Source organism: Arachis stenosperma, chromosome 9 (genome assembly GCF_014773155.1).
Source record: "Arachis stenosperma cultivar V10309 chromosome 9, arast.V10309.gnm1.PFL2, whole genome shotgun sequence".
NCBI classification, from domain to species: Eukaryota; Viridiplantae; Streptophyta; class Magnoliopsida; order Fabales; family Fabaceae; genus Arachis; species Arachis stenosperma.
Genome location: NC_080385.1, coordinates 156959652 through 157103830, shown reverse-complemented (window position 1 = coordinate 157103830; position 144179 = coordinate 156959652). Strand labels below are relative to the sequence as shown.

Below are 144179 nucleotides of genomic sequence, written 5' to 3'. Positions count from 1 at the left end.
GGAGGAATTTTCACTATAGTTAAAAGTATTACATTCACCAATTTCACACTCAAATTCTAACCTAACTTGACATTGGCTATGCTAACACCTAACTATTCACTCTTAGTGCTAACCCAACTAAGAAAGGAATACCTAACAGGTACAAGATACAAGATACTTAATCAACCTAAAGAAATCAGAAAATAACTCTAGGCTTTTCTCTCAAGTGTATCACTCTGCCTTTTTCCACTCATGGCTTTTACTTCAGCTTTCTCACAATGCCTTTTCTCTCTAGAAATTACAGAAAGATAAACTTAGAAAAGTACATCACAATCTGTAAAACATGAAGGAGATTGACTTCATCAACAGCCTTTGGGCTATGCGAAAAACCAGATTAGCAAGCCTCTGATTCAGTTCTTCATACTGGCGGAATGCACCTTTGATTAGGTTACACTGTCCAATTAGTTGAACTTTTTCAAAGAACACTTCTCAGAACAAAACCTCAATACTCTGGTTATCTCCCTTGGTTTCTCAATGAACAGCAAACTTCTTTTATCTCCTTGCATGTTGCTTGGATCTTCTTCCAAGGTCAACACCTTGAGCCTTGAGCTTCACCAACCCACAGATTCACTTTTTCTCATTAAACCTTAGAGTAGAATCTTTTTCTTCTGACTCCTTCATCTTGGCCGAAAGCCATAAAGCAGCAACCACAAAAGTCTTCTAGTGGTCAACTTAATCTGAACCCTTGAAAATCAACTTGGTCCCCAAGAAAAGTTTGAGACCGTGGATACACAGCAAATTGGGGCTGAAGGCAACTTTCTCTTGTATGCCATTTTCGGACTTGCAGAGAGTTGGGAAGAAGAGAAGAAGATCTGATGCATGGAAGAGGAAATGGTTTACCTTTAATCTTGACCTAAGCTTGATTTGGTTTGAACTGAATGATTAGACTTCGGCCTCTCAAGCTTGATCTTTTTCTTTCTTTCTTCTTCTGTGAATGGCGTGTGGAAGAAGCTCTTTCTCTTTCTCTTTCTTACTTTTTTGAAACTCTGATTTGACTAAGAAAAAAGAGAGAGGAACGTTGCTTTGGTAAGAGCAAGATGGAGGGAATTGCTTACTGAAATAAAATCGGGCTTGGATCGGGTAGAGATATGCTTGGCCCGTTCTAATTTCTTCAGCTTTGTTTCCTTGTGGGCTTCGTTTACATTATTGGCCCGTCAGCCTTATTTTATTTCTCATTTCATTTGGGCTGTAATTCACATTTTGGCCTGCAATATTTTATAAATAATTAGTAATATGCAATTATAATTAATCAACACTAATTATTTATTTTGCCCAAAAATAATGTTTGTCATCACTAATTAATTTAGTTAATTTCTTAACTCAACAATCTCCCCCTTGATGACAAACATGATTTAAGCAATAAGCAATAGGAATGAGTTTGAGTAAGGTTTAGAAACTCCCTTTGATTTTTGTCATTTGCTTTTGTGTTGCTCCCCCTTTTCTTTTCAAGATTAGCTCCCCTTGGATTTATACTTTCCTCTTTGTTCATGTTTACATATGCTTATATGAAACTAAACAGATGCTATATACTAACCAAAAATGCAGCAAACAGTGATAGTTTTAATGGCCAAAATAGAACTTTAACACATCAGGGTCAGGGTCAAGATAGCCACATATCATAAAGCAAGTTTCCAACCTCATTCACAACAGTTCACAATTTTTGCAAACATTTGCAAATCAAGATTATTAAAATCTGCAGCAGTCAAACAAAATCCACAAAAAACAGTAATCAAAAGCAACTTCAGTCAATTTAGCATTCAGCATTCCAGCTATTGCACCTATTACTCCCCCTTTTGTCATCAAGGGTGGAAAAAATAAGTTCAACAAAAACAACACCTTAATCCCTGCAAGAAAAGGTTAGATCATAGTCCAAAGTTCTAACTAGTCTAACAAAGCAACAGTATTTAGAGTTATTACAGTCATCCAAGATAAAACAGTTTAATAATAGCAAACTAAACAGTATTCATGAGATAAAACTTAGGCATCAGAATCATTTCCCTCCGAAACAGCTTCTTCTTCATCCTCAGTAGCCTGATCTTCATCCTGGTTCAGATTATCAATGAATTTCATAAATACAGCCACTCTATCCCTTGATTTTCGGAGGAAATTCTCATGCTTGCTAGCTAGCTTCCTTTGTTCCTTGCTCATGGCAATCATATGATTGGATTGGGAGACAAATTCTTGGACCACATCTTTGACAACATTCAGCAGAGCGGATTGCTTCCCAGTAGAGATGGAAGTACCCTCAGTGGAAGGAGGAGGAGAGTCATCTGGAATGAACTCTTCATCATCATCATCTAGAACCACTCTCTCAGATCGAGTTGGTACTTTTTGCTGTTTCACTGAACCACCCCCTTTTAGGTATGAATGTCTATTTTCATAATCCTCATTTGACAGGTCAACACCAAAATGCTCAAATATGTAAGTTAAAACATGCCATAAGGTAGTGCTTTATCTTTCTCACTTCTCACAGAATCAAACATGTATCTAGCCATCAAATAGGAAAAAGAGATTTCTGTTTTAGTGATTAGGGCATACAAAACAAGTGTGTCCGTGTAAGAAACCCTTTGATATGAACCACTTTGAGAAAGTAGGATGTGATTGACAATACGGTGCAATTGAGCACGTTCATATCCTAGAGCTTCGTGAGTGGGTGTGATGCCGTTAATTAAGAAAACATGTTCACATATGTGAGCCAAAGCATCATGATAAGAGATACCAACTCATTCATCCCACTTTACAGACGTATAAACACACGGCCCAACATCAGTGTACTTCAAAGAATCACTGATAGTTTCATTATTTAAAACAATGTCTCTGTCCTTAACATAAGAGTGCACACTTCCTTCATGATAAGTCATGTTTGCATAAAATTCTTTGACTAACAGAGGATACACATGTATTTTGATTTTGAAAAGGTGATTCCAGTCTAAAAATTCTAAATTTTCAACAAAAGAAAAACCTTTCTTTTTCAAGCTAGGTAAATCCACAAGAAAAGAGGGACACAGAGTACGATACTTAATAACTCCGTCATAAAAATCGTGGTTCATGGCATATTTGAAACGATGGGGGTTATAGTCAGAGTGAGATGTCATGAAATGTGATTTGTGAGCAAAAGGATCAATGTCGGGTTCTCTAACAGATTTGAGAGGGAGATGAGGGTTACCTCTTTGTGAACGCACAGGAGTAGACCTTGGCTTAGGTTTTGCTGTCTCAGGAACAGGGTCTTCAACAGCAGGACGCTTACCCTTGGATGAACTAGGTTTTGAGTAAGTTGGTTTGGTTGGCGCTGCTTTAGGTGGTGGCGTCGGCTTGGCAGGGGCTGGAAAACGTGGCGTGGTCTTGGTCCGCGCCATGGGAGCAGTGCGAGGAGGAGAGGTAGGAGGAGAAGGTGAGGCAGTGAAAGTGGTGTCTTGAGAGCGAGTTGATGGTCTGGGATATCCTGGAAGCTTATGGATCTTTTCACGCGGTGCTCTTTTAGCAATAACTTTCTTCTCCATTTGGTTAGATTTAGGCTTTTGAGGGAAGAGAAGCAATAGGGTGAGAGGGAAGAAACCGAAGGGTTTGAGGAGAAGTTATGGAGGAAAGAGAAGGAGTGTTGGTAACCGTACCCAAAAATGGATTTCCAAAACCATGCAACTGCATCACCTTTTGAAATGACATGAAAAGACCTGACCTCATAAAGGAAAGATTTTATTTGATTTTAAAAATTAAAATAGGAAATTAATTTTAAATTTTGAAAACTTTTAAAAATTAAATCAAACTGAAAATTGTAACATTCATATATGGGCCCAAAGATGGTTGGATTTAAGAAAACACATTTGACCACTCTAGATCTGATTTTGAGGTTGGCCCAGATTTACTTTCTCTTGAAACAAGCCCAGAACACGCTAATTTGAAGGAAACATTCATCACCTGCCCAAAATTGTCTCATACCTGTTTATGAGACAAAAAGTTCCAGCAGATACATCAGCAATTTTCAAATAGAGAATCATAACTCAAAATTCCTAGACAAGTCCTAAGCATGCAGAATCTATCCTCAGCTAATGGTTTTGTAAAAAATCCGCTAATTGCTTCTCTGATTTAACAAATTGAATACTAATATCTCCCTTTTGGACATGTTCTCTTATTGAGTGAAATTTCACTTCAATATGCTTAGTCCTAGAGTGCAAAACTGGATTTTTAGAAATATTGATGGCACTCATATTGTCACACATCAAGAGAATATTTTCAGCATTTAATTTGTAATCAGCAAGCTGTGTTTTTAACCATAAAAGCTGAGAACAACAAGAAGAAGCAGCTATATACTCAGCCTCTGCAGTGGATAAGGCCACTGTTGGTTGCTTCTTACTTGACCAAACATTTAAGGACTTTCCAAGGAAACAACATAGGCCTGAAGTGCTCCTTCTATCAACTCTATCACCAGCAAAATCTGCATCACAATAACCAACTGCAGAAAAATCATCAATCTTAGGATACCAAAGACCAAAATTGGATGTGCCATGAACATATCTAATGATCCTTTTAACTGCTGAAAGATGTGACTCTTTAGGTTTGGATTGGAACCTTGAACACAATCTAACATTTTGCACAATGTCGAGTCTAGAGGATGTTAAGTACATAAGAGAGCCAATTATTCCTCTATACCTAGTCTCATCTACATCTTTCTCAGTTTCTCCCTTATCTAATTTAGAATTAGGGTGCATGGGAGTTCCCATGGGTTTGGCATTTTTCATACCAAATTTCTTAACTAATTCCTTGGCATACTTCTCTTGATGAATGAAAATACCATTTTCAGTTTGTTTAATTTACAACCCAAGGAAAAAATTAAGTTCACCCATCATACTCATGTCAAATTCACTTGTCATGAGTTTTCCAAATTCAGAACAAAGGGATTCATTTGCTGATCCAAAACTAATGTCATCAACATATATTTGGACTAGAATAAAAGAATCATTAGAATTCTTGATAAATAGAGTTGTGTCTGTGGTGCCTCTTTGAAAACTATTTTTCAAAAGAAAAGAGCTAAGTCTCTCATACCAAGCTCTAGGAGCTTGTCTTAAACCATAGAGAGCTTTAGATAATTTGAAAACATGATCAGAATGCTCTTTATTTTCAAAACCAGGTGGCTGCTCCACATACACTTCTCTATCTATCACACCATTCAAAAATGCACATTTCACATCCATTTGATATAATTTAAAACCACAAAATGCAGCATAGGCTAAGAAAAGTCTTATGGCTTCCATTCGAGCAACTGGGGCAAAGGATTCATCAAAGTCTATTCCTTCTTCTTGGTCATATCCTTGTGCCACTAGCCTTGCCTTGTTTCTTGCAATGCTGCCATCTTCTCCTAACTTGTTCCGAAATATCCACTTGATGCCGGTCACTTTCTTTCCACTTGGCCTTGGAACCAAAGTCCACATTTGGTTCTTCTCAAACTCAATAAACTCTTCCTCCATTGCTTTAACCCAAGAAGGGTCACTAAGGGCTTCCTTGACATTTTGAGGCTCTATTTGTGAGAGGAGGGCAATGTTTGATTCTTCATTTGCCTTTCTAGTGGATGACCGAGTTCTAACCCCTTGAGAGACGTCCCCAATGACAAATTCCTCTGGATAATTCTTCAAGAATCTCCATTTACGAGGTCTGGTGGACTTGGAGGCAGATTCAGTTACCAAGGAATTTTGGGTGCTGCTGACTTCAAGATCTCCCTCAGATTCATAAGACAAAATGGAATTGTCTCTCGAATTTTTAGCAACTGCAGTTTCTGGGTCAGGTTGAGCAGAATTTCCATTTTCTTGATTTTGCCCAGTTTCAACGTCCTTTTGAGCTTGATTTCCTGCCTCACAATCTTTCAAAATGCTTTGCACCAAGTTAGTATCACAAAATGTAACATGTATGGACTCCTCAATAATCCTAGCATCTTGATGATAAACCCTATATGCTTTACTAGTTGTGGAATATCCTACAAATAAACACTCATAAGCCTTTGGATCAAATTTATCCAAATTATCCTTGTTATTTAAAATAATACATTTGCATCCAAAGATGTGTAAGTAGTCTAAGTTTGGTAGGTAGCCTTTCCAAAGTTCATAAGGGGTTTTCTTCAAAAATTTCCTTATGATTGTTCTATTCAAAATGTGGCAAGCCGTGTTAACCGCTTCAGCCCAAAGGAATTTTGGAACATTGCTCTCACAAAGCATAGCTCTTGTCATCTCTTGTATGCTTCTATTTCTCCTTTCCACCACACCATTTTGTTGTGGTGTCCTTGGACAAGAGAAGTTGTGAGATATTCCAAATTCCTCACAAAAGGATTCAAATAAATTATTTTCAAATTCAGTTCCATGACCACTTCTTATAGAAGAAATTTTCAAATCCTTTTCATTTTGAATTTTCTTGCAAAAAGGTTCAAAGGCCGAAAAGGCTTCATTTTTGTGCGCAAGAAATAAAACCCAACCAAACCTAGTATAGTCATCCACAATTACTAAACCATAATGTTTACCACCTAGGCTTTGAGTTCTTGTTGGACCAAATAAATCAATGTGTAGCAACTCAAGTGGTCTTTTAGTAGAGATGTCTTCCTTTGATTTAAAAGAACTTTTTGTTTGTTTTCCCATTTGGCAAGCATCACAAGTGATGTCTTTGTCAAACTTTATCAACGGAAGACCTCTTACTAATTCTTTCTTTACAAGTTTGTTTATTTGAAACATACTTGCATGACCCAATCTCTTGTGCCATAACCACTTTTCAGATTCTTTAGAGTGAAGACAAGCTACATTTTGATCCTTTAGATCATCAAGAGTAAGTCCATACATATTATTAAAATGCTTGGCAACAAACATCACTTCATTTGTCTTTTCATTTACAACATAGCATTCAGATCTTTTGAAAGTCACTAAATATCCTAAATCACACAGCTGACTTATACTCAAAAGATTGTGCTTCAAACCACATACTAAAAGTACATCATCAATGAAAGTAGATTGCTCATTACCTACTTTTTCAACAGCAATGATTTTACCTTTACCATCATCTCCAAAGGTCACAAAACCTCCATCATACTTGTTTAGTTTGATGAAGTAGGTTGACCTTCCAATTATGTGCCTTGAACATCTACTATCCATGTACCACATGTCCTTTTTGTTCTTGGATGCTAGGCAAATATGCATGAAGAGTTTCAAGTAGCCTTAGGTATCCAAATTAATTTGGATCATTTGAAGTTAATCCATCTTGGTTGCCCAAGTGCATTGAAATCACAAACAACATTGTAAACTTTGTTTCCTACAACTCTCTTTTCAATGAAGCATTGTGCATATGAGTGACCAAATTTCTTGCAATTAACATAATGATATTTTGATGTGTGTTGCTGAAATTGAGGTGAGTTATATTGCTTGAAGTGATTAAATGGTTGAAATTTTATGGTTTTTGGAGGAGGTGGATTTTTTTTGACAAAATGATTTTTGTTATAATTATTCCTCTTTGCAAAAATATTTTCACCAGAATTTTTGAAACTCTTTGGATTTTTCGAAAATGAGGTTTTGTTGTAGAAAATTAGTTTCTTGAAAGCAGCCTCATTTTTCGAAATGTAACCCAAACCTGGCCGGTTTGAACTCGGATCAGTTCTTGGTGAAGGCTCAGTTTCACTTGTGTATACTTCATCAAATTTTTCTTCAAGAGTTGAAACATATCCAATACCCAATTTGTTTGGTATGGATTTGATATTTGATGAAGAAGTCACAAACTTTATAGAAGAAGTATTTAAAACTGCATCTTCCTTAGCTATGTAGCCTAAACCAGATTTTTCAAACAATGGTCTTTGACTAGCAAGTAATTTGTCCAAGTTACTAGAACCTTGAGCAAATTTTGCTAAGTCACCATTCAGCCTTTTAATCATATTATTTAATCTTTCATTTTCAGCAATTAACTCATGAGAAGGATCCACAATGTGCGTTCCTTTTAATTTTTCAAGTTCAGATTTTAGAAATCTATTTTCTTCAATGATGTCCAAAGCACATTCAGTTTTCTTCACTTTTTCTTTTAAAAAATCATTTTCAGCTCTTAACACATCTCTTTCAGATCTGCATTCATTGTATTTGTCAAGCAATTTTGAGGTGTTTAAGGTGAGATCATCAATAATAGCATGCAAGTCCTCAATGGTCAAATTATAATAATTTACCTCATCAAGATTGTTGTTTCCAGCCATGAAACAGTCTTTGTCATCTCTTTCAGATTCTTCTTCTTCATTTGAGTCATTCTCAATATCCTCCCACGCTGCCATGAGTACTCTCTTCCTTTCCTTCTTTTCTTTGTCCTCCTTTTCGAGCTTTGGACAGTTTAGCTTGAAGTGTCCAGCCTCCTTGCAGTGATGGCACATCACCTTGCTCAAGTCGAACTTGTGTTCCTTTGAACTTGAGCCCTTGTATTTGCCCTTGTTCTTCATCATCCTTCTAAATCTCCTAGCAAAAAACAAAAGCTCATCATCTGAAATACCATCACTAGACTCACTCTCTTTTGGTTCTATCTGTGATTTGAGGGATATTCCCTTTTTCTTTGAGTTTGTATTTTTGTGTGTGGCTTCATAGGTAAGGAGTTTTCCTCTCAGCTCATCATAGGTTATGGGGCTTATGTTGTTGCTCTCGGTTAAGACAGTGGCAGTGTTTTCCCATTCTTTTGTGAGGCTTCTAAGGAGTTTTCTCACCAAGGTTTGTTCTGCATAATTTGTACCCATAGCATCAAGGTTGATTATGATTGAGAATCTCTCAAACGCTTCATCAATGCTTTCTCCATCTTTCATGCTAAACATCTCGTACTCTTTTCGCAGCATATCAATCCTCGTTTCTTTGACTTGTTTAGTGCCTTCGTGTGTAACCTGGAGTTTTTCCCAGATTTCTTTGACTGTCTTGCATCTAGACACCTTCCGGTACTCTTCAAAGCTGATAGCACAATGAAGAAGGTTGATTGCTTTAGCATTCAGCTCTATTTTCTTCTTATCATCTTCATTCCATTCAGCTTCTTCTTTTGGAGTCACCACTCCATCAGCACTTATTTTTGTTGGGATCTTGGGACCGCTCACAATAATCTTCTATATGTTGTAGTCAATGGATTGGATAAAGATCCTTATCCTTTCTTTCCAGTAGGAGTAGTTCTTCCCATTGAAGAAAGGTGGCCGGTTGTTTGACTGGCCTTTAGTGAGGGTGTAGGCAACTGTGGTTGTGCCCAAATTGTTTGTTATTGAATCTTTGCTCCAAGCAGTTAAACTTGATTCTTGAGACCTTAGCTCTTGATACCAATTGAAGGTTGTGGTAGGCTTAGAGAAGGGGGGTTGAATCTATGCCTTCCTTTTTAGTTGCTGTTATAGCCTTTTAAAACAAAACTTTCAATTCTGATTCTGCTTATACTCAGCAGCAGAAATTTATGAGACAATTTATTTTTATCTCATGAATATAAAAAAACAGAACACAGTAGAGAAGAGAAAAGCTAACACCAGCATATATCCTGGTTCGGTTGCCTTGTGCTATGCAACCTACGTCTAGTCTCCTCCATGACAATGGAGAAATTTTCACTATAGTTAAAAGTATTACATACACCAATTTCACACTCAACTTCTAACCTAACTTGACATTGGCTATGCTAACACCTAACTATTCACTTTTAGTGCTAACCCAACTAAGAAAGGGATACTTAAAAGGTACAAGATACAAGATACTTAACCAACCTAAAAAAATCAGAAAATAACTCTAGACTTTTCTCTCAAGTGTATCACTCTGCCTTTTTCCACTCATGGCTTTTACTTGAGCTTTCTCACAATGCATTTTCTCTCTAGAAATTACAGAAAGATAAACTTAGAAAAGTACATCACAATCTGTAAAACATGAAGGAGATTGACTTCATCAACAGCCTTTGTGCTATGCGAAAAACCAGATTAGCAAGCCTCTGATTCAGTTCTTCATACTAGCGAAATGCACCTTTGATTAGGTTACACTGTCCAGTTAGTTGAACTTTCTCAAAGAACACTTCTCAGAACAAAGCCTCAATACTCTGGTTATCTCCCTTGGTTTCTCAATGAACAGCAAACTTCTTTTATCTCCTTACATATTGCTTGGTTCTTCTTCCAAGGCAACACCTTGAACTTTGACCTTCACCAACCCACAGATTCACTTTTCTCATTAAACCTTAGAGTAGAATCTTTTTCTTCTGACTCCTTCATCTTGGCCGAAAGCCATAAAGCATCAACCACAAAAGTCTTCTAGTGGTCAACTTAATCTGAACCCTTGAAAATCAACTTGGTCCCCAAGACAAGTTTGAGACCGTGGATACACAGCAGATTGGGCCTGAAGGCAACTTTCTCTTGTATGTCATTTTCGGACTTGCAGAGAGTTGGGAAGAAGAGAAGAAGATCTGATGCATGGAAGAGAAAATGGTTTACCTTTAATCTTGACCTAAGCTTGATTTGGTTTGAACTGAATGATTAGACTTCGACCTCTCAAGCTTGATCTTTCTCTTTCTTTCTTCTTCTGTGAATGGGTGTGTGGAAGAAGCTCTTTCTCTTTCTCTTTCTTACTTTTTTGAAACTCTGATTTAACTAAGACAAAAGAGAGAGGAACGTTACTTTGGTAAGAGCAAGATGGAGGAAATTGCTTGCTGAAATAAAATCGGTCTGGATCGGGTAGAGATATGCTTGGCCCGTTCTGATTTCTTCAGCTTTGTTTTCTTATGGGCTTCGTTTACATCGTTGGCCCGTCAGCCTTGTTTTATTTTTCATTCCATTTGGGTTGTAATTCACATTTTGGCCTATAATATTTTATAAATAATTAGTAAAATACAGTTATAATTAATCAACACTAATTATTTATTTTGCCTAAAAATAATAATTGTTATCACTAATTAATTTAGTTAATTTCTTAACTCAACAATACTACTACAATTTTATCTTTTATTAAATATTATGCATAAAAATATAAATAATAACAAATGATAATATAATATTTTATTAAGAATAAAATAATAAATCTAATTAAAATCGAATAAAAATATCCAATTAAAAACACTTAAAAATAAAGAATTTCAAATGCTAAAAAAAGTTATAAAATCATCATTTTGTAAATAATAAAATTTTTCAATAAATTATAATTTAAATGGTATAATCTTCTCGTACTCATCTAATAATTAAAAGTTTCTGATTCGAATCTTTTTATCTTTTGATACAAAAAAAAAAATCTCATAAACTAAATCTTTTAAAATCTTTTCTTAATTCTCCAAAACCATTCGTATATACACCGGAACAAAGTATAACAGTGTCAGTGGCTTAGGTCTTAGGATGTGTACTTACTAGTTACTACTTAGTACTTACCCAAGCAATAAAGTTGATATTTTTTAGACATGGAGATACCAAATCCATCCAATCCAATAGCAAGCAATAAACCACGAATCTATCTAATCCAAATAAGGGAATAATCACGTGCTACCAGAGTATTAATAAAAAAAATACTTTACATATTCACTATATTTTGTACCTAAGAAATAAAATTGATTACAAACGAGTATAATATATTTATTTTGTACCTATTAAACATATATTAAAAATTTAAAATATATAAAATAATATATATTCATTATAACTATATTTTTTACCTAATAAATATATATTAAAAGTATGTAAAATAATTATATAATAATTAAATTAATACTTAATTTTAATATACACATTTTTTATTACACAATACATACGATGAGATTTGAGAAATGAGAAATAAATAGTCCAGCGGCGCTGCCAAATGCCAATACTACCCTGACACACATATGGGGATGCCCCCAAATCAGAACACACCCACCCCCTGCAGATTCCCTTTTCTATATTGCTTTCTCCATCACTCATATAACCGCATCAAGACATACCTTAAATAACGCAAATAAAGAATAAATTATGATTTTTATAAATTATTTTATTTATAAATAAATTTAACAGTAAATTTTTTATTAAAAAAAGACTCATTTATAGGTAATTTTATTTAAATCTACCAACATTCAAACATTTTATAAATAAAATAATAATTTATTTGCAAATAAACAATTTTTTCCAACCATGCAGCTGTTATAGTAGTCTCAGAATGTACTGCTAAGCATATGTCACCACCAGAATTGCAATCTGAAAAGATTCCATCCAGCCAATAAAAACGAATTGGTAGTCAAGGCTCAAGATCGCCATGACCATTCAGATTTCAACATAAAATACAGAATAAATTAATTCATTTTGTTTCCTGGTTTATCCTAATTTGCTATCTTTGCCACACTCACTGTGACACCTTAGTGTAAAATCAAGATTATGTAGTTATCATTGCAAATACATCTCTACTTTGAACCATAATATCGATCTCAATGATAAAGAGATTTTAGGGGGTGGCTAGCTACGGTTAAAGTAAAATTAGTAAATTACATTTAAATGAGATAAGTAATAAGTTCGATAAAAATAGTAAACAACAGTCCCAATTTATAGGGCGCAAAATCAGGAAAAGTGAAAATAACTTACCTAACCTATGTGGTTAGTGCACTTGTTGTGAACTTTGAACGTTCACACCTTCCACTTGAAAACACTTTGACACTTAAACAAGTATAGTGTATATTATGATTAAAGGATTAAATTTTAGAATCCAAAAAACATACTTTTATCTTGAGTATATATCCATTTTGTTTTTCAAAAAATTTTAGACCAAATACTTTAATCTCTAACTAAAATTAATTACTCGATTGATCCTTAACAATTAATTCTGTCAGTCACTTAGATCTTTTACTCCGTCAACTATAATGGAAGACAAAATAGTCCTTGATAACTCTAGCAAGGGACAAAATGGTCCCTGATTTCCTCTGTTCGGAAACGACACTGTTCTCTCCCAATTTTCATCATATCTCGTATAACACTAACAAGTCTAACACTGTAACTTCAAGCTACACAATGCACATTGTACAACTTCAATGTTCACAAGAAAAAAAAATCCTCAACTTGTTCTCAACCAATTCATACTCAGAAAACTAATGACTATGTCTCTCAACTACTTGTCGTCTTTGATGGATCCCATGAATCTAGACCGCAAGTCTGATTTGTTAAGACCCATCGTCGTCGTTGCCATCTCCCTCATGTCCTATCATCTCCATGACCACATTGTCTACCACTATGATCGCCTTCTTCTCCGAACCGATGTTCAATAATCGCTTCAATTTCTATATGAGCGGCAACGGCGACATTGCTCGTTGTACTGATAGCTTGGATGCGAGGTAGAAGCTGTCTGCCAACTTGGGCTCTGAGAAAGAAGGAATGAAGCACTTGGTGTCTATTTCAAATGAGAATTTGCATATGATGTCGAAGGAGAATTTTCTCATGATGTCCAACAATATATATTGCTTGTCGGAGAGTGGAGAAAGGCATACCCTTTGTGGAATTTGGTCTTGAGGATGTCATGGACGTTGTCAGGGTTGGAGGTGATGTTATCGAGGACATGGAAGTGAATACTTCTGGTTGGTGAAGTGCAGAGGAGGTGGATGTACCAGTTACAGAGATTTAGGAAGTGTATGGTCTATGACATACATGTTGAGATATGTGCGACACATGTGACAATTACACTATGACTTAATCTTGGAGTTAAAGAGGAGGAAGGAAAAGATGGAAAAGAAGACGGTGAAGGTGAAGAAGAAGAGTATGAATGTTAGGGTTATGCGAGATATGATAAAAATTGGGAAAGAACAGTGTCGTTTTCAAATAAAGGGGTTAGGGATCATTTTGTCCCTTGTTAGAGTTGTCAGGGATCATTTTCTCATGTTAGAATTGTTAGGGACCATTTTGTTTTCCGTTAGAGTTTATGGAACCAAGGATCTAAGTGACTGACGGAATTAATTGTTAGGGACCAATCAAAAAATTAATTTTAATTGAAAACTAAAGTGTCTAATCCAAAATTCTTTGAGGACAAAAATAGGTATATACTCTTTTATCTTTTTACTTAGTAAAATATATGTGTGTTTTTGGTACATTAACGGTTTTTAGATATTATATTCGTTGTAAAATTCATTAGAGAAATAAAGTCTAACATTTTCATATTAAAAGAGATCAGACTTATTTTTATGACCATTTATTCAATTGAGATATACCTAGTGCATCATATTTTTTTTATACCATACAAAATTATACAAAAAAATATATGCAAAAAAGATATAAACATCATTTTTGTTCATTCATACCTTGCATAAGAAACAATTTTATGTTTTTTTCAAAACCAATCATTTTACTGTGCTTTGAAACTGGAAGAGGGTTTATCTTCTTGTCTTAAAAGGAGCATATATATCTTGATTCTGATATCATGACCATCTTAGTCATGATGTTGGGCATTGCTTGAAGAAGTACTAAAGGTTGTGTGATACTAGAGATACTCCTGTGATAGTGCCTAGTCATAACAACAATAATTTCCTATGAACGAGGATAATTTTTGCCACTGTTTATTATTGTCCTAAATAATGGACCCTACATAGCGTGCCACATATGACATAAAGCTAAGATGTTCATTGATCAACAATTCAGCATGATGTTTTCACCACTAAGGCCAGCATAAATTGCCTGAGTTAGGTTCTACATCAAAATGTTGCAACTTGCAAGTATCCAAGAATGCAAGAACCATTAGTGGTGCTAATGGAAACAACAATTACTGAAGATAAGTACCTTCTTCATCATGATGACTACGCAAATTTAGAAAATTAGTAGTATAATTGTACTCAGATTGGTCATTAACTTACCCAGTTTGTGCAATCTGTCTTTTAAGAACACTTGGGAATAATTAAGATTATATTACCATTTGTCTGATCTAATCAATGATACCTAAAGTCAAAAGATTTTCTCTCCATTTCTTTCAAATTAAACACAAATATTTTCATAGTAATGTTAGAACTTAGAAGTTCAGTAAATTAATTATTTTTTGCCAACAGTTAATAATATATATAAAAAAAAGTGTTGGCTAAAAATATATTATTGTACTGCTAGATTAAAAATATTATGTTAATGACAAAAAGTGTTAGCCAATGTAAAATAAAATTTTCTCATATTTTCAAAAAAAAAAGTTTAATTTAAAGTAATACAAAATTTTAAGAATGCTAATTATTTTTAATTTTAAATGTTCGGAACATGTTATTCAACCTTTTCAAGTTTTGTTTTTGGATATAAGATAATTGTAATATTTTCACATTATTCTCTGAAAAAAATTAATATTAAAGAGATAATAATTTAAAATTAATTTATTTAACTTAATATTTATAATTTTATTCGTATAATATTATTACATCTAATATTATAAACTGTTTCAATAATAATTAATGAATATAAAATAAAATAATCTTATACTAATTTCGGATTGATTTTTATTGTTTTCCAACAATTTTTAAAAGGGAAAAACTACATTATTTTTCTTATCAAAAAGCTATTTAAGAGGATAATAAATATCAGATTTGTCTTGCAATCATTAGCATCAATTTTCCTTTCACTGTTTACAACCTCTATACCACTTGTCATTATCATGCCGCTACACATTACCTTTCTTTTCTCATGAAAACAAAAGAAAAATGTAGGAGTTGTAGATCTTGCTCACAAAGCAAAGATAATAATAATAAAAATAATAACTTTAATCAGTAGAATTGACATAAATCAGTTCACAAGGTTTTCCACTTTATATTATGTAGGTAATAAGTAATTTCATTTTGTGTCTAAGATAAGGTTAATAGTTAATTATGGCATAAGTATGGACAATAATAGATCTTGTGCTCTGATTCCTAAGGCTTCTTTGGAAGGTGAACCTCCACGAAAGAAAAGAGAGATCCTTTTATAGGCTTTCGGTGATTGGCCTCTCTTTACTCTCTCTCTCTACCTTCCTTTCCTTACTCTTTACCCTTTCTTCTCATAAAAACAGAGTTCAAAGAAAAGTATGATGAATCAGCCTCCAATGCTAAGCTTAAATGAATGTTCCTCTCGGTTTGGAACATCCTCATACACACACACACCCCAAAGCTAAAGCTGCAATTTCTGACTTCCAAACCCTATAATTCCACAACCTTCCCCTGTTCTTTCTCTCTCTCTCTCACTGTCTCTTTCACTCTCTTTGACTCCGAACACCTCTATATACATTTCTCTTTCTTTTATTTTTTATTTTATTTTTTTCCATTTCAACTAACACCCTCACCTTACCCAATACCCACCATAAATTTTGAAACTTTTTCGCGGCTACTCCTCAAATCCCAAGAAACCAACACCAAAAACAGAGTGGTAGTGGTTCCCCTGTTTTGAGACTGAAGAAAGAAGCCATGGCAATAGAAGTATGCTCTGAGACACCAAGCGCAGGAATCAGCCCTAGAATCTCATTCTCTCATGATCTCAAGAACACAGAAGGTGCTGTCCCCGTGGAGAATCGCCACCTTGGATCGGACCTCTGCATCTTTGACTCAACCGGCTCCGATTTCGTGTTCTGCATCACAAATTCCATAACAGAACAACTCTCTTCAGCCGATGAGCTTTTCTCCAATGGCAAGATTGTTCCAATGGAAGTGAAGCGAGTTTCAAATGCCCCACGTGAACCCTTACCCCATCATCGACCTCGTCCTCGTCCTCGTTCATCAAGCACTGGAGGAGGATTCACAGAGAAGAAGAGGCTCAAGGAGTTCTTATCCGCAGAATCCGATGATGCAGAGAACGAAGAAGAGAAGCCATCTTCAAAGTATTTCTGGCAATTCAAGAGAAGTAGCAGCTTGAATTTCGATACGAATCGTGGGAATGGGTTGATTCGTTCGCTGCAGTTTCTATCACGAAGCAACTCAACTGGTTCTGCTCCGATTCCGAAGCAAACAGAGTCACAGAAACAGAGGTTGCAGAAACAGTGCTCTGTTTCGAGCCGAAGGTCTTCATCTTCATCATCTTCTTCCAGTTCAAGTACATATTATTTCTATAATTCTTCTCAGAAACCTTCATTAAAGAAAAGTAATGGATCTTCTGCTAATGGTGTTAGAATTAGTCCTGTTTTGAATCTACCACAATCATATATCCCAAAAGCAACTGCAAGATTCTTCGGAATTGGTTCACTCTTCTGTAATGGAAAGACTAAAAGGAAGAAGAAATAATAATTATTTTTTTAAAAAACATATAATAGTTATTTATTTATTTATTACGTATATTTTTAATTTCTCAATCATGATCCAATTCTTAATTGTAGCTACCCTGTCTTTGATTTAGGTTCATGTACTATTATCATGTGAGCTTAACTGTAAATTCAGAAAGAGAAAAAAAAATGGAAAAAGGAAGGAAATTTATTTAATGAAATGGTTAAATAAGACTATAATTTTGGGAAATTGTTACTACTTTTTCCATAGGGGGGTGTGGATTGTAATTTTGGAAAGTGAAAACTACAGTTGATGGGTGGGAATGGACAAAAATAAATCATGCATATCACTATGTTTAGGGCCAAGGAGACAAATAAACAAGGAATCATTTTTTCTTGGTCTCTCCCATGCTATTTCCCTCCTTCTATCTATCCTTTCCATTAATTAATTTTTTTCTGCTTATAATTACATGTGGCTGGCTTTTATTCATCTCATCATCACTGATTGAACATTTATTTGAGGGGGCTCTTTTTATTTTATTTTTTCCCTTTCTACATAAATTAATTTAAATAAAATTTTGAAACTGAATGGGTCCCTAATTTTTTGTTCTTTTTGTTTTATTGAACCATCCAGACAAAACAGCCGAGTCAAAAAGAACAGGTTAGATTAGAAAAAGAAATAATTGATTAAGATGATACCACCCTTAATTCTTTTTCAATGGCGCCAGTTTACATATATAGTTGATCATTCATAAGTCATGAGACATAACCACCCTTACCTGGCCCATTCTTTGAGTACACAGTCTTAACCAATTAATGACTTCACAGAAGATTATCCCGTTTTCTATGTCTTTTATTTTCACTACATGGCCCATTCTTTGAATATACAAATTTCTGGTGAATGACTTTTTACAACACTGTGATAGTATCTTATATATTTTCTCGTTATTTTCTTGTGACTGGGTCCATGACATAACTCTGCCAAGTCACGGAAAAATAATATTATCTCAAAAGAAAAAAAAAAAACGTCCACAACGTCTAAACAATATAGTGACAATGTGTATGCACCATTTTTCTATTGTTGTTTACTGTCATGTTTGGATATGCTGTGGTGTCTGCGTGAAATCTATTCTGCGGAAATGTCTTATCAGTTCATAAAACTTAAAGCAAAGGAAGAAATGAGTTAGGTGCAAGTTTTGGCCTGGCAAAGCTGTCTTATATGATAGTACAAATGAACAACAACTAAGGATTGCCTATTCCCATGAAAAATAGAAGCTATGGTCCATTAATGATGTTTGGTTGTCTACTCTATGTTCAACAACATCGCCAAATTATTGTAGCTCCATAAAAACGACTAATCGGTGATCATATGCATGCCATTTGAATTTATATACAGTCTAAGTTCACCTCACGTATTTAATTAAACAATTCCGCTACGTTACCAACAGCATTTTTGCCAACTTCTGCCAATTCTTGTTTATGATTGTGTTTAATGGAAATATCTTTGTGGATGTGTCTAATAAAAATATTTTTTTTATGACCGTATCTAATAAAAGTATTTTTATATATGTATTTTTTAGATGTGTTTTTTTATACATGTATTTAAAATATAATAATTAATTATTATTGACAGACAAATAATATATTGATACCTATACTTTTTTTTAATTAAATTATTATCTAACAATTTTTACCTATCAACAACTTGAATTTTCACCCTTATATATATTGAATAATTAGAGCATGATGTTGCTTCTCCCAACTTATACTATTCACTTCCATTGAAATGTTCAATTAGAACATCAACGAGTACTAGTATATCATAATTATTGTTGAATTTTGACTTGACTTTCAGTTTATTATTTTAACATTTTTTTTCTATTTTCAATTGAGTTGCCTATAAACATATAAAACAGTTTTAGTATGTAAATGACACAACCCAAGTAATTGTGCTATATTTAATAGCGTGACCAACATTAGAAACACACATAAATACAAATTAAGAAAATAAATAATCCTATTTTAAGAGATGATCTGAATTCTGAACAAACCGAAACTTGACAACTATTCAATCTTGGGGTAAAGTAGGGTCTTATGAAAATAAGCATGCATGTCCTGCTTATAGAGTTGTTGTAGCTGTACATTGCTTATATACATATGCGGTTTGAGAAAATCTAGCAGGAAAAAGAAAAAGCTATATATATAGTATATAAAACCCCATAGTCAAGATCCACGTCCTACGTGTCACGAAATCTTCACGTGCAATATGGCCACAATTAACAAATAAAAACAACTTTCTATATATATGCGTGCATATTACACTATATAGATGTTGATGGTGCTATTTTATATTCTCCCTTCCTTTGCAACAAAAAACACAAACCCTTAGTTTTATTATCAACGTAACTTTGTGTGTTACGTTTGCATTAATTAATTGCAAGAAGGGAAGGGAAGAAGATGGGTGGCCATCATCATCATCATCATGAGCATCATGGAAAGGGTGGTGGTGACATTGAAGCAGGGTTCTACAACTATGGGAAGGGGATGAATAATGGTAATGAGTTGTATCCGGGGATGATTGAGTCACCGGAGCTACGATGGGGGTTTATTCGGAAAGTTTATATTATTGTGGCATGTCAACTGCTTCTAACCGCTCTCGTTTCATCCATCTACTTCATTTTCCCAAAAATTAAGGATACAATTCGCTCCAACCTCGTTTTCCTCATCCTTATGATCGTAATCCCCTTACTTGTTACCATAATCATTCTATTTGCATTGAGCAAATATTACAGGAAACACCCCGTCAATCTCATCCTTCTTGCCATCTATACCATCGCCACTGCTGTCGGCGTCGGCTTCGTTACTTCTTTTTCCAAAGGTATATGAATCCAGAACCAATTATATGATTTGACAAATTTAATTAAATTATCGTCTAAAAATAGCATATGAGTTTTCTTAGAGATTTGCGTGAACAAATTTTTTTAATTAATAAATTAAGGTGAAAACTCAAATACAGTTGCCATGGTTTTTAACGAATGTATGTACAGGGCCAATCGTGTTCGAGGCTATATTGCTGACAGGTGCGGTGGTCCTTAGCCTCACGGCATACACATTTTGGGCGGTTAAACGAGGCCACGATTTCAGTTTCCTTGGTCCATTCCTCTTTGCTGCTTCAACGGTCTTGTTATTTTTCGCAATCATTCAAGTAAATTTAATGACTCTCACTTATTTTTTCCAGTATATTTCTTCCCAACTTGATTTTAATTTTTTCCGAATCTAATGTCTGGGTTTTTATCTATTTAGATGATTCACCCATTGGGGCCAATCGGAAGGATGATATACAGTGGTCTTGGTGCACTGTTAATGTGTGGTTACATCGTATTTGACACGAATAATCTCATCAAAGTTTACGACTATGACGAGTATGTTTGGGGTGCAATTGCCATCTATCAAGATATCATCACCCTTTTCTTGCACCTGCTTTCAATATTGAACAATTAATTAATTTAGTGATTCAATCATGCCACTTTTAATTAGATGCAGCAGAGCAGAGGCCTCAGATGCTCAAATTGTACATCGATACATCTCTATTGTTTATTCAACAATAGTCCTGTATCTGTATGCTTTTTGTTTATTTATTCTAACTTCATATATTAATATAATTGATTTTCTTTAATTCTAATAGATGTCATCACTTTTACACGCTAAGGGTTTTAAATGGAATCATATTGCTTGGGATTTTTTCTTTTTCCTTCCAATGTACAGGCAACTTATTAATATTGAAAAAAAAGAGGAGGTGGACATATTAAGAGTAAAAGGAAGAAGAAATGAATGACTAAATGAATTTAAAAGTTTAAAAATTTTAAACTTAAATAATTTTTTGATAATGGTAGAATACATATTTATATATTTCTTTTTTGCCAATAATTAGAATACATTTTCTATAGTTATTACATGAAGAAAAAGAAACTTGTAAATACCTTTCACACAAAAATTTTAAATTGGATTTTTGGCTCCTTAAGCAGCCGACCCAAATGTAGGAACTTGTTTTATGACAAATCATTTTGTAAAAAATATTATAGGCTCACCAAAAATTAACTGTGAAATTAGTCACTATATATTTGTTTATAAATACGTATGTTGTTTTATATTTAACATGTATATCATACTAATAACTAATTTCGTGACTAAACTTTTGTATACACATAACATAAATAAAAAAATATTGAAAATTAACATTTGCATTTTTTCGTATTTGGTGACCTTATAAAAACATAAAAAAAATCCAAAATAGCAGCACTGGAGTGCAGACTGGCAGTTTAGTTTATTTAGTCTCATATTAATTGTCATTTGAATCTAAAGTCATAGGTTTGATACTTTGATTATATAAATCCAACATGGAAAATCTACCATTTTGTAGCTCGTCTACATTATAAGAGGATTCAAGCCTTCTTTATTTGTAGTCCACAACACTAACGTCTTTAAAGAGTGGAACTGGATAAGTAGTAAAGAATTGGAGATGCAGTAGTTCACAAAAATCATGGCAAACATATTAGCAATATGTTTGGGTGTTATTTTCGAAAAAGATATTTTTTAAAAGATATTTTTTTTAAAGATTTTTTATAAAAGTATAAGTAATTTTATATTTGGATATCTCGTATAAAATTTTTTTTTTTATCTATCAATTATGTTTAAATAAAATAAGATAACAGTACTTTTTGTTTATTTATTATATGAAAAAATCTTTTTTAAAAAAATATTATATAAAAAATATAAATTATAACTTCTCAAAATTTTTTTTTTTAATTTTTTAGTACTTTTATTTTTATTATTAAAAATTGCCATATACACTTGTTCCGGGGCTTACCTAGAACCGGACAGTGGTTGGACTTGTTTGAGGCCCAAGCGTTGGAGGAGTGTGGTCTCCGACTTGGTTTACGTCTGGGAGCTGCCTCCGAGTTGTGTGTTCCAAGAGATGGGGGTGGTACCTGCAAAGACACTCCGATGCCTAAGTCAGCATGGGGTTAAGCAGGTTTAGAATGTATTGGAACTTAGAGATACATGAGGGGTGTCAGGGTATTTATAGTGGTGATTCAATAACCACCGTTGGAGTAGTGCCACTTTTTTAGGTGGATAACCGTCCCTTTTATCTAGGGATTGTTGGGATATGGCTTCTAGAAGTGGGTTGAGAGATTTTAGGGGCAGTTACTTATTTGAATAAGTGTTATCTGCCAGCTATCTCTTGAGCCCCACTTCTTTGGAAAGAAGTCCGTGTTGAGTCCGACCTCTTTTAAAGAGGTCGGTGAATAACGAAGGCCAATCTTTGGATTGGGCCTTTTGGTGTATTTGGACCTGGGCCATACCGTTGGGTCAGGGTAGGAACAGTGCCCTACTCGAGTCCAATCTTTTTTGCTTATGAGTTGGATTCGAGTATTGAACTTGGTCTGTAGCTGACGTGATTTTTAAAACTGACGTGATTTTAAATTTCTTAACCGCCAAGTCTAATCAAATGTCGCGTCTGTTGGGGTTTTCGCATTTACACGTGGGAGCAGTTACATTGGTAACAGCGCGTTTCTTTAATGATCGCGTCAATTTACCCTTATGCCCCTGACGTGCTATAAATACTTTTCCCTCTTTAAACGACTTGTTTTTGGCCAAGTCTTTTTTCTAAGACTGATTGGTACAACTCGTTCTTTCTGAGTTATTTAAGGCTTGTAGGCTTTGTATGACTGGTTTTAGCACATCGTGCTTAACCAGAAAACATTTCTTATCCTAATTTTGTACAACTCGTTCAGTTCGAGTTGTTTTGAGGATGCATGACTTGTTTTAATATAAATCACTTGTTTTGAGACTTGTAGTTATTTTTTAGTATAACCTTGTCTAACTCGTTTGATACGAGTAGTTTTAAGGTTTTACGATTTGCTTTATTTCAAATCGTTTAATTAAAACGTGGCTATTTCTTGATCTAATTTCATACAACTCATTTAAATTCGAGCTATTTTCAGGACTTTACAACTTGTTTCAAATACAAATTGTTTATTTTGAGTCCTTTTAAAGTATCAGATCATCTTTATAACCATCAGACTTTGTTGCTTTATCCATTATGCCCCTGCTCGAGGTCGAGCTTTATGAAGTTGGACTCGAGCAATCAAGCAGAAAGGATTTTCGAATGAAGCCTTTTTTTTGTTGAACTCATTCATTCTGAGTTTTCTAGATGACTTGTTTTTTATACAAGTCACTTTTTTGAAGCACAACTCGTTATATATCAAGTTGTTTTGCGCAATTTATTTTAATACAAATTACTTAGATCATATGGTTATTTTTTACTCGATTTTGTTCAACTCATGGGCTTGAGTTGTTTTAAATCATCAAGTCGTATTATAACCATTGGACACCAATTTATACCTCGTCGCTTTATCCGATCGACCATTGAAAAGGCCAGCTCGTGATTTTTGCGCTTTGTCGATCATAAATTGGCGCCTTAGGTGAAGGGATTATATGCTTATTCCCTCCCCTTTCTAGTTTTTACAAGGTTGTCGTCCTTGTGTATGATACAACTTGTTTTATCCAAGTTGTTTTGGAGGATAGTTTTTACGTTTCGATTTTGTTCAAAAACGTTTACAATCCTTCCTTTTTAACTCGTTTCTATACGAGTCGTTTGGTTGAAGTGATTCATTTTGATACAAATCACTTTTAAAGCTTTGCTTTTAGATAGACACGACTTGTGCTTAACACAATTTCGTTGAAAATATGATTGACTGGCATAACTCGTTTAATCCAAGTTATCCTTATGTTGTTGTGAATGCTAGAACGAGTTTTCTTGGAACAACTTGTTTTTGTGAAAGTGTTCCATTTTATACGACTAGGTCGTTTATTTTTAGAACTTGTAGAGATGAGATTGTGGGCTTGAGATTTTGTACGATCCATTTGTTATCCGTGTGGGTCGAGTTGTTAGATCGTATTTATGCCTCAAGGGGCATATTTAGTTAAGTTACTTTTGCGACTTGTTCTAAACACAACTTTTTCAACCCGTTTGGCCCGAGCTGTTTCGAGGTGTTTTCTTTCCAATTCGTATATGTAACTTCTTTCCACCAATTGGTTCTTCGTCGCTTCATCTAGGCGATTTCTATATGATCGGCCCGTGATTTTCGCGGTTTATCGAGCTTCAATTGGTGTGTGTTAATTGTAGAAAATCAATTTTCATAAGGAATTGTTGTATCTCCTTATGTTGGAGGTGTGTTGCGACCTGAGTAGTTTTTCACCCTCGAAGTTAGACACTTTGTAGTAGCCCTTTTCTAAGATTTCAGTAATCTTAGAAAAAACCTTTTTGATCTTTGTTTTGAAAAATCTTTTTCTTGGCTGTCTGTCCCTTTCTTTAAGTTAAGTTTTCCTTAACAACTCGGGACAGCCTTTTGCCTTAGTGCTTTCAATAGGTTTCCTGATCTCTTTTTGGTATTCCTTATACTCAATTTTTGATTTATTGAGCTCTTATGATTTAGGTTATTTTTGCGATGCGTTTCCTTTTTTCTCGGTTTTTCCGACTTGTAAGTCAGATAATTTCCGAGTTTATTACGATCGACTTTTATAACCTCTTTACACCGACTTGTACCTCGTCGTTTTATCCTAACGACCATCTAGGTCGGTTCATGGGATTTTTACGCTTTGTCGAGCTTAAGTCGGCGCGTTTCGTAGAAAGAAAGAAAAACGAGAAGGAATTTATAAGAGATAAAAGATCTTTATTTATTTGCGAAGGTACTTTTACTGCTACTAAGGGTTTTTCACTATCTATGATCCCTTAGTCTCTACTATGATGCTTCGTTAAAAATCCTTCTTCAGAAAAAATTCTTTAATTTTTGGAAAAAAATTATGAAGTTGGAAAAAGAGTACATCAGGGAGTAGAGTTCGCTTTTAGCTATAGTACCTTTTCATGTTACAAGCATGCCACGACCTTGGTAGCTCGGTGCTATTTAAGTCGGTCACCTTGTAATAACCTTTTCCTAAGATCTCAGTAATCTTGTAGGGTCCTATCCTTTTTGTTGTCAGCTTTCATTCGCCCGAACTCAGTAGCCTGATATTTTTTCTTATCAAGATGAGGTCTTTTGCGGCGAATCTCGTAGCCATCCTTTGTCTCAAGAGCTATTTCCTTATCTGAGTTTGCTCTCAGGTTTCTGGAAGGGGGTCACGTTCTTCTTTCGTGCTCTAGTATCATTGTAGAATGTTGTCTTTAGTTTTTAATAATTTTGGACTTAGCTTTCATGATAAGCCAGTGCCCCTACTCGAGGTCGAGCTTCATAAAGTCGGACTCGAGTATTCAGTCATGTCATTCTTGAATCTTACTATTTGTTGCTATGTGACTTTTACAAGTTATCTTGGACTCTCTTTTTGGGAGGTCGGATAACTTGTTTTATACTTGTTGTGTCAACTTAGTAAGGTCGGATACTTATCTCTTGGCTTGAGGAGGCATTCTTATAAATCGCCATCCTTTCTCAATTTGTTTTAAACAAATTGTTGTGACGTCGGGTTTACATCCTCTTCGTGTTGATGTTTGATTATGATCACGTTGTTCTTAAGTTATTTGTGCAATTCGTTTTAAGCTTTGCCCTTTGCCAGTTTGATTTAGTACAAGTGGCTTAATGAGGTCGGACCACGATTTGCATTTATAACTTCTTACGCCACTTTGGATCTCATCACTTCAAGTCAGAAAAAGTGTGCATTAAGTAGTAAGGTGCGCTTTCTAGCTGTAGTATCCCTTTTGTTGTAAACATGGCACAATCTAGGTAGATTGTTTTCGAGTAAGTTGAGTATGTTGTAGTAGTTCTTTTTCAAGTCTTAAGTGACTTTGTTGGATCTTTTCATTTTGGTGTTGGCTTTTCTTTGTCCGCTTTTGGTCCGATGTCATTTTGGATCAAGACGAGGTTGTCAGTTGAGAAATTTCTTCGTATGACCTTCTCATGGTCATTTATGCTTGGGATCTGGTTCTCGAAGTTGTACCTCAAGAAAGAAGTCAGACTTTTCTTTGTAAGCTCTTAAAGGAAGTCGGATTTTTATTTGTAGACTTAAATCCTCAGAGGAGGTCAAATTATCTTCATAAGCTTGGATCTTTAGAAGAGGTCGGATTTTTCTTTCTAAGCTTGGAAAGAGGTCGGACTTTCTTTCTAAGCTTGGAGGTTTTTGACCTCATTGTAGACTCTGATCTTTAAAAGAAGTCGGAATCTCTTTCTGATATTCTTCGAGGTGTTTGACCTCATTGTAGAGTTGATCGTGAAAGAGGTCGGATTTTTTACAGACTCCAAAACGAGGTCGAATTTTTTCCTTGTCCAATCTAAAGAGGTCGGATTCTCCTGAACAATGATGTTTTAGACCTCATTGTAGAGTCTAACCTTTAAAAGAGGTCGGACTTTCTTCGTGGGATCTAAAAGAGATCGGATTTTCTTTGTGAGCTCCCAGCTCATCCGACCTTGTTGTAAAGTCTAACCTTTAAAAGAGGTCAGACTTTTCTTCATGAGCTCTCTAAAAGAGGTCGGATTTTCTTTGGTGAGCTCCCAACTCATCCGACCTTATTGTAAAGTCTGACCTTTAAAAGAGGTCGGACTTTCTTTGTAGGATCTGAAAGAAGTCATATTTTTCTGTATTAGTATGGAGATTTTTTGACCTTATTGTAGAGTCTGACCTTTAAAGAGGTCGGACTTTTCCTTCATGAACTTTGCAAGAGGTCGGATTTACTTTGTGAGCTCCAAGCTTATCCGACCTTGTTGTAAACTCTGACCTTGAAAAGAGGTCGGACTTTTCTTCATGAGCTCTATAAGAGGTCGGACTTTTCTTTATGAGCTCTCTAAAAGAGGTTGAATTTTGTACAACTTTCTCCGACCTGGTGGACTTCTTTGAAGTTGCTGAGATAGTTATGTGGATCAGTAGATCCATCATAGGGATCCATGTTGGGATGTTGAAAAATTTTTTAGGACCTTTGTACGCATGACCTCCTTAGAGAAAAGATCATCTCCTCCAATGAAGACTGAGCCTTTGTCAATCCAACTTTCTTTTTCCTTTGGATTGGATTCCAGTTTTCTTCCTGGAAGACATCCATCTTTATTGGTGTGCAAACAACATCAAATTCTACCATAGGATTATTTCCTTCCATATTCATTGGCAGTGATGTAATTTGTGAGCAACCAATGAAAGATGTGCCATGTGAATTTTTCGTGCTATTCACTGCTCTGTTGTAATTGATATGTGAATCCAATGAAGAAAAAACTGGATTCATCACTTCATTGTCAGATTGGGTTGCATTCAAATGGATTGATGCTGCACTTTTTGGCATAAGTTGAAAAGAAAGGTTTCATTGTTTTTATCAACAACGTTTTCCCTTCTTTCTTCAATTGCTGACTAATATGGGATATTTTATTTATTTATAAAACCTGTGTATTTGGAACATGCAACTGCTCCATTCCATGAGTGAGTATCATGGACTTTTCCGAGATTATAAGTCGGCACAGATGTCATTGTCCATCCTATTTCACGAAGAGGTTGGGATTAGTCACGTTCCCTTTTCTCCCCCTCTTTTTTTATACGTAACTTCTTTTGCCAATTAAATTTTCTGAATTGAAAATTCTTTTATTCAATTGGCTTTCGAGTTTGTCTTTTTTTTTTCGTAACTTCTTTCGCCAATTGAATTTTCTGAATTGAAAATTCTTTTATTCAATTGGCTTTTGAGTTCGTCCTTTTTTTTCACGTAACTTCTTTTGCCAATTGAATTTTTTGAATTGAAAATTCTTTTATTCAATTGGCTTTTGAGTTCGTCTTGGTTTGCTTTCTACAATGGCCTTGGGACGGTGCTTTCTTCTCTTTTGTTTAATCCAATTTAACTGTAGAAGTAGAATCATCATCCCTATTTGATATCCTCTGTCCATTTGGAGAAGTTTTTACAGGATTTCTGGCATCCATAGAAACTGTATTCCAGCTTCTTTTTAACATGCTTTCATCTTATTCATGTCGAGAGGTTGTCCGACCATCTTGTTGATCATCCGCCATTATCAAGGATTGAGCTCCGGGTCCCTGGCAACGGCGCCAATGTTCCGGGGCTTACCTAGAACCGGACGGTGGTTGGACTTGTTTGAGGCCCAAGCGCTGGAGGAGTGTGGTCTCCGACTTGGTTTACGTCTGGGAGCTGCCTCCGAGTTTTGTGTTCCAAGAGATGGGGGTGGTACCTGTAAAGACACTCCGATGCCTAAGTCAGCATGGGGTTAAGCAGGTTTAGAATGTATTGGAACTTAGAGATACCTGAGGGGTGTCATGGTATTTATAGTGGTGATCCAATAACCACCGTTGGAGTAGTGCCACTTTTTTAGGTGGATAACCGTCCCTTTTATCTAGGGATTGTTGGGATATGGCTTCTAGAAGTGGGTTGAGAGATTTTAGGGGCAGTTACTTATTTGAATAAGTGTTATCTGCCAGCTATCTCTTGAGCCCGACTTCTTTGGAAAGAAGTCCGTGTTGAGTCCGACCTCTTTTAAAGAGGTCGGTGAATAACGAAGGCCAATCTTTGGATTGAGCCTTTTGGTGTATTTGGACCTGGGCCATACCGTTGGGTCAGGGTAGGAACAACACTAAAAAGATAAAAAAATCTTTTTTATTAAAAAATGATTTTTTAATCGATTTAATACCGCCCAACACAAGCATTAAATATATATTAATCACCAAAATCAGTTACAAAAATAAAATATTTATTAGAATACAAAATACATATTAAAAATAAATTAAACTACATATATATTTATACACAAATATATGATAACTAATTTTAGTGTTTAAATTAGAGTTTTTTAAATCCTAAAAATTTGCGAAAGCACGTGCACTAAGATCGGATAATTTGAACAAGGAAAAGTATATGGAACCAATTCTAAATCAGCCAAGAATGGAACAACTTAGTTAATTATAAATATAGTAATTAGTTGTATTTATTTATAATTTAAAATATTGGTTATTAAATGTTTCACTACATTCAAATTAGGAGATACGTTCAATATTATTGCAATATGAATCACAGAAACTGATTCAATTAGCTTCCGTCTCTTCACCCTTTTTCCCTCTCCAAATGCCTAAAATATGATAGATCAGAAAATAGATTCAGAACCATCCAATTTACAAAGAAAAGAAACATCCTAATGCCTAGCATAAGCACTATCCATATAGAAGTTTTGGATTCATCTAGAGGCATTTGGCTGGTTTTTTGCTGAACTTGGTTCCTAGCATTATTGAACAAACAAAAACATGTTTAATTTTCCCCTTTAAAAAAACTGGTAAACCAAAAATATTATGAACAAACAAAAACATGTTTAATTTTCCCCTTAAAAAAACTGGTAAACCAAAAATATTATTGCAGCTGTTATTGTTGGTAAACCAAAAATATTATTGCAGCTGTTATTGTTGGTAAACCAAAAATATTATTGCAGCTGTTATTGTTCGTTGTAGTTTTTTTTGTTACTCACGGTATTTCTTAACTCGACTGGCCAACGATTAATTTGTCACAGATTGAAACTCCATTTAAGATTTTATAGTTGACTAATAAATTACTGCATGTACAAGGTGAAATTCAAACTCTCGACAGTTGTTTAAGCTTGTTTGTTGTAGTTATAACCAACAAAAAATCACTCATTTTTTGGGTTTGCCAACAAAAAGGTCGTTGATAAAATAACGTATACATATATGATTTGAATAGTTTCGGCCCAAGCGAGATGTTATCGGTATTGGATCAATAATAATGTCCACAACCTTCATCAAATTTTTAACGCATCCCATCCATTGAAGCCCAAGCCCTGCTCACTAGTTTCAATAAAAGAGAAAAAAAAAAAGGGAATTACAGAATCAGTGGAAATCAAGGTTGGAGTCCGATTTACCTTATGAGGTTGCTGTGTGTGCATTTGTGGTTTTGGGTTATTTTGTAAAGATACATTTCTCTTAAAAGAAGAGAAACATCTGTGTGAGAGAACTATAAATACTAATGAAATCAAAATTAAGGATTGGATTGTGCTGCCCGCTCTGAACATAATTTAAGACAAGAGAAGGGAACAATTTGAACAAGATAATATCTCATATCCCCAAGTCATTCAGCTGGACACACTTCAAATACCGTTGCAGAGCCCCAATCAGTAATCTCAGTTCTTGATTCACATGAAAGCATACCATGACAAAAACTTGTGATTCTATCCAATGAGTTGGGCCAAATCCAAAAGAATACATAAACAAGAATTTTTGAACGGGATTGGAGGTCACGAGACGAAGGAGCAATGCAATCTCATAAAGTTCAACATACCAAGTCAGGAAAAGACTACTAAACTAACATTACCAGTTATCAAAGCAACTTTGAATATACAAGTGCTACAATCTTAAATCTAGTAATTGAAATACTATCATAGCTTCGTCCTTGAAACTACACATCTTTATATAATATCAGTCAATCATTTTTATTTCTCTCTTTGGAGAAATTATTCTTATAAACACAAAAGAATGAACTATACTTATCAAATCAAATCTAGCATTGGAAGGAACAAAAGGCAGGTGCGTGCGTGACTTGCGTGACTTCAAACCAAGTTGCTAATCTGAATGCTACCTCTGCAAACAGCAAAAACAATTAACAGCCAAATCAGATAAAAAGTTCAACAATATCACTAAAGATGAATAGGAGACTGAAATTATTATACCTTGGCAGCCTCCTCTTCAGGAACTTTGTATGAATCAGCTGTAACTTCGGACAACCACAGCCCAGGGAAGAGGCTCTGCACACCAAAATCAAAATAATTCAATCTTCCACGGACTAATATACACCATTACCATAAACAAAAGAAAAATGCTTACATCCAGTTGCCTCTGAATAATTCTGGGCCTCTTCTTGGGCCTCCTCGGAGGCCGGTGACCCACCAACACCATGAAATCGTCTTCAATCTCCTTCCTCGCCAGCGGCAACGAAAATTTCACCTTTTCCATCTTCTTCTCCGGACTTGCCTTCAATTTCGGGGACATCACGACGGTGCCGCCGCCGATGATTCCGCCGCCGGTATTCCTCGACGGAGACGAATACGGCATCTTCTCCTCAATCCTAAGCTGTCCCTTCCCACTCTCGCCGGAGCCAACCGCCGGATCCTTATATGCGGCCCTTCTCGTTCGCAGATTCCACGGCCTCATTTCAGCCACCGTCACCGCCGCCGCCGCAGTATCCACTGCCGTCGGCGCGAATTCCCGCGCTCTTCGCTCCACCACTACGTCGACATCGTCGTTATCCGCAGCCACCGCCACCGCCTCCTTCCTCAAAATCGCATCTTTCATCCTATCAGCCTCAGTCTTCAGATCAAGCATCAGCTTCTCCCTCACCGCATCGATCCCATCGTCGTCGGCGTGAATCCCCGACCGCAACGGGGAATGCTTCGACGCTGCCGCTGCCGCCGCCGCCGCCACCCGTATCCTCTTCTCAGAACCTCTCGCGACGTCGGTGCTGACCGACGCATCGAATTGCCTCTTCCTCGGCGTGAGCGGCGGCGGAGATCGGTGATCTCCGGCAGCGTCGGCGGAAGGCACCTTCATGCAGCGTAGGTGGCGCTGACTCCCCCACTTCAAGCACGGCAACATGAAATTGTGAAGAGGCTTGGACCTCTCGGGTCCCATGGCCATAGTCTCTTGTCCAGAAGCCGCAAACACCATTTACCGTTGAAACGAGAACACGAGGGAGAAAGTATTCAGAGCAAAAGAGAGCAAGAATGGAGACAAAACATACAGAGCTTCTTTGTTCCGAAGCTGAGAATGATATGTTTTTTCTCTCTCTTTATTCCGGGGAGAATGAGAGAGGAAAGACGAAAACTTTGAGAGAAGAGAGAAGGTGTGTTTGGCAAAGTCACCGGGAATGCAAGTTTATATACGAGTGAGCCAAATCAGAACCACGGCGGTTTTAACGTTCGGGTTGGGATCCAGGGTTCATGCTAAAATGCGCTTTGGGTGCTTTTCCTTTTCCGTGTGCTGAGCATTTTTCTTTTATCTTTTTTATTATCTTTTTAATCTTCCCGGGAGATACGTTTTTGAGTTGGAGGGAATGTGATGGTGTGTCCCAATCGCAGCCGTTCGATAGAGATCATCTTATTTTCCTATGGGTTTAAAATTGGTTAGGTCAAGCACACTGTTCATTTTGTGTTATTGGCGGTCAACGATTTGAAAGCATGGTGATTATGCCATTAGGAAATATTCATCAAGGAGGACAATGACGCTCGTAATTTAATTTGAACAAAAACATCTCATGGAGGGTTCCCCCCCTCCCCTGGGTTCATGATCAGTTACTACATGATGATGGTTTGGTTTGGTTTAGGGTTTCATCAGCAAGTTAATGTTAACAGTCAAATATTATGTTGAATTCTGTAAAATAACATTTTATTTTAATATTTAATTAGTAAAAAAATATCATAAATAATATTTATTAAAAAAAATTTCTAAAACAAATGATTTAATGTTGTTTTTAGACTATTTAAGTATCAAAATAAAAAAAGACCTTATTTTACAAATTTTAACGGATATTTGGTTGTTTATATTAGTGTTTTATTAATGTTTTTGTGTTAAAAATTATCTCAGAATCTAATATAAACTACGTTTACAAAATAAAAAAATAAAAAAAATATAATTAAAATTTCAAAAATTAAATTAAAATTTATGTGTAAATTCAGGAATCAAATTGAATAAATTAACTCACAATCACATATACTTTATATTTTTTCATGTAAAATAAAAAATGTACAACAAGAATAATAAAAAACATACGTATCATTATAAAAAAATGTTCACATAAGAGTTTCATTATTTACATGATTTTATTTTTAAATATGTATGTTAAGTAGTAACAGTAACAACAATTTTAAAAAATTCACCTCAAATAATTTTATTTTACTATTTTATTAGGAAATATGTTTTTAACAAAATGAAATAGTAGATAGATAAAAGTTAATAAAAGATGAAAAGAAATAAAAAAAATCTTTAGTTGAAAACATTTTATTTACTAATCTCTTCCCAAGTATTTATAACTTTTGAACAAGCAACTTAAATAATTATCAACATAAATTAATTTAATTGCGTGATATTACATCAAACTTAAAGTCGATAATCTTTTATCAATTTATAGTTAATAAATATACACTAAATTTTTAATATTTTATCTATTTTGTATGGGTTGTGAGATGGATAAAAAATTTGCAAATTGAGGTAGTTGTCGGATTGTCTTTTTAGAGCGACAGGGGTGGTACTTGTAAAGACACTCCAACGTCCAAATCAGAATGGATCTGAGAGATATAAGATACGTAAAATAAATGACGTAGATCTCTTACTCCCCTTTATATAGGTAGTTATCTCATCTCTCCATCTTATCTTATCTTAGCTAAAATAAAAAAAAGTATTCGAATTCGAATGTTGATTAGAATTTGTAGGGCCGGTTTAGACTGTCATCATCTTATCTTATCTGGCTAAAATAAAAAAAGTATTTAAATTTAAATGTTGGGTTAAGATATTTAAAGTTATTGATCCATTTTTAGATCGTGAAAATGACCCAATTCAAGTTTGATGACTGTTCCAAAAAAAAGACCTGAAATTGGATTTGAAACATATCTTCATACACATATGCACATATATAGTTAATATATAATTCAATATATTTTGTATCTATATTATACAAAATATAATTTATCCACTCATTGATAAAGAATAATAATGTGCCCATATTAAATTATTAAAAATATTATTTACACACAAAAAATAAGTATTATATATTGTAATATATATTTTATATTAATGACTAATTTTAATATGTACCTAACATTATTATTAAATCATATTTTGCATGTCTTTCCAATTTTATATTTAAACAATGGAAAAGTTTAGGGAGCCAGCAATTTTATTGCATTTTGGCCAGTATGTAACCAGCAGAGAAAGGTGAGCCATTGGATGAAATCTCACACCATCAAATCATCATTGATGGCTAATTGATGACTACCAATCACAAATATTACTGTCCCCTAACATTGCTCTTAAACAATAAACAACATACTATTATCCAATATTTGTTATGCTTTTTTGTTTTTAGTTACTAATTTGAGATTTCCATGTATTACATATTGATGTTTGAAAATGTTCCATGTCTTGACTACAAAACTGTACTGAATCAAATTTTTCTTGGAGAGTAATAATTACATAAAGTAGCTTGGAGCTTGAAACTCCCTTCTTACAATAATGCAATGCAGATTCATTCAAAGTGGTGAATATGCCCGAAGACCTTCCAACTAACAAAGCACATAAACTCAACCCAAGAAAGCAACACTGACATCTCAACTCTTATATACTTAATTACCATGTAGATATGATTACATTAGTGAAACCTAAGAAAATAAGTAACTTTAATATAATAATATAGTTATTAATTTAGCTCTCCCACTTAATATGCCATTTTTCTCTTTTTAAATTGAGCAATATTATTATTACTGTTTGAGCCATAACATATTCAATAGTATTAATAGTTCGTTTTGACCTTTGATCAAAGTTAATAAAATAGTGTGATGTTGTGGAAAGGAATGAAGGGGTTGCCGCTGATTCGAGTTTAGTGAGGTTAGGATAATGATTTCTTGAAGAAGCCGCGAAAGGATGTGGAATGCAATAAAACAATATAAAATAATAATAATAATAAAATGAAAGGTAGAGAATGAAAGAGATTGTGTGAAGGGAGAGGAAACAACCGCTTGCCTAATCTCACGTGGTACGCTATAACCTTCTCTTTTGTAATTAATTTTTGTTAACCATCATTTACAACCTATGCATGATGGTAGTGATGATAGATCCCAATCGAATATTTAGATGCATGAGGAATGAGTCTTCCCCCAACAAACGCCTCTGTGTGTGTCGGACGCACGCGACCATGGGATCAAGAGCTTTACCACTATCATGCTTTTGGTCTCATCAAAGCTGGATTTTCTCTTTTCGAACTCAAGTTAATCAAGCAAATCACAGAGAGAAACGGAGAATGGCATGCTACATTGCTACTACAATGTAGTATGAAGTTAATTCATCAGTAGAAGAGAATATCTTCCTAAAAATTGTTTGGTGCATACTAAAATTAATTATTAAGACCAAATATTATGTATTTATATAAAAATATATATTATTTAATTTATTTTTAATATGTATTTTATATTTTAATAATATATATTTTATATTAATAATTAATTTAATTATATTAGGTGTAATGTAATCCTCAATCATTGGATAAGTTGAGTTATACCTCGATCAACCTATCCTGAACCGAAACGATAAAGTCTCTCAACGTATCCGAATCTTTTCTAAAAATTTCGTCCGCACATGTTTACATTGGTCACGAAAATTTTGACACTCATCGACAAACAAATCAACTTGGAGCACACTATAAATCGGACTGATGAGCGGCCATAGGACTCATTCACTGACAACACACTACTATACAAACGACTTGTATTCTGAACACTTTTTCTTCTTATATAATTCTTTATTGGCTTGGACGTCGGAGTCCTTTTTGCAGGTACCACGCTTGGGTCCGAGTTCACAAAGATACATCAAGTTCGGCTCGAACTGTGAAGTTGATAAAGTCAATGCAAAGTCGACACCAAACTCGGAAGAAGTATCCTTGCAAGAACATTTGGTGCCCACTGTGGGGCGGCGCCATTCTCACAAGTTTTTTATCTAACCTAATTATCTTTGACTGTTCTTTTCTCTTTCTCTGCAGAACGTAAGACATGACGGATCACTCTATCATCCCTCATGCAAATCCCACAAACGATGAACTCTTGGCTGCTAACGCCGCTCTGCTAACGGACAATCAGCGAATGGCCGACCTATTGGTGGCTCTACAGAACAAATACGGGGAGAAGAACGACCATAAGAAAGTCAATGCCGAGCTCCGTGGGGAACATCACGCGGAGTCAAATGCGAAGACGGAAGATGTATCCCACAAAACCGAGAGATGGCGGACTGGCTTTTTCTCTGAAGAAATAATGAACTTTAAAATGCCAAAAAATTTAACACTCCCAATGACTCTAACACCGTACAAGGGGATCGGAGATCCTAAAGTACATGTTACCAAATTTGTATCCATGATGTTTCTTAACAGCGACTCCGATCCCATCTTGTGTTGGTCTTTCCCAACCTTTTTGGATGGGGTTGCTCTATTGTGGTTTTCTAACTTGCCTGCAGGTTCCATAATCAGTTTCGATAAGTTCGCCAAAATATTCATAAATCACTTTGCAGCCTCCAAAATTTATGTGCGAGATTCGGACTACCTCAGCACAATTAAACAAGGACAGCACGAGAGCCTGAAAGACTACATGACGCGTTTCACCACGCAGCCATGGAAATCTCCGACCTCAACCCGGAAGTACAACTGCATGCGATTAAAAGCGGACTTCAACCAGGAAAATTCCAGGAAGGCATAGCTGTTGCAAAACTGAAAACACTGGAAGAGTTCTAGAAAAAGCAACTGGTCAAATCGAAATAGAAGAGCTGCGATAGGCTCAGAAGAATGAGAAGTAACCGCCCCTGAAAGAGGAAGATAAACCCTATAGGTCCCAAAATAAAGATTTTAAAAAACCTTTCAAAATAACTCTCAAATTTGATTCATATACCAGGTTTAAAACCCAGAGGGATGACATCATCAAATAAATCTTGCCCAACAAACTGATAAAACCTCCGAGTAAAGCAGGGACATACCAAGATCAGAAATGTGTCAATAAAAACAAACACTATGCGTTCCATCAAAAATTTGGCCATACTACCGACGAGTGCATCGTAGCCAGGGACTTATTGGCAAGGCTGGCGAGACAAGGGCTCTTGGATAAGTATGTCACTTTCAAGAACCAAAGAGAACCAGCAAAGATCGATGACAAGCCGAACTATAGCTCGGATCGAAAAGAAAAAAAAGCATGGCGAGGTCTGGTAGAAACTCCCCCATCTAAATGAGTTATCAATTATATCTCAAGTGGTTTCGCAGGAGGAGGAGCGACTAACACAACCAGGAAGAGGAGTTACCGATCTATGATGACAATGGAAGGAACCCATCCTGGAGCGTCAACACCATCCTCGGCCACTCACATAAGTTTCGGGGATGGAGATTTCCATTCTCGGTCTCCAAACCTAGACGATCCAATGGTGATTTTGGTCCAAATGGGAGAACTAACTATCAAAAAAGTACTCCTCGATTCAAGAAGCATCGCCGACGTCTTATTTTACTCCATATTCAAGAAGATGTAGTTGAGCAACAAATCACTGCAACCGTCAAACGGAAAATTGGTAGGGTTCTCCGTGGAACGAATACCTATATCAGGTTATGTATGGCTAAGAACGACCTTAGGGGAATTCCTGAACTCAAAAACATTAGATATCCAATTTCTCGTAGTTAATTGTATAAGTTCTTACAATGTTATTTTGGGACGTCCATCCATTAATTCTTTCGGAGCTATTGTCTCCATGATTCGCCTGTGTGTCAAGTTTTCTGTGTAGGACAACATAGTAGCAACAGTACATGCCAACCATAAGGAGGCCAGACAATGTTACAATATGGGATTGAAGGACATGATAAAAGAAACTATTCCAAGAATTCATTCCGTATACAACTTGGAAAATATTCCAACCTTAGCCGAGTTGGATCCAAGAGAAAGCAACAGTCGCCCCGCCCCAACTGACGACCTAAGTAAGGTATACTTGGGACAAACTAATCAATTTACTAACACAGGCTTCGCTTTCTCTGCAGAAACAAAGCGAAATCCGGTGGACTTACTAGAGACCAACACCGACCTGTTCGCATGGACCCCTGCCGACATGCCGGGAATCGATCCGAACTTTATATGTCACAAATTGGCAGTCAATCTTAATGCTTGACCTATAAAGCAGAAAAAGCAAAATCTGGGCACGAAAAGAAGAAATGTCGCAGCAGTAGAAACGCAGAAATTGTTTGATGCAGGATTCATCCGAGAGATTCGTTTCTCCTCATGGCTAGCAAATGTCGTAATGGTCCGGAAGAACTCGGGAAAGTGGCGATTGTGCATAGACTTTACAAATTTGAACAAAGCTTGCCCAAAGAATTCGTACCCACTGCCGAACATCGACAGACTAGTGGACGACACATCTGGGTACCAGGTGTTGAGTTTCATGGATGCTTACTCTGGTTATAACCAAATACAAATTCACCTAGATGACGAAGACAAGACATCATTCATAACTGACCAAGGTAATTTCTGTTACAAAGTCATGCCTTTTGGTTTAAAAAATGCAGGTGCCACCTATGAGAGACAGATGGACAAAGTTTTCAAACAACAAATCAGACGAAATATAGAGATATACATCGATGACATGGTCGTCAAATCTAACTCAGAGAAACATCACGAGGCCGATCTTAAAGAAATTTTCCAGCAACTCTAGAAATACAACATGAGATTAAACCCGGACAAATGTGCATTCCGGGTACAAAAAGGTAAATTTTTCGGATTCATGCTCACAAACAGGGGTATATAAGTTAACCCCGACAAATGTCAAGTCGTTATCAACATGCAATCCCCAAGGACAGTCAAGGAAGTACAACGTCTCACAGGCTGTTTAGCTGCCCTGTCTAGATTTTTACCAGCTGCAGCCACAAGATCATATCACTTCTTCAACACCATAAAGAAGTTGGACAAGTTCATCTGGAATGAAGAATGTGAAAAAGCCTTTTCCGAGTTCAAACGTATTCTGGGATCACCGCCCATACTAAAAAAACCAGAACAAGGTAAACCCCTTTCCATTTTCCTTTCAATTTCAACTAACACTATCAGTTCTGTGCTTGTAACAGAAGCAGAAAAAGAGTAACACCCAGTATATTTTGTGAATAAAGTCTTGCAAAATGCCAAAACAGGATATCACATGATAGAAAAACTGGCATTCGGCTTAGTCATTACTGCTCGGCAGTTGCGACACTATTTCCAAACACATCCAATCATAGTTCGAACAGGTAATCCCTTGCGACAAATATTGTCAAGACCAGACATAGCAGGCAGATTAACAAAATGGGCAATAAAACTCTATGAATTTGATATTACATATCAGTCACAGGGGATCACTCAAGGCCCAAGCCCTGGCCGACTTTATCTCGGAATTCACAATCAAAGAAGAAGCACCCAAAACATAGGAACTTTACATAGACGGGGCATCAAACAAAAATGGGTGTGGTGCAGGAATCCTATTAAAAGACGACATTGGAGTCCAGGCCAAACAGTCAATCAAATTCCTCTTCGAAGCAACAAACAATCAGGCCGAATATGAAGCGCTTCTGGCAGAACTAAGGTTAGCCAAAGAAATAGAAATCACAAGCCTAAAGGTACACTGTGACTCCCTACTTGTAGTACAACAAGTAAACGGCCATTTTCAAGTACGAGACCCACTTCTAGAAAAGTATTTATGTTCGGTTAAAACAATGATAAAGTCTTTTCAAAACTTTGAAATACTGCACATACCTAGAGAACAAAACTGTAGGGCCGACATCTTATCCAAATTGGCCACACAAAGAGTAAACGATCAAACAGAAACATTGAATCACATTACATTAACAGAACCAAGTTTAGATATCAAACCTGTTCTAAGCATGTCAAAGGAAGAAGATTGGCGAATCCTATTCATTCGCTATCTAAAATTTGGGGAGATACCACAAGACGAGAAACCGAGGTCATTCAGATACAAGGCAAACCACCATACTATAATCGGAGCGGACTTGTACAGGAGAGGCATTTCTAGACCTCTACTGAAATGCCTGAGCCGAGCAGAAGCCGAAGCCGCCTTGGACAAGGTACACGGCGGGGTCTGCGAACATCATACTAGAAGTAGGAGTCTGGCCACAAAAATACTCCAAGCAGGATACTATTGGTCAACACTGAGAAACGATTGCAAAAACAACGTACAAAGATGCGATGCATGTCAAAAATGTGCACCCCTAATACACAACCCGACCGAGCTACTACATACATCGGATGTCAGTTGGCCATTTCACAAATGGGGGATGGACATACTGGGACCATTTCCAATCTCAACAGGGCAGGTAAAGTTCCTTTTGGTAGCAGTTGATTATTTCACAAAATGGATAGAAGCACAGCCTCTTGCGAAAATAACAGCAGAAAAGGTACAAAATTTCATTTGGAAATCAATTATATGTAGATTTAGTTTATCCAGAGAAATTATATCTGATAATGGCAGACAATTCATAGATTGCTTCATATTTAACTGACCTACATATCAAACATCTTTTTTCCTCCATCGAACACCCACAAACCAACGGGCTCGCGGAGGCAGCTAACAAGGTGATTTTGCAGGCATTAAAAAAGAAATTAACAGACACTAAAGGACGCTGAGCTGAGCTTATACCAGAGGTACTATGGAGTTATAACACAACGCCTCAAACCACAACAAATGAAAGCCCTTTCCGGCTGGTCTACGGGCAGACTATATGATACCTGTTGAGATTAGCCAAGGGTCGACTCAAACCGAGTACTTCGACAAACAAGATAACTCGGAAGGCAGATCGGCCGAACTTTACCTAATAACCAAAGAACGAAGCCTAGCCGAACTAAGACAAAAAGCCATGCAGACGGCAATGCAAAAGCAATATAACAAGAAAGTATGACCAAGAGCCTTCGAAGAGGGGGACTTGGTACTAAGGCAAATGGAAGAAGTTCGGAAACCACAAGGACACGGAAAACTGCTGCTAATTGGGAAGGCCCTTTTTGCGTCTCTAAAGTCATCGTAAAAGGAGCATACTCCCTTAAAACACTAGAAGGAACAGCTCTTCCAAACACTTTGAACATTTCGTCTTTAAAAATGTATTACAGTTGAAACTCTATTGTATATGTGAACTGGCCAGGTACTCTTTTTCCTGATCAGGAGGTTTTATCCCTAAGGAGGGTTTTACTCAGACAGGTTTTAACGAGGCTAACCAGTTCACGCTCCCCTAAAAGAAATTCAAAACTTATACAAATGAATATATCTTTTCACAATCACTCATGCTTTATTCTTTCCAAATAAATAGCATCGAGCCAACAAGGCAACACTTCCATATCACCAATGTCGAAACCGACTTCATATGTCGGATCAAACAAAAACAAATGATTCCAAATTCGGTCAAACAAAAAGTGAGGATTTTAATATCCCACTATCTAAACAAATATGTCAAACATCATTAAACTAACCAGCACGTCAAAAGCTGGAAGCAAAACATTCATTAAAGTACAAACCGACACCATAGGTCGGATAAAACAAAGTTTTAAGTACTCCGAATAAAATCGAAAAAGCCAAAAAAAGTTTCAAAATAATTACAAACAAAACAAATAAACAAGGAAGGGAGAGGAACATTCTCAACATGCTCCTCATCGGCCTCAATTTCTGCAAGTTCACCATTGATCACCACTTTGGTCACATCAAGCTTCTCCACAGCAAATTAGGAGAAAACAATTGATCCTGACTGACAGCATGGTCGAACCCTATGGAAAACATTTCGAGCACTTCCTCCTCTAGCTCATGGATCCGAGTGGTCATTTCTCCTTTATTCTTATCATTTTCTTTAATTTCAGCCTGCAAGAGACGAATCTGGTCCTGTAACCTCAAAATTTCTTCTTCTCCACTTTTTACTTTTCTAGTCAAATCAACGATGACCTCGTCCCTCTCCCTCAAAGACTGCTCCAGCCCAACCACCTTATCTTCAGCGCTTTATTACTTCGACGCCAACAACTTAGTAGCACGCTCGACACATAATAAACGGGAAGCAACAACCTAAAAGAAGAAACAAAAAGCAACATCAGCGCATCACAAGTTCAAAAATACAATAAAAACAAGTACTGTTCATAAAAAGATTACCTAGACAAACTTTCCCATCGCCTCAACACCAGTAACTGATTTTTTAAAAAATCCTAAATTAAACCTACCCCCAAGCCCAAATGACCTAACAGCCGCAGCAACAACATAACCCTAACTCTTCTTGCCCATTTGCCTCCAATCCTCTGAACCCTCAGCAGCGCCTTTTGCTCTCCTTTTACCTTCCTCTTCCTTCTTCTGCTCTGCGCCTCCACCATTGCTGCCGGCCTGCCGCTTGACAACACCAACCCTGACTCGCGTCCTGCGGCCCTGTTCTCTCCTTCTCCCTTCCTCGTAGCACCGCTCTCTCTCCGTCGTCCTTCCCGGCACGACTCCACGCAACACGTCGTCGTCCTCTCCCAGCAGCACGCCATCGTTCTCCACGGATCCACGAAGGCCGCATCAACAAGCCGTCATCCTCGTAGCGCCTCTCTTTCCGTCATCCTCCCTACCCTCATCCAGTCTGTCTGCATCAGCAAATCATCAAGAATGGAGCCTGAGTCAGGTTGGTTCTTCTACTTCTGATCCAGCCTCTTGCTATTTTTTGCTTTTTGATTTTTTGTGTTCTATGGATTTTTTACTTCTTGATTTATTGTTCTCTCTTTTAATATTTGCTGGCAGCTGCTACTATTATCTTTTTTTTAATTTGTTAATTATTAATTTTAATTTTTTAATTAATCATTATTATTTCTACTGCTACTGTTAAGTGTTAACTGTTATGGTTTATTGTAGGTTCATATTGTAGGTTCATATTTGTTCACTAGTTTGAAATTGATATGAAGCAAATCATGAATAGTGGTTTTTGCTACAGGAGTCAGGGTAAGTGGCGTGTTAGACCAATGAATTTGTTTAACACTTCTTTTTAAATTGTGAAGTAAGGGGAAATGATTGTGATTTAAAGAAAAAATGAATACCTAGCTGAAAATAGTTATGCTAACGAGAAAGAATTTTGAATTTACCAATTATGGAGATTTTCAGTGGTTACAGTTTGTGCTAGTTTTAGAATATTATGGCTGAGGAAGATTGATGCTATTGAAACTTGGTTGATTAACAGAGTAATTGGAGAAATCTACTTTACTAATGCTTTAATTGTGAGATACAGGTCAGAAGTTTTGTTTTTATAAAGGGTCTGCCAGTATTGCATAGTAGCAGATATAAAATCCATCAACAAAATCACTCCATTTCTGAAGTTAGTTAATTTATGCACACTACTATACTGCTCTGAATCCCATTTCTTATAGTTTTAAAGCTATATCATATTCCACTTTCTTTACAAAGAGGCTTCTACATTGCAGAACAGAATTAAAAAAAATCTATTTAAGTTGCTACATTATTTATAAATTTCACTGTTAGGATATCCATAACTGTAGATGTTCTCCAGAGAAGCTTAAACTAGTTCGATGATTTATTGTTATTCTATTTTTGGTTTTGATTCACGATTGTGTTGATATTTAATGTTGTATCTTAATATTTTTGCAGTTTGGTCATAGTATGAGGGATAATATTGGTGAAAGTGATGGTAGAACTGGTAGAGTGGTGGACATGTAATGCTCCTCCAAACAAATCTGCAAATATAATATCACCAACAAATTAATTGATTGAATCATTTTTTTCACTAATCTAGTTTTTTTTTATAAATATTATTTGTTAGGATTGTTCCTTGTTTTATAGAAGTTGCATCCACTCCTATCCTTTATTATATGTTTTATATGATTCTTCCTTTTTTTAATTTTGTATCATTGTGAATTTATGATGAGCTATGTGCTCATATTGTTCATTGTTTTTGTCTAAATTAATTTAAAAAATTGACCAAACCGAATCAAACTAAACCGATTTTAATTGGTTTGGTTTGATTCGGATGGTCTTGGCAAAAAAATCGAACCAAACCGAACCGTAGTTTTAATAAACGATCGGATCGGATGGATTTTTCTTAAATAACCGAACCAAACCGCACCGTGAACACCCCTAATATTGGGAAATACGGTGGAAAAGCTCAGAGATAAGGTACTGGTCACTCCAGACAAAATGAGGATTAGCCCCATCAATGTAATCGTGAAGCTTCCCTTGTCTCTCAAAAACAGACTTGCCAGTAAAATCCCCTTTAGAAAGAGCTTCAAGCGACTTCTCAGAGTCAAGTTTTCTCCTTTTTGGAGAAGGAGGGAGCTGGGCAGAAGAATAAGCCACATCCCCACCCCCTTCCCTCGCCATACCTGATACGCTACCAGCCTTGTCACCTTTCTTTTTCAAAAATGATTAAGGCAGAAAATACTTAAATTCGGAACCCTTCCACCTATAAGGCAAATTTCAAATAAAAAAGTGTTCACGAAAAACACAGGCAAATAAACAAATACATAATACTTATATATGCTTTCAACCATTCCCTATCATTTCCTTCATCATACTTAAGCAATTCTGGGATAGATAAACATTCACCCTCCGCGAAACACTCAATTAAAAAATCCAGAAATCTATTCTCTTCCTCACTCCTCTCAATAGAGTCCAAAATCTGCATTGGCTCTGGACACTAATACAACGGAAATCTTTCAACGAGTTCATCATCCAGATAAAATGGATATTCAGTCTCATGAGAACGAACCTTCACAAACATGGCTTTAAAATTTTTAAAAGATGATTTGTAAAGAAGGAAAATAGAGCGGCCCAGATAAATACTCATAAAAACTCACAACCCTTTTTAGACTCCTTTCGACTGAAATAGAGAAAAGAAAACATTCAATGAAGACAGAAAACTCAGGAAATTCATCAAACATTGAAAGGCCTTAAAAAATGTCCAAGAATTTGGATGTAACTGGGATGGAACACAGTTGAGTTAGGTCAAAATATTACACTCGAAATCAGTAAAAGGGAATTTCAGAAAAAGCTCGAAAAAATACGGAGTATACATGTAAAAATAACTCCAGTCACCCATCCTCTCACAAACCCTCTCATCACTATTGCAAGGCACTAATTCGACACCTATGCCAGACTGCTCTTTCGACAACTTCAAAGACCTAACTTCACGAAGAGACTCTTCATCACAATAAAAGAAGCGCGAGTTTTAACGTCTACATGTACCCACTGGTATGGATTCTCATTTTTCACCTCTACTACCTTTTCCTTTTCTTTTTCTCCCTCTTTCTCTAACCATTGTGGAAACGAAACGACAAAAAAGAAAAATAGGAAGACTAACCTTTTGGAGTCATTTTTCGGTCGCTTAAGCAAGGACCCTGAGATAAAAATTTCGTGTAGTTTTCCAAAGGAAAAACTGTAATAAAGGAGCACAATAACCCACTCACTAAGTGGGTAACTCAAAAAGCATAACCGTTCACATACCAAGGCGCAAACCCAAGTGAAAAGATAATCCATACATTTATTGCAAATAACGGTTTTCGAAAAAAATTTATTACATGAATTTACGCGAAAGAGAAGTAAAACGCCCAAGCTTGAGAGAACTATCGCACGTTGAGCTTAGGGGTTGGGGTGTTATTAACAAAAATCGAGGTATAACTACATTCTAAAAGCTCAACTTGCTAAAACATGAAAATCGCAAGTCAAGTTTGGGGCTATGTAACGTAACCCTTAATCATCGAATAAGCCGAGTTATACCTCGGTCAACCTATCCTGAACTGAAACGATAAGGTATCTCAACGTATCCTAATCTTTTTCAAAGATCTCATCCGCACGTGTTTATGTCGGTCACGAAAATCTCGGCACTCATCGACGAACAAATCAACCTGAAGCACACTATAAATTGAACTGATGAGCGACCATAGGACTCATTCAATAACAACGCACTACTATACAAACGACTTGTATTCCGAACACTTTTTCTCCTTATATAATTCTTTACTGATTTGGGTGTCGGAGTTCTTTTTGCAGGTACCACGCTTAGGTCCAATTTCACAAGGATACATCAAGTTCGGTTCGAACTGTGAAGTTGATAAAGGTCAACGCAAAGCTGACACCAAGCTCGAAAGAAGTGTTCTTACAAGAACATTAGGTATATACTAAAATTAATTACAGTCATTAATTATTTATGTGAAATATATGTTAAAATATAAATATATAATAAAAATTAATTAAATAACATATGTATTTAATTATACATAAATATATTAGTGACTAATTTTAATAATTAATTTTAATGAGTTATGCTACGTGTACATCAAAATTAGCCACTAAATATAACTACCAGTATAAAATATATGTTGGAATATAAATATACATTGAAAATAAATTAAACCATATATATATTTATACACAAATATATTAATAACTGATTTTAGTATAAATAGTATTTTTAAATTTTAAACATAAATAATATTTTTGTAATTAACTTTGATCACTGATTTTATATAATTTGAAATAAAAAATCATTTATGATTATTATTGAAGACCTCAAACCGTTTAGACCGTGGATGAAATAGTTTATTAGGCCTAAGAAATGTTAGGAACAACAGTCATCCTTTGAAGCACCTTCTATATATCAAGGCCTCTTGTTGTACCAAATAGAAAAAAAAAAATCTTTGACTAATGACTACTATTCACTTTTTTTTTTCAATTTTCTTTCTGTGATCCAACGTTTGTGCTGCTAGCATCACTGCCACCGGCATTACTACTGTTGCCGAGGTCAATGCTCCGTATTCTCCCTGTCATGTTGTGAACAATATTTACTAATAAATTAATTTAAATTTATAAATGATTTGTTATTACCTTAAATTATTATTTTTTTAATTTGTTAGATAATTTGGAGTCTAATTATATTTTGTAATAAGAAATGCTTCATAGTTATTAAAAGTTATTGTTTTGATTATTATTTTTAACTATAAATCTAATTATTTTTAGTCTAATAATTTAACAATATACTTTTAATCTATACTTTTAAACATAAATGATTAACATTTGTTTTTATTATAACATAATATAATTATAAACATTATTATTATTATATTATATATACTTTGCCTGTGTTGTCAAATTTTTCTAGCTGTTCAGAACCCTTCACAATCTCAAGTCTTTGACCCAAAAAGCTCAACCTTCATGGCCAAAACAGACCAGAACGAAGTCATTAGAGAGGTTCACAGGGTTCTCTTCCCCATCATTGACGACCTCTTAGCAAAAACCAATGAGAAGCGACATCAAGAGCTACCACATCTCTCCTTCGGATTGCCCTTCATTAATTGACTAAAACTGTCACGCTCTATCTCGAATTTATATAGAGACTTTTTACTATAAGATAGATATAAATGTGTAACAATCACGAATATAAAGTATCAAAATTTTATAAATGTAATAAGTTTCTTTCTATTACGTGGATGTGTGTATGCATGTCTAATTGTCTATGGATGGAGGATAAATCTTCTAAACTTTCTATGCAATTAAATTTCAATCATGTTTCATTTAAAGAATGATGGATTTGCATGTGACGACTGGAATCTGGATATAAGGTTGCATTGCATGTTATGGGTAGAAAAAGGAATAATTAATTACGTCAAAGAAGAGACATGTATGATGTATTGATTTAATGACAATAAATACTTAAATCTTCATTTTATTAATATATCTGTTCAAAATCGTTTTCGCCTATATATATTAAAGTTCGTAGGCAAGTTATAATACATACAGAGGACAAAAAGTAGAGTTCATCATTCTCAAGTGTCAACAATGGCTTTGATGCAAACACTTGTTGGGCTACAAATTCTTCTCTTATTCCATGTGTTAGGAACAACAGGTAAACTTTCAAGACCTTGTTCAAATACTAAAATCAATAATGTCAATTTTAATGGTTCTTTTTTGCTTCCTTAAGATTAATTATATTTTAGTAAAGGTTCACATGCAGTTGTTTTTATGTGAAGTTAGTCAAACTTGTCAAATTATCTTACAGTTTTAAAATATTAACTTCACATGAAGGCAATCGCACCAGAATTTTTACTTTGTATTTTTCATTGAATATATAACAGCACAACCAATTGGAGTATGCTATGGAACGGTGGCTGATAACTTACCACCTCCAAAAGAAGTGGTGGATCTTTACGAAGCAAATGGCATTGAGAAAATGAGAATATACAACCCTGATCCTTCAATCATGGAAGCACTAAAAGGATCAAATATAGAATTGGTTGTTGGGGTTCCTAATGAAGATATTCAGACCCTTGCAACTTCTGAACCATCAGCAATTCAGTGGGTCCAAAACAACATACAAACTCACACAAACTATGTCAAATTCAGGTACATTGTTGTTGGCAATGAAATTATGCCAAATGATCAACAAGCCCAATTTATGTTCCGGGCAATGCAGAATATCTATGCTGCACTTGTATCTTTCAAGCTACACACAAAAATCAAGGTTTCAACAGCCATAAAATTGTCGCTATTGGGAAGCTCTTACCCTCCATCCCAAGGATCATTTAGTCCTTCTTCATATTCATATATAAAACCAATCATAAGCTTCCTTGCAGTTAAAGATGCACCACTCCTTGTGAATTTATACACTTATTTCACATACATTGGTGACCCAAATGACATTAATCTTGATTTTGCATTGTTCTCTCCATCAAATACTACAATTAAGGATGGTAAATATGAGTACCATAATCTGTTTGATGCATCACTAGATGCAGTTTATGCAGCACTTGAAAAGCTTGATGCTCCTAATTTGCAAGTGGTGGTATCAGAGAGTGGATGGCCTTCTGATGGTGGTTCTGCTGCAACGGTGTTGAATGCAAAACTATATTATCAGAATTTAGTTCAACATGTGACTCAAGGGACACCAAAAAGGCCTAATCAAGCGCTTGAAACTTATTTGTTTGCTATGTTTGATGAAGATCTTAAAGGGCCTGCTGAAACCGAACGCCATTTTGGTTTGTTTCACCCCAACAAAAATCCAAAGTATGAAATTAGCTTTACTAGTTGCTCATCAGAATCAGATGTTCCAAATTCTTCTGCTCTATCAATGAAAAACAATGTTGTATACTACTTCCTTTTTCTTATTTTTTCTTATTTTTTGGGTGCAATGTAGAAAGCTCTTATATTAGGACATATATATTCTCATTTGTGAGGTCAATTGCCAAACATTGTACAATAAAATCAAGCTACAGATCTTCTTCAATAACCTCGTAAAATAACTATAATATGAAAGAAGCTATATATGAACTTTAATATGATAAGATGTTTCGGGTTTGAATGAAAAGTGTCCGATGTTTTATTTTTTTGATACATAAAAACACAAGGGAGGGAAGGGATATAGAGAAGAACAGAATTACATAATTTATTTTGGGTGTTTTTTTCTTAAGTTTGACATGATCTAAAAGACTATATATAGCAGACTTATTTAAAAATAAAACTTAAAAAAAAAGTCACATTAAGACCCACAATAAGCAAGTTTAAAATTAGTCAAAATTTTCTTTATAAAGACATGAGGTATATAGATTATAGTTGAATTTTAGTTTAATTAGTATATATTCTCGTATTTGTACGAAATAATACATAAAATTATATAAAACATTTTATTAAAAAATTAAATAAAATATATATAATAATTATTATAAATATTTTATAAAATTATAATTAAAATCAAATTTTTAGGATTTTTAATATTAAAATATTAAAAATAATTAGTATTTGTTTGAATTGATTTCAGTTTGTTGAGTGATCACTTCACTCGTCTGCTTAAACAACTATTAGGAGTTAGAATTTCGCCTTGTGTGTGTATCAATCCATTGGCTAGCGGTAAACTCTTAATAAATGGAGCATCAATACGTGGTTAAACTTGACAAGAATATCCGAATAAGCGGGTACCGACCCGTCCATACCCAGTGGATATTAACTTAATTCGAATTGGGGCAGATTTTACTTATGACAGGACATGATTGGGTTTAGGATGTACCTTCTCCGGATATATACATATAAACACTTTTTAGGAATTAGGAATTGTCTCATATCACAGATTCAGTGATTCACAATTTTAGTATATACTCTATAGCAATCAGTCATCATTACCCAAAGTCTTCTTCTTTTCGGCTTCTTCAAAAAAGACCTCATAGTTCCGTCATCGTTGTTGCTAAGTACATCGCTGCCTACCTCTTCACAGCTCATGTTGCCATCGCTGCTTATGTCGTTACCGTCGTTGTTGAATTTGTCGCCACCTTTCTCCTGCCGATTCCCTTTTCTCTAGGTAAATTCTCTCTCTCTCTCTCTCATTGTGAGTCTGTTAAGTTCTTTTCTTCTTCTTCCACAGATTCATCACTTAGTTGCCATTGCTATGAGCCCCAGCGTTGCCGTTATAGTTACATCTGAGTCTTTCATTGAATAAAATAAATTTTTTATTCAACTTGGACCAGTTGGAAATAGGCATACATGAGATCATTTTTGCACGTAATTTTTGAATTTTCTCATCCAAATTTGATCTATGTGGTTAAGTATTTTAGTATGACGATCATCGTAGTTTTGTTGTGACACTAGTATGATAAAAGTTGTGGTAATTTCATAACTAATATATGAGACAGACCAGATTATTAAAGTAATCAGAGAAATAATATTCAGATGTGCGTATAAAATTCATAAGATGTGATTATCTCACGAAAATATGTATATATAGCCCAAGTGAAAGATTGTTAGGAAATTATTATTTCTTAATATATTTATTGTAATTATAATCGCAAATTAAGTAATTTGACATTAAATAACTTATATAGCGGTAATCTCATTTATTATCATAAATGTTGAATTAAATAAGTCATTATTACTTTTTATTTGGATAAATGGGATTAAAACCATAGATACTATTTTATTTGAGTTTTAGGGTTTAATGAGTGTCACACTCAAATATAAATAATGACTTTAGGATTTTGATTGGTTTTTAACACATCAAACTCGTTTCTCTGTAGTTCTTTTTCTATAATAGAATTGTGATTCAACCCTATCAAGGATACATAAGATTTTGGTTGACGAAGATTAAAGAACCACAAGAGCTAAGCTCACTGATCTCAATTACACTCTCAAATGAAGGGACGCTTTTTAGCTCTCAGTTATATTTTTAATGATTTAACATAGATGATCTTGAGGTTGAGAAACCTTAAAATTTTTAGATAAAATAGAAGTTTTATTCAATCAAAGGATGATAAATAATTTTATTGAATTAAATTATATTAATATGATCATTGAATGATAAAGAATGATAGAAAAATAAATAAATAATATTTTAAGAGTATATATTAAATTCTCATTTCAATTTACTTTTTTAATCAACGATAATAAATATCTTGATTTAATTAAATTTTTACAAAAATTTATATACCTAAAATTATTTCATTTCTTTAAAAATCTTTTGAACATACAATGGTTCAATGAGAGGTTGATTATTGAAAATTAAATATAATATTTTTAAATTTATATTTTCAATAAAAAATATACTTAGTTCTATTTATCCTAAATAATTCTATGTTTACCATTACTTTTCTATTTAAATAATTCTAACATTGATATAATATTATTTTTAGATACAAAAAAATTAAAATATATTTATTCTATTTTAAAAATAAATATTCATATTTAACTTAGGATTTCAACAAATATGACAAAAAATATTACATTTTTTAGTTAAAAAAATAAAATATATATAAATATATTTTTGTGCTTTAGCTTTATGTTTTTTAAAAAAATTTGGCAAGTTAATAGAATCAAATCATATTTCTATAACATATATAAGAATGTATATTACACATAAATAAAAAATATTAGGTGTAATAAGAACAAATACATAGATTAAAATAAAATTTAGAAAAATAAGAACCAATAAAATATTAAAGAAAATAAATATAAATAGAAGAGAAAAAAATTATTAGTTGGAAGAGAAATAATTTAATAAATTTTATGTGTATATAAAAGAGAAATAAAAAAAATATACAGTAACTTGTTTAATTTAGCAAGATTTATGAAAATAAATACATAGAATAAGAGAATAAAAATAATAATAAAAAGAAACTAAATACCTAAATTAATATCAAAATAAAAAACAATAAAATAATAATAGTCTATAATAATTTTAATCTTTTAATTAATTAATTAATAATAATATAATTAGTCTACTATAATCTTAATCTAATATTTTAATATAATTAATTATAATTAAGTAATCAAATAAATTAAATATAAATATGTCTAATTTAATCGTATAAAGAAGTAGTATATTTTCTAAAATTAGACATATTATATATATATATATATATATATATATTGGAAATAAAGCATCACTTTAAAATGAGATTATTATTATTATTATTATTAATATATAAATATTAAAATTATATTAATGCATTAATTAAAAATATTGTTATAATAAAAAGTTGTAAGAATTTAAATAACTGAAATTTATTAACTTTAATTAGTTAAATTAGTATAAAATAAGAAAGAGATGATTAATCAAATTAAATAAATTAAAAAATATTACTGAGCAAAGCAAATGCGACAATAATTATATTACTAATTTAAAAAAAATCAATTCAATCTATTCAATTTTTTATTTAAAATAGACAATTAAAGATCACCAATGAATAAAAATAAATAAAATATAATAAAAAATAATTTTGATAGTATAAATAATTAAATTAAATTATTATATATAATTTTTATTTTTTACCTTATTATAATTTAAGTTAAAACTAATGGTAAAAGATTAATTTTAAATAACCCCAATTTTAAATTTTACAACATAATTAAAGCACAATTCATACTTTTTTATTTTGTGATTAATCAAAATTTTTTAAATTTTTTGGTTAAATCTTTTGTATTTTATGATTGATAAATTTTCTCTATAAAACACAAATTTGTGATGAATTATTATAATCATAATTAATTAAAAAAATCAAGAAAAAATTATAAAAATAAAATAAAAGATAAAAAATAAAGTAAAAATTTATTTTGAAACTAAAATTTATATTTTATTATATAATCAATTTTGTTACTCACTTAAACTTCATTATCCCTTTATATCCAAAAAAGTATATAATGTCACCCTTTATATAATCAACCATTGAGTGGTATAATTTAATTTTTGAATTATATGTAATAACTTCAGTGACAATCGTTAAATATGTCTATTGATCTTTGACTGAATTTTTGAGATATTAGTACATATATGTGTAAAGTTCACAATGTAATTGTGTTGGATGTCTTATATCATGTATTTTGACTTTGGAATACTTCAAATTACATTATAATCATTGAATTATAAATATAGTGACTGAATGATGTCCAATAATATTAATAGTGGTTGATTATAATAAGCCATGATAATTTTAATAGTTTTTTTTATCTTAATGCGAAATTATAGTGTCCAGATTAAGTATATAAATAAATATTAGTTTCAATAAATATCCTTGTAAAGTACTTTATTTTACACAATTACAATAACTAACTATAAGTTTACACATATCATTGATTTATATAGTATCATATTTGTAAATTTATAGTATCATATTTGTAAACTTATAGTTAGTTATAATTAGTTACAAATATTCATATGAATACAATAATACGAATACATACAATTTTATAAATAATTAATTTAAATTATGTCTATTTAAATTTTAAATTACAAACTAATACATATTTTATAATTTAAAATTCTAATTATTTATATAAAATTAAATTGATTAAAACATAAAAATATACTAAGACAATTCAAATCGTATTAAAACGTAAATAAGTTTGCTTACTCCATAAACCACGAAGCTCTTCGGATTCTCTCAGCCACCCTATTTCACATAGCCGCTCATGCATAAACCGTGGCTGCCTCCAAAGTTTTATGCACACAAAATCTTCTTCATAAATCGTGTTGCATTCACCGAGGGTAAATAAATTCAAATGCTCTTTAACATAAAACCTGGCTAGCAGGCACGATTTATGTTCATTTAGAAACCGTGCTAAGCAGCCACAATTTCTATATAAAATGAAACAATACATAAAGGTATGAACTTGTCAATTGTTGTAATCTGGTAAAGGTTTCTCCCAATTATTTTAAAATGGTAAATTGCCCTAGAATGATACAATATTAAAGGGGATTTATAGGTGTTAAGAGAATCAAAATAATAAAGACGTAATATCCTATAATAAATATTCAGATATGTCAAATAATGTTAATTGATCTAATTGATCCTAATTATACTCTAACATTCCTCTTCAAACTCAAGTTGTCAAATAATGCTAATTGATCCTAATTATACTCTAACATCTCTCCTCAAACTCAAGTACTCAAGTTGTTACTTGAGTTTGAAACTTATTTGAAACAACTAAATAAAAAATGCATAAACTGATAGAACGGGTGCAGATGGAATTGAAAAAGCGCAGACATAACTGTCGAAAGGAAGCGCAGATGGAACTGTCAGAAGGAAGTGCAGATAAGAAGAAAGTGCAGACGAAACTGCTAGAAGGAAGCAGACGAAACTATCGGAAAGAAACGCAAACGGAACTGCTGAAGAAAGTGCAGACAATACTGCCGGAAGAGAACGCAGACAGAACTGCCGGAAGAAAACGCAAATGAAACTGTCGCAAGAGTGACCAACTGCCAAAAAACTGCTGAAAAGATGGCGAACTGTTGGAAAACTGTTAAAAAGTGACAAAGTGCAAAGAGATAACAAACTATTGGAAGGTGACGAAAAACATATAGTTTCTCTATGAGAATAAGTAAGCAGCGAATGAGCAAAAAACATCAAAGGATTGACAAAAGATAAGGAAAAAAAATGGCACAGAAAAAAAGTATGGTGATTTCACTAGAAGAAAATCAACCTATCTTTTTCAAGGAGAATACCGTGATTCTGATACCATGTTATAAAGGGGAGAATGAGCAATAGAAAAAATGTTTAAGTATTTAAGTTGTGTAGAATGATACAATATAGAAAGATATTTATAGGTGACAAGAGAATCGAAATAATAAAGACGTAATATCCACTACAAGAAAAATACCCATTCAGCCACACTTTTTTTAAGCTACATTTGAAAAGCGTAGCCTATTCATAGAATAGGCTACGCTTTTCTCCGTGTTGCCTTTTTATAAGAGAAAAGGATACACAAATGCGGCATCATTTAAAAAGCGTAGCCTTAGGTATTATAGAAATCACTTATAAAGCGTAGCCGTAGGTTGATATCTATAGGTTCACTTTTCATATCAAAGGAGACGCTTTTAAAGGGTAGCCTATTTGTTAAGTTTTGGGTGCACTTTAAAAGCGTAGCCTAATGTATCTAGGCCAAATGCACCCAAACACTTAGTAATTTTTCTTTTCCTTATCACCAAATCACACTCACCTTCGAATACCCTCACTTTCGCCTTCTGATCAGAAAAAAGTTTCGCCCCTCACCTTCGCAAATCACCTTCGAATTAATTGTTGAAAACCCTTCCCTAACACACCCACACACTCACACTCATTCTCACCATCACTCACCACTGCCACCACGCCCCCTTTCACACACACACACCCAGATCCGAGAGAAAGAGTGAACCAGAGGGAGGAGAGGAGGGAGACGGAGATGAGAGAGCGCGATCGAGAGAATAGAGAGTGAGAGGGGGTCACCGCCGCAACGTCGCTGCAGCCGCCGCCATTGCCGTCGCAGAGCAGGGAGCCCGGAGGGGAGAGAGAGACGATTTGCAGACGAGATGGAGAGAGAGGATGAAGATGCGACGCAAGAGAGGAGGCTGTTCCGCCGTGCACTGTCGTCGCTCCTGGGGTCGATTGAAGCCGCCGCCGCAGCTAGGGCTTGCCGTGCTCCTGTCCGTACTCCTAACCTCTGTCTCTCTCTCTCCCTCTTCAACTTTCATTTCATTCTCATTTCAATTTTAATTTCAATTTTAATTTCGATGTCTCTGTAGGCAACAATATATTTTAGAAGTTGTATTGGATTGGAAGAGAGGGAAGGGGAGTGTTTGAACTTTCAATTTCATTAATTTTTGCTGAATTTCTGTGCCTGTGGGTGAATACTGGATTGTGAAGGATGGTTAGGATTGTGAATACAGAAGTTTGGACCTCTTCATATATGGTATCCCTTCTTTTTTTAATTCCCACAAGAGCTTAGGATTGGTTAAACAGAGCAAATTGAAACTTTGAATGTTCCCCTCATGCAGGGAACAATGCTGATCGATTCCTGCATTGGAGCACTAGGTTCCAAATTGTTCTAGGCGTGGAAAGGGGATTGCAGTACCTTCATGAGGATTCACATCTAAGAATTGTTCACCAAGACATCAAAGCAAGCAACATTCTTCTTGATCATAAGTTTCATCCCAAGATTGGAGACTTTGGCCTTGCCAGGTTCTTCCCTGAAGACCAAGCTTATCTTAGCACACAATTCGCTGGAACATTGTAAGTCCAATTATTAAATATTTTAATTACTATGTATGCTAGCTGCATATTCACCATGTTACTCATGTTATATTTCAGTTTTCTATTTATGTTTTTTTTTATCATAAATTGGATAGCCTATAATTTTGAGTATTATAATATCACAACACACACCTATACTACACACACAGTTATACACAAAATATTAAGAGTTCTCATCCACTATTGACCCTAATCAAGTCTCAAACCTGAGTACGCAACACATATCATAGGGGAGTGGTGTGAGCTTATGAATGAATCTGGTTTGCCATGTTACCAGGTTTAGTTATTAAGTAATTGAGCTGAGCTGTAAGTTTGACAAATGAAATGGTTTCCTGCCAGCGCCAAAAGGGCTGTTTTCGCCGGAGCCAGAACATTATCGAGGACCAAAGCTAAAAGTTGCCATCGTTGGAGCTGGGCTTTCTGGCATATCAACTACAGTGAAACTCTTGGATCAAGGACACGAGGTTTAGCTCCTTTAATCTTTAATATCACACTTCCTCCATTTCATATTTTATAAGTCATTTTGATACTTTGATTTATGAATATATGTGAAAAGTCAAAGCGACTTATCAGTATGGAACGAAGAAAATGTTATTTTGAAATTGGATGTTATGGTGTACATGGTAAACTTGATTTTTGAAGCAAAGGGGAGTGATTTGGTCAGTTTCTTAACACAATTATGGTGTTAAATTTATTAGGATATTCTAGCTAATGCATTTTATCTAGTATGTTTACTTCTAATTGCTCTCGATCAGGTGGATATATATGAGTTGAGGACTTTTATTGGTGGGAAAGTTGGTTCTGTTGTTGATAAGAAAAGAAACCAAATTGAAATGGGATTTCTTACAAATAGAAGTTGGTAACAGACTTGATTGATCCCGTCTTTGAAATTCTCCAACCCCTCTGTTTATTTATGGTCTGAGAAGTTAAAAAATATTAAATATATAACCCTAGGAAACTTTGTCTAAGCAAAATTGATCAATTTTTCATGCCCATTGTGTTTAGGATTTGAAAAGCAAAATATTAAATATATTGAAGTGCCTGTCTTTTCCTTAGGGACATTACCATCCTAAAATTCTGAAAGCCTTAACAGAGCAGGCAGAAAAGCTGACGCTGAGCTCTCGAGCCTTTTACAATGATCGGTTTCCACCATTTGCTGAGCATTTGACAAGTATGCTTGGTTATGATATGGTTCTTCCCATGAACACTGGTGCTGAAGGAGTGGAAACAGCTCTGAAATTAGCAAGAAAGTGGGGTTATGAAAAGAAAGAATTCCCAAAGATGAGGTATAACAATGAGATCTTAACAGTAGTCATATCTTAATGTTTTACATTTTCCAAGGTTGAGGTTGAAGTGAATGTTTGCTTAGTGTGGGTCTGTGGCCTAGTACACAAGGAATATCTCATGACATGCTAAGCTGAAATCCACAATACTTTATGACTTTATTTTTCCTCCCCCAACCCCGTTTTCTTTGTGGATATTAATAGTATTTGCAAAACTAAAGGGAGAAATGCTTTAGCTATGGCCTGAAGAATCTGTTTTGACATATGTTCTCAATAAATATTTTGGAAACTAAATGCTTGTAAGATGTATTGGTACTCCTCCTCTGCAAAGATAAAATGAAGGAAATCTACTCTTCAAAATATAGCATCTTCTTTTCTGTTTATGAGATGCAGATTTGAATTTTCCTGGTGTTTGTCTATTTATGTTCACGGATACTTGTGGCAGGCTATTATTGTGTCATGTTGTGGCTGCTTCCATGGCCGTACACTAGCTGTTATATCTATGATTGTGACAATGAAGCTACCCGGGTTCTGGTCCTTTATTGCCTGGCCATCTTAAAGTTGATTTTGGTGATGCAGAAGCCCTTGAAAGAATTTTTAAAGGTTCTTAGTGCTCCCATACTTTGCTTTACATTTTCATCACTATATTTTAGTTTAAATTGACTGATCTTTGATTTTTTTTTTCTGTGAAAAAATTCAGAAAAAGGAGAACACATAGCTGGCTTTCTTTTGGAACCCATCCAGGGTGAAGCTGGGGTATGATCTTTTGAGAACACTTAATCTGCTTGGCAACACTCACCTTGTTGGTTGAATTGAAAATTGAGATGCTAAAGAAGTTGCTATATACATTATACCCTGATGTTATAGTTTGATGGTGTTATTTCCGGTCTCACCATTTGATTGTTTTATATTATGTTTACATGCAGTGGGAAATTCTTGTTGCTTCTTCAAATTCTTTGGCTAAGAAAAAGATAGGTGTGCTTATAGATTTCATTTTGGTCAAGAGCCATGACATTCGGTTGAATATTCATATTTTTATTATGTTCTGATTTCTCAAAGTACATATCTCGGTTGCATCTTTTGATAGGTTTTTATTATTTATTTGAAGGTAATCATTCCTCCGGATGGCTATTTGAAAGCTGTTAGAGATCTTTGCACCAGATATAATGTGCTGATGATTGCAGACGAAATACAAACTGGGTTAGCAAGAACATGGAAGATGCTGGCTTGTGACCGGGAAGAAGTTCGCCCAGATGTTGTGGTTAGAAAATAGAAATCAGCTTAACCTTGTGAACTGTATATCTTTTTATTCTTTCCCAGCACTATGAGTTGAACCTTATTCTGTCTTTTTACTCAAATACTAGGGAAAGCATTGGGTGGAGGAGTTTTTCCTGTGAGTGCAGTTCTTGCAGACAAGGATGTAATGCTTTGTATAAAACCAGGAGAGCATGGAAGGTTTGATTTTATCATACAAATGCTTTTTATAAATGGTCTTTATTATGATTCCTTTATTTACATTTTCTTACCGATAGTTGTGACTGTTGTCTGAAGTTTATACTTCTGTTTACCACTTGGCAATATTTTTTAGTCTTCTGTATAGGTCGAGTAATTTCATTTATTGAAATGAAAGCAAATTTGTTTATTAATTAAACAAGAGAAGAATGCTGAACTTCTTTGTATATTATTGATTACAGTACCTTTGGCGGGAATCCATTGGCCAGTGCTGAACTTCTTAAATCCTATGATTATAAAGTTTTACCTAAAGGAGCTAAAGCTACTGTCTCTCTATGGTTCAGGTACAAAACTTAATTATTTTGTTGTATAATTAATTTACCTAGCTATCTATCTTTTGCTTTAATATCAATTTTAATAACATTCTGAATTTGAAATCACCTTTGTCAGTTGTATTTGATGAAGACTTTGAAGCTCAACTAGCTGACAACAATGATGCAAGACTGGAAGTGTCTCTATTGGCGAGGAGCCCTGACCAAGAGCTGACTGAAGTTAGTAACTCAATAGTTGAACAAGTTGGCTTATAGTCCCCCCCCCCCCCCCCCCCCCCCACAACAAAAATGTCCTTAACATGATGATATTTCTATGATAATAGAAGAACATACTGATTTGCAATTTATTATAAGTGTGTTATTTCTTTGAATTTCTTGAAGCTCATAACTTTGTAGTAAATCGCCACTTCTCTTACCAGGCATTTATAAGTATAATTATTATAAGTGTATTATAAGTATAATTATGAATTTATTTTTATTTTATAATATTCAACTCATTTAAATAAAAATGCAGAATTATTATATATGTAATCATATTATTAACTATTATGTTGTATTAATAATTATTAGATATATATAGAAAAAAAATGAGACCTAAGGCTACACTTATATATAGTAGCTGTAGTATACAAAAAAGAGGGACCTAAGGCTACGCTTATAAAAAGTAGCTATGGTATACAATGTGGCTACCCTTTACAAGTGATGCAGTAGCGTTGAAAAGCGTAGCCTATTCTGGAAAAATGAAAGCTGAAAAGCGTAGCCTTTGGTCCTGGACAGCATCACTTGAAAAGCGTAGCCTATTCCTAAACGTCAAAAGCGTAGCCCTTGGTGCAGAAAAGCGTAGCCTTTGAGAATAGGCAACGGCTGAATAGGAATCACCCCAAAAAGCGTAGCCGTAGCCCAAAAAGCGTAGCCGTAGCCTAAGGCATCATTTTTTTTCACTTTTAGCTACACTTTTCAAGTGTACCTGAATGGGTGTTTTTCTTGTAGTGATCTTATAATAAATATTTAGATATGTTGAATAATGCTAATTGATCTAATTGATCTTAATTATATTCTAATAATTATATTCTAATAATAATATTCAATTAATTAATATATATAATATTAAATTGTGTGATACTTAAATATCTAATTAAATTAATTAATTGATATAATTAAGCTATTATAATAAATTGTACGAAGAAGAACATAATTACATCATTTATTTTGAGTGTTTTTTTCTTAAGTTTTATTATTAAATAAGTCTGCTATATATAGTCTTTTAGATAATGCCAAACTTAAAAAAAATCACATTAAGACCCACAATAAGCAAATTTAAAATTAGTCAAAATTCTCTTTATCAAGACATGACATATATAGATTATAGTTGAATTTTAGTTTAATTAGCAGAATCAATTTGTTCAATCCTATTTATACCCATATTTTACCAGAAAAATATTTATTTTAAAACGTAATTAGACTTATATTCCAATTGTTAATAATCCAAGATTCTTTCTAAAAAGTATTTGTATTGTATGCTTAGATAGAATTTAATTAAAAATTATAGAGAATTATCTTTTAATTAGTTAATATTAACTACTTTTTAATTTTTATTTTTTGAAGAATTCAGAATTTAAGATTAAGAATTTGTGATTTAGAATATGAAATTTAAGATAAATAAAATAATTTAAAAAATAGTTGATATTAGCTGTAAAAATTTAACCCCTAATATTATTTAATTAAAAATTATCTAAATACAAATAAGGCTGTAGTAGACTAGTAGTACAGCGAAAAAAAGAAGAAGAAAAGAGCACTCATTTATATTTATATAAGTTGTAACGGAAATTAATAAATAAATACAAAGTAGATTTTTTTTTTAAAATAAATATTTGAGAGCCGGTCGAACAAAGTTAAGACTCCGAAGTCAGAACACAAAAGAAGTAGGGCGAACCGGGGTTGTATCGTTAGTTGTAACGCCCGCATCCGAAAATATTTGGCGTTCATCTGAAGCAGCTGCAGCCACCGGCGACAGATACAGTGTGCGGTGGCAACAATGGCGGAGGAGCAACTTGAGTTCAGGATTTACAATTCAATGACTCAGCAGAAGGAGATCTTCAAGCCCAAAAATCCCGGCAAAGTTTCCATGTACGTCTGCGGTGTCACCGCCTACGACTTCAGCCATCTCGGCCACGCTCGCGCCGCAGTTTCTTTCGATATACTCTACAGGTGATTCTCGCAAATGGGTATTCCTTTTATGGCTTGATTTTCTCTCCCTGCTGTTAAAGTTTGAATCTTGTTGCGGAATCCCCCATGGCCCATGGGTTTTAAATTTTCCAGATTTCTCATTTGGTGGTCAGCATGATTATTGGCTCGATTGCGTAGCTCCTTTGATTGTGTTTACTATTTCAAGGGGTTATCTGTTGTTTATTTCTGGGTGAATAATTTGTTCCTTTCATATGATGATTGTTATGGTAATCTACCATAATTCTCAAAGGAATCGGCTTTCAACAATGCTGTGTTTTTTATTTTTATGTTTTTAATAACTAGTTTATATATTCATTGACATACGTAGCTATAGTGTATACATATATTAGATGCTATGACCCCTTACGGATTTAGCTGCTGAAGTTAAACAGGTGTTAAGTAAGGTTATATAAGATGATTTTCTAGTTCTAATTTATCGTATTATTGTCTAAGTAAAGCATAAAATCAGTATTTTGCTTCTGTCCTTGATGGAGGTGTAGTCCTGCTATTGTTATTAAGATTAAATTCAGATATGAGATTCAGAGTTTTTTAACCACTCTTTCTATTCTTGCCTTCCTTTAATTACTTGCATTGGATACAGAGGTAGCATGCTTAACATGAAAACCTGCAGGTACCTTGTGCATTTGGGCTATGAGGTAACATATGTGCGGAATTTCACCGATGTTGATGACAAGGTAACCTCTTTCACCCTTCGTTAGTATTAATATTGAAAAGTTTTCTTTGTAATCCAAAATATAACTGCATGCTTCTGTTTCTGTCGATTATAATTTGTTTTATGTGATTTTAAAAAGTTAGCTATGTGCCATTGAAACATACATATATCTATCTTTTAGAAATTTCACCAGTCCATTAGTCCTATAAAACATAGACCCTGAAGCAATATTATTTTACATGAGTCTCGTATGTTATTCTTTAATGTCTATTTGAGACTGCTAATATCAGAATTGCTGCAGATAATTAAGCGAGCAAATGAGATTGGTGACAATCCGTTGGACTTAAGCAACCGTTTTTGCCATGAATATAATGTTGATATGAGTGATCTTCAGTGTGAGAAACCTTCTCAAGAGCCTCGTGTTTCTGATCACATGGACGAGATAAAGAACATGATAAGTCAGGTGTAATTTTGCTATTAAGATCACTGTCATTTGCTTTAATTTGAGTCTTTTAATCGAATAATCCACAATAGCATTAAAATATTGAGAGTTTTGTGTGCTGTTTTATATTAGTTTATTTCTTTTCTTAAGTGCATTTGGAATTGATACATTTCTATGACTGATAAGTAAAGTATCATTCTGGATACTCTAGGCTTTACCGGTTACCTAAACATTTAGGTGGCACTACTCAATACTTACTGTTCTAGTGAGCATGAATTTAAGTATAACTACCTTCCACTCAGCCCCACCCTGTCCCCTTTTGTTTTCATTCAAATGATAAGTTGATCCTTCTACATTCTTTCTCCACTTTATGTGCTATTATCGTAAATTTCCTCTTTGATTTGGGAACTAAGAGATCCTAATTGAGGGATTAGTAAACAAAGAAAAGAGAATTAGCCCAAGTATTTTAAACACTTTGTATTTGTTTGTGAAGGAGTAAAAAGGGGCTGACATTTCCCATGAATTGACTTCATGTGTAAATTATTTCACCCAGTTTTGTCCCCATACCGGACTCACCCTTAAACAATAGTGTATAATTTGGAAGTTTGAAGTTGCACTTTCCAAATGAAGCATCTAATGAGGTTGCATACGCCATAAGGTGATAAACCTGGCTTTCTGAAGCAGATGCTATCATATTTGCTCTGGGGCATATTTATTTGGGGTTGTGTGTTGTTGTTCTTAATATGTATAGTGTTGAAGCATGAAATATACAAGTTGATGCAGTTGTTGTATGTTTGCCTTTTTCTGTAAGGAATTAAAATTTCTTAAAAGCGATTAATCCTTGTCGTACCATACAGATTATCAATAATGGCTATGGCTATGAAGTTGATGGTGATGTTTTCTATGCTGTTGAGAAATTCCCAAGTTATGGCATGCTGTCTGGACAAAAGCTAGAACATAACAGAGCAGGGGAACGAGTTGCTGTTGATTCAAGAAAGCGTCACCCTGCTGATTTTGCATTGTGGAAGGTATATGAACATTTATAGATTATTTTAATACATTTTGGGCAACATTTTGTAATCTCTCTTTTTTCTTAATGATTGCAGGCTGCGAAGCCTGGTGAACCTAGCTGGGACAGCCCTTGGGGTCCTGGGAGACCAGGGTGGCACATTGAATGCAGTGCAATGAGCGCATGCTATTTAACTCAGAAATTTGATATTCATGGTGGTGGAATTGATTTGATCTTTCCTCATCATGAAAATGAGATTGCGCAGAGCTGGGCTGTAGATCATGAGAGCAGTATCAGTTATTGGATGCATAATGGGCATGTCACGAATAACAATGAGAAGATGTCAAAGTCCTTAGGCAACTTTTTCACAATTCGTCAGGTTAAGAATAGTTCTTAATTCCTTCCTAGACATTTATAGAAGGTTTTACATGGTGAAATTATTGAATATGTTGTGAATATATTTGATGAGATTCTTTTCCCTGCTGGCAGATTACTGAGCGTTATCATCCGCTTGCTTTGAGACATTTTTTGATCAGTGCCCATTATAGATCTCCGCTAAATTACTCAGTTGCACAGCTGGAGAGTGCATCTGATGCTATTTATTATATATTTCAGGTAACAAGCTTCTGAATAATCTGTACCCGAAATTCTTCGTCATTTCTTATAAGTTGATTGTCAAACTCATCCTTGAGGTTAACAATCTTCATGATGTAATCTGAAAATTAGTTGCTGATTTGGGATTGTGTGCAGAGATGCCACATGTTTGTCAACGGAAGATACTTTAGTTATGTTCTATGATGGATATTGCTCCTCTTAACTTCATATTGTGTTCTTGTTTGCTTCTATTGGATTTCCAAATATTTCTAGGATGATTTCGACGAATTTATTTCATGCAAAAATTATTGGTATATTGTGTGTTTGTTATACGTAAAACAGGAAACATATAATCACATAGAATATATCTTTTTTTTTAACTAGGTTTTGGCAGCAGTGTTGTTTAATATAATTCTTTTGATGCCAGTTGTCAACGTAGACGTGTGTATTAATTGTGAAGCTTAATTGATGCAACCAACTTTAGGGAAATATTGTGTTCCTTCACCATGATCTTGATTATGAGAAGGATTGTGTTCTTTTGATTGTCAGACTCTTCAAGATTGCAAAGATGCTGTATCCTCATTTCAACAAGGTGAAACTGAGAAGAATCAAAGTGCACTACAAGTTAATGAGGCTGCTAAGGAATGCATCAAGAAAATGCAGGTTGAATTTCAAACAAAAATGTCAGATGACTTGCAAACACCGGTATTACTAACCGGCGCCATCCAAGAGGCCTTGAAGTTTGTCAACAGTTCTTTGAAGATGCTGAAGGTATGTACCCGGAAATAACTTCCGGTATTGCATGTCTTTATCCTATATGCCTTGTAGATGCACTGACACATCCTCTGTGCCTTCCAGAAAAAGCTTCAAAAGAAGGTACAACTGCAATTGGTTCATTCCCTAGCTGAAGTTGAGAAAGAAGCCGCAAAAATTTTGAACGTTCTCGGATTACTGTCCTCTAAATCCTATGGCGAGGTGATGCATGTTATCAGAATGCACTTGGTTTATGTTTCTTTAAAAACTGTTCTTCTGGAAATCTGAACTGAAAACCATTGTGGTTGTTTTTGTTCATCAGGTTCTGCAAGAGTTGAAGGATAAGGCATTGAAGAGAGCAGGTATGGCAGAAGATGAAGTGTTACATCTGATAGAAGAAAGAAAACAAGCAAGGATTAACAAGGATTTTCCAAAGAGTGATAGGATTAGGACTGATTTGACTGCAAAGGGCATTGCACTTATGGATGTTGGAAATGAAACTATTTGGAGGCCATGCATCCCAACTGAGCCTCTTGTAGCAGAAGAACAAAAGTCAACAGAAGGGAATAATGGGCCACCTACATCATCAACGTGAGGGTCAGAATCAATGACCCTGCATTACTATGATTATTTGTTACAGAATTATTAAATGTCATAATTTATGATTACCTTAATAGCAGGCTTCAAGTTTGTATAACAATTTCTAGGAGGGTAAGCACTTTTACAGTTTTGTCTTAACAGGTCATGCAATTTCTCAGTGTACACTAAGAGTCTAGATTAATAGATTATCTTTTGTATGGTTTGATTTTGCTAAATCGACAATGGTTTTTGTTAACTTAATTAATGACTTTGGTCCCTTAATCTCAATCGGATAGTTTCAATTCAATTCAACGGCTAAGATTAAGAGGTTTTTTAATATAATTTTCTTTTGGTAATAGCATACATACATTATAATTATCACAAAGTAAAAACTATTCTTCAACTCATTGTATTCATATAAAACTATTCATTAACGACCATAAACTACTAAAATAGGGAAATGTCTGAGGGAAATATGGCCTCCCTCTATGACTATGACTCCCTCCTCCTACAATGTTTCCATGCAACCCTTCATTGTAAGCCATGATACCTCTTTCTCTCTTCTGATTAATGAATGAATGAATGCCTTTTATTATTCTTTTTTTTGGTGCTTCTATGTTCCTACTTCCTAGAAATTTGAGACTTGAGACAGTTCACTGAGCTCAATTACCTTCACCATGCGCTTATATTGTGTTAGCAAAAAATTTATACATTTAAAAATGACATATTTTAGTGTTTTAACTTTTAACAATGTGTCAAAAATCAGTCACCAAATCAATTATCTGTAGATCCTGCTGATTTGAAATCACTCTTTACTGTGCTAATTTTGACAGTCTAGTAAAAAATATCTTTGAAATGGAATAATATATTTTTGAATGACAATTTTATTTGGTTTTTTTTTTATTAAAAAAATTGAACATATATAATAACATCATGCTTCCACTCTAGACTAAATATATGATTCAGATAAACATACATAATATTTTTCTTAGCTTCTTATGAATATCAATGTTTCTTCGTATCCGTATTTTTTTGTTTACAAGGATACTCATATTAATATTTGGTATTTATATGATTGCCTATCTAATAGTAATAGGGACTCGTGAATTTGAATATAGATGTGCATTATAAATTATGATTCATTTACCTGAAGGTGAATTCTATGGTGTAGACAAAAAAAATTTTCTACACATATATTAATGTGTTGTCCAAGTATATTAATGACAAGTGTCTAGAGTGAGAAAATTTCAAAGACAATTTCTGAACTATTTCAGTAAGCTACAGTATATTGTTCCCTTATGCATGTGCTCAGCTTAATTTGTAAAGTTGATTGAATTAGATTTGATTAGTACTAATGTGACATGAGAATGGGCCTTGGTTAAAAATGATTGTTTTTGTTTTTCATAGAATTTTGTAAATTATGGATTGGGCCAGTTAAGTTTATTTGAGCATTTAGTATTTTTTTTACAAGAATGAGGCTTTGTTTATAAATATTATTGATTGGGTATTAATTTTTTTTTTTGGATTATGAGACATATAGGTAATGGATCTTGACTTTAGTCCAAAAAAGAATACAAAAAAAAGTGACATAAAAAAGAAAAGTTAAAACCAAAAAAAAAAATAAAAAAACATATTTGACGATAATTTATGAGTAGTTCTTAGTATATGGTGTTAATGTATAATAATAATAACAGTAATTGGTATAATAATTAATTCACGCTATATGGTTGTTTATTTTATAGCAATAAATATTAATAAAATTAAAAAGTTAACGATACTTTTTAAAAGGAATAAAAATAATATTGATAGACATAGTAAATTCATAATAATGTTAGAAGTTAATAATAATACCAGAATAATATAACAAAAATAATAATAACTATGGTAAATTGTCCACAACTATTACTTTTATTATTAGTCAAATATATAAGGTTTATGAATTATAGTTTAATGTAGAATTTAGAGTATAGAATTGAGGATTTATACAGTTTATAGGGTTAGGATATACATGTTATGATTTAGAGTGCATGGTCTAAGTGGTTGAATTTTAATATTTAGGGGTTAAAGTATATAATTTAGAGTTATTTGACAATAAAATAAAATTAACGGTATATAATAGGATATGATATGAATCGAGTATTTAGAGTTAAAAATTTATTATTTATAGTTTAAGATTTAACAGTTAATCTTTATGCTGTATATTTTATTATTTATGGCGTATGATTTAGTGTTTAAATTTTAGGCTTGAGTTTTGGAAGTTTAATTAGAGGTTGATGATGAAGAGTAATTCATTTAACATTTAGGTTATAGTAATGTTAAGGGTTATAGATTAAGATTTAGAGTATAAGTCTAGGAATAAAGGTCTAGGATTTAGGGTGAAGGATTTAGGGTTTTGGTTTTAGTAGTTAGTGTTAAAAGGTAAATGGCGTGGTTTTAAAATTTTGGACGTAAGATTTAACATTAATAGGCATGTGCTATTGGGTTTATACGTTAATGTTTAGAGTTGATAGTTTAGGATTTAGTGTTTGGGGTTGAGTAATGACGGTTTAAGATTTAGGGTTTGAGATTTACGGTTTAAAGTTTATAGATTTAGACTTCAGTGTGTAGTGCCGAGTGATAAGATTTTAGGGTTTAAGGGTTTAAGAGGTTGAGTGTAGCACTAAAATTGTGCTTTGATGTCAAGAGTTAGGGTTTATAGTACAATAGTGAATTTGGTGCCTCTTCTTATTATTTAGGGTTTATAGTACAATAGTAAATTTGGTGCCTCTTTTTATTATTTAGGGTTTTGAATTTAGAAATAAAATCACGTTAATACTTTCATTTATATTATATGTAACTTAAAGTATGTATTATTTAAATAAAAAAATAGTAGTAATAAATTTATTTTTATGATAAGTTAAAGGGCAAGTTACTTAATTAAATTGGTTGAAATTGAAAATTACTAAAATAAAAATTTTGTAATACTGCAGACGAATTTGCAACATTTACATATCTATAGAAGTCGCTATAGGATGTAGTGGTTTCAAGTTGGAAAGTAAACCGATACATCCTATAACAATTTATATGTAATTGCATAATAGTGATAACTTCTCGCAGTTTTTTTATAATTCATGTTCTTTAAAAAATACTACATCCTCTAGCAATTTCTAGTTAGCATTCAATCTCACATCGATTGCTACACTTTAAATTTGAAACCACTACACCGTCTAATGATTTCTATAGATATGTAAATATTAAAAATACGTCTACAATGTTAAAAACTTATATTCTGATAATTTTAGATTCCAAACAATTCAATTAAGTAACTTATCCGAAAATAAAGTATTAATATTCTTATTTAATTATTTTTGTTGTATTTTATATATAACGTATGTAACACCCTCACTATTAGAAGTCACGCTTCCAGCTGCGCTACTCTGATAGCAAGGAGTATTACGACTACTTTACATACTAAATACTAAAATAGGAGCCTGTGACTCGACACTGTATCACTGATTTCCTTGAAAACCGGAAATAACACTATATCTTAATAAAAATACAAACAGGCATAGATTCATATACAAGACTCCTTACATAATAACTCATAATATAATATACATATAAAACATACAATTCCTATCCCTCTTACAAATTTGTAATAACAAAGACGAGGGAATAAAATAATCTAATTAATACAACAACATATCAACCAAACGCAGTATAACTCTTCTTAACGCTTCTTCATCCGGTTCTTGAAAAGGTAAAGCTGTAGGGGGGTGAGAACCTAACCACACGGTCTCACCACGAAGTTTCAAAGTTGTCATAAGAAGATATTCAATAAGAAAACTGTTTTCAGATTCTGTGATTATCATTGTCTTAAAAACACTTCTAAAATCCAATAGCTAATCGTTTAAAACCTTTTCAAAGAGGCAGTATTTAACATTTTCAGAAATTCAAAGTCTTTTCTTTCTCATAAGCAAATCTCAATCAGAAACCAACCACACAATCAAACAGCACAGTCATTAATTCAGTGTAACAACCCTGATTTTCGAGTATGCGAGATCTTTTCTGAAGGTACGAATTTCTCCGGAAGATCAGTAAAGGGAACACCTCTGTTATATCATCAAGCATCTCAATCCTCATTATCATTATGTCATCCTTAAGCTAGAACCTCCTCTGAGGCAAGCTCGATCGCGAAGAACCTAGTTTTTGAACCGTATCGGTTGGTAGTTTTGATTTTGACTTTCGTAAATAGTCTCTGTTTGATGAACCGGACTCGATTCATGAGAGGAGAGATAATAGTATAATATTATCATTATATTAGTATTATAAAATGCTTGAATGATATTATAAGGTTACCTGGTCTATTTTTGTTAAAAACAGAAAATCGGTTTAACCGGATTTACGGTTTACTGGTGCAGCTTAGCACCAGCACTCTCTGATGACTTTAGCAATGCTAAGGCCTCATTATACATGTTCTATTATCATATTAAATATGTTACTAGTGTCATTTATGCTAGTAGCTCAGAAAATAGTTTTTAGAGATATTTTTACAAGTGTTCCGATACACTTAGTTTTAGTTGTTATACACCTGAGATATTTTAATATTATTTTAACCCACCTCCAAGCCAACCAATCACAACTCACCCTACAAATTTGAAGATGGGGTTCAATTTGTGTTAAAATCATGTAGAAAAGATGGGGTTTTAGTGGCTGCTAATTTGTTATGAATTATGGTAAAAATCGTTTGCTGAAAAGACTGAAAAACGGGTAAAAACAGAGAAAGAATTTGAAGAATTTACGAAGAACACGAAGAACACTTTGAGTGTGGTGAAGAACAATGAAGAACACCTTTTTGATTCATAAAAGGGCAAGGAAGTAATTAATTTGGTGTTTGGGGGGTTATTTGGTAATTTTTGAAAGTTAGGATGGTTAAAGTAGAAATATTAAAAGTTACGGGGGTAAAAAGTTAATTTTAAAGGTTAAAAGGTAAAGGCAAGGTAATTTTCGAAAATTTAATAATAAAATAATAAATAATAATAAAATATTACATAATAATATTTAATTAAAAATAATATTTTAATAATAATAATAAAATAATGCGAAAAAGGCAGTTTTCTGTAAAAGTTTTAGAAAGACAACTTTAAGTGCAGAATCTCATAATTACTTTCATAAAACACTTAGGGAGTGGTAAGAACATATTAGTGAGGCAAAGATAAAAGAAAGATAAAAAGTTGAAGAAAAGATAAAATTAAAGAAAAGTCTGTAAGGTTTTAATAACAGAAAAACAGACAGAGACTAGTGAACGAACTAGGGCAACTTAGTTAGTACTTGAGTTGCGACTAGTGTTAGGTATAATATGAAAAGTTAAACTGTTTCAGAGCAGAGTAGAGAAACACAGAGAACAGAGTAATCAGAGTAAAGTAAAGAGATAAAGAGAAAAAGAGTTATTTTAATAATTTATATAATACATATAATGTTTAAATATGCATCTCTGTTATTGTAATATACTAGTGTATGTCTCTGTGTACTCTATAGAATAATTAATAAAAATATAAATTTTTTAGAAGATTAAAATAAAAAATATATATAATTATTATTATAAAGGGTTAAATACAATTTTGGTTCTTAACGTAAAAGTCGAAAATGTATTTCGTTGTCGACTTTTTTTTGTTACAAAATGATCTGGAAGGTTTAACTTAGTTTTAAAATCGTCATTTTTACGAAATTTTTTATTTTTATTACCAAATTACTCCTAACTAAAAGAATATAAAATTAAAAAAAGGAAAAAAAAAAGGAAAGCAGGGTTGGGGATGGGATTCGGGGAAAGTCGCTCATTGGATGGCGGGGAGTGTTGTTTCTAGGGGAGAGGGGGAAGGCGGAAGGGAACATCCACGCCGCCCCCGCTTGACATGTAAAAAAGTTATTCATAATCAAGATAGTCCCTAAAAGTTCAGACGTAAGTCTTTTCATCCTTAAAATTTAAAAAATTAGTCAAATTAGTCGTTATATATATTTTTAAATTTTTTCATAATATTAAATTTAAAATATTTTTTCATAGTACTAATTTGAATATTATTTTTAGACCTTAATAAACAAAATTCTCTTTATATAAAATAATTAAAAGAATTAAATTATTATAAAGTTATTTTATCATTTATATTTTAAAATTTTATGTATTTAAATTGTAATTTTTTTATAGTGGAATTTTTTTATTTAAATGAATTTATGAAACTATTGTTGATTATATATTCAAAAATTTAATTTTTAAATTTGACTAAATAATATAGTAGTTTTTTTTAATTTAAATATTTTAATTTTTAAAAAGATCTTTCAACAAATTAAAAGATTTAAATTTTAAGATAACTACTATATTAGTTAGTGAGATTTAAAAAATTAAATTTTGAGTATATAATTAACAATAATTTGATAAATTCGTTTAAATAAAAAAATTATTATAAAAAATTTACAATTCGAAAAGGTAAAATTTTAAAATATATGTGAAATAACTGTATAATAATTTAATTATTTTTATTATTTTATGTAAAAAAATTGTTTATTAAAGTCTAAAAATAATATTCAAATTAGTACTAACAAAAAAATTTTCGATTTAATATTATGAAGACAACATAAAAAAAATCATATAAGGACTAATTTGGCTCATTTTTAAAATTTTAAGGATGAAAATGAGTTACGTCTGAACTTTCAGGGACTATTTTGATTATGAATAACCTTTTTACATGTTAAGTGACACGTGGCGTCCTAATTTTTAAATAATGTGCTATTTTAAAATTGTCTAGCTTCTCTATTATTTAAAACTGCACTTCTTTTTTATTATAGGAAATGTTCTACTTTTAAGAGTTTTGTTTAATTTAAATTATTAATATTTTTTATTATTTTTACAACTTATATTTTTATATTTATAAATACACATCTCGTTTACACCAAATTTGTATGTATTTTATTTACACTATAAATAATGTTTATAAAATTTGATAAAAAATATAAGGTTTATGAAATTTGAAAAAAGATATATATCTCATTTACTCTGATTAAATAAATTATTTTTGTAATAATTTTAAAAAATATTTATTTCAATAAATTAAAGATTTATTTAATTTATTTAAATAGAAAATCTTATGATTCACATGTTGGTTGGGTGAGATTGTTACTGTGAAAATGCCAGATGTATATTATAGGGTTGATGTGGGTGGGACAGTAGAGTTTAGTTCACAAGGGTCACAAAGAGTAGGTATGACATGATTTGATGGCAGATATTTTTTTTTGAGTTTACAGTAAGCATGCTGCAGCGTTAAAATTGACCGATTGATCAACAAGTATGAATATTCAAAATTTCATTATATTTAAAAGTTATATATATATATATCTGGATTATTTATTTTATTAATCTACGATTATATTCAAGTTCATAATTTGTTGAAAAAATTATATACGTGTTGTTAAGATATACATATAGATATTTTATTCATATACGTATATTTTTTATGTATGTATATGTCGCTGTCTATATATATAGATAAGTTAAAAATAAGATCAAATGAAATCGTTAATTTAAATAATGATAACCTAGATTTGAAATTTACAGTTTTATAATTTTATAATTTTGGAATATTAAAGTATTTAAATAAAATTAGATAAAAGCAAAAAAATAAAAATGAATTCAACAACCGAAGAATATTATTTTGCCAAAACACACACACACACACATATATATATATATATATATATATATATATATAAATTTTAACTTTGTAATTAAAAAAATATTTAAATTGCTAATTTAAAAGCGTAAATCTCAAACATATTACAGATTTTAGTTAACATAATATTTAATAAATTTAAATTAAAAGTTCCTATTAATATGTATGTTGAGATGCATGCACAATCTAAATTTTTATTTGTATAAAAAATGGAATATAATACGATCTTAATTAGGCTTATATATATAAAAGCGTATCGTAAAAAGTATAATCGTATGTATATAGTTACATGAAGTTGTATTATCCGAAAATAATAAAGTTGTATTATAGAAAATAAAAAAATAGGATAGTCATCAGTCCATGTGTGTCATAGACTCATAGGTCTTTAGTGGGGTTTTGATTTTTTAAATATAAAATAACCCACATCGATTGAGATTCACTAAGTGGGAGAGTGCTTCTCATGTTGGTTGGATTTTCGAAGAGTCTTCGTTGCCGTTCTGGAACTTGCAGTGACTTCCATGGAGAATGGAAGGTATAGGTTTTATGCCGTCAAAAAGGGACGAATTCCAGGAATTTACCTGCCATGGGAGGAATGCAGCGCACAAGTAAACGGGTTTAAAAAGAACGAATACAAGGGGTTTCATGTTCGTGCAGAGGCTGAAGAATATATGCGCCGCGGAGGTTGCTTCTATGGAGGTGGAGGGAACGCGTTTGGAGGTGGTGGGTGTTCCCAACATCTACCTCTGGCTTCTGTATATGCAAGCCCTTCTTCTCAAAAAGTGCAATACTTGAGCCATTCTCCTAGCAGTGTTTTCGTTGGTGGTGGTAGTCATGGCACATCCGCATCGTCAGGTAGTTTTTTTCTTCTTTACATAACAGTTATAATGTTTTTCTTGGCCGTTGTACAATTTCAAGTGGAACTTTTTCTTCGTAGGCGGAGAAGTGGTCTCCGAGACCCAAGATCCTGGATTTTTGTATGTGGAGGACTTTGAACTAATGCTCATGCGAGCTTGTTCGACTCTTGCAATTGGAGCTCCAATCTTCGTGCCTCAAGACAGCAAGTCGTCAGAGGGTGTGTGATGTTTCGATTCATTGTTTTCCTTCCAAGCAATGCAAGAGGATTACAACTTGTGGCATATGGCCCAGAGTCTGAAGAGGAAAAGGTGGCTACGCAAGAAGTTTCTTTCGCCATGCTGGAGAAATTGGTCGATGCTAGTGGAAAGAGCATTTGTGACTATAATTATCGAGTCCTCGGTCGTATGCAACACCAGATGAAGGATGAGATGCCACAGTCGATGTTTGAGCGAATTCGGATGCTTGAGGAGGAGAACGCTGAACTGAGGCACCAGGTCAAAATGATTGAGGAAATGTTGGGTGATTAAGGGTGAAGGTGATTAATGCGTGGTTTGCTTAGGAAGGTATGTGGTGTATCGGTGCTTCGTTGTATATGAATTTTGTGTTTTGTTTTGTGTGTGGGATGTAGGATGGTGTTTGTAGTTTACGGCAGTCACAAGTTAGAAGAACTCACTGGAAAGAAATCTCAGTTTATATGCCCAGTATGGATTATAGTTCATAAAGCATGTAGTTATATTTGTCATTGCCTTTAACGAAGTTTTCGATTTAAATTACAATCTGGTGTGTCTTATGTGAATGATGTAGTCCCATAACCATAGTGTACTTATATTTGAGTCTTTTTTAGAATACGCATCATGTACAAGATTAAATTTAAATGGCTTATTAATATAAGGGTTTAAAAAATTGAACGATTTATGTGATGAAGTGGATGAACGATTTTGTCATTGATTTATGTGATGAGGTGGATGAATGATTATCACTAATATGCATTGAGTAATCTAAAATGATGTATCTTTTTTAGGTAGGCATTGACCACCTTTAATATTTAAATGATGGAGGATACAGTGTCTTTCTAACAGATTTTATTTTAGTAACGTTTATGTTCCGAATCAATTTTTATTCATGTACAGTTTAATAATTAATTTTGGGCATTAACTTATGATAAATGTAGTACTTGTGATAGAAATTGTTGGTCTTTTTCAACGGCTACCTAATCGGCGCTGCATTTTTGTAGGGTCAAGTCTGCAATGTTGCTGTCCTTTCATTGGTGCAGATATCGAAGCGCGCCTCTGAAGCTTCTTCACATCAGGGATGGCTTCCCCGGTAAGATTTGTGGAATATAGCAAAACATAAAATTTGTATTTACGACTCACTAGCATAAGAGGTCACTTTATGATGTGGGTTGGTATTTCTTCTGCCTTCCCATTCCTTTTGCTGAATGCATGTGGGCCCACCCAATACATAAACATGTTTCGATGTCTTTTGATTTTTGTGGGGGTATTTTATATCCAAGTGTTTGATCCACAATCCTTCACTTGTAGTTTTCTTTGGCGCCAGTACCCATCGCCTAAAGGTTGGTAAACATGGATCCAAACAAAGAAGGTGATCAAGGAGGAAATGGGAAGCTCCCATCGGTGGATGAGTCGGTTGTGGAGAACGCCAACGTGAGCAGGTCCATTCTGGAGTCCCAAGCACAACAAATCAACAAACTGATGGCCATTGTTGGTGGCCATACAACAATATTAGAGATGTTGTGCGCCTCCCATGCTGAGAGGAAGAAAACTCGGTCATTCCATGATGAGGCAAGACATTGGATCCACAGGTGCACCATTTTGGAAAGAAACAGCAGAAAAAGCAGGGCTCCTCCACTAAGGCTAACTGGAACGTCCATGCATTATTGCATGTTGACAAGGTTAGAAAAGGCAAGACCAGTGGCATAAAAAATGCTGGTAGAAGAAGGAGTTCTAGGCTGGAACAACCTTTGAAGGTGAACCTCCTTTGATGGTTTTAGTAGTGTTTCTCCAATTTTTTTTCTATGTATAATGCTGGTGACGATAGGCTTCCTAACATCTATGCATGTCATTTTGCTTTACCTACTTCACGACAGAGGAAGTTAGATTATGATTCAGGTGAGGGGTCGCATAAGCCCTTTGTTGAAGGCCCTGGTGCTGCTGAGGATGGATCCCCGTTCTCAACTAGACTTGCTCATTGGAAGTATATGGATTCTGGGGAGCTACCTGAGGTATTAACACTTCCTGTAAAGTATGTTAACATGCATGTTGTCACATCCTCGTAGTGGGTTATGTGGTTATTGTGTAACTATTTTATTTTACTGCAACAGTTCTTCCAAGTCGTGTTTCGGCCACCACAAGGGAATCGATTTGGGGCTACCGAAATGGCGGTTGCTGCATATATTTGCGGTTGACTTGGATCAGAGGTGAGTTCCATGGAACCGCAAATGGAATTATCATTTCTCTTACGCGCTGCATATGTCCTTGTTGTTCAATAAAATTGCCATCTTTTGGGCTTGTTGTCTTGGCTCGAAATTATTTAGGCCTTTTGGGAGCTTTATGGTTTGGAAGTTTTTTTTTCTTCATGGGTCTACATGATCCATTATGGAGTTCTTTCAGGTGTGACAACGTACATGTCCAAGACTTAAAAATAAACAAGGTTTAACGGTACTGTTTACATTGCCTACTGATTTTTTTTTAAATTAATATCTTGGGCCTCCACAAAACATTATCTCGGGCCGAGGGTTTTATGTCTTGCTTGTGCATGATGTTGGCATTGTGTTGTTTCGTATTATCTTTCTTACCTTTTTAGACATGCACTTGCAGAAACTACATGCTTTGTTATATCTTCTAATTGCGCAACTTCTGTGCAAATTTGAATTAATATGTTCCTTTTTTTGGTGTGTGTAACGTTTGCTGCGCCGTGTCCTCGCCAAAGAGAGATTTTGTTCCCAGAGGAGCATTGCCAAGGAGATCGATGTGCCCTTTGGACTCTTAGACCACAACACGAGTTAGTGGACGACGTCAGTTCCTTTGATTCGCATTTCCATTGTCCTCTCTTTTTCATTATTTTCCTTGTATTTTGTTATCTTCAAACTAGGGCTTACCCTTTCATCCCCTTTAATCGTAGATCCTTAACCTACTGGTGAGAATGCTGACTGTGGAGCGCGGTGATGAGTCAGCATGGTGGCTACCCACAACATTTGCGGTAAGGCATGCTATTCCTGACAAACATTTTCCATGCACTGCAATTACTTTCTTTATGGAGTTAATCGTATCAGGTGTATAACATTTTGGTCTAATTATTGCTTCAGCAACTGGCCCTTAACCCAACAACATACTGCAAGGACACACTAGAGTTCATATGAACTCGTTACATGATTAAGAAAGCTGACAAAATAAAAAAGGCTAGTCGAACTGAGAACTCCATATTGTTCTGTACCCTTGTATATGTATTATTCACTAACAAAGGGTCTACAATGTTCCTCCTACCATGTAGATTTACATCCCCCTCAATAAGGATAGGCATTGGTTTCTCATGATCGTTGACCTCGACTCGGGAGACCTTATCTACCTGGACTCTGCGAAGGACCCAGATGATCGGGCGCACAGAGTTCAGATGATGACATACGTTGTACGGTGCAAAATTTTTATCCCTTATGGACTATTCTATTCTTGGCGTGACGTCCAATGTCATGTATTCTCACATTGGGAAGTGGATGCAGGCTTTCTTCTTGGAGACAATGCTGACGGACAAGAGGTTTTATGAAAACCAAGCAAGTATCCCACCGCTGGTGTCGCGGTTCAATCTGAGAGAACCTCTCGTCACACAACAAAAGGACAACTCGTAAGTTCTATTTGAAACATAATTTACTTTCATCAACTTCGAAGAATACTTCATGGACACAAACTAATTTGTATTTTAAATTACTTTGGGTCTTCTTTTAACCAAAATGCAGAAAAGATTGCGGAGTCTTTGTAGCCCAATGGATGCAACTTTCCCATCTGTGGAGCACGTATGATATTCAGGTGAGCACTACACATTCATGGGAGAAAATAGCAACTATGACACCTTTGATAGTCAATTTTCATACTTTGTTGTTTGATATGGTCACCAATGGTTTGCTCACTAATTTAGGGTGTCACTGACCTTACCCGAATGAGTCTAGCACTAGACATTTTCTTCTCAAAAGCCAACAAAAAGAGGGACGAAGTGGTGAAACTTGCTATTGATTATTGGGACAAGCATGATCAAAAATCCAGCACCACGAGAACGAAGTCGGCGAAGGAATCTGTCGCCGAAGTTGTTTCACTGGCCACCAGCAGCAGCCAAAGCATCACCATCTAATGTGTAGGGATTGCACGGTCATGTTCCATGCCGAATGATGCTTACGTAGGAGTACTTCTTTTTGGGACAAGTCACATGATGCATTTTGGTTAGATTAGGGGTATATAATCATACTAGAAATTGCTACACTTTGTGTTAGTATATATTACTATTGGAATCCGTCTTGATCAGCACAAGATCATGGATTCTGCTGTGTATCTTTTGGGAATTTGTGCGCTTCTCCTGATCATGGGCGTATGGGTATGAGATTCTTTTGGGTATTTAATTACTGGCTATTTTTGGCACGGAACAACAATGTTTAACCTTGTAACTTTGCTGTTTCAAATTGTTAAGATTTCACAACGTCCTGCGGATTAAGTAACTTCAACGAAGTGATTATGTTATTTGAAAGTAGCATTAGATTTTTAATTTTTAGATATTCAAACTTCACATATAACATGTCCAAAATTAAAAAATCGTTTTTATCATGTTGTTGACAGAACCCAAAATATAATGTGTATAACAGTTTTAATATTACTAGCATACCTTTATTGGAATAAGTAACATTATTTGATTCATTAGTTACTATGAATCTTAATTTTAAAAGGAAAAAGATTCTTGCAATGCACATTTAGAGATTTAGAATTATTTGCAGTAGTCATTAGCATGAAAAGGCAAAAAAAATTTTCACTGATTAATTGAAATTATTGGATTATATTGTAATTCAGAGAACTTAATCCAGTACTGTAAAGACTAAATTGTATTAATAAAGGTTATTTAATTACATTAGTAGTTCTCACTTTTAGGTGTTAACATAACTAAAAGACCTTCATAATCAGTCGGTGGATGTGGGTTTTTGTCTTTGTTATTAAAAATAGCATTAGATCATAACTTGACCCTTGGGGAAAAAAAATAAAAAACCAATATCTATCGGCTGGTGAATTAAAGTAAAGGCTATAATGATCTCTGCTTTCAGTAAGCAAAGTTTTGCCATTGAAAGTCTAACGTAATTACAAAAAAAGCCAAATAATAAAACTTATGTACTTAGCATATTCAACTGCGCTGCACCTAAACAACATTGTTGCACAGAAAGCTGAAAAGAGTCTTTTAAACACCCACCGACTCCTGAGAAAAACAAACAAAATCACTAACTGAAGCATCACTGGGACTTCTCAATGCCATCTGAGCCTATTGTTGCATTCAGCGATTTCAGGAGATCTAGTACCTGCGAATCCCTTCAACCGATGAATAAATGGAACACGTCCAATCTAATTGATAAATATTATATGCAATCGAGGGGAGTACCTGTTGGTGATAGTCGCAACTGCCTGCATCTGCAACAGATGCTAGAATCTCACTTTGTGCAGTTCCGACGATCCTCTCCTGAGTTCCCACGGATTTTAATTCTGCCAAAACATTTTTTCCATCTCGTGAATACACCGATTCTGACCTCGGAGGCAGACTTGTTTCATGTAGCCCCATAAAGTTCTGCAACGTCAACCCAAATGATCATTCACCACGGTTAATTCAGATATGCTGGCTATAAAACAACTTCACACCCCAAAACATTATCTCATAATTTCATTCACTTAGCAGGCAAAAGTAATGCTAATTCTCCCAGCATAAGTAGTTGAGGGAGACATTCCCCACAATCCCATACAAAAAGTATGATATATGTTTCATCCATACATTAAATCAGGTCGCTCGAAGGTTCCTTTAACAAGAAATCAATCAAATGAAATGCTAAGGGTGCACTATTGAGATTCCATATTAATAAATATACCCTAAACCTACAATTTTAAATTAGCATTCATGGGATTATATAGAAAAAAAATACATGCCAGATTTTATATCAAATTATGTCCACATTCCCCACAACCCCATACAGAAACTGTGAGACATGTTTCATCCAAACATTCAATTATGTCACTAGAAGGCCTAATTAAAAAATTATGCTGCAACAAGGAATTAAGAAAACGAAGGGCCAAGATGCAATATTGAAATTCCATATTGAAAAATATATTCAAACCTGCATTTTTTCTAAAATTACATGAAATTCTGCAAAAAAAAAAAAAAACCAGATTGTACTTAATAAAGCACGAACCTCATTGGCCCCTGGTATTTCGACAGATTCTTCATCCTCTTGCAAACCCCATTTGGATCGGTTTCGTACCCTATCAACACATGTCCGCTTTGTGTGGCCAGTCCTTTTGCAGAACGTACATCTCCTCTTCTTTCCCTTTTTGCCTTTGGACCGTGGAGCACCTTTAGTTCTAACAACAACAGGATCCCGAATGTCCTCGTTCGCATTTGCTTTTCTTCCCTCATTCGGTTGACCAAGAATTGCATGGATGTCAGTACAAATTCTGCGAATTCCCTCCATTGCAGTCTTAAATACAGTTCGATTCTTTGAACCAAGGTATAACATCCACTGTGATGCCGCATGGAGTGCCCCATGCCGCAATAGAAAACTTCTCTCGCTCAACATGTCGTCGGACTTATCGCCATACTCTTCAATTGCCTTGGCGTCCCTCCTCCACCGCTTCAGAATTAAACGATTTGGAATATCCTTTAAATGCTCGTGCTTCATGACAAAGAACATGTGCCTGCATGGAAAGCCCTCCTTCTCCCAGAATCGGCACCGACATTCCATTCTGGTCATGGTCCTATCAAATAAGGTAACAATGTTGTGGCCGGGATGACCATACTCTTCCATTGTGTATACAATTGTTGTGGAGACCCTCCTTTTACTCACAAAATTAACCGCTCCAACACCGTCAATCTCTTTCTTAACTAGTATAAAAATAGCTCTCGTGTAAACATCTGCAGCGCACCTCTCAATAGGATCCAGGCACGTTGTTAGAACAGGGGTGCTATATATTGAATTGAATTGCGCAACCAGCTCGTTGTTGCGGTATTCTCGGACTACTAACTCCAAATTTTGCACCAATTCCAAAATACTATGTCTTGAGTTCAAAAATCCCTTTATGTGAGAATTTATTCCCTCACACCTAGATGTTGTGCGATATCCAGCACAAAACTTGCCACGAAGGTACGCATTACACCACATGTGCCTTTTCTCGTACATTTGGTTTGCCCAACATTTTTCGTGTAGACCAAATTCCTCAGAAGCTTCTTCCCATTCAAGCTCGAAGTCATCTACCTCCATGTCAGTATAAAGCCATTTACAGAATATCTCACGAAACATCTGCTCGCCTCCATTCAAGGTTACATTCTTCTGTAAGTGCCATGCACACAACCGATGAGTAGCTTCTGGAAACACTTTTTTGACTGCCGCAATCATCGCATCATCGCCATCAGTTACAACAACAGAAGGCTGCTTATTACACATCACCTCCAACAAATTCTCCAACATCCACGTATAACTTTCTATTGTTTCGTCTAGCACCAATCCAAATCCAAATATCGTGGTTTGCTTATGATTGTTTGACCCAGAGAATATCACTAACGGGCGCTGGTACTTATTCTTCTTGTATGTTGAGTCAAAGGCGACCACATCCCCAAAATACTGATAGTCTACTCTGCAAGGTCCATCAGCCCAGAACATGTTCGCCAACATTCCATCATTTGTAACATTATACCTAGCCATTGACATTGGATCCGCCGCTGCCTTTCCCTCTAGATATACAATAGCGGCATTCGAGTCACCATTAACGACCTTGGCCCGCCTCATGTGATCAATGTAGTTGTATGCATCCTTTTTTGTAAAGCCCAACAAAGAGTACCCTCCGGCAACCCCAGCCATGTAACCCAAAATCTTTGATGTTGAAACACCATACCCACGCATGCCATCTATGTTTGCCTTTGCAGCATCCGATATACGACGGAATTTTGGAATCATGTGCACCATCCCTCGAGGTGTCAGTTCATGATTGTGATCCAAGATTACTTTGCGAACCTTCCATGTTGAGTTTTCCCTATCCAGATAAATCGACAGCTTCGCCAAGCAATTAGTCCTTGTTTCAGGACGGTGTCCCCTTTTTCTATCCAACCTGTTCAAGTGTTTCTCATCTCTCAGTCCGGCCCTATTACAAAAAAACCTTCTCCTTATCAAATTTCCTTCTTCATCCTTTCCATAATCACCCTTGCGCACGCCGAATCCATGACATCTGCCAAATTTACTGTAAAATTATATGCTCTTTCCTCACTTCGAAAGACCTTTCTCATTATATCATGTTCTGACAACCCGAATACATCAGCATAATCGGATGGATACTCATCCGATACTCCATTCATGTTGTCACCGCCGCATGCATTATCCAATTCCTCATCAGGCCTACACCCCTCATCCCTTTGGCTTCCTTCCATCGTGTCGCAACCCTTATTTCCTTTTGTGAATTCCATCTGATTAAAATCAATTGCAAGAACATAAAAACCAATTGCAAAGTCTTGGGAATCTGCTATACACTCATGCTAAAATTATTCTTAAGTGGAAACCACACAAACATGCTACTTCACAAATAGAAAAATTCAACTAACCATGCCACAACATTTATTAGCAAACCACCCATTACTCAACAGAACATTATCCAACCCCTTCAACCACACATCATTTTAATTTAATCATTCATATTTTAAAAGCTCCAGATAAAAAAGAAATCATGTTTTGATAGTCTAATTATTTTGTCTAGATTAAAAATATAAATAGTTTAATTATTTAAATATTATATATATTATGACACAACCAATTATGCAAGATACACATACAAACCTCACATACATTAACAATAAAGGAGTTTCCTAATGAATATTTAATCTAATCATTCATACTTTACACATTCCAAATAAAAAATCAATTAACCTTCCAAAGTCTAATCGTTATGTCCAGGTTAGAAACATAAGTGCTTTAATTATTTAAATATATGACACAACTAAATAATATGTGGATACATTTAAATATATAATGTTATTATGTGTAAATCTTCAGACATGGCAACCCATTATTTTGGAATGTATAAATAAAATAAATTTTGCAATATACACCCACAAATAACACATGCTTTAATACTAGAGAAAGAGGGGAATGACAAACCCTCTCTTTCGTCATTTTCAAAATAAATTAAAAAACAAAGACACAACCCAAATTAATAGTATGCATCCTTTAAGTTAAACCTTTTAACTTTTTCAAAATTTTATAACTTCAAAATATTTCTTCTTCCACCGATACATAATGGAAATCAATGCACACAAAGAATAAATAGAGTTCACAACAAACACATACCTCCATTCCTTCGCCGCATACGAGATGGACAACAGCTGAAAAAACCGGTCTCCCTCTCCCAACCCTCTGCAATGACAACGCCGAAATCCCCCAATTTCACTCCGATCTGGGCGGATGGTGAAACCACTTGCACCAACATTCAAAACCTGCAACAAAATCCTAAACCAAACCCACATAACATTTCCTTATTCCATAATGTCAAGCTGTTATTTTTTTTAACCAATGTTACCGTGTTTTATTTTTTTTTGGGTTAGGATCCAAGCCAACAAACAAGTTCAGACAACAGAAAACCAAATCCCACTATGGCAAAAAACAATCACACTGACAATTAAAAAGCCCAAACACTCCTAGCCCAATATCTTCTAAATTAATTACTCACGCTAAACTAAACTAATTAACATAATTTAGCATAGGTGATCACGTGCCAGTAGCAGAGAAAATGTTCTTTATGTCAGCTGCTTCTGCAATATTTGTCTTCAACCAACTTTTATTTAGACATTTGTCAAAATCTTAAGGTGACAGCAACAACATACATGTATAGAAAATATTTTCCTTCTACACCCTAGACTTCACCTTACCTGAATTGTATATATGAAACTTGAAAGTTTGAAACATTTTATTCCTTTGATTGGTGCCATATTTCTCTGATTCTAATAGGACCAGACAAGTCTTCGTGCTGCTTCAGTGTTAGGTTGGTTTCTACTTCAGTTAGTTATGTCTTGTTGCCTTCCCATTTTTTTTCTTTTCGCTTTTTTGGGATGAGCCACTATGTACGTGAATTTTTGTAACCAACAATGTAAAAAAGAAGGGAAAAGAAATTAAATTATGTACACATACACTGGGCTTTATGATTTCATATAATATTCTTGAGAGGAGTTTCTTTGATGTAGAGTAGAATTGAATGGAGAGTGAAAGTTTTTACTAAATTTTAAATATGTGCACATGGTAATTTTTTTGTGAGCTTTTTCTTTATTAAAAAAAAAAACTTCACTCTCTACCATAATATCCGTCATTTTTGAGGTAGTAATTGTGAAAGTCAATTATTTTAGTAACTTGATCCAATTGAATTATTCTAAATTAATCAATTATCTAATCAGTCTAATTTGAACAAAAAAATTAATCAAAAAATCAATTGATTTATTCTAAATTTTTATAAAAAAAATTGATTAAAGGATTATCTTTTAAAAAAATATTTTTAAAAACACACACACACATATATATACAAATACAAAAATATATTATTTAATTATATCAAATTTAACTCTAATAAAATTTCCGTTAAACCGAACATATATATATATACACACACAAAAATATATTATTTAATTATATCAAATTTAATTCTAATTAAATTTCAATTAAACTTTTAAACCATTGAACATCTAATTTCACTTATTCGATTACCATTCCAATTTTCATAATTTTGGTAATAATTATGAAGCTATATATAAGTATGGTATGAGGAACTTGTCATTGGAACTAGGTCATGTTTATCCTTTTTTTTTCCTTTTTATATTAAAGACAGTAAAAAGAAAAATAAGATTCCAAGACACCACTTTAAATTCAAATGTCATTAAAATGTGATGAGTTGATAGATTGAACTTGTGAGTATATACATGGTTAAATATTTGAAATAAAACATTAGCATATATAAATAGAATTATCCTGTATGTTTAGATCTTACGTGAAAAACATGGGTCATGAATGAATGAAATGAGTAGATGAACAATATAATCAAATTATTCTAAGAGTTATGTATCACTTTATCACCTCGATCACTTTTGCTGATACACCGAATCTCCCTAAATAGATTATGATAACAACAACAATAATAGTATCTTAAGTAAGCGCCATTAACGTCTTATATGATATATATATATATCTATCTATTGGTTTTAATATTTTGATTTTCATAACCACTAAATCTATCTCCACCATGAAATTTTCAGACATAAGGACCACCCCAACCCACAAAAACCGTTCAACTTGTCCCCTTTAATTTTTCTTAAAAAGAATTGCAGTGAGAAGAAGCTATAACCCTTCAAAAAGCATATATATAGGTCACAAAGAAAAATGCTCTAGTGGGGACACCCACCACATATTTTTTCTTAGCTTCAAAAAAAGCCACAAAACATTATATATTGTTCTTCCAATTTTATTATTTTCCTCACACAAAAGCCATGAAGGATCTCCACAAGTGGCACAGATAAGATTTTAAATAATACATAATAAAAAATTTTCTATATACACCACTAAATTGTTCAACTATTTATTTAATCAGGGTTCCTATAATATAAAAATGATCCAAGTCAAATTTATTCTCATTGATAAAATATAATAAATTAAAAAAAATTAATTATCAAAATCAAACAAATTTTAAATTAATTATGATAAATAAAAAATAAATCTAAATCGATTCTGAAATTTAAACTCGTCTAAATTTCTTAATAAATCTAACATTCAAATCTTAAAATTGATATACAATAATCGTTTATTTTTTCGTTCTACGTTCAAATCGATATATCACAATCGTTTAAAATAAATTTGACTAAATTGAAAAATAAAATTAGATATACAATTTTATTTTTTAAATCGATCTATATTATACTATAAACACTATTTTTTTATTGTAACAATATATATTTCTCGTTTATATATACATATATGTATATTTTGTTTGCACAATAAACGAAATATATTTTTGTGAACTCTTCATATTTCGTTAACGAAATATGTAAACGTAAATACCCCTTAAATTATATTAATTTATTTATTTATATAAAAAATCCATGATAAAAATGATGTACGAAAATATTATTGTAAAAAAAACATTAAAAGAAAAATAAATGTAACTGTTAAGGTACGATGTTAGTGGTGGTGTAAGATAAGTTGCAACGTTGCACATATAGAAATGGTGTCAACGTAGTACTCACTCAATCAATTAGGTCTCTTTACAGAGAAAAATCTTCTTTGGGTCCCATTTTATAATGTTTTCTCCATAGGAAAATATAGTGCAATAACAAGTACAAGATGAGGAACCTACAAACCACTTTTTTGCTATGAACTATATATGTCTCTCTTATGTGCACCGCAAACGTTTGTCTCCAACTTGACCACTCGAGCTTTTGGAACCGTAGGAATTCCAAAAGCCAAATTGTGCAAACAGTATCTGCTGTCTACTTCCTCTCAGGCATGCATGCATGTCACCCCTTACAAAAAATATCTCCACCTTTATCACTTTTATCAATAAATCTACTCATAGTAACTAATTACTAACATTCATCATTGCTAGAGGACTAGACAAATTCCTCTTCTTTTAGTGGTTTTAACTTCAAAAATGAATTAGATAAAATCTTAATAATAAGATGCGTATGTATGTTAACCAACTTGAATTGGTCGTGGAATTTGTTGAAGTAAATCTTCGAAATTTGAATTTTATCTTGTCGATATAATAATTCACTGGCCAAATGCGAACCTTCAAATGAAGTAAAGCGGAGTTTGTTTAAGTAAATCTTCGAAATTTGAATTTCATCTTGCCATATAATAATTCACTGGCTAGATGCGAACCTTCAAATGAAGTACAGATCTGCTGCAGATTAATCCTTAATATGTCGAATTGAAAAAGAGAACATATATATTCTATGGCACTTTGGTGATAACTTGTTGTATGATACTCATTCACACTCAAAGGGAGACAGATATGAGTGCAGCACATTGTGTCACATATTCTGTGACATTAGTGAAAATAAGATAGCCGGTTATGGAAGCATAATCCAGTTACTTAGCTATGGAATCTGGAGACTAGAATAGGAACTGATGAAGTCTCTTTTGAGGAGAAAGGAGAGAGCTGATTTGACAAAAACAAAGTGCCTTAAGATAATAAGAATCTATGCCTTAGAAATTAAAGCTCAACATATACTATGTGATGATGTGACACACATTTGTAGTTCTGAATTTATACCTTGCATCTTCATTATGCTGCTTCCTAAATCAGTCTTAAAATGGTAACATTGTTGTAGGGTGCATATTCATTGATTAAGCTAAGGGATTTATTTGAAGGAGCTTCTCTTAATTAAGTTTTAATTAATGGATCCCTGCTTTTCCTTTGATGGGGAAGAAATAAATGTAATATCTATAATATGCACGCTATGAAACATGACAATCTAACTTTGTTAAAAGTACAAGACAAGTCGACAAGCACACACATGTTTGGCTATAAATTCAACACTGACTGTATGTATAAGACTTCAAATCTAATAAAAGTAACGAGTTATTATTTCCAACAAACAAAATAAAATGGTGTTTAATTTCTAGTTGCTTGTAACTTACTCACTGCTCGTTATTAGCTTTAAATTATAAATGTTAATATTGTCCTCACTATTATTTTATCATAAAAAATTACTATCTATCACCACTACTGTTACTACTTATTTTCTACCACTATTTATAACTCTTAAACTAATCAATAAATTCAATCAAATAAAACATCATTGGATTTAACAAACATTAATTAAAATTTTAAATAAATAAAAAATAAACATACAATTAAAACAAAAACAAAAAAAAAAACAAAAAATCCAGAAGGAAGAGACACAACAAAAAATAAATCTGGAGGTAAAAAAATTTTTACAAGGAAAAAAGATAAATTTAGAGGAGAGGGAAAAAAATCTTTGAAAGCTAGCGACACTAAAGACAATAACAAACGCAACTTGAAACAGAGGCAATGGCAAATTTGAGAATGGAGAGCAGCCATGGTGAATAGTGATGACAACGACAGTAACTACAACGAAATATCTTAATTTAAAAGAAGGAAAGATGGAGGATAGACTCTAAAGGTGATGAACTAAGAGGGGAATAAAATATAAGGATGGACAGAGAGAGAAGGGGAGGAAGAAAAAGTGAAGAAAGGAGGGCGACGACACGACGTGTGAAGGAGGGAGGTAGTGAGTAAGGCAAATGGAGAAGAAAGAAAAAAAAGAAGACGCCGGAAGAAGGTGATGATGGAAAGAGATCCGAGAAAGAAAAAAGTGAGCGAGAATAAAAGAGATTAGGGTTAGGGTTACCATAAGGTCAAAACTAGAATTTAATAAAAAATTAAAGGGAAAAGAGTGAAAAATTCCACATTTTAAGAAGGACAATTCATTGAATTAAATAAATTGGCCATCAATATTACCATAATACACATTTTGTAAAGTGGATATCGAAATGTATTTTTTCCATAAACTATGTAAATCGTGACAGTGGTATCGCGGTTTACAAATGAACGTAATTCGCTATAGGAGTGTCGCGATTTATGTGTATTTTGCAGACGTGCATAAACCGCTATAAGAGTCTAGCGGTTTATGTCTTTAGTGTGGACTTAGTTCATTTTTCATGGAGGATGAGTTTTTGGATGAAAGTTTGGTTTGCAATTTTTATGTATAACGCAACATAGGTTCCTGCTTTGATTTAATTGGAATTAGTCTCTTGAACTCATAGAATTACCAACAAAATTAGAAAACCTTAACTCAAGAGAATCACAACTACATAAAGAATCGTTGACAATAACAACATCACTGTAAAACGAACAACAAGTACAACTTTACTTAATAGTAAGTACAACTAAAACAGGACAAGAACACAAATAAGGAAAGAAAATGGTAAGCAAATCATGACGATCTAATGACACCTATGCGTCGGCACTGGGGGCTGATCCTCGCTGAGGACAAGTCCTGCGAGTGTGTCCTACATGTCTGTATAGCCCACATCGCTTCGGCCAACTAGTATCGACCTCATCCATGGTGTTACGGATTCTTGTTGACCTCGATCGCCCTTCTTTGGCACGTCTCATGTTAAGATTATGAACGATAGTAGGACCGGCGAACGGTGGCCACAAACCCTCTGGAATAGGAAGAAAAAATCCCATCCGGTATACGCTAAACACCTTACTCATGGTATAAACCTCATGGACGTACGTAGTCCAGTCTAACCGGGACTGAGCACAGCATGCAATCACATAGCAACACGGGTAATAGAGAGCTTGAAAGTACCCGCAGTCACAAGTGCGATCTTTGAAGGAAACTCGATACGTCCCAAGCGAGAAGTTACCGGTAGGAGTCGTCTCAGTCACTGTATACTCAGACTGATGTCTGTCAAACAGAGTAACTGTGAAGCACCTCGCATCTTTCAAGTTGCGCTCTATCGCCTTGACTAGTGCCTGGCAAAATCGTTGGCCTGATCTCAACTGCGCCTCTGCTGTCCGCCCTCGAATGACAAAAAGCTCTGCGAACCTCCCATATGTGGATTTGACAAGTGTAGTAACCGGCAGATTCCGTGTCCCCTTCAGTATAGAGTTAACACACTCGGATATATTCGTCATCATGTGGCCAAACCGTCTGCCCCCATCCTGGTGTTGGGTCCACTTATCGTACTCCAGTCGGTTGGCCCAATCACACATGGTCGGATTCTCAGTTCTCATAATATCAAACCAGTAGTCAAACTCGGCCTCGGTCTTGGCATATGCCACATTCACGAGCATTCGCCTTGCATCCTGACCCTTAAAACTGAGAGCAAAATTAGCTGCAACGTGTCGAATGCAATATGCTCGATATGCATGAGGTGGTTTCCAACCACTGTCTGGTGCCTCCAGTGCAGCCTCAATGCCGTTGTGTCTGTCAGAGATCACCAGAATCCCTTTCTATGGGGTCACATGTTGACGCAAGTGGGATAAGAAAAAAAGTCCACGACTCAGCATTCTCCCACCTCAACAAATGCAAACGCAATTGGCAACATATTTGAGTTTCCATCTTGCGCAATAGCCAGAAGCAAAGTCCCGCCATACTTCCCATACAGATGCGTACCGTCAATACTGATTAGTGGCTTGTAATGTTTAAAAGCCTCGACGCATGGAGGGAATGTCCAGAAAAGTCGATGAAAATACTCTGTAGACTCATCAACCTCACTACCTACACGCACTGGAGAAGTCTTCAACAAAGCTACGGTTCCGTCCATCGTTGCTTGCATCCCAAGGATCCACCGGGGAAATCTGGGCGATTGCCTTCTGCATTTCCTTCCACACCTTCCTGTAACTAGGCCTGAATCCGTAGGTTGACTCAGTAGCTTCTTGCAACACCTTTATGAAAACCGCTGCATCCGCCCTAACCAACTAATAGATCCTCGCACAAATTACGTGATAATCGAGCTGTCGATGGTCGCTCAAAATCGAAGTGTCCAGGAAAGTGTGGGCTCCGTTATACCTTCTAACCTCCCAGTTACCCTTGCGCTGCCGAAGTGCCACGCGAATCATCCAGGTGCAGCCGTTTCCAAACTCCTTGCATCTCCAACATACTTTAGATTATCAGATTCCATAACCCGATACTGAACTCTACGACGAATGCTATAATCCTTAACACTCATCACAACTTCTTCCTTAGTCTGAAAAGATTGGCCAATCTGAAATTTACCAGAAGTATTGCCGTTGTGTAATCCTTGGTAACCGAAGGTGTGTACATCATCCGGTTGTTGACTCGTTGCTTCCACGTTCAGCGTCAAAAAATGCGGGGATTTTTGGTGGGACCCAGAACTAGATGGCCCCTGAGGTGCAGGTGGGGCCACTGGAGTCTCCTCCTCACTATCCCCTGATATGTGATCGGCCTCGTCGTCCGAATCATCTTTACGCATTGCGTCCTCAACATGATCTGGCTCACCACCACCAACAAGACCAATAATCAAACCAGGTGACCTAGCTGCTGGTGCTAGAACAAGTGAAGGTGCAGTTAGAAGACAACCAGGTGCAACGATAGGCATCGAAGTAGAAGCACCCCCACCATCGTCGACTGAGGATTTGGTGCTGAAGCCCCGGAACTGTCCACACGGTCTTCCAACTTGACAAACAATTCGTGTATTCTCACCTCCGGAAAACTCCGCTGACAATGAAATAAGACCCCATGTCTTCATCCGACCCTATGACAAATGTTTCATACTACACACCACTTGACACAACCGCCATCGAAATCTTGTAGTACACCTTCTTCACCAACTTGGCCCCATACAACCCTGCCTTCTGTAATATGTTCTTCTTCAGATCCGACAAAGTATCAGTCGAACGAATAAAAATGCTCAGCGGTTCTTTATCAGTGAACTTAACACCATACCTATTACTTTTTTTATTTTACTAGAGCAGTGGACTAGAACCATCAAACTCTCATCACTATCCATTTGTGAAAGTGTGAAAATGACTCTTCTCAAATGACCCACTCCCTATCTTGCTTGGTATTTATAGGTAAAACAGACTAAAGCATAAACCGCTAGATCCCTATAGCGATTTATGCACGTCTGCAAAACACACATAAACCGTGACACCCCTACCATGGATTATGTAATGTTTTTCTTCCAACGTAATCCTCGACACCCCTGTAGCGGATTACGTTCATTTATAAACCGCGATACTCCTGTCACAGTTTATATAGTTTATGAAAAAAATCCATTTTAGTATTCACTTTGTAAAATGTGTATTATAGTAATATGGATGGCCAATTTATTTAATTCAGTGAATTTCCCTTTTAAGAACCGTATCTCAGTATCTTAAAATAAAAAAAACATTAAAAACATGTATTTTATGTACACTTATATGTCAGTATATCTATAAAAAATTTATATCTTATTAAATAAACAACAAATATGTACAATCGTATTTATGTTTCTGGTGAATATATAGACACTAACGCTGTGTTTGTTTAGGGGAAAATAAGGGAGAATTGAAAACGAACGGAAAGAAAAAGGAAGGAAAAGTGAAGTTTCACTTGTTTGGGAATGAAAGAAAATTTAAAGGGAAAATAACAACAGTAACAAAATGTGATAGGGACCCACCAAAAACTTTTCTCTCCAAGTAAGGCGAGAAAATGAAAAGAAAATTCATTTCACTGCATCATTTCCAAACCCTACCCTTCTGAAGCTCTGAAGACTCTTCTTCAACCTATTCAGCTGTGCATGCTTCCCACTTCCAACACTATCAACTAGTGCAAGTGTTACTAACGTCCATTCCTCCACCACTTCTTAATCATTTTGGTCGAGACATCTTGCATCTACGGGTCAAATCTGGTAAGTTTTCCATGTTACTCTTATTTTCACCTTTCATTCTTTATTAGCTTCATAGATCTGTGGGTTTCAGCTTCAACTTTGCAGTATAGGAACAAAGATTACATTTTAGTTTGAATTATGAGTTTGTTAATTTTAATGCTTATAAACTGTTTGATAAAATGTTTCAGTGAAAACATGCAAAGGTATTCAGATCTAACTTAATCAGAGTTAAAAAAATTAATGTGTGTATATACTATAGATAAATTTTTTATGTTGCTCTTATTTTTTATTTGATGCTATATGTTGATGGATTTGTGTTTGTGATTTAATCTTGAAGTATATGAACAGGGATTATGTTTTGGTTAGATTTATTACTTTGTTAATTTTTATGTATGCAAACTGCTTGATCAAATGCTCCAATAAAAAAATGTTTATTCATATTTTGTTAACTTTCATGTTTATAAACTGTCTGATAAAATGCTCCATAAGAAATATAACTGCTTAAATAAACTTACTTAGGTAAACTAATTGATTTCGTCGGACACAAAAATCATGCTAGTATAACCATTGCTCGTTTATGTTGGTTTGAATTTTGATAAAAAACTTTCATCTTGCTATGATATAGGCTAAAATATTTTTAGAAAACATTTTATAAAATAATACTTTCGCGAAAATATTTAATATTATTTTATAAAACATATTAAAATAAGAGATAGGATACGTTCAAATATTTTCTAGAAAAAGCCCTGCCTGCAATGCTAAATTTAGCGGTGATTCTGTTTGTGAAAAACATAAGTAAATATTTATCAGAAAGGGGTGATAAATCTAAATCTAGAACAAGAACTTTGCACCTAGCTATTATACTAACCATCATTGTTCGTACATTCAAGCTAGAAACATATTAGTCATTATATTTTGATTTTCACGAATTTGAGGGAAAAAAAATAGAAATCTTCAATAATTGAATATGTTTAAATTTTCGTTCATACAAATTTATTATTACTTGGGAGCTCAAAGAGTCCATTACTTTATTTGTTTCAAGTTCAACAAATAATTTTAGAAAGTTGTAAGGCACTTTGCATATGCCGTCTTTGACCAAATTCAAGTTTAGCTTATATTTTTCTGCTTGTTTTTCACTAAGATAAGATCTTTAATATGGTCTTTTGTTTAATACTTTTCTTCTAAAATACTGTTTTTTATATATCCATAAGTTTTTTTTTTTATTTTTATGTAAATTTATACCCAAAACCACGTTAACACCTATTACTTGCTTTCATTTTCTGTTTTTTATTTTTTTATTTTTTCTTTCATATGTAGTTTATGTTTAAATTTTTTTGAACGGTATAAAAAATTGTTATCTTTCAATTGGTTGAGATTCTTTTACACTTAATTATATTCTTCGATTAGGAGGTCATATATATATTAATACTAGTTATTTAACTGCATTGCTTGTGCTTTACATATGATGCTATCTTTTTTTGTTGTTGTTGATGCTGTAAATCTATGATATGTACATTTGAAACTACAAAGTGCTTGTTAAATGGATAAGGCTGATCATGAAGAAAGTTTTTTGGTCCCCAATATGGAAGACATCTTTAATTGTGATTTCCCACTAAACCTTTCCTTTAAGTTCGGGGTCGATAATCAGGAAAATATGTTAACCCTTGAAAACCAAGAACATATATATTAACAATTTTGAGGGAGGATTGGAAAAGACGGTAGAAATTATGCACAATAACACTGATATGTTACATCGTGCACATGTTATATTTATTGAGATTTATGTCTACGCGGGTTGACAAATCCATCTCCCATAAATTGGTTGGGCGAGAACAAATTCGAGCTACTTTAATGCAACAGTTAAGAGAAACTCATAGGTGTCGTGACATCCTACGCATGGGCCCTGATGCATTTCTTCAATTGTGTGAGAAATTAAGAGCAACACGTCAAGTGAGGGATACAAAACATGTTACAGTAGAGGAGCAAGTTGCTAGGTTCTTGTATATAGTAGCTCATAATGTGAAAACTAGAACCATATCTTTTTTCTACCACCGGTCTGGAGAAACTGTTAGCCGCCACTTCCATGCTGTGTTACGGGCAATTATTTTACTAGAAGATGAATTTCTTCGATAACCATCTGCATCAATTGTTTCTCCGGCGATCCTTCACAATCATAGATTTTATCCTTATTTCAAGGTATTCACATGTACAGTTACATGAATAAATAATTTTGATTGATATATACAATTTCATGTTACTTTATTAAATATTGCACTATTATTTAGGACTGTATTGGAGCTATAGATGGAACACATTTTCGTGTCAAAGTACCCATAGCGGATCAACCTAAATTTCGAGGGAGAAAAGACTGGCCGACACAGAATGTATTAGCTGCATGTGATTTTGATATGAAGTTCACTTATGTATTAACGGGTTGGGAAGGAACAGCATCTAACTCAAAAGTTCTTAAGAATGCATTATCGAGGGATGATAATCTTAAACTTCCTCGAGGTTAACATGTATATAAAACTATATTGTCTCGTTAGTAGGTAAAGATTAGTAATTTGTGTGTTTATACTAAATTAATCATTTTTAATGATGGATTCTGTAGGAAAATTTTACCTTGGGGATGCTGGATTTATGCTGAAGCATGGATTAATTACCCCATATCGAAGTGTAAAGTATCACCTAAAAGAGTATGCAAGACGTGGTCCAGAAAATGAAAAAGAATTATTTAATCTTCGTCATGCTTCATTGAGAAATGTTATCGAAAAGTCATTTGGAGTTTTAAAGAAAAGATTTGCAATAATCACAAGTGGCACTGAACCACATTATGACTTTGAGACTATAACTGAAATTGTGCTAGCTTGTTGCATATTACATAACTTTTTAATGGGTGTAGATCCTGATCCACATCTCATAGCTCAAGTTGACCGAGAACTTCAAGAGAATAATCCAAAAGAGGATGAAGTCGTTCGACATGAACAAGATGAAGACTATAGGCGGGGGGCCATATTAAGGGATGAAATAGCTGCTCAAATGTGGGCTGACTATCAACTAGGACTCTGATCACTCATTTACAAAATTTTCCAAATAAAGTTATTAGTTGTATTATCTATGTGCTGAGTTGATTTTATAACTATGATTTGTTATTATTGAATTCATGTTACCTCTTGAAGTGTTATCATATTCTGTTTGAGGACTTTGGTGTGCACAAGTTGAATCACTTTGTCATATGTTGTACTGATGGAGTGTATTCAATTTTTATTTGTTGAATAATTGATAATATAGTTTACAAATAGTTTGATTTAAGATTATGGATGTTATTTCTATCCACTTGTTTTGTAGATTGAGAAGTGTTAATGGCAAAGAGAGCATCATGCCAAGGTGAGGCCACTAGTCGGGATACTCTAAGATGGACCGACGAAATGGATACAACCTTCATTGATGCTTTGATTGAAGAAAGCCGTAAAGGTAATAGAGTGGATGGCACATTTACTACAATGACATATGACAACATACTTTCACTTTTGAGATCTATCTATGGTAACCACATCTGCAAAGAGAATCTTAAGAATAGACTCAAGACTTTAAAGGATCATTTTGGAGTTTGTTATGATAATTTTCATGGGTTTAGTGGATTTTCCTGGAATCCAATTACAAAGATGTTTGAGGCTGAGGCTGAAGTCTGGGAAGAATTGATTAAGGTATACTTTATGCATTTACTCTCTTTTTGGGTATTAAATGTCACTAGTAATTATTGAAGAAGTATCTCAATAATATATCTTTACATATAGGCACAGTCATAGTAAATATTCTTCTATTTGATTTAGGCAAAACCAGAAGTGAAAAAGTGGATGCGTACTCCAATCAAACACTATGATAAACTATTTGAGATATATGGTACAGACAGGGCAACAGGAAAACATGCTGAAAGTGCCAAAGAAAAAGTGAAAAGGTGGGAAAAGAATAAAGAAAAATTTAACTTGAATGATGATGATAGTTTCTTAAATATGGAAGAGGGGTGGAATGAGGATCCAGTTACTCCTCATGCTACTAGTTTTACAATGGGTCATAGTCCTGAAATTGGTTTATCTAACCAATCAACTGGCTCTCAAGGAACATCATCAAGAGGTACTAAACGCAAAACAACCATGAGTGATAAATTAGAATCAGAAATGAAAACAATGAGTAAAGGCATTCAAGCATTGACTGACATGATGAAAGATGGGAATCATTTTTATGAGAGATCAATTAATATTGCTGAAAAGCAAGTGTTAACAGCTGAAGAACAAGTGCAGGTAGCTAAGGAGCAAGTTCAAATTGCTAAACAACAAGTGCGAATAGCTGAAAGGGGTCTTGTGATTATTGAGCAAAGTAGGCCTCGCATTTACTCTGAAAATGACGTGTGGACTGAGTTAGAGAATTTAGGTGTGATGCCAGAATTGCGCATGAGGTGTTACCGGTTTTTATGCAGAGAAGATAGAGCTAAGAGGGAATTTTTTGATGTTCCGGCTGACGTATGTCTTGCCACATTATATGAATTGATGAAAGAAGCAGGTGCACTCTAACAACAATAGTCCTAGTAATGTGGCTAATATTTTGAGAATGGCACAAATATAACTCTAAGATCAAGATACGTAAAGTATCTTCATATTTTGTGGTAACATATCTATGACTTAATTAAGACTTATAATGATAATACCTCATATCTTTGTATTTTGTGACTTTCATAACTATAACTATTGTTAACTATGCTATTAGTAATGAGTCAGTCAAAATAGTCAAAATTATGTAATGACTTGATGAAACAGTCCCTGTATTAAATTTGTTAGTTTCATATGTAATGACTTGATCATGTAAGACTTTTTTTATATGTATTTGTAAGTGTAATATAAGGCATAATATATTAATCAAATGATATAATGTGATTGATTAGCCTTTTTAAAATCATGTACATATAATTATTGATTTAGATATTTTTTCTTCTTGAAATTATTTTCAGTTTATGTATTGAGATGAGTAGTAAACAAAAATAAAATTAATATTTTATCAAATTAGAACACGCTAACTTTATTGTTATTATTATTATTATTATTATTATTATTATTATTATTATTATTCCTAACTTGTTATATTATTTATATAATTAAATTTTGTTGTTATTATTTAATCACATTTATAAATACTTACATAATTGTATACATAATAACATGACTATATAATATAGAGGGTAATATTGTCATTATATAACTTAATTTATTTTTTCTATCCATTTTCCTTCTCAAACAAACAACATAAATTATTCATTTTTCAATATCTTTTCATCATATTTTCCTTCCATCCAAACACATCCATAGAAATTAAATTTCACTTCAATTTCTTTTCTTTTTATTTTTTTTCACTCAATTTTTCTCCTTCCTATTTCTTTTCACCCCAAACAAAGTGTAAACAAATATTATCTTTAACTTTTGTTGATTATTTTTTCAAAAATTTTTTTTGACATTAATAAAAAAAAAGAGATAAATAACTGCAAGATACTCTAATATTTAAGTCAAATGATAGTAAAGTATTATCATTCATTGTGCACAAATTTTAAAAGGTTTTACAATAAATTAAGTCACCATTCAAATAAAACGAGAAATCTAATTAGTTAGACATACATACATATACTATATAAATATTATTTTATATTTAACTAAGTCTTGATCCTTCCAGCTGTAATACTCAGAAATATTTGAACTAGTTAGTTGTACTTGTGCATTCTATTTTCATCTTTTGTACAACTCGTGTATTTTTGGCTGGCTTTGTGTGGGGCTATCGATTTCAAATAATGTGAAATGGAAGGTCAAGTTAGTGCAGAAAATTGTGTAAACAATAGCAGCTAGGTTAGGTAGGACCCCACACCCATCAATAACACTTTAGAAATCACTGTTCTTTTGTCCTCCTTTCTTTTTCAATTGCTACATACACAGAATTCCTCATTGCCATTTTTGATTTTTCCCATCTTGAAGCTTCAATTACGTTTTTGTAATTAATGCGAGTATATATATATATATGTATGTGTCTCAGGGAAATCAGTCTTGTCAATGAACTACTATTATTAGAAGACTCAAATGGTTTCAACTTTCAAGGCTGAATGATTTTTCCTAGCCTTGAAAGAAATTGAATAAATCTCTTAAGAGACAATAATGCCTAGAGTTTATAGGCTCAGAAGGAATGGAGAATAAAGTTTTCTTAATTGGGGTGACGGCTTCCTAGCTCAATATTCAGGAGGCAACAAATTTATTAAAGTTTTTAGGCAATAACATATAACCAACTAACACATCACTTCCAAATGGACCACTACCTAATTTAAGAAAATTAAACCTTTAGACTTTAGATATAGACTCTACCTAGCTATAGCCTATAGTACACGTGTCATCCAAAATGGAATTTATATCATTGCCAAACTAACTCTTGTGTTCACATACTTCTAAATTAGTTTTTTTTTTAAATTAACTATCATCAAAATTTATTATTTTTAGTTAATATTTTTAGTTATTAATTTAATTTTTATAGTTTAATAATTTAATAATATACAATAAATTTTATTAATTTTTTAACATTTCTTTTTTTTCTTTTTTAGTATTTGATCAAGTAAAAAAAAAAGAAGTTAATTTGTTATATTGTATAGATTCTCGTATACATTTCACCATAATTGAAAGTTTAAGAGGAGATATAATTTTTTTTCAAGAAAAAGAATTCTGAATAACAAACACTCATGAATTTTGAAAAATTCAAGAGATCAGGGTTACCAGACAAAAAAGAGAAAAGTAAAGAAAAGAGCGTTGGATTCCTTTTTCCTCCCTACTATTTATGTTGATAATAAATTTCATATATAGTTCACGTGATATAGTAAAGATTGAGAGGAACACTAATTTTATCCCTTATTATACGTGTAATACTTTAATTTTCCTTTTATTTTTCCCTCGTTAAAATAATTTTCTTCAGTCATATATAACTCATAACAATTAATTATTAATATCTACTACTTTTTGGCACCATATACCAAAAAGGAGAAAAAGGCTCCACAGAAATGATCATGACTAATGTGTTTTGAAACATAACCAAGACTTAATTCCATGCATTATTACTCTTGTGGTGAACAACTTGCATAGTATTATATAAATGTCAAAAGGTATATATATAGCACTATGTAATTGTAATATGTATAATAATAATTCTCCATGTGGTTTAATCCAGCTGTATAAATATATTAAAATTAATAATATATATAACCATGTTAATTAATTAGCTGCCTCCAAACAAAAAACATCCATTGCGCTAACATAGGGCAGCCAATCAAGCTCCATATCTGTGGGGAAAAAGAGAGATTTTAAATCATAATCTTAGTCAGCTTCCAACTCTTGCATATAATATAATTGACCAATGGTAGAAATCTATACATATTACGCAAATTAAAGACAAAAGACTTTAAAAGGGTAGTTTAATTTGTGAAAAAGTCTCACTATGTGCTAAACACAAAGAGCCCATGGTTTCGTTTGTGATTGGGTAAGATGTCTAATAACACTGAATGTGATGGCGTATCTATCTCAATATATATTAATATATTATTAATAATTAATTAATAATTAAGTACTAACTTGTCCATTAAGCTCAAGCCAATCACAATGTGGAAAAATTATTTTTAGTTTAATTTCCCCTTATTATGAGAAAAAACTCCCATGGTCCCGACATGCTTGGGGAAGGCTTAATTAATTAACTTGCTTCTTATTAAAGATGTCCAAAACTTAATCATGTCTCTAATTGGATTATAGTGACTAATAAGAAACGAAAAGATGGTTCAACTTACTTTGGTTTTTACTTGGTTTTTTTTTTCTTGGCTTCCTTTTTCCTTTTACAGGCTAAACTTAACTAGAAAGCTTCATTAGTAGTGGACGAGTTATTACGTGCGTAAATCATGTCAAATAGGGTCCGATTCACATCACAGCTAATAATATTCCACGAGAAAAATTAAATGGGTTGGAAATTAGATAGATTTTTCCCACTAATTAATTAGTATATATATAAGTCAAAAAGTCTAAAAAAGGAACTAGCTTTTTTTAATTGTGTGCGCAATTTTTCAAATATATACAATCATGCTGCTTCTAAACCATATGAACCATGATTCTTTCTTGTTTTCCTAGTAATCAAACCAAGACTACCAAAAACTCTTCAAGCAGGAAAAGGTAAAACCAAAAGAATCTAACTCCATTATAAAGTCTCAACTATTATTCTTTCATTAATTATATATTATTCATAACCTCAACTTAACCTCCCTTGTGTAAACCAAACTCCACCTGTTTCCAACTATGATATAAACTAATTAAGCTTGTGGTTAAGCTAGACAGAGATTAACATCATCCACGCACCGAATCTTCTTTTTTGGGTTTTGGACATGCTTAATTAGATTGTAAAAGCACCGACCTTATTGGATATATGTTATCTTAAATTAATTATATTCCATTAACATATCTACCCCAATTTCGTTCAGAACCTCACTTTAAGTAATGCAAAAAAACAAAGATGAAGAATTTTGAGAATATACCACCTGTCAACAATACATGACGTTTTAGAGACTTGAAAATTTTAAACTTGAAAAATTTATATTACTACTATTTCATGTTAAATTAATCAAATGCGCTTACTAGTTGCAAAAAGTTCTCGATGTGAAACAAAAGTGGCTATTTTAATTTCCCATAGATTATTCACATAACCAAAAGGATTAAAACCTTAAACCGCCCATGTGAGTGAAAATAAAAAAAAATGCGTACTATTAAATAATAAAAAAGGTATGATTTTATTATAAAATTTTCATAATCTATCTCCCAATAATGTCATCTTATGAGGAATTGAATTAATAATCCATGACATTTTGTACTACTTGTTAAACAAATCAAGATGTCACTACATTATTTAGAGACGTGCATGCATGTTTAATTAGCCTAGACTCAATTAAAATTTGTTAAACAATAAAGTTGAGATGGTTAAGTTGTCCATGAACATACGTAAGATTTTGTCTTACCCTGAAGTCTCTTCAATTCAAAGTGAGAAGCAATTCATGGCTATTATTTTCTCAACAAATTCTCTCTTATCACCTTACTTCAATTCCTTTCCTCGTGTTTGGACAGCAACCTAAGTACGAAGTAGATATTAATTATGGTGTTTAAGTTAACACAATAAGCCTTAATTAGATATTTAATTGGCTCACCCTATCTATGAAACTTAACATTCCGAAATTGCAGTAACAGACAGGAGTGTACATTTGATTGGTCCCGCATTTTATTAACTCTTATCGAAGAAGAAAATAAGGCACCAACCCAAATTCGAAGGGTTAGTTGCACCTTTTAGAGTATAGAAGATATTATTGATTTCATTATTTCACAACCTTTGAGACCCCTAGAGACTTAATTATAGGGAAACAAAAGAATCAATAATAATAGATCAATCTTCGTCTGGATTCTCGATCTCCTATTGCATGGTTAGTCGAAAAATTAAAGCAGCTTAACCATTATTGGTACAGCAACAATTTTAAGCTATTATGTTTTTTAACTGAAACTGAAATGCATTGGTCAATAATTGACATATATAAACAAGGGTTCTAAATTGTGATCACGTGATTCTGACAGTAATGTTACTCTCACGAGCGTCTCTGATCTGAAAGACAAGAAACAAGGATGAAGGTAAAAATAATAACGTGGTATGATCTCAGTGATAAGCATCCATTTGTCGGAAACATGGAATGGTATTGCTTTTTCTTTAATTTTGTTCTTGTTTTGAAATTTATTTCATCTCAACTACTACTACTAAGTAATAATAAGTACACTGCTTTCAAAGACTAACGACTAGTTCAGCATGATGAGAACACAGCTTTTGTACTATTTGACTATTCTGCATAAAATTTCGGCAGATATGTATCTGAAATCTGAAAGTTTTTCACATTCACACAGTACTTTCTGTGCCCTACTTGTCTCATCTAAACCTTGTTGCTTTCTAAATACTCACTTTCAATTTATTTTCCCCCTTTTAATTTCTTTTTTGGCTCTTAGCCAGCTTCATCAATAATAAAAAACACATGGTCCAAGTTTTCAAAGTAATTGGGTACAATCCATCATATTTATATATCATAGATTGAGTCAGCTTCCCACTTCCAACATGTTCAAGTCGTGATCTACACATTAATTTAATTAGTGTATGTATAAGGATATAAATAAGGTGGACAAACTAATTAGGATTTAATTTATTTATTTTTGGGGGCAGGTAAAGGCTATAAAAAATGGACCACAATGTACTCCATGAAATCAATGCAGCTCCCGCTTTTCGTAGTTTCATTAATTAAATGGTTTTCTACTTTCTTAGTCTTATCATATATATCCTTTTTACCTATCTAGATGAAAATTAAATCCCCAGAGAAAATTGAAATAAAGAGGATACAAATTTTGAAAGCAAATAGCATATATATGTGGTCAATGAGCAGTTGGCCAATTGTCGCAATTTGTACTAAGCTATCTAATAATCAAATCATTTGATTTCAAGTTTTACCTTTTTTTTTAAGAAAAAGAAAAAATAAATATGTGAAAATGTACAAGATTTGAAGCAGATGATAATAACAATAAAATAATAATAATAATTAAGTGGCGCATGAAGGCTGAAGCTAGAAACGGCTAACAGTTACGGCGCAGCTGGTGCAAGGCTAAGGTGCAAGTCCAAGCCCAATGAATCATCAAAACTGGGCCCACCATCTCCTTTGGAGAACCTACTCAAAGAGGACCCGTCCATCCTGCCATGGTGGGCCCGGGCCTGTACCTGCACTTGCATCTGCGACCCCATCATCGTTGACAATGCACTTGACGGTTCCCCTACACCGCCACCATACGGGAACCCTACACCCCCATTTTTAATGCTACAATTACCGTTACTGTTACCGTTACCGTTACCGTAACTGTAGTTGCTACTATTATTACTGCTGTTCGCCGAGGGGAACACGCACCCGTGAGATACTGACACGTGGAACGGAGGAGGAGCTGCACGCGGCGGCATGTACACCCACGAGGGAGGTGGCGCCGGCATCACCATGGACCCCGGCGGAGCAAGCAGATGCGACGGTGGTGCGAAGGCGGAGATGATGGGGTTTCTGACGAAGGAAACGGCGGCGGCGTTTCGCGTGGCTTGTAACTGTGCTCGCTTGAGCTGTTGACGCTCTTTCTTGTGCGCGTTTTGGTGTCCACCAAGTGCTTGTGAATTTGCGAACTCTCTGCAACAGTACTGACACTCGTATTTCCGCTCCCCGGAAGAGGAGGACGCAAAACCGCCGCTGGCTCCTGCAGCGGCTCCGGCGGAATCCGGCGACCTAGAGGGGGAGGTGGAAGAAGGTGATGGTTTTGTTGTTGAATCTGCTACGTCTTCATGCATGAGTAGTAATTCTTCTTCCATGGTGGAGTCTTCATGGACGCTGAAGCCAAATAGCTTTAAGCGCGCGGGTTGTGGTGGTGGTTGTGAGTCAAGTTGGTTCTCCATGGGAGGTGGCTAGCTTTAGGGTTTCGAAAGAAGAAGAAAAAGGGGCCGGTGTGGTGGTGGTAGATGAGTGAAATTAAAATGAAGAGACGGAGTTGCATGAGTTGTGTGGTGATGTATTTATATACAAGACAAGGTTTTGGCAAAAGTGAAAAACAAATGAATATTGGTAGGGAAATTCAGAAAGAAAAGTGCACAGTGAAGAGAGAGAGAGAGAGTTGGTGTTTGCGGATGTCCCAATGCAAGGAGAAGAGTGTGTGAAAATATGGGAACACCACCCAAAATGACTCGCAAGCCAAGGTCCCACTTGCTTCCAATCGTCTCTCTTACTATACTTGATCAATCTCCCTTCATTTCTTTTTTTAACTTCACAATTATTTATCATCTATCTCCCATCAATTATCTGTTAGAACAAACAAGAACACTTCCTCTTTATTTTTTTAAGAAAAATCTATTTTCTCTGCTTATTTTAATTAATGACACAAATATATAGACCTTTGAAGCGGTGGTGCATGTGAGGGGAGTATGGCACAGATAGGAAGTCTAGGATGAAATGATTGGGTTGGGATCAGAAGCATGTATGATTCTGTTTTCAGCAATTCACACACTTGGCTACGTACGAGGCACTGTTCACATCATCAAACATTATACGAGTTAGGTATGACGCACCTTGAAAACAGTGGTAGTCTCTTCCTCTCTCTTTCAACTATCCAACTCCTTCTCTCAACCAATGCCCTCTTCTATCTACGACCAACCTAGTATTTTATTACTACACACATACACCTACACATTATTTAATATAATATGGTATGTAGTCTAGTACTCACTCCGCTGGACCCATTCCCTGCGTTTATCATTCCAACTCATCAAAACACATTAACCTGAGTAACATCAGGAATCATTTCCTCACTATAACAAGTCAAAATATTTTATTTTAATTCATATACCTCATGAATGCATCCATACATACACATATTTCGTATAAATTTATAAGTAAGGCTGTCTTCAAACCATGTGTTTAATCCTGAAACCGATAATATACAAATAAAAATACACCCCATGTATATATCTTGATGTATATATGCAAATGTAGTGAATTAATTAGATGCTTTAATGATCGATCAGTAGTAACCTAATAATTATTATTAGGTTTGAAAAGTACAAATAATAAAGCATGGATGTTTATATTATATGAGTGGCAATTGCTTTCCCTCTTTTCATGAATTTGGAAGTTTGCGTTAAGACGACCAATCAGAAAGCTTACTGGATAGCTTGATCAACTAATAAACATTGCTGAAGCAACAATCTAATTCAACTCATCAAAACTCGGCTAATTTTATTCCTGAACCCAAATCGTATATGACACGTCACAGGTACACACATAAATATATTACGTACGTAAATAAACTCTCCATAATGCTCATGCCACCTTTTCTAATTCTTCTTCTTCTATGACATGATCAGTTGAGATTGGTGACTTGGAGACATCATCAGCTTACAAAATACATGCTCCTTCCTTTTGAAATCACAACAATTTTAATTTCGTTTTTCTTTCCCTTCATTCTGACTGGGGGTAATTTTGTGATATCGTATTTAATTATTTATTTTTTAAAGTAAGACCAAATATTGATGAATTCAAGGAGGCACCGTGAAGCCCATGTCTCTATCCAATATGTATAGCCACACCCTGATGAAGCAAATAATTATTATGATACAAATAATTCGGAAAGCAATTGCAATTTGCATGCATGCCGCCATGCCCAAATATTAGATCCTGAAGTTGCACCTATCTTAATCTTTAGGATTATGTTGTGTGTACTTTAAAATTAGTCACTATTATAACATACATATTAGAATATAAATACATATTGAAAATAAATTAAACTATACGTGTATTTATATACATTATACAAATATATTAATGATTAATTTTAATAACTGATTTTAGCGTACGAATAACATTTTTGTAATATTTAATAGTGAATTTTGTTTCTTTGCGATTTTGGGCTTCTTTAGTTTTTCTACCTGTCTCATTCTTTCTACCCGTTGCATCAATTTTGCCTGAGAATTTCTTTTACGTCATTATTAAATATCTTGATTGTGTATCATATGAATAGAATACAAAATTATATATATATATATATATATATATATATAAGTGTTCATGATGTCTTTTAACATACAACACCTGGTGAAATATGTCGAACTAATAATATTTAATTGAGGTTCAAATAGCAACTAATTAATAACATACAACAGCAGGTAAAATTGTTCTCTAAATTAATTTAATTTATGTTCTTGATTTCAAATCCATCCTTAAGTACAAAATTGAAAAACATAGAGTTTCATCTACCTTATGCTCGGTTATTCTACTTGATTTAAGAAATATCGATTGAATCTACTCTAATACAATGGTTACCTTTGTTCGAAACTCATTACTGTTTTGATTTCAAGTATAATATATAACATAAACAAACTTAATTGTCACTTTTGAAAGTGGAAAAATGTTTAAGTTTATTTGTTTTCAATCTCTTGTAAATATAGTTAATTTTAGTTTTAGTATTCATAAAAGAATTTAATTTTGATGTACTATATGAGTGTAAAGTAATTTTATATGTGCATTTAATTATATAACGTCACATCAATAAAAATAATTATCTTTTACTTTAATTGCATAAATAATTATCTAAAAAATAAATGTGATTGCACAATTGTGTAAAATAGTGTATTAAAATTAAACTCTTTATAAAAATAATTTATTTTTTTAGTCTAAATATTTTTGCAAAACATAATTTTAAGTCTGTATCTTTGTTTTATATTGGTTTTATCCTTAATATAAAATAGTACCTCCGTTATTAATTTATGGGTAAAATAATTTTAAAAATTATACATAATGTATACTAAAATTAATTACTAACATAATATATATATATATATATATATATATATATATAATAATAATTAATTTTAATATATAAATAATATTTTTGTTTTAAAAAATATATGTAAGCAAGCCGATTTTTTTTAAATGAAAGGAAATTTAAATAGGTGATGAGATGTTATGTTTGGTGAATGTTTAAGGCCGACAAGCTTACCTTACGAGCACCAACTCAGACTATTTCACTCTAGACGAAGTCAAAGTAGCCCCCTACATTTACATACATAAGATAGGAGTTATCATATCATATTCATATAGCATGATAGCATCCAAGATCCTAAGCCAAAATGTACATGACGCTCAGATCTAACACCTGTCCCACTGGCCCCCACGTGTCACCATCACATTCATCCATTCATATCTCATGTAAGATACGCATGTTTCACATCATTCCAATTCCAACTCTCTCTCTCTCTCTCTTCCTATCATGGCAATATAGCTTTAATTTCATCACCTCATGCAACATGCAAAGCTACTATAGTCAAATTATGCATCCATACATTAAATTAACAAATTAGTGGGAACGGGAAACCTTCTGCATTTTAATAATATTAATAAAATAAATGAAATTGTCTTTATATGATTTTTTTATATTATAAAATTAAATTTTAATACGTTATAAAAGTGTTATTTTTATTTAAAATATGATCAAATAAATAAATTATATTTTTATATAAAATATCTTCATAAAAAACATTTTTAGTATTTTTATTTGAGTAACTTTCATATAATAAAATAATTTTTGACGTATGGAATTTAAAAATAACATAAAAAATTAAAAATCAAATAAATAAAATACATAAAAATCTAAAATATTCATAAAAAAAAAGTGTGTTAAAATAGTGTATGGTAAATTGAGTATAAGAGCGTTCAGGTGTGGGTTCACAAAACTTAGGGATTGTGTCCCCACCATTACCCGTTGATGATGATGAATTATTGTTTATGATGTTTGCGTGATTGACGTTGAAATACATAATTTTCTATTGGTTTGCTAGCTTTGGGAGAGATCTATCCGAATCTTACTAACTACGAGAGTGAGAGAGCTTTCTATACTCTTGTAGTCTCCCACTTAATTAAAAACCATAATTATTAATCATCATCATAATGCCTTGCCAATATTCATCATACAAATTTGCAAAATATTTTAAAAAAAATAATAATAATCAACATCAACAAAGTAATAAACCCTTATTCAATTATCAAGTCTTCGTCTCAACTCCTAATGTGACCCACCTTGTCCCCCCTTCTAGGGTCTGTTTTTTTCAAAGCCCTCCTAAATTAGTCAAAAATTTTCATTGCAAGAAAATAAAAATCCTAGATTTCCTTAATATATAGATCACTTTTGGAGTGAAAGGTGAATTTTATCTTAGTGATCATTAGCAAAATCTACTTCAAATGCCAAATCAATTCTGCCCAAAAAATAAAATGAAAAAAAAAATTAAGTACTTTGTCTCAAACTATCATAATGAAAATTACTTTACTACTCCTATATATTGTAATTATAATTATTAAACACAATAATGACCCGCTTATTTAGATTATTCAACATACTTTATTCATGACAACTAAACCACCAATATTTACGATTAATTTTGGGTTTTCTTGACCTTCATTAATTCACGTTATTTGTGATTTGTAGCTATCAAATAATTATTAATAATAATTTTAATAGTGTGAGATTTTATCTAATAATATAAAATTATTCAATTTTCTTTTATTAATTACATACTGGTCAAAATTTAATAAAATTGCTGACCTTAGACTTTTTCTTTATTTTTAATTAATTCTTCTCAATATTAAACCGTCTTTTTTTTTTCCAGCAATAAGACAAAATTAAGTCCCAAAGCATCAAATTTTGAATATTCTCACTCTCAACCTTATTTCTGCGTTCAATTTCGTGCTTGAGTGTTCTATTAATATTTCTAGTCAATTTGCGTAAACATGTTGAAAAAATGCAATTTTCTATAATAATGCTCATTCAATTTATTATGCCTTATTATGCTGGGCTTCAATAATTAAATCCCATAAAATTGTATCGAAAATACCCTAAATCTTAAACATAATGAACTCTAAAATCAATTATTGCTCCATTGTCAATCTGGTTGACCCATTATGATACCATCATCTTCATTATATTCAACTAGACTTATATGTATGTATAAAATAATGATCAGCAATTAGGTCTGGATATCACTTCCTTTAATTATTCTATTCATTTTTCTTCATTTATTTAAGAGAAAGTTTCCTGTAATTTCTGTTCGGATATAAAAGGACTTTAGCCCCTCGAATAAGAAATATCTTGCATAGTACTGTTAATATATTTAAAAATATTTAGAAGATAATAAAATTAAATCAACTCAAAACAGCTTAAAAATATTTTATTTTGTATTATTTAATTATTGTTTAATTTATTTTATATTTTTTAACTATTACCAGATAATTGAATAATATTAAATATAATATATATTTATAAATATTACACATATAAATTTATTATAAATATTAAACTAAACAAAATAACTTTAAATTATTATCTTCCTAGCATAATATCCATAATATATTATAGTGGATTGCTTAAACGTCGAGTGTCTTTTACAAAGTTCATTTTAAGATCCGATAAACTTACATATGGTTCAATTTTATTTATTTGTTCAAAAAGGTAAAAACTCGATATCTATATATAAATGGTGATAAGCTTTTATAAACCTGAAGTTGTGAAAGAAAAATAATAAATGGTTATATATATAGTACTATATATACTACACCTAACAAAAAGCTTTGTGCTTTATATATACATATATGCAGATCCAACAATGATACGATATTTCAAGTTGCAAAAACCAGAATTGGACCACTCCCACTTCAATCGCACTATATATAATGCTAAAGGAATCAGCTCAGCTTAACACTAACATCACAGAAAACATATACGTTAATGGAATGGTTAACAATCCGAGAGTGAAGAATGTATAAAATTAGTTCCACATCGAAAAAAAATAAAAAAAATTTTAAAAAATTTATAATATAAAAAAGACCTATTAACTGAACATTTATGGTCTCATTCATCATAAAAGAAGTTGAAATATAATATGAATGGCGGTGTTCTCTTAGAGCAATCACTACTACTTGTAATTGGGACCACTAATGACTAGTGAATACTGAATAGTATCAATCGGTACCAATATTTGTCCTTATCCTATATATGTTATTGCCATCTACAAATTAAATTGCTTTAATTAATTTCATTAATTTGTTTTCTAATGCCAAGTATTCCCCTACTTTAATTTCTTTGCTTACAGTATTGTCTGATACCGCATGTACATGATGTTCCTAGGTCCAATTCATGTATTCTGTCGAAAAAGTTAGTTCATCAACTCATTTTATTTGAGATCATCATTAAACTGTACCCCTCTGTTGTTAACATAATAAAATTAAAATTTTTGTTGTCATCACATTTTCCATGAGACTTTGGAAGTTGTATATATATTAAGGTGCTGAACTTATTACCTAACATTATTGGTAGTGCATCCTAATTGTGTGACTGATTCATGCATCCACCTAATAAACTTGTGCAATTGTCATAACAAGTACTTACAGTTTAGGATTTGTGACACCCGAGAAAAAATTAAAATAGTGTCCTAGCTAGCTAGCAAGTTAGAGCTATGATTTTATAGATATCTAATATCTTACTATTAATAATAATTTAAATTTATGAAAACATGTAGACAAATAAAAACGTACATGAAGCATGTTGTTATAGGTTGAAAATTCTCAAGGTAGGGCATAGGTAGTAAGAAAGGAGGAATTAATGGCATTGAGAGTAGAGAAGCTAAGGTCATGGTTTGAACATGTAACTAGGCATATGAACTCAAGTGATATATCTCCGATCCCATGATGGGTGATAAGTGATAACACATGGGAAGCTACACATATGATTGGCTCCACACTAATTTAACAAAACCAAACATAGGTAGGTGCTACCCACATTGGGACCACACATGCAATTGTTGTTGCACTTGTCCCCACATCAACTCTTCAATCTATACCATGAATGTAAGTTCAAGATAATCAAATATTTGTCTAATCACACTTTTACAACTCCTATTCATTCTTCACAATTATATGTCTTCTTATTAACACTAAATTTGGGTTTTCACTCTTTTTTTTAAATTTCATCCTTATAAATTGTCTTTCAAATAGTTGTGTGTGTGTGACTTCAATGTCATGAATTTAATGAAATAATAAAATCAGTCACTCATATATTTATTTTGTTGACAAAGTCAATGCAATGTTAATTATTCGACTAGTAACTAATTTTTTTAATAGTTTTTAAAATCTTTATAGATGATGAGACAATTTAAAAGATGATAACTTTTCACTCAGTTACACTCACAAATTTCATAAGTTTTGATTTGTAACTAAAAACATGTACTATTATTATATTTTATTTATCATTATTATTATTATTTTGAGTATCAGTGATATTGTTATCCATGACATAGTTTAGAATAATACAAAAAAGTGTAATTAAAGGAAATTTGAATTAATTACCAAAAATTAAAGAAATATAAAACATACTAAAGAAGGGAATGTTTTTTCCTTTTTATCTAAATAAAATTTACTCTCCTGGAATATTTAATATATTGTTAAAATATAATTAGGATCAATTAGTATTATTTAGTATATCTGAATATTTATTATAGAAGATTACATCTTTATTATTACGATTTTGTTAGTACCTATAAATATTCCTTTATATTGTATCATTCTAGACAACTTGAACACAGAACTTGAATACACAACTTGAATAGACAACTTGAATACACTCAATAATACACAAATTTTTTCTTCAATTTAGTCTCTTGTTTCTAACATAACATCAGAGCGATGATATTTTCCTTGAAGAGGATATGTTCAGTGGCGGAGCTTAGTTCAAACAAGGGGTTACCACGGCCCCCAAAACTTTTATTAAAAAAATTAGTAATACTTTTTCAAAAAATAAAAAAATAGTTCAGTTGGCTCAAATATTTTATTATGACTTAAAATACCAAAGTTTAATCTTCATCTCTTGCTTTTATTGTAAAATAATTTTTAGTTTTAAACATTCAAAACATATTTGATTTGAACTGAATTGACTGTATTTACATTTCGCAGCTCTCTATTCAATAAGCAACACTCCCTCTACGTTTGAGTTCAAATATAAAAAATTAGGTATTTTTTATTTATGTAATTTAATATTATTTTATATTTTACTGCTTATTTAATTTAATTTTTTTATATGATAATTAGAATATTCAATCAGTATTGATATTATTGTATTTGTATAAATTGATAAAAAAATTCAATAAATATTATAAATTTTAATATTTGTCCATTTAATTTTCTTTTTACATATTTTACCGGATATATATTCAAATTTCTATATAAAATAGTCATAAAAAATCAAAGAGTTGATGATGCATTTTTTAAGAAGAAGGCTAATATTCAAGAAGGAAAACATATAACTTTTATAATATCAACACCTGTAGATAGTTTTTCTACTTTAATGAATCACGAAAAAAGTAAGATACAACATTCAAAAGTTTAAAAAGTTACATCTGATGAGTTTGATCTTAATTCTTTAGAACGATACCCTGAAAAATGACTTTAAATTTGGCAATATTACCCGAATCAGAGAAATGTTAGATGAACTTATCTTAAATGGGATCCATATCAAAAGTATCTTGACAATTATCTTCTGTCTGGCCCCCCAAAATTTCGTTTCAAGTTCCGCCACTGGATATGTTGTTTTCCTTGCAATGAAATCGTCGTAGTTTTTGCATTTTTTTTCTATGCCATTCTTCTTTTCCTTTTGTCGCTCCTTTGATGCTTTTTTACCTCAGCGACTAGTCTATTATCATCCGCTGCTTACCTATTCTCACGAAAAAATCATATAGTTTTCGCTTTTTTTCGACAGTGCCATCTGTGTTTTCAAATATACTAAATAATACTAATTGATCCTAATTATATTCTAACATATAGTTATGCATTTTATTTAATAATTATTTTTATTCTTTAGTTGTATAATTAATCTCTCAAAAACCTACTTTAATTTTGCTTAAGTTTTATGAAGACACGTTTTACAAATTGAATGATATTATATTAATGAGTTTAATTTTTATGCACTAACAGTATAAAACATTTTACACGATCATATAATCACATTCGTATTTTCGGATGACTATTCACGTGGTCAATGTTAAAGACATTTATTTTTACTTAAGTAACGTTACATAATTAAATACACGTGTAAAACTACTTTATATTAGCAGAGCATTAAAATTAAATTATTATATTAATTTATTTTTTTTTTCGAATTCGTTGGAATGGTTTCCACCATCAATTTTGATAGAAAACCACTTTTGGAGCGGATTAATTATGCTTTCTTTTATTGTTGTTGATTGAGGTGATACCGATATTATCATTTAAGATTTACCAGAATCGTGATTATGGCCCACCAAGTTGTGCTTATGTCAATTGTCAAGTAACAATAACCAATTAAAGTATGAACAATATATAAGAGATTATTAAGCAACATGGTCCTATCATATTAGAACCCCCTTTAACTTTCTAATCATTTTTGTTTCTTTTCGCAACCATTACTTTGGAAGCATCTGAAAAGGATAAAAAAGATAACCCTAATATGACTTAGTTTTCAACTTGGAAATCATTTCCACTAAGAAATGTTCAAATATTTTTTTAAGCACTCCCCAAACAATGTGGGTATGACTCAATTAGCCCCTCCATGTATTCCAAGTGACATTACCTACTTCATTTAATCATTTTATATCTCAAATTTTTAAACCAATTTGTTGGACCCTTTGTGGGGCTCTGTGGAGTCACCTTTAAGTCATGTGTAGTTTTTCTCTCTCTCTTAATGCATTTAACATAACAATTCATAGCTACAGTCTAATATAAGTGAAAATTCAAGTGAAATCGATTTCATGTAAAATTAATATTTGAAAATCGTTATATAAAAATTTAGTCAAATTATCTAACGACTCTCAGATATCAACTTCACATGAATTCCACCTCTAATATAATCTAATCAACTTCAAATAAAGGTAATCTCTAGAATGTCCACATTGATGGAAAGAAAGAGGAAATTAGTAAAATTATAACTTTTTAAAAATAAAATTTTTAATTTGAAGCTCCCGTGAACTAATTAAGTTCTAGAAAGAAGGGGAATTTTCATCAATATCGATAGACAAAAACAAGTGGGTGCTTTGCTAAAAAAGTAAGAAACATTTTTTATTAGGCGGCTATGTACATATAAAAAATCTATATAAAAAATGGTATCAAATTAGTTATCATTCATATATAAATACTATTGCCACTCACATAACATATATAACCCAAAGACATGCATAGGGGACATTTGCGCATGACACGACAAAATCTAACATTAACACCACTCTATCTATCTATATTATAAAGAAAAAGAGAAGCATTATTGTTGTTGTTAGTATAAAGTTTCCTTTGCACGGTAGAGAGAGTTAATGCCACATGGGAACTAAACTGTTTGCATCTATACAAATTTATTTATTTATTTTTCTTCATTGACCACATCACTTCACTTATTTTTCCAATTTCGGGTGTTCCAGCTTCGTTTCCTATTTAATTTTCAGCTTCTACATTTAGAAATAGTTTTCTTTAGCAACAATGTTCACGTTGAAACCTAGATTCCAAATGTTCCTACTAGGAAAAGTATGCATGTTTTTTCTTTTTAAATTTGCAAACTATTTAATAATTAACTTCTCTTTTAGTATTAGTTAGTATTTTTTTTATGGATGCATTATATTAATTAATCGAAACATTGGACAACTTTCAATTTTCTGGAACTGTTGTCTTTAACGTAAAGACAAAATTTTATTCAGATTCCTATAGTTAAAATATATTCCTATAACTAATAACACAATTTTAAGTCAATATGAGGCCAATTAAATAAGTTTAAATTTGATGAAGGCCAGTGACTGCATTGGTGCTCGAATCTTGCTAAACTTCAATTGTTACTAAAGAAAAAAAATTGTGATAAAATAATTGACATGAGAACTTAGATAAAAATAGGCTGCTTGATTCTATCAATAACATAATTTATAGCTATGCAACGAAGTGTTCTCAAACTATGATAATTTATAAAGATTTCTTTTTTATTGTTTGTTCGAAAAAGAAATTCTTTGTACCTATATATGTTTTCATTATTTTACTCTTAAATATTAAGCATGAAGTTCAATATGGTCACTATATATAGGTATGTATGTATCAGTTACCTTTCAATCAAAAATAAAATAAAATATAAATGTGAGTTGATATAAGGTGGTGGTTTCGTTGTACAAACATAGCCCAACAAGTTACACAAAATTGCTAGTGGCTGGAGTTGGAGTATAGTCTATTTTATTTATTTGTCAAATGCAAATATATGATGTATGTCTTTCAGTGTGTGTCAAAAGTTCACATCAATTCATGGAAAAGTTTGGCTAATTATTGTTCTTGATTCCATATGTTGGTTAGGAATTGAATGAAGGAGAAAAATCAATTAAACCAAGTCAAGGAAGTAAGTAATAAAGAGTGTGAAAAATTAAACACTGTTCAAAGGGTTAGGTAAGACATTCATTATTGGCAAATTACTGAAATGATAGCTGAATAGTATCTTCTAATCAGTCCCCAAAATTTCTTAGGAGTTCAATTTTTTAAGACCAATAATCATTTGCTTAAGAAAACTAATTTATAATCTTTGTTCCGGTCTCCAATAAGTATCTACTTCTAAATTTTTATTTGGATTGAGAAAATAGTTAGAATATGTTATAATTTGTAACTGATACCTGAGAAAAGAAAATTCACAAACAATATAGAAGGGAAAAATAGTTGAACAGGAAAATACAGAAATTCACAATAAAATGTAAGATAGTGATGGGTGAGTTTTGGAGAGCCAGTTCTGTTACTACTAATACCCTTCTCCTACTCCCTTATCCATGGCAGGTTAGTTACAAAATCCATCTTAGCCCATAATTCATTCAATTACTGTTAGCTCTCCAATTTCTAATTAGCTTGGTACTAATAGAATTACACAAGAGTAAAAATGGATTTGTAAATTATCCTTTGGACTAGTACAATAATAGTATTCTGTTTAACAAATACAAAATTATAAAAACAATGTCAGAGATTGAAAGAGATATTTTTTTGTCTGGGTTAGGCCAGTTCTCTGGCCCAAGGCCATGTCCAAAAAAGAAAAAAAAAGAAAGGTGAACATTTTAAGAAGTTCCTAAGAAGAGCAAGGATGGATGAAAGTGATACCTTTTACAAAAATGAATATATGATTACAATATCAAAACTATGTTTGTGTTGAGGAAGCTACAAGGGAATTGGATGATATGAATCTCACTGATGACAAAAATATTGGAAACAATTAAGACTTAAGAGAGACATATATAACCTGGAATGCACTAAATACCAACGAACGGCTAACAAAACCAGTTCACAAACCTGGTTAAAAAACCACCAACCAAGAAAAACAAAAATATTCCAGAAGATACACTGCAGGCTGCTGTGTTTGTGGCCATGCCATCATTGACACTCAAGCTGAGATTGATGGAGATAATCACAATCGATCTTCGTTTTAAATCAACCGCTTATCAGAGCCCTTAAGATTCAGGTTAAACCATTTCTTCTTGGCCGATTTGTCCTTCCCATCCGACCCTCCATCTTCCCCGGGGCTATCACCTTTGGATTCATCACCAGAAACTTTGCTAGAGCTTCCATTGCTTAAATTACTAGCAGTCCCACTAACATTGGTTGATTTGACAATGGTGAAGGATGAATGGATGCCGTCTCTTTGTTTCAGAAGCTCATCTACCTGTGCAGCAAATAAGAGTCAACAAGGTTGGAAAAGTGACATAACACAAGTTACATCATATTATAAATTTATAATAGCAAGTGCAAATATTGACTGATGACTAAAATTTTCAATAGGTCTAAGACTAAGAGGACTGAAACTAGAAATTTAATTATATTCTCTCAATAGAAGTCGCTTTTAGAATAAACCACAGAGAAAAAATGGGTTCACGATTGTCGATTGCTATGGATTATGAATGCTGCCAAGCAGGGTCAGAAATTTGTAATTGATTTAGCTTGCCAAAATTCATTGGATAGATGATCTTTTCAACTTTTAACTAATTCAGGTAAGGGAAACATTATAATTAAAAATTATGCAAGTGGAGCATTTCCAGAAATGCAGTTGTCACTACAGCAAAGAACATACAGATTGTTTTTCTTTTGCATATCTCTCTGTCACTTCCTGGTAGCGAGCCAATGCCTGAAAATCATTAAGAGACAAAATACTGTAAGGATCTCGAGACAAACCATAAGCCACGATTGGGTAAAGCAAATAGTAACCTTTCGATATTCTGCTTCAAATTGGCGTAGCTCATTCCTCTTTCTTAAAATCTGAGCCTCAATGTCCTTAAGTTTCTGGGTGGTATCTTCATATGATTTTGCACATACTGCCTCAATTGTATAGCTAGCAGTCTTAAAAAAGTTATCCCCTAAATGATAACAAGTTGATTTAGTGTTAATAGATTTTTTGTGTAACAAAAATATCCCTAGAAAGCAAAGAATGATAAAGCAAAAATAAATTATTCAGACCATAAACAGCAAATATATGGGTGCCAGGCTTTAGTTCTGAGACTTCACAAGGTTGAAGACCTTCCAACCTTTTAAAGAAAGCCCCTTCAGGATCCTTGGCCATCGCTAACTGTACCATAGCACTAAAAGTAACCGTCACTTTCAAAAAATCACTTAAAACACAGGAAAAAGGAACGCAATGAAACCTAACTTCATACCGCATTCATGGTTGAATCCATTCTATACACTTGAAAATGTAAGAAATACATTCCGGCAGATGTCACCTTGCCAGTTTTCTCACTATCTTCCTGTACAGAAAAAAAAAATGTATGCAATATTTACTAAATATACATTCAATTGTAATTGCACATGCACTACTTCTCTGACTAATTGTAGTATGTGTAATGTACAAATCAACTATGAAAAGCTTAGTACCATGCTTATCGTAATTTCAATTTAGAATCACTTAGTTTGGTAAAACCAGTCTAACAAGGAAATGAGACTAAATGTAGAAGCATTAAAACAACAAAGATTACCTGCAGTGCTAAACCATAGCCACCATTTGCATCTTGTTCAAAGTAAAGTAACTGAAAAATCAACCTCAAGCATTAAAATCCAATAACATCAACCAATACCAAAAACTGCACCAGATTGACTAACAAAGTTAGAGGGTTACTATAACAAAGGTACAATGGTACCTTGAATTTGCTTTGTGCAGTTGAAGTAACTCTTATTACAATCCCTGACTCAGCTTGCTCCTCATTTATTGTCACACCAAAAAAGTGAGCACATTGCTTCTCTACCTGCAACTTGCGACATAAGTGGAACAAATACAATACCAGGGCGACTAATATAAAACTCCATTCATCATAAAGAGAGTAGGAACCTTTCCGCTCACTGATGTTCCAATAGGAAGTGGTCTGACTGTAACTGTCCCATTCAGAGCTTCCTCAAGAACATTAGCTGAAATGGTTGTCTTGATAGGGACACCCAGCTTGCTATAATAAAATAGAATAGGAAGCAAAGTGAAGTTAAGTAATTTTCAAAGTCAAGCAGCAGCCTTGTACCAAAGTCACACCTGAATAAAGCTGCAAACATTGTGTTGACTGTCCCTAGATTAGACAAGTCAATTTCCATGTCCATGCTATCAGCATCAAGTGCCTGATATGTTTTTGGCAAAATAGCTTAGAGAATGAAAAATAAATAGTACATAAAAGCAAAACAATTTCACTTCCAACAAGAAGTATAATGCCACTGAAACGTACATTTTTAAGAATTAACATGCAAATAAAAATTATGAATTTATGATGCATAAACAGAATTAACATGCAATTAATGGCAAAGATAATAATTACTACCCAAAGGATGCAAATCAGGAAAACAAAAGCAGAACATATGCACATGAACTTTATATGAAAACAAATGGCTTGGACTTCATATTATCCTACATACATGAGACGTATAACTTTAGTCAACTAAATCAAGTATAGATATGTAGAACACGTTGCAGGCAAGCAGGGTGAATTGACTCAGTCTCTTTCCTAAGATGTAATGTAGCTTTGAAGACATAACACATCCTTGCAGATCCAATTTCCAACTTGAGAAAAATAAAATGCCTATATTGCATGCTGTGCGGATAAATATGGATTCCCCCCAATGTCTTGTTGGAAAAGAAAAATAGAAAAAAGAGAAAACAGAGCTCTGCATTCGCATAGGAAAGAAACGAAAGGGACCTCAAATCCTGCACTATCATACTGCCTTCTCTTCTCCGGGTCGGACAAGATACTATAAGAATAAGCAACCTCTTTAAATAGTTCTGACGCTTCAGGATTGCTGGCATTCTTGTCAGGGTGATACCTATCCATCATAGATACATACAATAAGATCCCACATAATTTCATGATTATCAAGGTCATTCCCGTTAAATAAAGAACTACAAAAACTCCTTGATTCTACAGGATCAAATAAAAAACTGACATAAATATCTAAGTAGTGCTTTAATTGATTTGATAGTCCTCTCTGCACCCATGCCCATCTGGGAATTGGTGCAATATACAACATCAAAGGTTATCTAATAAGATAAGAGTCCTTTTCACCACCTTCACATGTTCTTCAATTATTCCCTCGATATTAAGTACTTAGGCTAATGCTTTACATATAAAACCTTCCGGAACAAGAACAAGAAGTAAAAATAACTCTTCCATTTGCAGCCTATCTGAGGAAAATAAATCACTCTAACACAAAAGGATACAGCACTCTTAAAGCAAGCTAAAACAACCGGAAACTCATACACAAGTATCCACATAAATTCAGCTAAAAAAAAAATTCAGTATCACACAACCTAAATGGGATTTCTATATTGAAAACAAAAGGAGGAGTAAAGAAAGAAACGTACTTGAGAGCTAGCTTTCTGTAAGCAGTTTTAATTTCTTGATCGGAAGAGTCCCTTGACACAGACAAAACCTCATATGGGTCACGTCGATTTACTGGGGTAGACGGTCCTTCCAATTTTGAACCCATCCCCATTAACCAGCCAGTCACTCCCTTTCTCTCTGCCCTCTTCAAACACAGAGCTAAACCCAAAAATGAAAAAAAAAAAGAAAGATCACCTTTTAGCTTTCGAACACTATTGTGGCATGTTATTCATCGACCCAAGCGAGAGAATTCAAAATCCAAAGATAGATGGAGGGGGAGGTCCGAGAGAAAGCACGGAATTCAAAAAGTCATTGGATCGAGCATGGTTTATGGTTTCCTCGGAATGGGGGAAAAGTGGAGATTTTGCGAGGTGGGAATTTGGGGATCTAAGGGAAGGTGCGTGAAGGCGAGGTCAATTTGAAATGAAATCGGAAATGGAAAAGAAAAGGGTTGGATTAGGTTTGAATTTTCAGGAAAGAAAAAAAAGAATTGCCTTTGAACTTTGATCGATTTCAGACTCAGCTGCAGGAGGGTCTCCCTTCTCTGATGTAAATGTTTCTACCACTGTAACGCCATCTTCTTTTGCAAATTTCGTTTCTTTTTTAATTTTTATTTTATTTTATTAAGATTTTTATTGGACGAAAAATCTATCGGCAGATTATATATTAATGACTCTCTGAATATTTGATCATATTTTGGAGATATACTTTCACTTTATAATGTCATAAATATTCTTCTTTGTATATTCATTTAATTTTATTTAATAAATTATAAATGACGCTCATGAATAAATTTGATATGGCATTGAAGTCCATAGTAGTGGCCATTAAATTCATGAAGTCTCCTAATCTCACTTACTAATTATACATTTTCCTGTGATTAAGAATTTTTTTTTTCTTTTTTAAGGGAAAAAAAAAAAGAAAAGAAGAAACGTGCATCAGACATGAGTGCACGAACCTACTAAAGCAAAAAACGGTCCATAGTACATCCACCCACGATGCACCTACAATTTTAGTAGCAATTTTTTTATGGTGCATTGGTGCCACAGTCCCAAAAGAAAAAAGAAATGGTGACTTGGGGGCTGGGGAGCTATGAACTGGTGTTTCTTTACCTATTTTATGAACTGAAATTGCACCATCAAAGCATCCAAATTTTAGACATACATAATGAAATAATAATGATATGTCAATTGTCAACCTATAAATAACATGAAATAATAACACGTTATGATAAAGAGTATTTTCTAGTAAATTATGAAGCGTATTTTTTTTATAAGAAAATACAAAAGAAAATATCGTATACAATGTATTTGTTTTAAAAAATTTAGTTACAATTGTATTTTTTTACAAATTTTTCTTTTGAAATATATATTAATATAAAATAAATATAAAAACGGTTAAACAAATATTTTAACAAACTAAATATTTTAAGAAAAATGCTATTTGTACAATACAAATCAGCCTTTAATCCGTCTTTAAATTTAATATTTTATTATTTTAATTTTTTAATTAATCATATTTTCTATTTTTAAGAAACAACTATTATTTTAAACTTTATCAACTAAATAATTTCTAACTTCTTAAGCACTGTAATAAAGCATTTTCTTTATTTTCTCCCTCTCTCGTAACATCATCATCACTAATTTCTCGTTCACACACTCTCTCTTTTGTATAGATCTCTGCTTCAAATAAAAAAAAAAACTCATGTAAGTATTTTATTTAGAATATCATTATAAACTTAGTTGGCCCAATTCAAAATTATGTTGCCTTTGATTATTCAGAAAAAAAAAGAACAACATAAACACATTTAAAATTACGTTACCTTTTATTAATCGAGAGAAAAATAAAAAATAATATAAACACATCTAAAATTATGTTGTCTTTTATTAATTAAAAAAAATAAAATAAAAAAAGAAAAAGGAGACAAACCACTATAAATAATGTAGAATAGTGAACAAAAATTATTTACACATCCAAAATTAGAATGTCATTATTCTTTCACGACAGTTTGATTACAAGTTTAGCTGGCTCCAATTAAACACATAAACACATTTAAAATTATACAACTTTTCAGTAACCAAAATTAAAAAAATAACAATAATATAAACACATCTAAAACACATAAAACACATTTAAAATTATACAGCCTTTCATTAACCAGATTAAAAAAATAACATAAACACATCCAAAATTATAATTTAATTAATCAGGAAAAAACAATAACAATATAAACACATCCAAAATTATGATGTCTTTTATTAATCGAGAAAAAAAAGCCACCAAGAACAACATACACAAGTTTATTAACAGACAAAAAGGACAAGACAGGAGAGAGAAAGAACTACAAATCATACAGAATAGTGAAAAAAATTATCAACATAGCCACATCAAAATGCCCGATGAATATTTCAGGCGCGGGAAAGCGGCGTGGAGGAGGAAAGCAGCCCGACTAAGAAGCGGTGTGGAGGAGGAAGGTGGCACAACAGAGTTGCGTAGGGGAAGTAGCGCAGCGTGACGGAGCTGCACAGGGGGAGGAGCGCGGTGTGCGAGAGCTGCGTAGGGGGAGGAGACCGAAGCGAGAGGAGGAGAGTGCAAGCAGAGACCGGCGACGGCGGCGACGAAGATGAGCTTGGAAGGAGAGGAATGCAACGTCGTAGATGAGTGCCGATGTGGAGGAAGGCAGCGTCAAGGATGAGGGTCGAGGAGGACAGTAGCGTGGACGAACGGCGGCAAAGGATGACTTCTTTGGGTTTTCAAAATGCGTCGTTTGAGTTTTAGATGTGACCCTCTGGGTTTTGGATGTGGGATAAATGTAACTTCGAGTAAATCCCCATAGTAATCCCTGAGATTCGCGTGATTACCTAATGTAGTTCTCAAGATCCCGATTTTCCCACTGTAGTCCTCCAGATAGAGCTCTGAATACTCATAATGGTCCCTAGGCATATTTCTGGTGATGAGTCATCACCGGAGCGCTTACGTGGCGTCGTTTTGCGACGCTGTAGCTGAGTTGGCTCATTTTCCACTATACCTACATTGGTCCCTCGCAGTTGGTGTTATTGTACAAAGCCCCACTCCTGCACACTTTGCTCTCTTTCTTCCTTGCGTTCTTCATCGCATTCTTCAGGCTCTCAATTTTCTTCCTCTATGCTTTCCAAACCTACATCCACCCTGATGCCCAACCCTCCACCTCCAACGGCCTTCGTGCTGCCATTCGTCGCCCTAGCACTCCCAAAGGTCCTGCTCCCGACCTCAGAAAGCGTCCCAAGAGTAAGGACAAACTCAATTTTGACGAGAAGAATGCCCAGATCTTCAGGCTTAGGCTCGACCATGCTCACCTCTATTTTGCTGGTCTTGATGGCTTCTGGAAGGTTCTCCTTGATGCATTCATGGGATTCCTTTCATTGGTGTTGTTCATTCCTACTGCTAGAATTGCACGTTCCTTTTGGCTTGGAACTGATTAGATTCGTTGCAATTTGTCTATGATCACTTGTGGATAATTTGGTCACACCATCCTTTATTCAAACCAACTGTTTGTTATATTTACTGCTTTGATTTGGATTAAGCCTTTAGCTGAGATTTTCGTGGATAGTTTGGGGAATCCTTTCTTTAACCATAGCATATTGTTGGCAGCTGCATGAAGCTATTCCTAGGAAAAGGTACAACAAATATATGGAGCTTGCTCAAGCAGCATTTGATAAGTTTATTTAATATAGTTTATTTATTATATCACATTGTTATGTAAAGTTGCATAATTAACAATGCAAGAATGCTTTACATATAATTGATCCTCAAAAACTATGTTGGGTACTCAAACCAAGTTAATTGAAGATTCATACATATATAAGAGTCCTAAAACTATCATTGCATGATTTGAAAAGGTTTCAACCTTGCTTTTTCAGGTGAAAGATTAGGGGTGTGGCTTGCTCTCTTCCAAACTATTTATTTATTAGTTGGAATTGCAGCTGCATTGATCCTTATAGGAGAAAAAATCATGAAACTCTTCTTCTAAATAGTTTGTGGTCCAACGTGTACCTCAAATCCTTTAACCACAGTGGAGTGGTACCTGAATTTTACTTATCTATCCATTGTCCTGTCTCAGCTTCCAAACCTCAATTCGATTGCAGGGCTCTTACTCATAGGTGCTGTGACAGTAATTATTTACTCCACCATGGTTTGGGTTCTATCTGTGAGCCAACAAATGCCACCCTCCTTCTCTTATGAACCTTTGTCATCACCATTATCTTCTACATCTTTATTTCTTGCCTTGAATGCTCTTAGAATCGTAGCATTTTCTTTTAGAGGCCACAATTTGGCACTAGAGATTCAGGTACTAATAATGCTTTACCATAAAATTTGTCTAATTAAACTTTTGATTTTTCTCTATTTAATTAATGAAAATATGAGCTTTTCTTCCTTTTCAGACTACAATACAGTCGGCTTTTAAGCACCCGAGACCCAGCTCGGGTACCAATGTGAAAAGGTGCCAAGGTTGCTTATTTCTTCATTGCATTGTGCCTCTTTCCTTTAGCTTAGTTAATGGATTATAATTGATTATTTAGGTAAGTGCAGAATTTCAAATATAATTGAGTTGTTTGTAGCTGTTTATCAAAATTTGGGGATTTAGGGTTCAATATAGTGGGAGGAACAATGTGGGTATAAATTGAAGATAAGCCAGCTCAGTTAGCCGTTGGAGTAATTCAGCATGGCAAAACGATGCCACGTAAGCGCTCCGGTGATGACTCATCACCAGAAATATGTCCAGGGACCATTATGAGTGCTCGGAGCTATATCTAGAGGACGACAGTGAGAAAATTGGGATATTGAGGACTACATTAGGTAATCACGCGAATCTCAGGGACTACTATAGGGATTTATTCTGTGACTTCTCTATTTCTATGAGGGTTTTTTGGTGACTTAAAAGAAAATAAACAAAAACTAAGAACGAGAAAAAAAAAGAATCTGCTTAAGAAAGGCAGTCCCGCTGAATACTACTCTCAAATTCTTTCCAAGGCAACGGAAGTTCCACTTGGGGAGAAAGGGTCCTCATACGGTCTTTGCCATGATGTCTGCTACTGTATTTGCATCTCTCAAGATCAACCGAAGATCAGCACGCCATTTCTATGAGGATTTTGAATGGGCTTAATTAATAATTAGATAGTTAAGGTTTATTTTAGAATTTTAAAATTAAAAATTTGAATAATTTGATTTTTGGATGTGTATTTAAATTATAATATATTAATAATTAAATATATTAAATTTAAAACAAAAATTTAAAATTTAAATTTTTAATTTTAGTTCTATTTAGTTTGTATTTTAAATATGTATTTAATTTTAAAAGGACATTAAATTTATTCATACTTTTTAGATGTGTTTATTTTTATTTTTTTAAAATTATTGTAATAAAAGACTGAATATTGTATATTTTTAAAGGATACATAATTGAATTGATAGTTTAGTTTTGGTAAAATAATTAAATAAAGTAATATCTATAAGATGTCAAAATAATATTTTATTTAAAAATAAAATAAAATTTGAGAGATTGGTTTTTGAGTTATCTTTTTTCAAAAAATTTCTTAAAGAAATAAAATTAGTTTTATATTTGGATATCTCATGTAAAAAAATATTTTTATTTATAGTTTAGATATAATAATATAAAAACATTTATTTATTTATTTATTATATAAAAAATATTATTTTTTAAAAAAATATCTTTTTAACAAAGATATAAATTATAATTTCTCAAAAACAATTTTTTATATCTTTTTGTACTTTTATATTTATTACTAAAATTTTATCGCTAAAAAATAAAAAAATATTTTGTTTAAAAATATTGAATTAATATATTTTATATTTTTTTAATAAAAAATATAAAAACACTAAAAAAATACAACTTATTCTTTTATCATTTCTATCAATTTTTTAGTAATATATTTTTTTTAAATATTTTAAATAAAAATAAAAATAAATTAAATTATTATAATTTATTTTTTTATATTTAATTTATTATCATTATATAAAAAAAAAACTAATTTTTATGTCATTGCATGTGTATTGTTTTCAGGGTGGTCCTGTTTGTCTTGTTCTCAAACCCAAACATGGTTCCGACCACCAAACTTGTTTCACCGATGACTCATCCACCTACCACGGTGGTAGCCTTTAAATGCCGTTGACTGCGCCACCCACTTACCTCCCTTTGGAGTCTCAGTCTGGGATACCTATTTCCCTTGTTGTAACGAAAATGAATACTCTCTAATCTAAATTTGACTCTACAATTACACTTCTCTCACTCCGTAACCTTCAAAATTCACTCTTCTCTACTTTCCCATTCACATGGCAGCTCACACACTCGCTTTGATCATCGAAAACCCTTCCAACCATCACGAGTTCCTCCTCGTCAAGCAGCCTCGCCCTCCCAAATTCCACGACCAAGAATACGATTCCTTCGTTGATTCTGATCTCTGGGACTTGCCTTCCGCTCTCTTGAATCCGTTGCAGCCAGGATCAGAGCCGCCGGTTGCGGTGGAAGTGGCTGGCTCGCATTCAGAGGAGCTCAATTTGGGTGAATTCGACATTCGTTCAGCACTCAATGAGGTACTTAAGAGTAAAGACTATATCTTGTTGAGGAAATTAGAATTTTGTGCTTTGGTGATTGCAAAATTCATGTTAAATGTTTTTGCATATAGGTATTTCTACAAATAGGGTTTGGGGAAGTTGAAGGTGGAGAGTGGAAGTTTTACAAATATATCAAGGAAGCTGCGTTTGGACCCGGTTTGCCCCATAACACAGTCTTCATTGCGGGAAAATTGGTAGCTGAAGACTTTGCCTTACTAGGTGGTTTCTCTTTTCTTTCTATCCAAGTTTTCTGTAGTTCATAGTATGATAAAAAGTTGTTTGTATTGGGCAGTATGTCATGAATGTTTACTTGGTTAGGACAATTAGGTCGAAGGTTTACAAGCTCATGTGCCAATCAGTTTTTCTGTTTCACTTTCTTTCTAGTGGATGAGTGCTTGTTCCTAGGTTGGACGAGGCAGTGAATTGGCTAGTTTAATAAAGACCAACGCTGCTGTTTACTTTTATGCAGTATTAGTCTGTCTTTGCTTGTTGATCGATTTTGAATTTTGATACTATATTTATGTGAACAGCATATCTAATTCACGTATGCAGATTCGCATAAATGGATGTCCATCCAGAGCTGTCTTAATTTGCTTCTGGAAGTGAAGCCACAAGACGATCGTGTTGGACCATTGGTAGTCGTTGGTCATATAAACAACTCATTTGACTGTGCTAAGTGGAAAGTCCCACCAGCCATAAACTACCAGGTTTGTTTTCTTGAACTTTCTTAGTGCTTATGAATAAAGTGAAAACCTCCTCCAGATTAGGGAGTTGTTGAAACTTTAAATGTGACATGGATTGTTAATTTTCGATAACCAAGAATTTGTAAAATAAACTATTTATACACATCTTATGGCTGCAATTTGATAATGTGAACCAAGGAAGGATTAACAGGGTTATTTTTTATATGCTGGTGCAAAATGGATGAAAAGGGGGTTTTTCTTTCATTGCTATAATTTTCTTGTAATTTTCAAAGTCATTCTCTTTATATGCTGGTTCAAAATGGAAAACTTGTTCCATTTTCAGGAGTACCCTCCTGGTGTTATACTTATACCTATGGAAAGTAGAACCGCAAAGCCTTTTAGCACAACAAACTTGGTTGTATTTGCACCTGCAAATGCTTCAAATGATTGTGAGGATAATAATTTTATTGCATGTGGAGATGCACTAATTGTTGATCCAGGATGTTTATCAAGATTCCATGGAGAGGTATACTTTCACATGACTATTGAACAATTTATGTGTAAACATGCTTTTTATTTTTCCTTTGTTTCCTATTTCTTCTATGGATCCATTGCTTGGACTAATAATTAATTTCTATATTATCAAATTTGTTTTACTAAAATGTAACTTATGACTCTGTAATCATCAGCTAGAGAAAGTTGTTACTACTTTGCCAAGAAGACTAGTGGTCTTTGTTACTCATCATCACCATGACCATGTAGATGGTAAGTCATTTCTAGAACTATAGCTGTTTATGATCCTTTAGTGCACATTGCATTATGAGTACACAGTACAGTTGGTGAAATGTATGCAGTCAATTAAGAAGCCATTTCACTTTGTTATTTCTTAACTAAATCCAAGTGAGTAACAAAAAGCATCTAAGCTGAGGATATGATCTTATATTTGTTAGCTCTGCACTCAAGTGTACCTCACAAATTATCACCTTTTTTTTCCTGTCTTCTCACAGAAGCTACTGTCTGTTCTGAGTTCAGTCTTCTATGTGGAAACTGATATTTAAGATGTGATTATCTGCAGATTATTTTAATTCTCATATATTGTAAACCTTTACGACAGGTCTATCTGTCATACAAAAGTGCAATCCTGATGCCACCTTGTTAGCACATGAGAATACCATGCGCCGCATAAGCAAAGGTTATATTTTTGTTTTTATGTAATATTCTTGGTGACAGTTTGCAGGCAAGTATAATTTCCTTAGTCAACTCAACAACTGTGCAGCTGGAAACTTGGTTAAAGAAATGAAATTATTTTGAATTTGTCATGATATGATGAAATTTCATATTTTGAGAATTTGTGTAAATGGTTTATGATATCAAAACTACCAAGACTTCGCTACAAATCTTAAAGTAGTCACACTACTTTTGTAGAGCCCAAAATTTGGGATCTCTCACAATCTCTATGATTAGAGTTTAGAGTTCTTCTTCTGCTATTTTTGAGATCATTAAAAAATGAAATTGATTTGATTCAATTTAGAGACTGAATCTCATATTTGAAAATTGAAATCTATTTTTAAAATTATTTGAATTGATTTACAAAATAATTTTGGTGTCTGGATCACATCATGGATGAGTTGATACAATTTTAAAAAGGGTGGCATAGTGCATGAAGCTTCCATCTACTGGGATTTGGGAGGAGAGATATTACTGTTTCATCAAGGCTTTCCCTTCAGTTGAAATATATATTTTTTAATCCTATGTTTATCAGTATTTCTGAGGTATATTTCAGATTATTTTTATTTATATAGCTATTAGATTTCTATATTTTGACCTGATATACAAAAATATAAAACTTCACCAAGTTGGTCAACTGATATTCTATGATTACAGATGACTGGTCACTTGGCTATACCTCAGTTACTGGAGATGATGAAATTAACATTGGTGGTCAGAGATTAAGAGCTATTTTTGCACCGGTATTTTTCATGTTGTAATCCTTCTTTTAACAGGCGTGTCATGTTAACATTTTAGCATCTTTCTTGAATTGTCCATGTTAGGTGCAATAATGTCAATTTCTAGAACTTATGTACTATATAAACAACAACAACAACAAAGCTTTGTCCCACTAGGTGGAGTCAGTTATATGAATCAAACAACGTCATTGAGCTCTATCATGTATCATGTCTATAGAGAGACCGTTTACATGTAAATCTTGTTTGACCACCTCATGGATGGTCTTCTCAGGTTTTCTTCTACCTTTCACCCCTTGTCTATCTTTCATTTCATCCACTCTCTTGACTGAGTATTTTGTCGGTCTTCTTCTCACATGTCCGAACCACCTGAGACGCGATTCTACCATCTTTTCCACAATAGATGCTACTCCAACCCTCTCTCTTATATCTTCATTTCTTCTTCTATCCAATCGCGTATGACTATTCATCCATCTCAACATCTTTATCTCTGTCAAAATTCAGTTTATGTTCGTGCTCCCCTTTGGCCGCTCAACACTCTATACCATAAAACATAGTCAGTCTGATAGCAGTGCGATAGAATTTACCTTTAAGTTTTAAAGGCACTTTTTCGTTACATATAAAACCAGACGCACTCCGCTATTTTGACCAACCTGCTTGGATCCTATGATTTACATTCTGTTCAATTTCTCCATTGTCCTATATGATACACCCAAGATACTTAAAACTCTTAACTTTTCGTAAGATGTTATCTTCAATCTTCACCTCCATATTAGGGTTTTCCCTTCGCAGGGCGAACTTACATTCCATATATTCCGTCTTGTTACGGCTTATGCGCAGACCATACACTTCTATAGCTTCTCTTCATAACTCTAACTTCTTATTTAGGTATTCCCTTGATTTTCTTATAAGAACGATATCATCGGCAAAAAGCATGCACCATGGTACATGCTCTTGGATATGCTCTGTGAGTACTTCCAAGACTAATATGAAAATATATAAATTTAAGGATGATCCCTGGTGTAATCTTATACCAATAGGAAATTTTTTTGTTACACCACCTTGAGTCTTCACACTAGTTGTAGCCCCATCATACATGTCTTTAATTGCACGAATATATGCGATCTTTACTCTTTCTTTTTCTAAAACCTTTCATAAGATCTCCATTGGCACCCTATCGTACGCATTTTCCAAATCAATAAACACCATATGTAGATTTTTTTTATTATTACGATACCTCTCCATCATTATTGTTAACAGGTATATCACTTCAGTGGTGGATCTGCCTGGTATAAAACCAAATTGGTTCTGTTACATTGTTACTTGTGTCTCTTGTCTCAGCCTCCGTTCTATCACCCTTTCCCATAATTTCATGGTATGGCTCATGAATTTAATCCCTCTATAATTTTCGCAACTTTGTATATCCTCTTTATTCTTGTAGATAGGTACCAAGGTGCTCTTCCTCCACTCATCTGCGATTTTCTTAGACTTTAAAATCTCATTAAAAGACTTTAAAATCTCATTAAAAAAAGCTTGATTAACCAACTGACGCCTTTCTTTCCAAGACCCTTCCAAACTTCAATTGGGATATTATCGGGTCCTACTGCCCTGCCATTTTTCATCCGCTTTAGAGCCTCTTTTACTTCGAACTCTCGAATCTTTCGATAGTAGTCGAAGTTTTGATCTTCTTCCCTCGTGTATAACCGACCAAGACTCGGAAGAGTCTTCTGTCCTTCATTAAATAACTCATAGAAGTAGCTCTTCCACCTTTCATTGATCTTCTCCTCTTGAGCCAACACTTCCCCGTCTTTATCCTTTATGCACTTAACCTAATCCAAGTCTCTCGTTCTTCTTTCACGGCTCTTTACGATTCTATATATATATATCTTTTTCCCCTTCTTTCGCGCCTAGGAACTGGTAGAGACCCTCATATGCTCTTGTATTTACTTCGCTTATAGCCACTTTTGTTTCTTTCTTAGCCGCCTTATATTTTTTCCAATTATCTACATTGCGGCACAAAGACCACTCTTTAAAGCACACCCTTTTCGCTTTTATCTTTTCTTGTACACTCGCATTCCACCACCAGGAGTCTTTTATGTACTATATACGTTTCAAAATTTGATTTAAGATGTATGACCAGGTTAATTGCAGATCCACCACTTCTCTATGTTACCCTTTCCTTATATGATGGAAAACTTCCATAAAAGAATCTGTTGGAGATGCTCAAAGAGTATCATGCACACATGGCTTAACCTTTTAAGTTTGAATTAATTTGTAGCTTGGTGTCAATAGTTCTTTCAAACAGTGAACCTGTGCTTTGTCCATGCTTTAAATCCTATGTGCTTTTGCTTGCAGGAGTGTCTTAGAGTTCTAGGTTAAAAACCAAGCATGCACTCTTCCAGTAACACGCTAGGGTTGAACTTTTCCATCACCAAGTTTAAAAAATATCTCAAACTATATCAAGCATTACTTGAATTCAAATGTTATAATCTCTGTAAAATTGCTTCCCTGTTCTGATGAAGATGAAAAATTCTTTTTTCGGTTCAGGGACATACAGATGGTCATTTGGCACTGCTTCACAAGAACACTCACTCATTGATTGTGGGGGATCATTGTGTAGGGTAAGATTTCATACAATATCATAGTTTAAAATTTGGAACTACTGTACTTTCATTGTAGACATCTTCCTTCATATGACATCATTTTTAGTTCTGTCTACTAATAAAGATACTATACCCAAACTAACTGGGGATGTTTCACAGATCCAAGTTAGCTGAGTTGCTATCTTAAGAAAATAAAACTGCTTTTGCTGTCTTCCTTTCTTTTTTGGGCAAGTGAATGTGTTGATATATGTGGATACAGGAAGAGCATAGAATGATGAGACTAATATAAGAGTGTCATTTTATTTTATTTATTATTATTATTATTATTATTATTATTATTATTATTATTTGCTAAGCATCAATTAGATCTCCAAGAAAAAAAATACCCCTATCAAAAACAAAGAAATAGGTAGTTTGCATAGTGTGATTTATAAAAAGAAACAGATTTCCTCTTTGGAAGTTGCAATATAACAAAAGGCCTATTTCATCTTCTAGGTCTTTTTTGATAAGGACTTCTGATATCATACCAATTTGCTTTGTTTCAGTCAAGGAAGTGCTGTTCTGGACATAACTTCTGGTGGAAATATGACTGTAAGTGGGAATAAAGCTTGTTAGTTATGATGCTAAAAGCATCTATGTTCTTGTTCTTATATCAGATTACAAGTGAGAACCATTGCTCTGCATTATTGGCATCAGTTTTTTCAAAATGAACTGCATTCTCTGCGATCTAGGGATTAACATGCACTTTAGAAAATCAACCATTGACATGAGAAAGTTATTATAAAAGAAAATAACAATGTACTAGATGTTCTTTTGCTTAGTATGATTGTCATCTGCAGGAATACTTCCAAACAACATACGAATTTCTCAATCTCTCACCACATGTTTTAATATCAATGCATGGGAGAATAAATCTCTGGCCAAAGCAGATGCTGTGTGGATATCTGAAGTACAATCCTTTAATCACTTCCTTTATGTGAATATAGGTTAATAGTAACAGTTATTAAGTCAGAATCACTGACTGTAAGGATTGCTATCACTATTTTCAGGAACCGTAGGAATAGAGAAGCTAATATCTTGAAAGCAATTGAAGGAGGAGCGAAAACATTGTTTGACATTGTTGCATATGTTTACGCTGATGTTGACCGCGGTGCCTGGGTTGCTGCATCATCAAATGTGAGGCTCCATGTGGATCACCTAGCCCAACAGCATAAATTACCAAAGGTAATGAGTAATGACTATTGAGCTGTAAAGTTTGAGCACTTCCTTAGTTCCTTCAAATTATTAATAAATTCTCCATATCTAGTGTTTAAAAAATACATGCATAACAAAATTCCTAATAAATGAACAACACAAAATAGTCTTGTCTGATTAGGTGAGGAATTGAGTTTCCTAATAAACATTGTAATAAAATTCCCCAATTTCCTTACAAGTATTTTTGATGTCTTATATTTTTGTTCTTGTATAGTGTATATATTACTCTTTCTTTATTATGTCATGCATCTTTTTATGTATCATATCACGTTTTTGGAAAATTGTTCGACGAGGGTATTTAAATCAATAACACATGAAGACTCCAAATTAATGAGACTTAGACAATTTCTATGAGTGTGTGTGTGCAGGATTTCTCTCTAGAAACTTTCAATTCCAGTTTGGTTGAATTTGCTGACAATATGGGTATAAGTATGAAGAGAATGCAGTAGCTGGTTCCCTGAGTACTTATGAGCTTCTTCCGTTGCATTTTCTCTGTAAAATGTGTAGCTCTATATAGAAATATAATTGTTTGTAAAGTGACCATAGATATTGGAAATTTCAGGCAATAATTGTCTAAAGTACATAGCATGTGTAATAATCTGAGTGAGTAACTACTGCTGCATCTTCCTTCATAGGAGTTTTCAATTCAGAAGTTCAAAAATACCTGCGGGCTGCAATTTGTATCTCGATGGATATGGGATTATACTAGTGGCAGTTTACATATAGGGAAATCTTCATTTCTCATTGCTGGTGTTGTGGCTGGAATTGCTGTATTGTATTCTGTCAAAAGCAAGTTAAGTAACCAAACAAGTTAGGTACCTACGTGAAGAAGTTATACCTTGGTGATTATGGTTTATGATGTTAATGAAGCAAACTGGCATTAGAAATGTACCATGTTATGATATTACAAGAAGAAATACTTGGAAATTTTAGATCAACAAGAGGTGCATGAACTGTTATCATTTATCAACGAGTTTGTTATTCATTTTCGAAAAGGACTCTATTAACATTAATTCACTTTACCCTTTAGATTGGTTAATGCATGCAAGTAATTTGCTTGAAATGATAATTTACTATAATGATTAATGAGTAGCGGAGTGAAATCATGTGCTAATGTGCTATGGTTTTAATTTGGTTTTATCCTAAAAGTCTAAAAGAAACACAATTCTCGGATAAAAAATTATGGGAAGAGAGACACAGAAATATGACTTGTTCTTTTGTTCAAGAGAAACCTAAACTGCATGTGGAAATTGAATATTCAAACCTAAGCTTGTAGTTTGATTTTGACCTCTTATGCCCTTTATTTTGTGGTTACCCCTATCTTTGTGACCAAAATCATTCTGACTTTTATGCGGTTGGTGTCATTCTTAAAGTTAAACCGGATGCATAGTTTTGTACAAGTAGAATTGTTATTTCATAACAAAGGTTTGGGGAGAGTAAAATGTTGACTTTGAAGTCCCAAGAGAGTAGAGACACTGATTTTAAAAACAAAGAATTGTTTACGTGGTATGTATTATGTAATAAACTTTTGCTGTGTCCTATGTGTCCTTGATGTCTTTGAGGAAGTCATCAAGTGATCGACTCTTCCTATAATGAATAACAAATAAGATGAAACCTTTCAATCATTTAATTAAAAGACCATTTAATAATACTTATTGTTAAAATAATAATAATAATAACAAATCATTCTACTTGGAAGTTCTATATCACCATCAATGGACAATTGACCGTGAAGAAAACAAGGAAAACCATTAACTTATTCACAAATCATTTAAAATAGTTTAAAGTTGAGACATAGGCGGCAACGTGATTTCTTGTCTTTCATACCATATTGCTGCCCTTCATCACTTACGTCGAAGACATATGAACTATACATCAAGTAAATAAAACACAAAGAATGTCACTTTCTTTCTTTTGTTATTATTTTCTTGTTTTCTTGCACTTTTATTTACACTTTAGCTGGTGGGTTTTTCAAGAACCAAATGCGATTAATATCTTTTTTTCATTTCCTTTTTTTGTGATTTATTTTCTCATTTTATAAATACTAGTGATTCAATTTTTTTCTAAAATAAATTTACTATGGACTTATAAATGATAACTTTATTTGTTCATTCATTTTATCACATGTCCCATCTTTAAAAAAATCTTGTTAATTTTTTTCAAATCTTCGCGGCTTCTTTGAAGGATATATTTTAAGAAACAAAAGATTTAGACATAAAAAGCAACAATTTCATAAACAAGCCAAGGACGAATCAACATTCTAGTGGAATTGATAATTCTATTTTAAGTATATAGTGTTATGTATAATCTGTTTATACCATTTATATATTAAGTTTGACCTCGGATTAAAAAACTTTTAATCACCAAAATAATGAAATAAAACTTCTTAATTATGAATTATCACAAGAAGAATTTCGTTATAATTATAATTCACATGACATTATTTTTTTCTAAGAATATATTCATTTAATTTGAGAGTCAAATTATTTCAAGTCAATCTATTTTATAAGCATGCGGCTTATTATAGAGTAGACTATGTCCAATTGTCCACAAAGTAAATCCAGCCTCATTCCACTGACTTCGATTAGTTTAGGTGCCTATTTGTTTGATATATTCAATTTTATTTTAATAAAAAATTAAAATATTTTTTTATACATTCTCAAATATGATCATATGTAAATATATTTAATCTTATTTTTTTCAAAAGTTATAAAAAATACTTTTTCTAAATAAAAAGGACTCTACAACTAGGGATGTTCAAGACCTAACTTGGCTCAAAATCTGGTCCGAATCCAAGACATATTTTATCGGGTTCAGACTTTCATTTCTTACCCGGTGCTATTTTCGGGTCGGACTCAGATTTTGCTTTGGATTGCCCGGGCCGACCCGAAGTTACTTTTTACAAAAAGAAATATATATTTGAGTTAATTAATAATGTTATATTATACTTTTATAATTTAATTAATATTTTTTATATTATACGATATTATTTTTGCTTTAAAATAATTTATTTTAATATAAATATGAGCTAACAATTGTTAAATTTATTTTTAAAAGTAAAATTTTATTATTTTAATATATAAAATTTACAAATTTGTATATAGTTATATCCTAATATTTTTATCAGGTCGACCCGAGTTAACCCGATTTTTTTCGAGTCACTTCGAATCGAATCAAAATAGATTTGATGTCCTTTTAGGATCGAATCTGAATCTACTTAAACCTGGCCTGACCCGGCCATGAACACCTCTATATACATCCAGTCATCCAATAGTTAGTTTATATTTTAATGTTAATAAAATATTAAAACATTATTATAATTTATCTATACAATTTTTCCAGTTGTCTGGCTTCTTTGACCGTAATATTACCCTATTTTTATATCCTTTCAATATTTCATTGCCAAAACAAAAGAGCATGTTAAACTTGAAACTTCAACTACAAACAGCAAGGTGGGCTTGATTATTGGAAATTTGGAATGTTCCCTTTCCCTTTCCCTTTCCCTTGGCTGAAAAGTCTTCAATATGCGTGGTGGCTTCTCCATTTGGAATCCCCCTTATTGGGCATCAAACACCCCTTTTCGCCTTTTAAGGGATCCACATATAAATAAATAAATAATAATTCTTTTAATTTAAAAAAAATGGAAACCAAACACGGGATAACACAGGAACGCGTTGGCATAGTAATACTAAGGACCATTGCGGTGGCGGCTACGTAACTTAGTCCTCGTCGTAACATTATTACATAACATAACATAACATACATATTCCAATGTCAAAAATTACACATAGAAAACGTCCCATAATTCAGTAACAGATGGCACCACATAAATAACTTAATAATTAGTGATTAGAGATGCTTCCAATGGGGCCGTGTTGTGTTGTGTGATATAAATAATGGTTCCTTGTAACCAAAAGTAACACAACATAATCTTCTACAGGTTTCTGAAACGAGCGCTTAACGGTTTCCTTTTTTATTGGCCAATTTTATTTAGTTGCTTTCACAGGAAGCTGTTATTCTTTCTGGAACAGAAGAAGAAGAAAGAAGAAAGAAGAAATTGAACAAAAGGGTTTAAGAGTATAAAGAACTAGCCAGAGACTCTTCTATTCAGTGGTCTCCGAAGCCATCATCACCTTGTTGTGTATGGCAGCTGCTCCTCCATTAAATTGTGGGGCAGAGATTTTGATTTCTATCAAACTTTCCTTATTTATATACTATCTCTGAACATTTTGGAGATTCTTTTGTCCTTTAACTTCTTTTCTGTATCCCTCATATATTGGGTCAGCAGATCCTTATTTGATTGAGTCATTATTTGTGATCACAGAGATTTTGATCAGAACATAAGTTTGTTTCTAACACTTTTACTACTACAACTTGTCTTTCAAGCGTTTCTCATCAACATCATAAAGCAAGGAACAGATTCTGTAAATTGTTCATCTTTTCAAAAATTTTGTTATCAAGGAATTTTTCTTTTGCTATTTACTCCCACAAAAAGAATGAAAAGCTCAAGTAGTCAATACCCTGTAAATTCTGTTTCCAAGCTTTTCAATGCTCAACTCCATTTTGTTCGGTTTCTTACCTATATCTTGATTTTGGGGTTTGGTGTCACCATTGGAGTCATCTTTAGTTTCTACCTTAAAGACTGCACCTTTAGTCTCCAATTCACTCAGTTATCAGTCTCAGCCTTACCCCGAAAAGCGTCTATGCAGCCGCCGCCGCCGCCACCACCGATCACGGAAACACAGACGTCCAATCACAGCCATGTAGGATTAAAGGAGTTCCTTAAGCCTCCTCCAATCATGCATGACATGGATGATAAGGAGCTTATGTGGAGGGCTTCAATGAGTGCAAAGATCCCTGAGTACCCCTTTGATAGAGTTCCAAAGGTGGCATTCATGTTCTTGACAAGGGGTCCTTTGTTCTTTGCACCTTTGTGGGAACAATTCTTCAAAGGGCATGAAGGGTATTACTCAATATACGTGCACTCCAATCCATCTTTCAATGCTTCACAACCTGAGAAGAATTCAGTGTTTCATGGCCGCAGAATTCCCGGCAAGGTTAGTTAATAGTACTCTTGAATTATTAATGTTGATTAGATTATCGAAATCAACAATAGGATAGTCTCTGTTGTCCTGTGCAAATTGTCTTGTTATGTTTGTTGCTATGCAAACTGCTTATTCTAATGAAAACAGTTAAAGGGAAACCTATTAAAACGGAAAGGAGACAATAAAATAGGAAATACAACATATTGCGGCCTAATGGTAATGATTTATAGAAAGATAAATCGATAATTATGGGTAGGGAAAACGGTAAAATAAAATAAACTTTTATCACTAGCTTAAGTTATGGGTATGGTATGGTATGGTCGCATTCACCAGTCATAGGCCTCTCTTGACTTATTTGGTACATTTAATTTCAACTGTACGAAGGTTGATACATTTAATTACTTTGAATACATTGATTGCTACAAAAGCATTCCATTTGCATGAATGTGAGGCATTCCCTTTGACTGATATTTCATTATTCACAACCAGTAACCTTCACTAGTTAATAATATCTGTTATGAAATGAATGCAGGAAGTGCAATGGGGGAATGTGAACATGGTTGAAGCAGAGCGTCGCCTTCTGGCAAACGCACTCCTTGATGTCTCGAACCAAAGATTCGTTCTCTTATCGGAATCATGCATACCAATCTTCAACTTCACAACCGTCTACTCATACTTAATGAACTCAACACAAAACTATGTCATGGCCTATGATGAGAACAGTCCGGTGGGTCGCGGGCGATATAGCATCCGGATGCTGCCGGACGTGAGCCTTAGGCAATGGAGAAAAGGGTCCCAATGGTTTGAGATGGACAGAGAGCTTGCACTTGAAGTGGTATCAGACAGAAAGTACTTCCCAATTTTTCAGCAATATTGCAGAGGATCATGTTATGCAGACGAACATTACTTGCCAACATATGTGAGCATCAATTTTTGGGAAGGGAACTCTAATAGGAGTTTGACCTTTGTTGACTGGTCAAGGGGTGGTCCACACCCAGCAACGTTCATGAGATCTGAGGTCACTGTGGAGTTCTTGGAGAAGCTAAGGAGCAAGAGATGCCAGTATAATGGAAACAGCACAAATGTTTGTTTTCTGTTTGCTAGGAAGTTCTTGCCTAATACTTTGTCAAGGCTTCTCAACCTTGCACCTGAGGTCATGCACTTCTAATCCTCCTACCTTAGCTGCAAATACACCACTTATAACTAAAACTTCATTATTTAATTCATTCTTTTTCATCTTGTAAACTACTTATTTTTTTAATAGTTAATTATAAGATATAGAGCTATGCCTATGCTAGCTGTCTATTGGTGCTGGTCGCAAATGACATCACAAACTCAAATCTAATTTAATTTTGCTAATCAAAGAAGAAATGATTTTCTTTGAGGGTCCATTTCGGTCATCGTCACCCATAATTAAGCTGTCCTAATGAAATGTCTTTCCATCAAAACATGGCAAGGTATGATTTGATTTTCTTCGGGAAACCCAATTGGACAATGTCAACCAGTATCAAACTGACCCAAGAATGCCTTCACCAACCAATGCCTAAACATACTAGTCAACCAATTCTAGAAAGGGAAAATTTTCACCTTGTAAATCAGAGTCCCATTTTTTACTCTATAAACCCACATCGCACTCACATGCTGTAATTTGAGGACACCCTTGATCGAAAATTTAACTCGGAATTCAAGTGAGTGAGTCAAAGGGCTAGAAGGGAAAAAAAAAAGATAAAAAAAACCCAATGATCTGATTTACAACGCTACCTAAGGTTTATTATTCACTGACTAGCTCCACATGCATCTTCGGAGACGGAAGGTGACTCAGACACAGAGTCCAACGTGTCATGACACGGTGACACCTGGACCCCACGCAACTCCTCGATCATCTTGACCACGTGGCTCATGCTAGGCCGTTGATCAGGTGCAGGGGCAGTGCACGCCATAGCAACCTGCAACAGCCCAACCATCTCCTCTTCAATGTCCTTGTACCTCATCAGCTCCAAATCAAATACCTCAGCGGTCCATTCCTCCCTCACAACGGACTGGACCCACCTTGGCAGGTCCATCGCGGGCGCACCACCACCCTCCACAGCCGAGGGGCACTTCCCCGTCAGCAACTCAAGCAAGAATACACCGAACGAGTACACGTCAGACTTTTGGGACTGTTTTCGACCGTCAGATGACACCTCGGGAGCACGATAGCCGTTGGATCTGACACCAGATGTTGATGGGCCTGGGCCCGCGAACACGGAGAGCCCAAAATCCGATACCCGGGCATTTCCCTGCTTGTCTAAGAGAATGTTGGTGGATTTGATGTTACCGTGGTTGAGCCTGAGGGACTTACACGAGTTGTGAATGAAGGCCACGCCACGCGCCGCTCCAGCTGCTATCTTGAGCCGAGTGGTCCAGTCCAGTGGGGTTCTCCCCGGTCCTCGGTTCCCTGTTTCACGGACAACCAAGTTAAATTACCATTTTGCCACTTTTACACTTATTTAGCCATGTTCATTATCATTGATGCGGTAAACGACGAGAGGAAAAAGGCCAAATGTGGTTCTGCAAAAGAACATAAAGCTAACGAGGCTGAACTAAAATAAAGACACCACTTGTATTCTTTCTTTTTTTAATTTAAAGTAATTGAATAAAGCAGGTGTCTTAGTCCTATGCGATGCAGAGTGTGTTTTGTTTTGCATAATGCAACATAAATATACAATAGTTCCCTATTCAAACGTGGTTATGATTGTGAAGGAATACTGTTTATTCAGCTCAACAGTTACTTTTGTCTTCAATGGTTTGGGAAGGGAATGCATTAAAAATACTATTATTATGGGCATGGAATATTATCATCATACTATTACAGTGTTTGTTAGAAAAGAAAGTACTCATAACAAAATATCACATGGTATGAGTGAGTGGTCCTACTTCAAATTTTGGAGGAGCCTCAAAATGGACCCCCCCTTCCCGGCGGGGAATTAAAGATAAAGCAGCCTTGTGGCTTTGATGCATATAGGTAACCTTTGATTGTATAATGTCATAATTTATCAATGTATAATTAGATGCATGGCGCCCTCTCTCTTTTGGGGGTATCTTCCTATCTTTATCTTGCCAGAAAATGAAAGCAAAGAATTTGAATTGAATTGACTTTATTCGGTTTGAAGGGCAAGTAAAGAACAAAAATGAATCTCATGTGACCCACTAAAAATGAAAGGAAAAAGAAAGCATGACGTACCATGAAGGAGCCAGAACAAGCTTCCATTGGGCATGTAATCGTAGACCAACAACTTCTCATCTCTGGCAAAATAGTAAGCCCTCAAGCTCACGATATTCTGATGCCTCAACCTTCCAAGAAGCTCCATGTGCTGCTCGAACTCTCTCTTCCCTCCAATCTGCGCATCTTTCAGCCTCTTCACCGCAACAACGTTCCCATCATCAAGAACCGCTTTGTACGCCGTTCCGAACCCACCTTTTCCCAGCATCTCAGCCGACGCTCGAAGCAAGTCCTCCAATTCGAACCTCTTCTCGCCTTCGAAGAACACCATTTTCCCCCTCTCAAACCCTCCTCCTCCTCCTTGTGCAGGGTACGGACTCGAAGAATACACAATCTTCTCGCTCTCGAAAAGCTTTGACCCTTTCCCTTCCTTCAACTTCGCCGAGTAGTTCCTCCAGAAGTAACAGTATAGAAGCAATGACACAATGCCCAGTACCAATACATCGCCCACAATTATGGCTATTAGAGCCACCGGGCTTATCTTCGAACCTCCGTTTCTATGTGATTTCGTGGTTTTTGGAGCTGCTCCACCGTCGTTTGCTGGCATTGAACTTGGGGAAGATGACACTGTTGTTGTGGCGCCGCCACGTGGCACCACTGGGGACGCAATGGCGCCCTCGGATCCGGGTTTTGTAGGGTCAGGCACCACTCCGGTGCAGTTCTGAATCGGGGCTCCGCAGAGAGAAGGGTTTTGCCCGAACGAGGATACGGGGAAAGCCGAGAGCGACTTCGGTATCTCGCCGGAGAGGAGGTTTCCGGAGACGTTGAAGTCTTGCAGGTTTGGGAGGTTGACGCCAGGAATGTAGCCAGAGAAACGGTTCTCCTCGAGACGGAGAGTGAGAAGGTGGGCTAAGTGGTTGACTGTCGCCGGAATCTCGCCGGAGAGGTTGTTGTGGGACAGATCGAGACGATAGAGGCGGAAGAGAGAGGTCACTGTGGCTGGAAAGTCACCGGAGAAGTGGTTGTAAGAGAGGAAGAGAAGCTTGAGGGCGGTGAAGTTAGAGAGAGAGGGAAGGGTTCCAGAGAAACGGTTTCGCTTGAGGCTGAGAACTCGGAGTTGAGTGAGTGAAGTTAAGGGTTGAATGGAACCTTGGAGGTCGAGGTTCTCCAGAACGAGTCGCGTGACTCGGTTGTTGATGCAGGAGACACCGTCCCAGCTGCACAGGTTGGTGCTGTTGTTCCAACTCGTTAGCTTCTCCGACGCGTCTGAACCAGCTTTGAAGGCCAAAAGAGCCTCCATATCTTGGCTGGTAGAGCCGCTAACCAGAAGATGCATGTGAAAAACCAGAGAGAGGAACAAGGTAGCATGAGCAACGAGGTGACTTGTTGCCGCCATTGTCGCTCTGGAGAGAGAGAGAGAGAGAGAGAGAGAGAGAGCGCCAGTGAAGTGTGAAGAGTGAAGAAGAGTGAGTGTGTGTGTGCGCGAGTAATGAAGTGTATTAAGCTCACACTAATTAATGTGAAAATAAAAGGGCTTAACGGTAATGACGGTCGATAATAATTTGGCATCCTGCAGCGTAAGGTTTTACGAGAGGGAGCGTTACTGCGCGTCTATAATAAAGACCCTACTACTGACTAGTAGACATTAGACAGTAGTATCCTACTTTACTGCTACGTTGATTTTAAAAGACGTTTCTGCCCTCGGTTCTCTTTGACATGAATGCAAATGCCTTTAACACCTTGTCAATTATGGCTCTCATTTTAAGGATTAGTTGGACCTCGAATTTTATGGACCGTTTGATTTATGTATTGGCTTTTTATGACTGACATTTCCTCTTGCTTCAATTATAGAGCACCAATCATCTTCATTTTGCTCTTCACCTTGCTTCCACATGTTGTCTCATTTTATAAATTGGTGTTGTCTTCTCAATTCTCATGTTTCTAATTTTCAATATATTAAGAAAATCACTAGCAAAAAATTATTTGTGATTCCGTAACTAATGTCCAATGGCATGAATTAGTCAAAGCAAATATGTATATATACGGTCAAAGCTAGTGGTGATCGCTGATATTAATCCCACTTGGCTGGGAGGCAATAATATCAACTCACTACCAGAGTAACATTGGCAGTATATAATAAGGTAATAATGGGAATAAACAACAATAAAATTCGAGTAGGGAGTTGTGAATTTCATTTATAATATTCAATAAGTTCAGCACCCAGCAGATCTCAATAACGACCTGTTAGATGTTACTATTTATTAAATTCACCATAGCTGGAAGTGT

The 144179-nt window shown here is 33.9% G+C and overlaps 12 protein-coding genes and 1 pseudogene across 14 annotated transcripts; 8 read left to right on the top strand and 5 right to left on the bottom strand.

Annotated features, from left to right (window-relative positions):
• The first annotated feature begins 15963 nt into the window (after positions 1 to 15963).
• On the top strand, positions 15964 to 17385 carry LOC130951643 (uncharacterized). Its single transcript, XM_057880340.1, has one exon. The coding sequence runs from the start codon at positions 16369 to 16371 to the stop codon at positions 17176 to 17178; it is 810 nt and encodes a 269-aa protein (XP_057736323.1). The 5' UTR covers positions 15964 to 16368; the 3' UTR covers positions 17179 to 17385.
• Positions 17386 to 19560: 2175 nt separating this feature from the next.
• Positions 19561 to 20709, top strand: LOC130947439 (protein LIFEGUARD 1-like). The gene is made up of 3 exons (XM_057876137.1): positions 19561 to 20034; positions 20204 to 20361; positions 20460 to 20709. Exons 1-3 carry the CDS (start codon positions 19614 to 19616, stop codon positions 20655 to 20657), a joined length of 777 nt encoding a protein of 258 aa, XP_057732120.1. The 5' UTR covers positions 19561 to 19613; the 3' UTR covers positions 20658 to 20709.
• A 9722-nt stretch (positions 20710 to 30431) lies between these two features.
• On the bottom strand, positions 30432 to 32125 carry LOC130947485 (uncharacterized). Its single transcript, XM_057876187.1, has 3 exons — positions 31008 to 32125; positions 30854 to 30928; positions 30432 to 30764 (listed from the first exon to the last, which is right to left on the bottom strand). Exons 1-3 carry the CDS (start codon positions 31845 to 31847, stop codon positions 30759 to 30761), a joined length of 921 nt encoding a protein of 306 aa, XP_057732170.1. The 5' UTR covers positions 31848 to 32125; the 3' UTR covers positions 30432 to 30758.
• A 15598-nt stretch (positions 32126 to 47723) lies between these two features.
• Positions 47724 to 50354, top strand: LOC130950249 (glucan endo-1,3-beta-glucosidase-like). Its single transcript, XM_057878768.1, has 4 exons — positions 47724 to 47790; positions 48020 to 49026; positions 49986 to 50232; positions 50296 to 50354. The coding sequence occupies exons 1-4, from the start codon at positions 47724 to 47726 to the stop codon at positions 50352 to 50354; spliced, it is 1380 nt and encodes a 459-aa protein (XP_057734751.1).
• A 5353-nt stretch (positions 50355 to 55707) lies between these two features.
• Positions 55708 to 59751, top strand: LOC130950248 (ornithine aminotransferase, mitochondrial-like; annotated as a pseudogene).
• Positions 59752 to 61377: 1626 nt separating this feature from the next.
• LOC130951379 (cysteine--tRNA ligase 2, cytoplasmic) lies at positions 61378 to 66059 on the top strand. Its single transcript, XM_057880028.1, has 9 exons — positions 61378 to 61703; positions 62353 to 62416; positions 62696 to 62857; positions 63694 to 63864; positions 63943 to 64224; positions 64335 to 64460; positions 64989 to 65210; positions 65298 to 65414; positions 65515 to 66059. The coding sequence occupies exons 1-9, from the start codon at positions 61531 to 61533 to the stop codon at positions 65785 to 65787; spliced, it is 1590 nt and encodes a 529-aa protein (XP_057736011.1). The 5' UTR covers positions 61378 to 61530; the 3' UTR covers positions 65788 to 66059.
• Positions 66060 to 79823: 13764 nt separating this feature from the next.
• On the bottom strand, positions 79824 to 84045 carry LOC130950247 (protein FAR1-RELATED SEQUENCE 5-like). Its single transcript, XM_057878767.1, has 7 exons — positions 83907 to 84045; positions 83397 to 83425; positions 83165 to 83221; positions 82872 to 83029; positions 80769 to 82794; positions 79970 to 80152; positions 79824 to 79889 (listed from the first exon to the last, which is right to left on the bottom strand). Exons 1-7 carry the CDS (start codon positions 84043 to 84045, stop codon positions 79824 to 79826), a joined length of 2658 nt encoding a protein of 885 aa, XP_057734750.1.
• A 10814-nt stretch (positions 84046 to 94859) lies between these two features.
• On the top strand, positions 94860 to 96032 carry LOC130950246 (protein ALP1-like). The gene is made up of 3 exons (XM_057878766.1): positions 94860 to 95060; positions 95249 to 95474; positions 95575 to 96032. Exons 1-3 carry the CDS (start codon positions 94860 to 94862, stop codon positions 96030 to 96032), a joined length of 885 nt encoding a protein of 294 aa, XP_057734749.1.
• A 6955-nt stretch (positions 96033 to 102987) lies between these two features.
• Positions 102988 to 104944, bottom strand: LOC130948013 (zinc finger protein GIS3). The gene has a single exon (XM_057876726.1). It carries the CDS (start codon positions 104520 to 104522, stop codon positions 103677 to 103679), a length of 846 nt encoding a protein of 281 aa, XP_057732709.1. The 5' UTR covers positions 104523 to 104944; the 3' UTR covers positions 102988 to 103676.
• An 11615-nt stretch (positions 104945 to 116559) lies between these two features.
• LOC130950654 (chaperone protein dnaJ 15) lies at positions 116560 to 121105 on the bottom strand. Its single transcript, XM_057879210.1, has 11 exons — positions 120512 to 121105; positions 119850 to 119973; positions 119195 to 119277; positions 119003 to 119114; positions 118815 to 118919; positions 118653 to 118703; positions 118335 to 118424; positions 118138 to 118246; positions 117889 to 118037; positions 117755 to 117808; positions 116560 to 117349 (listed from the first exon to the last, which is right to left on the bottom strand). Exons 1-11 carry the CDS (start codon positions 120640 to 120642, stop codon positions 117113 to 117115), a joined length of 1245 nt encoding a protein of 414 aa, XP_057735193.1. The 5' UTR covers positions 120643 to 121105; the 3' UTR covers positions 116560 to 117112.
• Positions 121106 to 126586: 5481 nt separating this feature from the next.
• LOC130949696 (uncharacterized) lies at positions 126587 to 134466 on the top strand. 3 transcript variants are annotated; one of them, XM_057878346.1, is made up of 12 exons: positions 126587 to 127121; positions 127214 to 127361; positions 127695 to 127849; positions 128169 to 128351; positions 128515 to 128590; positions 128940 to 129017; positions 129710 to 129795; positions 132337 to 132410; positions 132938 to 132983; positions 133232 to 133341; positions 133442 to 133616; positions 134282 to 134466. In XM_057878346.1, the coding sequence occupies exons 1-12, from the start codon at positions 126861 to 126863 to the stop codon at positions 134459 to 134461; spliced, it is 1572 nt and encodes a 523-aa protein (XP_057734329.1). In that variant the 5' UTR covers positions 126587 to 126860; the 3' UTR covers positions 134462 to 134466. The 3 variants fall into 3 exon arrangements, with proteins under 3 accessions (XP_057734329.1, XP_057734331.1, XP_057734330.1); XM_057878348.1 differs by having other exon boundaries at positions 134209 to 134466; XM_057878347.1 differs by having other exon boundaries at positions 134015 to 134466.
• Positions 134467 to 137377: 2911 nt separating this feature from the next.
• On the top strand, positions 137378 to 140082 carry LOC130947635 (glycosyltransferase BC10). The gene is made up of 2 exons (XM_057876344.1): positions 137378 to 138703; positions 139224 to 140082. The coding sequence occupies exons 1-2, from the start codon at positions 138143 to 138145 to the stop codon at positions 139857 to 139859; spliced, it is 1197 nt and encodes a 398-aa protein (XP_057732327.1). The 5' UTR covers positions 137378 to 138142; the 3' UTR covers positions 139860 to 140082.
• Positions 140083 to 140165: 83 nt separating this feature from the next.
• On the bottom strand, positions 140166 to 143372 carry LOC130947634 (probable leucine-rich repeat receptor-like protein kinase At1g68400). The gene is made up of 2 exons (XM_057876343.1): positions 141915 to 143372; positions 140166 to 141128 (listed from the first exon to the last, which is right to left on the bottom strand). Exons 1-2 carry the CDS (start codon positions 143287 to 143289, stop codon positions 140467 to 140469), a joined length of 2037 nt encoding a protein of 678 aa, XP_057732326.1. The 5' UTR covers positions 143290 to 143372; the 3' UTR covers positions 140166 to 140466.
• Positions 143373 to 144179: the final 807 nt, after the last annotated feature.

Excerpts from the sequence above, each read along its gene's own strand:
- LOC130951379 (XM_057880028.1), top strand. The coding sequence starts at position 61,531 with ATGGCGGAGGAGCAACTTGAGTTCAGGATTTACAATTCAATGACTCAG. Across the intron at positions 63,865-63,942 it reads CTGATTTTGCATTGTGGAAG|GCTGCGAAGCCTGGTGAACC; the intron begins GTATATGAACAT and ends TAATGATTGCAG. Across the intron at positions 64,225-64,334 it reads ACTTTTTCACAATTCGTCAG|ATTACTGAGCGTTATCATCC; the intron begins GTTAAGAATAGT and ends CCCTGCTGGCAG.
- LOC130947634 (XM_057876343.1), bottom strand. The coding sequence starts at position 143,289 with ATGGCGGCAACAAGTCACCTCGTTGCTCATGCTACCTTGTTCCTCTCT. Across the intron at positions 141,129-141,914 it reads CTTGTTCTGGCTCCTTCATG|GGAACCGAGGACCGGGGAGA; the intron begins GTACGTCATGCT and ends TCCGTGAAACAG.
- LOC130948013 (XM_057876726.1), bottom strand. The coding sequence starts at position 104,522 with ATGGAGAACCAACTTGACTCACAACCACCACCACAACCCGCGCGCTTA.
- LOC130947635 (XM_057876344.1), top strand. The coding sequence starts at position 138,143 with ATGAAAAGCTCAAGTAGTCAATACCCTGTAAATTCTGTTTCCAAGCTT. Across the intron at positions 138,704-139,223 it reads GCCGCAGAATTCCCGGCAAG|GAAGTGCAATGGGGGAATGT; the intron begins GTTAGTTAATAG and ends AAATGAATGCAG.
- LOC130950246 (XM_057878766.1), top strand. The coding sequence starts at position 94,860 with ATGGGCCCTGATGCATTTCTTCAATTGTGTGAGAAATTAAGAGCAACA. Across the intron at positions 95,061-95,248 it reads ACTTCCATGCTGTGTTACGG|GACTGTATTGGAGCTATAGA; the intron begins GCAATTATTTTA and ends ACTATTATTTAG. Across the intron at positions 95,475-95,574 it reads TAATCTTAAACTTCCTCGAG|GAAAATTTTACCTTGGGGAT; the intron begins GTTAACATGTAT and ends TGGATTCTGTAG.
- LOC130950249 (XM_057878768.1), top strand. The coding sequence starts at position 47,724 with ATGGCTTTGATGCAAACACTTGTTGGGCTACAAATTCTTCTCTTATTC. Across the intron at positions 49,027-49,985 it reads TATCAATGAAAAACAATGTT|GAATTGTCTCATATCACAGA; the intron begins GTATACTACTTC and ends TTTAGGAATTAG. Across the intron at positions 50,233-50,295 it reads GCCGATTCCCTTTTCTCTAG|ATTCATCACTTAGTTGCCAT; the intron begins GTAAATTCTCTC and ends CTTCTTCCACAG.
- LOC130950654 (XM_057879210.1), bottom strand. The coding sequence starts at position 120,642 with ATGGGGATGGGTTCAAAATTGGAAGGACCGTCTACCCCAGTAAATCGA. Across the intron at positions 118,704-118,814 it reads CTGCACAAAGCAAATTCAAG|TTACTTTACTTTGAACAAGA; the intron begins GTACCATTGTAC and ends TTGATTTTTCAG. Across the intron at positions 117,350-117,754 it reads ATGCAAAAGAAAAACAATCT|GTAGATGAGCTTCTGAAACA; the intron begins GTATGTTCTTTG and ends TTTGCTGCACAG.
- LOC130949696 (XM_057878346.1), top strand. The coding sequence starts at position 126,861 with ATGGCAGCTCACACACTCGCTTTGATCATCGAAAACCCTTCCAACCAT. Across the intron at positions 128,591-128,939 it reads TCACCATGACCATGTAGATG|GTCTATCTGTCATACAAAAG; the intron begins GTAAGTCATTTC and ends CCTTTACGACAG. Across the intron at positions 133,617-134,281 it reads AACAGCATAAATTACCAAAG|GAGTTTTCAATTCAGAAGTT; the intron begins GTAATGAGTAAT and ends CTTCCTTCATAG.
- LOC130947485 (XM_057876187.1), bottom strand. The coding sequence starts at position 31,847 with ATGGTGTTTGCGGCTTCTGGACAAGAGACTATGGCCATGGGACCCGAG. Across the intron at positions 30,929-31,007 it reads TTATTCAGAGGCAACTGGAT|AGCCTCTTCCCTGGGCTGTG; the intron begins GTAAGCATTTTT and ends TTTGGTGTGCAG.
- LOC130951643 (XM_057880340.1), top strand. The coding sequence starts at position 16,369 with ATGGCAATAGAAGTATGCTCTGAGACACCAAGCGCAGGAATCAGCCCT.
- LOC130947439 (XM_057876137.1), top strand. The coding sequence starts at position 19,614 with ATGGGTGGCCATCATCATCATCATCATGAGCATCATGGAAAGGGTGGT. Across the intron at positions 20,035-20,203 it reads CGTTACTTCTTTTTCCAAAG|GGCCAATCGTGTTCGAGGCT; the intron begins GTATATGAATCC and ends ATGTATGTACAG. Across the intron at positions 20,362-20,459 it reads TATTTTTCGCAATCATTCAA|ATGATTCACCCATTGGGGCC; the intron begins GTAAATTTAATG and ends TTATCTATTTAG.
- LOC130950247 (XM_057878767.1), bottom strand. The coding sequence starts at position 84,045 with ATGTTGGTGCAAGTGGTTTCACCATCCGCCCAGATCGGAGTGAAATTG. Across the intron at positions 83,426-83,906 it reads TATGCGGCGAAGGAATGGAG|GAAACTCCTTTATTGTTAAT; the intron begins GTATGTGTTTGT and ends AATATTCATTAG. Across the intron at positions 80,153-80,768 it reads AAATACCAGGGGCCAATGAG|AACTTTATGGGGCTACATGA; the intron begins GTTCGTGCTTTA and ends TTGACGTTGCAG.